This window comes from Rhipicephalus microplus, chromosome X, assembly GCF_043290135.1.
Source record: "Rhipicephalus microplus isolate Deutch F79 chromosome X, USDA_Rmic, whole genome shotgun sequence".
Taxonomy (NCBI): domain Eukaryota; kingdom Metazoa; phylum Arthropoda; class Arachnida; order Ixodida; family Ixodidae; genus Rhipicephalus; species Rhipicephalus microplus.
Genome location: NC_134710.1, coordinates 174,271,401 through 174,415,579, shown reverse-complemented (window position 1 = coordinate 174,415,579; position 144,179 = coordinate 174,271,401). Strand labels below are relative to the sequence as shown.

General features: G+C 45.4%; 2 protein-coding genes and 1 long non-coding RNA gene across 3 annotated transcripts; 2 read left to right on the top strand and 1 right to left on the bottom strand.

The window, feature by feature from the left end:
- The first annotated feature begins 24,359 nt into the window (after nt 1-24,359).
- On the top strand, nt 24,360-100,283 carry LOC142775874 (uncharacterized). The gene is made up of 2 exons (XR_012887111.1): nt 24,360-24,611; nt 100,069-100,283. It is a non-coding gene; the product is annotated as an uncharacterized LOC142775874 (long non-coding RNA).
- Nucleotides 86,681-112,488, bottom strand: LOC119177194 (E3 ubiquitin-protein ligase TRIM45). Its single transcript, XM_037428602.2, has 6 exons — nt 112,275-112,488; nt 108,560-109,884; nt 107,387-107,516; nt 103,671-103,791; nt 100,044-100,194; nt 86,681-86,958 (listed from the first exon to the last, which is right to left on the bottom strand). The coding sequence occupies exons 1-6, from the start codon at nt 112,295-112,297 to the stop codon at nt 86,816-86,818; spliced, it is 1,893 nt and encodes a 630-aa protein (XP_037284499.2). The 5' UTR covers nt 112,298-112,488; the 3' UTR covers nt 86,681-86,815.
- A 13,596-nt stretch (nt 112,489-126,084) lies between these two features.
- On the top strand, nt 126,085-142,797 carry LOC119177193 (uncharacterized). The gene is made up of 4 exons (XM_037428601.2): nt 126,085-126,379; nt 127,022-127,090; nt 127,663-127,774; nt 142,485-142,797. Exons 1-4 carry the CDS (start codon nt 126,229-126,231, stop codon nt 142,630-142,632), a joined length of 480 nt encoding a protein of 159 aa, XP_037284498.2. The 5' UTR covers nt 126,085-126,228; the 3' UTR covers nt 142,633-142,797.
- The last annotated feature ends 1,382 nt before the right edge of the window (nt 142,798-144,179 follow it).

Here is a 144,179-nt window from a genome sequence, read left to right as displayed (position 1 = left end):
GTGGCGCGCTTGTCTCGCGCAGAAGCCGTACTTAGAAGTCACAACTACCACAGGCCGTCTTCCGGGGGCCCTTTGTGGTGAGTCTGTCGTTGGCGACACGGCCTTGTTTGATATGTTGTTGTTTGATATTGTGTAAGGGTGTCTTAGCCTGTTGATCACGATATTATAATAATTCGACTGACGATATGGAAGTTTCTAAGAGTAGTTAAATAAATGTCTTTTGTTTGGTTTGTTCCGACCGTGTCTACTGTGACCGTTCACTTCAAGAGCTTGGCGGGGTGGCGGTCATCACCTGCAGACCCCACACTGGCGCCCAACGTGGGGCTCTTGGAGCATCGGACGACAGTTTTAGCACTTCGGTACAATCTTTTTGTTAGAGGCGGGATAGAGTAAGCCTAGGGGGACATCTTTGCTAGGGTCGGTGGTGCGCTTTGTTCAGAGTGAAGAGATCAGTTGTTGTAACGTCTTTGAAATTGTCCGCTCGTTGAGTATTTTTTTTCTGCTCGCAAGTCATTTTTTTTCTCTTGCTGTTGGTTTTCAATAACGTTGTTGAATTGGTACAAGGTCCATGAGGTCTGCATCCTGAGTTGAGCAAAGCTTAGAGCACGTGCATTGTAGACAAAGCCCGAAGCGAGTGAGTACAGAAGCCTCGTAGGTGATCCGAGTTTCTGTAAATAGCTCCTCCTATCTCTTTGGGCACAGGGAACCAGGCGTCGTTGGTGTCTGGTATTGCGGCTCGACACCGGGGCGTCATGACACCGTCCGGGACGGTGGACGCCGATCGCTCGGTAAGCTGCTGTGTGCGGTGAGTTATAGGGCCACCTTACCGAGAGGATGTCTCCTTGCGGCTGCCTCTCCTGTGCCTAGTCTGGGTGCTGGGTGGATGCCGGTTGTTGTCAAGCGACTCATTAAACCTAAGGCTCTGCGCAGCCGGCTGTCCAACGTGACACAACTAGGTGGATCGTGGCGTTGAGGTGTGGCACTCTGCTTCCCTCGCTTTTATATTTTATCTTGCGATGCACAAGTTAGGTAAAGCGATTTTTTGTTTTATTTTGTTTTATTTTGATAATACACCGTCGATGTATTAGCTAGCAGTACTGACCATCGTACCACGTGGGCAAGAAGCCCGAAGCTCCCTTTCCTTTGGCCTACTGCATTGTTCTTTCGAGTGTTTTGGAATGTACGCAGCGGGAGTGATGTAACCCGAGACTGGCAGTCCTGCACATCGTCAGCGCTACTGGCTAGAAATGCGGTCGTGCGGTCAGGTGATGGACATGCCTGGGACTTGCGCAACTGCCTGCAGTCCAGCGCCTTCATGAGTGCTGGTCGCCACCGGAAGACGTGTCGGCGAGAGTGACGGTTCATCACGCCGACGGCAACGTTTCTGTTGCGGGACTAGTACTGAGGTGAAGTCATCGAGCCGGACAGTGCAGCAGTGTCGACCAGCGGCGCAGTTGTCGTGCACGGACATTATGTAGGGACACGGGTTGTCATGTTTTGTTGGAGCTTGTGTAGCTGACTCTTTCGTGTTTCTCTTTGGGATATCATTCTAATTAAGGTTGGAAAAATGTGGGTGTGCTTCCCCTTTATAAAGTTGTTTGCGCCGTGTGGCGCACGTGTCTCGCGCAGAAGCCGTATTTTGGAGTCCCAACAATTGAGCGGTAGGTGGCGTTGTGTTCGCGATCGTTGATCACCGCTATTATCATCATGGTTAGATTGGTAGCGCCGGCGATGACCCCCAGCGGCAAGCCTTGGTGGCGCACGAAAGAATTGAGCGAGTCTCTTTCTCTGGTGGCATTTGGCGTGGACGGTTGTCTCTCGCAGGGCGACCCCGGTGCACGGCACCGCGGGCCGTCTGCTGGGGGCCCTTGTGGTGAGTCTGTCGTTGGCGAAACCGCCTTGTTTATTATGTTGTTGAGTATGGTTTATTATTGTGTAAAGATGTCTTAGAGTGTTGATGACGATTGATATTATCATAATTCGGCTGACAAAATCGTCGTTTCCAAAAGTAGTTAAATAAATGTGTGTTGTTGTTTGGTTTGGTTTGTTCCGACCATGTCTGCTGTGTCTGTTCACTTCGAAAGCGTGACGTGGTGGCGCTCGCCGTCTGCAGACGCCCAGATCCCACAACCTAAGATACTTATTGCCATTATAGTTGAAACTTTGCCACTTAAGAAAAAACTATTCAGTGTTATGTTTGTTAAGCCCTAAAAATTAGCATAATCAAAATTAAAGCATTGCTGATGCGGCCTTCACTTCAGAGAATACCAAGGAGATGAGTAGACGACTGAACTTAAAAGGTCTAAGAATTTAGGTTATCACAATCTCCAAGATGACCAAGTGGAAGATGACCAAGGTATTTTATCACATGAAACGCTTGACAATCACACAGGCACCATGACAGTCACGAGATGAACTGGAGCCTTCTCGTAATCAACGAGTTTCTATCCGAGTTCATGCGTCAATCAGTTTGATTGACAGACGTCAATGGTGAATATTGGGTCCGCCCTTGTTCTTGCCAAGGAGCAGTGCTCACGCCGCAACGACAGCGAACGGAACGATTCATCTATCACCTTTGTCACGCAGATATACACACGCACACGCAGAAGTAAAAGTATCGTAATCACGTGGCTGCTATGTATCATGTTCAATTTCACCGCGCTCACGACGTATCTGCTCATAACGTGTTGCCACCATGATGCGAGCGCCCCTGGTGACAACCTGTCTTTACATTTATCTGCAGTGTTGGATAGAAGCGAAACAAGCAACACGATAGTGCTGCCTGTGCACCCTTGCTGCCTTTAAGAGTGAAACAAAACAACTTGCCCAAAAGAGGACAAACACCCACGAACGCGTCTGTGCGAGGCGCGTGTTGAGTTGACAAAAAGACAGCACGACAATTAATCGAGGTCCTGCGCTGATAAAATGTTGACTGAGTGGAGGCACTGGCGTATACGCACGCGGTGTTTCTTTGTTTCTTTAATAACCAACGCAAATGCCCAACCTGCGCTTCTCACGCCACGCGCGTTCTCGTAGCCATTTTTATCAGGGTGCTGCTATCATGCGCTCCACGCTGTCTTGGTGCCATGGCCGCCGTATACAGCAAGCTCGGAGCAAATTTGTCTGCCCGAGAAGCTCGTACCATCCTGCATAGCACCCTATAGCTTCACTTTGTTGCGGATATTTGTTAGTGTCAAGTTCACACAAGAAGACGCGTTGCGCGTCAGCATTAGAAAGTAGTAGTAGCGTCGGCATCACGGGCGAGCAGCGTGCTCGAGACGCGTTTGCCAACATGCGCGAACTTCGCCAAGAGGAACACTTGAATTGCATCTGTAATATGTGTGTTATGTTGTAAGCTTCTCCATTTTTAGTGTTCTTTAAATTCTTAAGACCACCGAATTCACGGCACATCCCCCAAAGTAGGTGACATTTGCTACGTGAACAAGAGCAGCAACTTCATGAGTATACATCTTGGCAGGCGTGCTGTGCGTGGCATTGGGTTGCCACGATGAGCACCATGCAAGCTGTTCGCAGGATTAGCTGCTCAAGGCGCTAAAATAGAAGTTAAAAGAAACCAGAGTGTAGCCATTGCGCCAACCTTAATTTTTCGCCACCAGACGGGATCGTAAAGTGTGTGACTTGCCGCAAAGCAGCCACCAATGGCTACTCTGTACCACGATAATGTGAATACGTGCAGCTACAGGCAGAAGTCAGAACAGATTGTGCTGCTTTTACACAACTTCATCTAGATTTTTTTACGATGTAGACTTGCCTTTTACGGTATAGTAGTTAGTGTAATGATGAAAATTTTGGTGGTTTAACATTCCAAAATCAAGATATGATTATGATAGACGCCGTAGTGGAGGGCTCCATCGAAAATGTGGCCACCGCGGCCGGAATTTGATCACGCGACCTGCGGGCAAGCAGTCATAATGCTCGTTGTGTACGCGTGTATGATATGTGTGCGGCAACTATAACTTGGCAAAAGTTGTGGAGCTCACTTAGACTCACTCATGAAACATATTTCGCTCTTAGGTTTCGCTCGGATTCCGACTCAACTTTATTTTGCTGAGCCGGACTCACTCGGACTCATACTCACTAAAACATTACTTCCCCGAACCCACTCATACTCTGACTCACGGCTCAATTTGAGTGAGTGAGTGAGTCTGAGTGAGTGGACTCATGAGTGTGTTAGTCCAGAATTATCTTTGTCAACGATGATGTCAACGCTGTTCGACACCAATAGCTCACGCAGTCGGTGCTCTTCTTGGCGGCTTTTAATATAGTACCTTCGAATGCTAGTTATGAGGGGTTCCGAACCAGAAAGGCCACTTTTCTTGAACGAGATGCCAACATAAGATATACTTATCAAAAATTTACTTTAAAAATTCGGCAATAAATATTGAAATTATGTATAAAACAAAAAACTGCTTTGGAATACGTGTGAGTAAAGTGAGTATAAACGTGAATCCAGGTAAGGCTGATAATGATGCTGAATATGAGTAGATATGATCATAGGTTGGCGAAAAACCTGGCCTGACTGAGACTCACTCAAGACATATACCTCGTGCTTTGGACTCACTCGGACTCAAACTCACCAAACTTTTCCTGAGCAGAAATCACTCAGACTCACACTCACGAAAATTTTCTTCGACTGGACTCACTTAGACTTAAACTCACCAATCTATTACTCAGTTAGATCCAGACTCACGGCTCGATCTGAGTCTGAGTGAGTCCGCGGGTGAGTCGACTCATGAGTGAGTTCGCCGACCTATGGCTGCAACACCAGCGCGTCGTGTATGAATTGATGCTGCGTTCGGGGAATCCGTTTTCAGCTATCCAATGGTCATATACAGCTGGCCTATCAGGCATTTTTACAAAAACCTAGAAAAAAACAATATCGCACATTACAGTCTTATTCAACGCTTGCGGACATAATTCTGAAGATGCATTACTTGTTAAGTAACGTATGCCCCGTTACTTGCCGGAGCTCCGTGAAAATAAGCTTGAAGCTCCGCTCGAGTAACAGCCCACTACCATGTATTTCTGGCCACTCCCTTAAAACTGCTGTGTCATTATTGAGAAAACATTTTCCCTGACTGTAGACTTAACGCTCTTGCGCCTTAAATGTGGGCAAGCCCATCCAGTTCGTCACAGGCTACGTAGTTGTGCCGAGCAACGTTGGGGCTGAGTACACCACCATGGACAACCTACATCTGCCACCCTCGAACACAACAGACAGATGGATTGACTATGGCTAAGCTATGGCAACGAACAAAGCTGATAGGACGGCAAGTGGCCAAGGCTAGTTGACAACTAGACGCCTCAACGATGGTTTCGCATTTCGCATATTCACAGGTAAAAGGGAGAGGGTGTCAGTGACTGAGTGATGCGCTTCCAGAAGGCGCTCACTACAATTATCAACACGCGTAGGTTCAACTCTTAATGTTCGCCTTTTTAAAAGGAACCTTTTAAATGCGAAGCATTCTTAGCGAACTTCGGTGACGTTGAGCGTACCTGTCTATCTATCTATCTATCTATCTATCTATCTATCTATCTATCTATCTATCTATCTATCTATCTATCTATCTATCTTTCTATCTATCTATCTATCTATCTATCTATCTATCTATCTAGCTGTCTACGACTTTCAGCTCTCCTGGCCATTTCGATAATGATATTGATACGAAACTTGGTGTGGCATAACATGACTGTATGACGAGCATAAGTGACTAGTCACAACATGAAAATCATTATATGTATGTCATGATTTACATTACATGGTCTCGCTGCTCTAGCGGTGGTTTCGTTCACATGACATATTACAAAACTGGTATAGTATGACATGACTGCATGGCGAACATAACTGACAGACCCTGACGTAGAAATCATGACATGCATGTCATGTTGGCCATACGCTCATGGTGCACTCACGGTCGTTTCGCTAGCTTCACATGTACTAAATTTGGTATTGCGTGACCTGAATAGATGACGATGGTATATGACGGGTGAGAACATGATAATCGTCACATGTATGTCATGATTTACATTACATGGTCTTGCTGCTCTAGCGGTGGTTTCGTTCACATCACATATTACAAAACTGGTATGGTATGACATGACTGCATGGCGAACATAACTGACAGACCCTGACGTGGAAATCATGACATGCATGTCATGTTGGCCATACGCTCATGGTGCGCTCACGGTCGTTTCGCTAGCTTCACATGTACTAAATTTGGTATTGCGTGACCTGAATAGATGACGACGGTATATGACGGGTGAGAACATGATAATCATCACATGTGTGTCATTCATGTAAGAACATGTCTACGTACCTCACTCATGATGCACCCGTGGTGATTTCGCTAGCTTCACATATACCAAATTTGGTATTACGTGATGCGAACGGGTGACAAAGGTCAATGACATGTCCAAACATGATAACCATGACATGCGTGTTATGTAAAACATGACTACATGCTACGGCCATGGCACGCTCACCGCCGTTTCGCTGGCTTCACATATACCAACTTTGGTATCACGTGACGTGAATAGACGACGAAGAAAAATGACACATTCAAACACGATAATCATGAAATTGAAGTCATGAACGGCATAATTTACGTCCGCTTCATAACGTTCTGCTGATTTTAAAGTGACACACCAATCTTCCTCATTCGTCTTTCGCATATCATCGATTCCCTCTGTACATGGGATCTGCCGTTGTTTTTTTTTCTGCAAGCTTTGTAAGGTTTGCTGACCATTGATGTTGCTGCTGTTCCCATACCAAACATGTCCCTGACCGATTGCTATGTGGTCTCTCATGGCAGTGATAGGTACAATGGGGAAGCCGGCCAGTGAGTGATTCTTGTCCAAGTGTGAGATGAAGCTGAAGTGTGCTCGGTTATGCCCGTAGCCAAGGATGTTTTTTTTGTTGTTTTTTTTTGGGGGGGGGGGCGGAGGTAGAGAAGGCATTTGTTTAAGACCTTGAAAAGCGCCTATTTTTAATATTCGTCTGTGGTAAAATACCTTCTCCGTACTAATTTCGGAGGGAAGGGGGCCCCTAGTAAAGACGGCCAAGAGCTGAGAAAACTTCACTGACACGTGATAGATGACACTGAAGGAAGGGGCGCGGCGTTGCACTTGAGTTCTGTTTCCAGCCCTGGAATTGGCAACTGCATCGGCTCTCTGATGCAGGCGTCTAAGAGTAGGCTGTCGCCTAAGAACAAATCACTCATGAAGCTGGCTTACAGGTTCCTTTCAGTCTTTCGCAAACGGGTACTAAACCAACCCTGACAGACCAACAGAACGTGGAGCGAAATGGGAGTCGTGCTAAGCAGCAACGATTTCGGTGTGCTAATCTTATTATCTAGAGGTTAACGTCCCAAACCCACGATATGATTATGAGAGACGCCGCAGTGGAGTGCTCCTGAAATTTCGTCGACACGGGTTTTCTGAACGTGCACCTAAATCCAAGCACAGAGGTTTCAAACATTTCCACATCCATCGAAAGTGATGCAGCCAAAGCAGCCGGGATTTGATCCTGTAACCTTCGGGTTGGCAGTCGAGCACCATAACAATTAGACCACTACGGCAGGGTTTCATTATGCTGCGAAACGAAGCTTCTCTACAAGTATGTTTCGAGAGAGCACATTAGCTCCAATGCCTCCTTATTCCCGCCACTTTCACCCGTATATCTCTAGAGACTCGCTGCGGCTCGCACAAAACCTGCAACAACTACGAGGAAATAATCAACGTGTGTTTGAGAATACACTTTAGAAGAAGTGGTAAGAAATTTTTTTCTGGAAGGTTTAAGATACTACCTCAAGGCGTCAGCGGTGTAGGATAGCGTGTAATGTGAAATATATTTTGAGGGTTTCCTGAAAAGGCAAACAGGAGGTTCCATGTTATACCGTAAACTCAGGACGAGCATCACCACAGGGGTGGCTCAGCATCCGATGAGTGATTCTAAAGCGTGTGCGTCTTCTGCCAGTTCAACTGCTACTGCAGTGCTTATACTGTATACCAATATTACTCGATATTCAGTGAAAATTGATCGGAGAACAACAAAATTCGCCATATTTCATGATTGCGTAGATCACTATAGTGAGCAACAGACACACTGGAAGTAAATAATGTGTTGGTGTTTCTACGTCAGCCTTAGCAAACGAAAATCATCCTTTTCTCGTCGTACACAATTACGACAAGTTTTACAGCTTAAGGAGTACTTGGCTGTTGCTCCACTGCACAGGACGTTTCATCTGCTCGAAAAAGCAGAGCTTCCAGAGCAACATTTATCGAAATGCATCAGTAAACACAAAGCAACATTGGAACATCCCCGCATGCATCAGAGTCAAAACTTTGGCTTCTAAAGAATGGCGTTAATAAACGCGTCCCTATAGACCTAATAAAACTTCGAACCAACAGAAGGAGTCATGAGGTTCTCGTAGGGTTTTTTCGCAGGACCACATGAACGCCAAGCTCAACATGCACACCCAGGGGTGTAAGAGTGACATACCAACATTTCGTACTAAGTTATTAACCGCATCTACGAAAAGAAAAAGAGAAAGAATCGAGAAGGGATCTTTTTCTTTCCTGCCTTTCTTTAGGACATCCATTTCAAGCCAAATGTATCGACATGTTCTGGCAGCCTTTGTGTCGCATTCTTACTGTGCTGAGTAACAACACTCGGCGGCTACGGAGCCGCTTGAGGCGTACTGTTGTAATTTGTTTGCCATCGACGCTGCCGAGCTTTCAAAAAAAAAAAAACCTCCCTGGACTACTACTATCGCATCGGTTGGGAGCCCTTTCTTCCCGCTCGCGTGTAGTTCGCTGAAAGGTGGCACACGGCATTTGGGCTCTGGCAAGTGATAATTACGCGCTCTGCGCATCCAACACCGCGACAAGAAACACCACTTCTTTTTCTCGCCCCACTCGAGGCTGCCCAAATTCGAACCGTAAACGAATCTTTTCGAGCCGGCCCTGAGCCTCAGTCGTAATAACGGGTCATTAGCGATATCGCACGTGCCCGACGCAGCGCCACCATACCACGGACAAGGGCGTGTGCTCTGCTACAGTGATGTTTGCCTCTGTGCGTCGCACGCATGGCGCGCTCATGCTCCTTGCAAAGGCCGCATCTGCTGTTGCTGCCTCCGCTGCCGCCGTCATTCCGTGGGCGCGCCGCTGTTACAATATTGAAGCGGCTGCGCGGACGCGCCACGAAGCGCGCTCGCGTAGATATGCCCTCTCCCGACTCACCTCAACAGCCCGCACAGAAATAATTGCACGGGAAAGCACGCATGAGAACTGCCGTCGTTTCTGTAAGTGGGCTCTGGCCAATTTGGTAAGATCCATCTGGTTAAACCAATTGGATGAGCGAACTTCCCAAGTAGCCAGCAAAGTCGGCCAAGTATACAGTCCCGCGATATATAAACAGCATATGTTTCTCGTTCGGAAGTGTAAGAAAACTTGAGCTTAGAGGTGGATAATAAAAAAAAATGAAGGTGTCGTATTCAAAAACATTCAGTTTCAATGCTCTAGCTTCTTTTTTTCAATCCGTGCACCACGACCTTATTGAAAAACATTGGTGCACCACTCCTTTCTTCTGGCCCTACAATGCGAAAAAAAAAATATCTGCGTTTTTGTTTTTTTTACTGCAGCGTGCAGTGCTTACGCTAACAACTGGATTCTTTCAAGGGGGATTCCTGCCCACTGGTATATGAAATACGACAGTTACTGCACTACCTGTTGAGGAGCAATCCCGAAACCTTGATTCCTCGCTGAAGCACTGCTGAGACTAACTGAGTCGGTTAGTTAGTTAGTTAGTTAGTTAGTTAGTTAGTTAGTTAGTTAGTTAGTTAGTTAGTTAGTTAGTTAGTTAGTTAGTTAGTTAGTTAGTTAGTTAGTTAGTTAGTACTTCTGCATGCTTCACTTTTTATGCAGCATGGCACGTAAGGACAGTGGTCATGAATTAGAATGCAAATTGAAAACATTTAGTTTTACTACTGGTCTGTGCAAGTGCTCGTGATAACCACCTCAGGTGGCTATGGATCTGGCCGTTAACGGCCAGATCCATAGCTACTTGAAGTTGGTTTTCAACCCTCTCAATCATGCCAACGTAACATGAAGGGCAGATGATAGAAACAAAAATACGTACACCACTTGGCCCTAAACTGTCTTATTGCGAACCGTGAGCGCTGCAAACATTCGTGCACCATCAGAGTGAAATAGCAGTTACTGATCATATAGAATAAAAACTGAAACGCGATACCTCTTACAAGCGCTACGCCTCCGTATTGTTATATGACCAGGTGATTACTTCGTTCTACGTTAAATGATAACGTCTGAGTGACAATTGAAGCGCGACACAAGTCCATGGGAAGAGGGATGCTTGAAGCGGTAAGAAATCGCTGAGCTGGGAATGCCAGATGGAGCTCCAGTGGCATTGTCAGTTCCATGATTTCTTATATGAGTGATAAGGTGTACAAAAAGATATTATGAGTAGCGCTTAGTTAGAGGTTAACACACGTAGAGTCCAAGTGCAGTGCCTTATAAGAACATGGAAGTTTCCGCTTCTCCTTACGCACCAAATTTCACGTCATCACGTTATCGTAAAAGGTGGAACAATCTTATCGAAATATGTTTCATACCTTTTAGCTTGACTTTATTCTCTACTCGCGAAAACTGTCATTGTCCATGTAAATGTGAATATATATATATATATATATATATATATATATATATATATATATATATATATATATATATATATATATATATATATATATATATATATATATATATATATATATATATATATATATGTGTGTGTGTGTGTGTGTGTGTGTGTGTGTGTGTGTGTGTGTGTGTGTGTGTGTGTGTGTGTGTGTGTGTGTGTGTGTGTGTGTGTGTGTGTGTGTGTGTGTGAGGTTATGCAAGGTTAGAATAACACTAAAGATAAAGCAAAGCTGAGCTGTACCTGCAATAAATTTCTGCAACACAGAAACCAAAGTCACACTCAGCAGCTGCGAGAGGAGGCCTGATAACCGACAGACCACAAAAGAAAAAAAAATAGGGGACCCTGAAGCTTCACCTTTAGGAGTTGAACGTGATAGCGACTTCTTGTTCCTAGTGCGTACTTCAAAAACTTAGTGCATGAAACATTTTCGAATTTGCGATGCACCCACTATACGTGGCCTTAAGGAAATAGGCGCAGTCGCATGTGTGTCTTTTGTAGTGGGGTACCGGCTATCGACCACAGAGCCATTATAATATTGACATAATCTGACACCCATTGGCAATGGACGCTTGTACCACGCAATATTAATGCAATATTTTATGTTGCATTGCGAAGCATGTATAGAGGACGCATGCGTTTGTTAAGAATGAAAGCTACTTTCACTGCGTTCCCAAGCAGAGGAAGTTCTTTTCACTGACTTCACAAGCAGAGGTGTGGCCGTGTGGTAGAACATCGGCTTTCCAAGCGAAAGAGCCGGGATCGATCCCCACTCAGACCCAGGCAACCCTGGTTTGGTCCACACTCAGGTCCTGGATTTTTTATCATTTAATAATTTCTTTCCGTGGTTCTCAATTTTTCGGTCCCGCATAAGATGGGGATTTTTCGCTCACAACCAACGATGCCAACGCCGGAATTTCTGCGAAACGAGCTCTTTAACACTATCACGTTAAAAGAAAATGGACAGCCACCGCATTCAAATTACTGTACCTCCAATTATGAGGGTAAAAATGTTTGAATACATCCTTCGGGGCACGAAATTCCAGAAAATAAAGACTTCACTATGACTTTTCGCGGAATTAACCAACAGGTCATTTTAAATAAAGTATTGATCGCTCTAAGTTGTTTACCACTGTATGCAATGTGGCACTACATGTCACATTAAGGGGATGAATTTATAGTGGCACCGTCCCCGAACTGTGTACAGCTATACATCTAAACTGCGTACGTGCATAATGTGCCTATTTTGCTAGCCGCGTAATAATCGATTAAAGCGATGTCATGAATCTGATAAGAATTTCATACCCTGAATACGACACCTCATGCCTTGCAATTTCAAACGCTCCTCCACGAGATACCAATTAAAGAAGGCACGCGAAGACACAGCCCACATATGGCGCTGAAAAAAATACAAACAAAGGTAGCGGTAAAGTCGCAAACGTTTGGCTACCGTCAAATCGATTCAAATATATGTCGGCTGCCATGTAGCATCGATTCGAAAGCTACTTTTTCTCGATCGTCTTGCTGCATGCAGGAGCTTCTCTTCTGGGAAAGGAAAACGGGCCATGTTTGCCGCACACATGGTGCCGCTCTACACGTACTGTCCGTTGTCGAAGCATTAAAAGAAATGCATCACGCCGTAATGCGATCTTCGCCGCCGTTCTTCGTTCGTTATGGTGCCTCTATACACACCGGTCAATATACGAAGACGCGCGTCGCGTGATCTATGATGTGACGTGAATGCGGCTGTGTACGCGCGATCTGTTTCGGGAAATGTGGCGTCAGTAAAAAAAAAAGAACACAAACCCTCGGTCCGACAATACGTGCTAACTCATGGGCCCACTGCCGTTTCCCGAGCAACAAACCGCTTCGTGGATCAATGAAAATAATCATATACGCACGAAGGCGGTGATCCGTAGGTCTTAGTTTATCAATCGTCAATGCATGCCAGGGCAATCATAGCTCTCAGCGGTCTTGTGGTCAGCGTGTTTGACGTCAGCGTGTCATTATAGTCCAAGAAATAAACTAAAACGAAACCTCGTGGTTGTAGAGCAGGCGTATAAGATGCGAGCCGTTCCAATCAATAGGTGCTCCGCCATGTCTCACAGTGCGTACAACTTCGACGCTCAGAGTTTCCTTCATTCGTTTGCGGACGGTATGCAGAAAAAAAAATGGTGCTGAGAGATTCGCTGACTCAGTGTTTCCCGTGTTTCCATGCACTAGCACTCTTATATATTTATGAAGCTGTTATGAACTAACACAGTTCAACGACAAAAAAAAAAGGTTGCAATTCAGCCGACAACGTGTCATTCATGCAATATACTACACGCTATGCATGCATATTCATGTACTCTCACCAGCGCGTGAGTCACAGATTTAGAATTCCCGCGTGGTTGGTTCTGGCGGTGTCGAATATCCGCTTAATGCGTGCAAGGTGGAGCCGAGGAAAGAGATAGCGTTATCTTTCAGGCGTATTTACCTGCCTGAATGAAAACGGGCATTGTGTTCTTATGGACGCAGGTTTCTATGCCACTTCAATAACGTGTTTGCGCGAACAGCCCACTGATAACGCGTCGAGAAGAATAATGGTAAATGAGGAACAACTAAGAACGAACAAAGTCATTACATGTGAGACGTGTCGATATTCGTACACCCTTCAGGACACGCATAAAAAAAGTTATTGTCGAAGCTGACGCAGTTTGCGGCGCTCCGGGCTTCTTAAACCGAGAAAGTTCGAACGTAAAGTGTACACTGTCCCGTGTTTCTCACGCAGGTAATTAATGTAAGCTAACTTGAGACTGCAAGGACGACCAAAGGGAAAAGGCTTCGCACTCCACAAAGAACTATTGTTCCCGGCGTGGCAGCTAGTTCTGTAAATGGCCAACCAAATATTGTGGACAATGCCCAGATATACTTAGTGAGCCAGCTGTTGCGTTTGCGTTAAACCGGTACTTCTTAAACCTTATGAGGCCCTTATGGCTCAGTGGGAGCATGCTGTAATTAACAGTTTTCTTTTTCTGCGCCAGCGCTATTTTCCATTGGCCTGCAACTTTCGATAATAACTTCCGTTACATGATTGGTTTGCATGTGCTCTTTATAGTAGTTCTGCATTGTATGAACATTTTTCGTAAATAATGGACCTGGGGACATTAAGAAAAACCAAAATCGGCAGCGTTGATCCAACAAAAGCTAAGAATATGTTTTATGGTACCGGAAGTAATCGAACCAAGGCATCATGCGTGGTACTGAAGTAGTCTATCTCAAAGGCACGCCCGGTCTCCCAACTTCTTTGGGGGGAAAATCCTAAGCAGGCGTGATGCTGGTGAAACGTCAATTGTGCTTGCAGTGCTGCCCATCTAACATTATAAACATTACGTGTGTACTCCAATGATACAGGCGTCATGTGGAGTTAGCGTGAATTATAGCTATGTGCCATACACTTAAGTTTGTCTACGTAGCACTTTCTACGGCTACCATTCACGCAAGCTCAGGCACTACGTTTGACCTTACTGCTTCTGGTGTTGGTAATAAAGACTCCTTGTTCGGTAATAAAGACTACCCATCAAGAAAACACGATGTCTTTCTACCTGGCATCGTTAGAAAACTGTAAACAAGTGGTTTTACAAAACATACGCGACTGTTCAACGTACAAACTTGTGCTTATAACATCTGTACATGTGCAACGTGATTTCGTGACGTTTCGCTCAAGAAAAAATTACACTATATTAGAGGGACAATTATGGGCAGTCCAATAGGCCCGTGAAGTGGCTTGAAGGCTAGGTCTTTCGGTCCCAATGTGGAAGTGGCCCGCTACGGGCTAGTACACTAGCACGACCTATTGGCCCTTAATAAATTTCTTTCATCCATCATTCAACCACAGTCACCTTCCCTACGCGTGTCTTGCATGGCATCATTCATATCATACGTTCGATCTGCCTTTTTTTTTACTTTTTCGACATTACTTGTGCATAAATAACTCTATAATCAGTCATATACATGCATACCCCGTATGTTTTGATACACGCAAGTATGCAAAGAAAAAAAAGAAAACAATGACAATGGTAGAAAGACTTCATGCTTTCTTGATTTCTTTGTCATGCTATCGACTTCCTGTAAAAAATGGGGTTGTATACCGATCTTAAGGATGGATTTTGGTGTTACCGTATTGGGCTGCAGCCTTGCCGCTTTGTATATTCAACAAGTAAACAAACAGTGTTACGGTATAGACACATTCATGTGAAAACGGTTGGGTTGTGCTTTTAGAACCTGGTGCTTTCAGACCTTGTTAAGTTCATGTCGTGATGTACAAAACTAGGAAAAGAATAGTTTAATAGCTGAGAATGGCAGCGCTCATACGTCATCCGTAAAATGGTCAATAATGCGTGCTGCAGCATTACAGTATTTCGTAGTCAGTGGTGATCAATGACTACAATGCATGTACGCAATTTCAAATCCATGCGATTACGGTCATGTGAAAGCTTTGCTACGGGGAACATGAATACATTCAGTAATACCAAACCAGCTTTGATATTGAAATATTTGTAACGCAGTGATTCGTAACACACTGTTCGTAACCCAGTATCAGCAACCTCGATCAATGCCTTTTTTTAATTGTCTGCTCCTACCAGTATTCAGATACCAGTTGGTCATATATGCACACTGGCACAGACCATTTTTACTCACTCTAAAAGAATGTCATCACCAATCACAAACGTCAAATCAATTGGTGCCGTATGTATGTCAAAAGGACAGGACACATTCATATTATCAAGAAGAAGACGCATCGTTGGCGAGCAGCATCGCAAATGCTTGGGTACTAGGATCTTGGCTCGTCTCGATCGCCTTGTGCTGATCGTCGCCTGCATCTGCCGGAACGCTGCTCTGTTCTGATTGTGTTTGAATCGCACAGCCGCCGTCGCAACACACGTCAGTAAACTGCTTTTCAGTAACAAGGTACACTATGTATAACACACGTCGCAAAATTGTTCCTCGATGATCCAAGATATTCGAAAGCAGAGTCCTCGGACAGTGAAAAGACGGAAGGTTTCAGTCCCACTGAAAAACCGACTTGATAAAAAATAACTTTCTGCAATAACTCTCGTTGTTTGAATAAAATATATTTGTTAAATGTTTCTGTATGCGCTATTTGGGTAAACAGTATCAGAGAAATTCACAAACGTTGTCATTCACCACTGCTTGATCGTTTTCAGAAAGCGATCTAGCGTAGTACCTTTGTGAAAGGTGCTACACTAGAATGCTCAAGTGATTTGCACTGTGACTCACCACATGGCACATCATATATCACCTTAGTACGAAGCAAGCGAAGGTCATTCAAAATACTGAACTTAAAGTTTTGCCCATATCTATGGTTTCAATCTTGCTTACATAATCATGAGGCTTACTATACGGAACCAAACACTTCCGCTTCTCTTATTACTAGAATTATATTGAAGTAATATGTAGTGAGGGTTAGGGAGGCTCTTTAGCTAATTTTCTCAATTGAACTGCAAATTGTCGACAAAAAGGTACGTAGTTAAATAGTCATACGCAAGGACTCTAACGAAATTAGAAAGTATATGAAGATCATAAGTGTTCATCTTGACAGTGTGCTCTTCTAAATGCGTGCTACTTAAAGTCACAATGACGAATGTGCGCCGTGACGGCACTTCTTGTTTCTTTTGCCCCGTCCGATGCCTGTATAGATAAACAACTTTTCATAAATCAGCTGCGTAATTCTTGCAGTCAAAAGACCGAACACGGGCACAAACAGTGAAAAAATGGACTTGCAGGGGAGGCAACAACTCTAAGTTCCTTTCCATTGAAGGCACAAGTATGAAAGAGGTTGTAATCAGACTAATAGCAATCGTGATCAAAATTACACTGAATGGTGTATTCGGACCTTGTGAACATTGGTGTTACGAATCTGTTGTGGTATGTACTAAACTTGAAGACAAGGCTACAAGTCGTCAAGCTTACAGCTGCTATATTTCTATTGCTTTGCCCGTCTTCGTTCCCAATAACCACCAGCCGTCAGTTTTCCCATTCGGCCCAATTGATCTGGCTGCTGTCTGTGTTCTGCAGTTTTTTACCTAAGCTCATAGCAGGCACCCACACCAAATTTAACGCGCTCAGAGTTCCACACGTACACGAGACCAAAGCGAATGGAACCTTCGAGTTCATTGTCAAATGTCGCGTGGATCATCTTAGCGCTTTCAGCCATGGGATTGTGCAGGAACTTTTCGTACACACTTTTTCAGGCGGTACAATCCGCAACAGAGGAAATGCCAGAGCAAGAGTGCGTCATAGCGTTGTCCACTTACGGCCCAGGTTGCGAACGTCGAAGCCCTGGACGAAGCGGTTGCCGTCTTCGCAGGAGACCATGGCGCACAAGTTTCCCCCTTCGAGCTCGGGCGTCACACGGTTGGTTGAAAGCGGCGTGTCGCCAGTTCTGCAGCGGCCAGCAGCCCGCGACAGTCCGTTTCTCCCCGAAACCTCGAGGAGCTCCGTGGCGCCCGACGTAGGAACTTCGACGCAGATCGCAAGAGCCGTAGTCACCCGCCTTGCGAGAACGCACGCAACAGGTCAGAGACGTGTCACGCCAACCTGCTGAGCCCCGCGTCCGGATCCCGGTGTCAGCGAGCTGATGCACGCGCGGCCGCAGAGTTTCGACCGTCACGTGACGCTCATGTGCGCTTCATGCGGTTGCTGTGGTGACAGGTCGCACACGGTCGGCGTCACTCGATGGCCACTAGCAGCCGAGCCGGGACGGGAGGTGCTGTCCGGTGGTGCGGCGAGTGGTTACCCAGGCATTAGTACGCGCAGACAGTCTTCTTTTCACGAAGGCATCCGGATGACGTTGTACTGCCGTGAGCAGTAGGAAATTGCAGGCATTTTACGCCGAAGCTGTTGAACCAAAGTGACAGAAGGCAAATTAAACTGATGCTTGTTTTCGATGATCTCCGATATATTTTATGAAACATTCCTTGCTAATTATCTAAATTACTGCATACTTCTGCACTGTCTTGTTTAATATGGGACACATGAAGGTGACCGTAACATATAGTCCATTTGACGCACATGAAATTCATGCAGGCTGAAATAGGTGCGAAGCTGGGTGAAACAATGTGTTTCTCTTTGTCTTTCTTTTCCGTTTTCTCTCTTCTCTCTATTTTTACCGGTTTTTTTTTGTTTCCGTTAATTTCTGTTTCTTTCTCTCTGTATCCTATTTCTTGTTCCTTTTATATCTCTCTTTCTTCCATTTCTCTATCTATCTCTATTTACTACTTCCACTTTTTATCTCTTTATCTTTCGGTCGATATAATTCTCTGGCTTTTTTTATTATCTCTCTTTCTGCCTATCTTTGTCTTTCTGGGTTATTTACTATGTATTTCTATGCCGTGCTTTACTCTCTCCTCACTGTCACATCTTTCATTCTCACGTTCCCTTCTTTTCCCCGCCCCCTTGGCACACACCGTACAAAGCTATGCTATGCTCTGCTCACGTGCCTTCATAGCCGAGTGGCTATGATGCTCGCCTTTGGATTGTGAGCACGCTGGTTAGAATCTCGCCTAACCGAGAATTTTTTGTTTTGTCAAGTATTTCTCTCTTTCTATCTCTTTTTTTCGTTCTTTATTTTTTATCTCGCTCTGTACTCATTCTCTCAACCATCATAGTTATCGCAGACTACGCCATGGAGACAAATCGACACACGTGTTCTGGGATTGCAGCAGAAAAGAATGAAGAAAAGAATTAGGAGAGTGACTGCCAATTCATGACTATGACCATTTATGTTCACCGGTCACGGACCAATGCTCACAAAAAGTGTACATACGTATATATGCATGTATTGCGCACTAAAACATTACATCGAGACACAACCTGCACCAACAAATATTACTAGCTCTCATATGAATCTCTAAAGCACACAAATGTCGCAGTGGTAGAACGCATGACATTCAATAGTAGTTTTTTTTTATATTTCGGTTACCCGTTTTCCCCGCTAGGTATAGGCTCACTCAGGGTCCGAACCCTGGAACACATATGCGTCCACAATGATGCAAGGGGCGCATTGTACCATTGCTTTTTTCACACATGGGCTATCTTTAAATTCCTCCGTGAAGTTTCCCACAAATTACCTAGAGGGAAACCTGGCGCTAGTGAGCTGCTGTATGCAAGGGAATGCCGGAATATGTGAGCTTCGAACTTGACTCGGATTTGTATACCTGGAAGATGCGTCTTGCTTCGCGTTAAAATGGTTGATTTCTTACTAAAAGAGGACATAATAAGCTGTTTATTTGTTGTCACTCCACAGTAACGTGTGTTATTTCACAATGGAACCTTCTGTGTCGATGTACAATTTTACGAAGCGTAAGTAGTAACAAACGGCCGCTAAACTTGGCAGGCAGACGATAAAGCGAGCGTTTTTTCTGCCCCGTTTATGTCGTGTGTTTCTTTCTTTTGACGTTGTGCCGTCGAGGTGGGTGGACATTTATTTTACAATATAATACGCATGAATGAGATCCGCTTACAAACGTTTTGTGTCAGAGAAGCTTTATTTATGCAGTTGTACTCACTTTTGAGCCGAAGCTTTGCTCAACACCAGCCGACACAAGCCTCGCAGTCATATATACCGTCATTCTCAGCGCTCCAACGGGGCCCCTTAAGAAATTCGCATAGACGGTTGCGCCATATTTCCCTACAGGTGTTTTTGTGAGGAACGCTGTGGAGTCCTCGACTCTCCCTCTTCCTTTTTGTTCCCCAATCCCCCAGAATGGCCAACAGAACACGTTTCTGATTAACCTCAGTCCTTTTGTTTTCTTTTTTTTCTTCACTTTATCGCCTTGCTTCCCTGCAAAAAAAAAGCACACATCGCCTTAGTACTTCAGTGGGACGACACTCCATCGACATCTCATAGTGTGCGCACATAACATTTCACGTTTCCATGTAACGTAAAGGTTCCTTTCTTAAACTTGATTGCTTTAAAAAAAATCTAAGGGTCAGTCGAGTAGCTGGCCAGGTTATCTTGTCTGTTGAAGCTACGCGTGTCTCATTCTTTTTCAGGGGCGAAGCTCCTTAAGGCGTGGGCTGTGCGTCCCTTGCATGTAGCCACCTCTCCTTTAGTTTTTGAAGTGTTCACTAGATGGCGGTACTTGTAGCTGATGACGAAAAGATGCAAGATGTTATAAACTAGATGGCGGTACTTGTAGGTGATGAAAGATGTCAGATGTTATAAAATAGGAATGATGTCACATGTGGCGCGTGTCATTGGTGGAAGGCGACCGTTCGATTTAGTGTGGTGATGTACGCTAGGGGGAGCATTGTAATAAAATCGAGTGGACAAAATGTACGGAGGGTTCATGGTTTACCAGGTTTACCTCTGGAGCTTCGCCTGGTCATCATCGTCCACTTCATGGATATAATGGTACTTTTTTCTGTGTTATATTTAGCTGTGATCTTTTAACTACATTGTTTTCGAGTTTGGAATATACGTTTATATGAGATTCGGCGCTCAGAAGCACCAAGTCCAGCCTTAGCTAACCACCCGAGAAGAAAGAGCTTCCCGTTCACTTATCACCAAGCCGTCAGGAAGTCACCTCAAACCACTTAAGACATTTTTATATCTTCTTAAAATTGTCGTTACTAGCTGTCACATGTCCCGGGCAAGGTTAATATCTTTGCAGTGTGCCGGAGACATCAAACTTACTGTGCTGTCGACCCGAAACTAAATGGGAACTTGAGCAACTCGGAGAGTGGTAATGTTCAGGCGCATCGCATACAATCATTCTTCAAGATACTGCAGCGGCAGTGCTTTTCCATAAAATGTGTTTATATAGAAATAATTGAGTATTCTTGCAATGTCACGAGTCGAAATGCAAGAGCCACGTACCCTTCGTTTTCGTGAATAACCCCCGCGCTGTTCACTCGCTCTGCAGAGAGCTCGCCTGCAGTCGCTGGCACATGCTCAGTGCAGCGATTCACGAAAATTATTGCTGCCACCCCACGATCCACCATGCTGCCCACCAAGTGACTCGCACGTCTACACGACGCAGGTAAATATTGCTTCTGCCGAACATTATGTCAGTTCCCCAAAATTTTAAAAAAGGACCATTATTTTGGCACTGACTTTGGCTGATGTTCCCGTTGCCATAGGGTGACACACAGCCTCAGCTGCAGGTACGATACGCACACCGCTTACAAGGTCGGCGGCCGAGGTTCAGGCTCGGCCGCATCGATGTATCGACGCGACACCGAAGCGGGGCACGTGTTTTTCTAGGGGGTGCATGAAGCCACCGTCAGTATTTACGCACCGTTCCCATTTGGTACGATCGATCAGCCCGTGTTCTCTGCACTCCTATGCTGTACAACCACTGATGTGTGGACGAGAACGGTGCGCTCATTTATTAAAGGGACACCAAAGTGAAATAACAATTTATGTCAGAGAGGAAGCTCAATGTATTACAACGTCTAAAACGGCAATGTTGTCAACAGCAGCGTCCTACTTACCGAGAAATTAAGGTAAATGCACGAGAACACATGCGCTACGCGCAGGACATTCGCAAAATGATCCCGATGACGTGAAAGGTACCGCCTACAACTAATCACTAGTAATCGAACTAGCTGCACTAAATAAAGCACCTTCCGTGCATCAAAAGATGTAATAAAATGCTGCTTCTTTGTTTCTGTTTGATGCATGGAAAAAATAACCCCCGGGCTTCATTGTGGGGAATGGCGCGAGCGGTTAAAAAGTTCAACTTTCGCCTCTGGACACGTACCGCCATCTAGCGGGGCCCTGTTCAACTAAGCACGTTTGCCATCTCGCAGGCCATGGCAGGAAATTGTTCGATGGCCATTGTTGCTGCTGTGGCTTCCGCTGCTTTCGCTCTGCTGCTATACTAGTGTTGGTGACCGCGCAGTAAAGCCGGGCAACGTTGTGCACGGCAATAGTAACGTGACATGTTCCGCTTGAGGCGGTAATTTCAAGTGCGCTAACCCGATTCGGACCACTAAAACGAGATTTCCTTTCAAAATAAGCACTTCTTTTGCACAAAACAAATGCTACGAGCTTTCTTGACCACTATTTCAACAATCAACGTCGACTTGATAGCTGTCTTTAGTGTCCCTTTAAACGTGACGTCAGCTCATATGCGTCAGCAGTGTATGGCATTTGGCGGTTGTTGTTTTTTTCCTTGCTGAAGCCATCTCCTCACAATGACAATGAATTCATGATGTGCCCGAAGTTGTTGCGGGGTGTGTCTGCCGTTCCTACAAAAATGGAAACATGAGAAAGATACACATGTATGGAAGGTCTGCGAAATAAGCCTGAATCAATCTTGCGACCTGCAGTACCAGCCCCACCGTGGTGGTGTAGTGGCTAAGGTACTCGGCTGCTGACCCGCCGGTCACTGGATCGAATTCCGGGTGCGGCGGCTTCATTTTCGATGGAGGCAAAAATGCTCTAGGCCCGTGTGCTCAGATTTGGGGGCCCGTTAAAAATCCCCAGGTGATCGAAATTTCTGGAGCCCTCCACTACGGCGTCTCTCATAATCATATGGTGGTTTCGCGACGTTTAACCCCACATATCAATCTTGCGACCTACTCCACACCAAGGTCGGGGTGTGCCGTGCTAAAGCAAAATGTAGAGGGTTGTTTTTCGCAAATACACGCAAAGAGCGTTTTGAAAGAACGTGGAAAAAGTCAGTCAGTCATTCAACAAACTTTGTGTCCTAAGGAACTACGGAGCCGTAGTTGTGGGCTGCGCCCACAATTGGGCTGGAGGGCTATGGTCATCAGCCCGTTTGCGGACCCTTTGAACAGCCCTTAGTTGTTTATGCAGTTCGCCGCTTCTGAGAGATTTCTCTTAGTTCATTTTGTTTATTAAAAGAGGCATTTTGTAACGCCAAACATTGCCGGAGCTTGTGCGCTAACGAGCAATACTCTTCGTGGCACTCAGGTCAGTGTGGGTCGATGTCCGGAGCAAAGCGACTGAACCTTGCTCTCGACGGGAAAGATCCCGTTTGCAACGTTCGATGGGTGGAATATTGAGGTCTAGTTAGATTTGGGCGCGGGAGCGAGAATTGCCTGCGCCCAAGCTTATAGTGTTTCCCCATTTTGTGAAAAGAGAGTAATTGGTTGGAATTATTCTCCCAACCCAGATAGTCTAGTGTATCGGGACCATCGCGGAATGTCAGACCTCGAACTTGGTCATGAACTAGTTCATTCGAGTTGGGTTTGCTTGGATGTACATTGATTCCCATGTGCACTGGGAACCATATGATCACGTAAAAGGTATCAGGTGGTGGTTGCTTGATTATAGCCGCCGCTTTTTTTTTGAGATGAGACCATACATAAAAGCCCGGATGGCTGATCTGGAATTAGTGTAGATGTAAGGCCGCGAGGGGTCTTACATAGCTAGCGCTATGGCATCTTCTTCGGTCGCTGCTATACCGTGGCATTTCTAACTGGAGCTGCATTGTTGATCGTCCCATGTCGATCAGCTACAACAGCTACAAATGAGTCTGTCCGCCAATACTTCGCCGCATCTACGTAAGTAGTTATCCAGGCTTTTGTGCACAAAGTCTATGACGAAGGGGGCTCGTGCTTTGCACCTGGCCACATTATATTGCGGATGCACATTCCTAGGGAAAGCGCTAACCTGAAAAGTCTCCCTAATAGTGTGAGACAGCATGGTGTCATTCTAGTCGATGTACAAGGGGGCCAGTTCTGCGGGCTTTAAGGTGTTTCTACCTACCATCAAAAACAAGAGACGTACTCTTTGCATCGTTCTTTGTGATTAGGTCACCTCAGTGAGGGTGTTGTGCACCCTATAGCTCAAAAAGCTTCTCTGTGCTAGTGGTAACAGAAATGCCTGATATGCATTTCATGTTTTTTTCTTATGATCGCATCAATTGTGGCTTCCTCCGAGCGAGACTATTTTAGCGCTGAAGTGATAATTTAAGAGGCTCAAAAGGACCGTATGACACACCCTCATAAGATTGCTCTCACTGAGACCGCCACTGCGAGTCGAGACTCTCGTGATTAATCTGAGCATGTTTTCTTTCTTGGCCATCACGCGGGCAACAGTCTGAGCCCTTTGCGTTCAGTATTAGACCCAGAATCCTGGCAGAAAAAATTCTTCGAAATACCGAATGCAACCAAAAATGGCAGTTTTTATAGCCTATTATAGGCGCCTAAAGCATTCTTTTTTCGTGCTTAAAGTTCCGGTCTCCATAGTCATGCATTGAGGTTAGAGTGGATCAGATATTTAGATGGTGTTTTTGAGCGCCATTCTGTAAAATGCAAGCCTACTCGCCCACTGTGACATCATTTTCTTCACATGAATAACAGCACGTCTAGTATTTTGATGTCCTCATGCAACGAAACACACACCGATAGACTGGAAGCTCGCGATCATATTTACCATTGTGCGTATTACAATAGAGAAAAAGTCACAGCTTTGCCACAAAGGCGAAGCAATGCAACAAATTGGAAGGTCACACGCAGAATGGCAAGCAGATCAAAACGTGTCTCGCGTTTCTGACGCACGAATGACGCACGAAACGTACGCACAGGTACAGATGAACGCGAATAAGCGTCTCATTTGAAACTTCGTTGTGTTTGAAAAGCAAGCCCTTTTCGCAAACGGAGGCTGTGCAAAGATAGCAGTGACCTTTGTGCGCCCCGTAACTACAACAGAATCATTCCAGTGCAAGCCCAACGCCAGCCAAGACGTATGATCCTCCTCACCGGAAAGGAGTGCGAGAGATCGTCCACTCCCCTCCTTTCCGCGGGCTAAAGTACGCGCTCATTGCACCATCTTGCTGATAATGCTGGAAACATGATAGTACCCCCCCCCCCGATATGGCTGCCAAGAAGGGTAAGTGGTAGATATGAATAGCTTGTCGTCTGATCTTTGAAGGAGGTACCCTTCGGTGGCTCAGTGGTTAACACCTCGCATTAATGGCGCTGAGGTCAAACGTTTGATTCCGCGCACCGGAGTGTTTATGCTGGATTTTTTTTCTTTCTTGAGTTTTCATATATATATATATAATAGGACGTATACATATACGGTGTATGATGCTGGCGATGAAATCCAGCCAAGAGTGTCCATGTAATTGCTATTGCAATAAGAGTTAAACTATGATATTTGAGACCAGGCAGATTAATGTTGCGTAGCGGACCAAATCTGGGCTGTCCAGTGAGCCAGGGCTATCGCCGAGGACATCGCACGATGCTCCGCGGACGACGGCTCCTGGAGGCTTAGCCCGGGACAGTGATTGCTCGTTGGATCCTTAATAAAGTTTATTACCTACCTACCTTCTCGGAGGACATGCTTAAATCTTACAGTGGGTATTACTTCGAGCCTTTCAGATCTTCTATTTTAAAGTGAAGAGAACGTGCATCTAATTGTGAACACATACACAGCGACAGCAGGTGAAGGAGCAGTCGAGCTACGTGACACTGGGATCCAAATGAGGCAAGCATCTTTTAAGCAATTGTGTTGCAATTTTAATGATAGGTGCTTTAAACCTAACATGAACAGGACAGGTTGATTTGTGAAGTTGAAATTCTGCGTATTCCTTCTTTCAAGTTCACTCCCTCTGGAGCATTTCGAAAAAGTATTAGCACACTAACGCCACTCTGCTCACACTTTGTACTCGGAAATAGGTAAATTGCGGCGTAATCTAGCGGAGGACTCAAACAAGTATGCGATTTTTTTTTCTGCCGTAGGATGCAGACAGCTGGTAGTGAAATGCCTTCGAAATGCGGCAATGCATGTACGGGACAACGGGGGGCGCCCGTGCTGAGGCGCTGACGGCGACATATTGCAGTGCGTACGAGCAGCTCATGATTGTTTTGTTTCGCACAGCCATTAAACGGCGTGCAATCGCGTGCCGTGTATACATAGTCGGCGTCTCTTGTTTGCTCGGAGCCACGCTAGACGCTGGGTGACTAGCCGAGAGAGAACAATCGCTTAAGGAGCGTAATACAAAGCTAGTCTCGCGGAGGATGAGCGGACCAGCTGTGCCAGACGGCCCATCCATCACGGCAGGAACAATCCCTGCAGCGTGCCCTCCCTCCTTCACGGCCAGGGCGCAACTTTTCGGCCAGGCTGCAGAAGCAACAACGCTGGGTACCGTCTCGCCGAACCTGGCTGCTCCTGCGGCGAACAATACATCACCTCCTTTTCAACATCCATTGCCGCGCCACCGCGTAAGCACACACAGCGAACGGGGCCGCCGCTGCCTCCCCCTCCACAAACCGTCTTCGACAGCAGAATCGCAGCACACTCCCCGGTCGATCGATTTCCTCCGTGTAATGTCCTTGTCATTCATGGTCGCAGCTAATGCGTGTTGTAGCCACTGCGATACTATGTGTACATCAAGTGCAGCATGGTCTCTTGTTAAAATCAACTCGCAATACTGATTCTCCTGCACGATTTGGTGTCTTTGAAGCAACAGGCGAGACGACCGCACCGTGGTGTCCTTCACTCTCCCTTCTTCCTCTCTCCGCCGCAAGTGCAGTACATAAGATGCGGGGAGGAAGTCGTTTTCTTTTTGTTTCCGCGTATTTTATACCTGCTGTTGGGAAATGAAAAAACGCCACACTTGTATACGTGTCACCATTTCAATGCTCTCGGTGTCTGTTGGTAGCGAACAGAGAGCGGAAACCTAGGCGACCTAGAAAAAACAAGCATTGTCAAATGCTCTGTGTAGAGATTGTTGAGACATACGTGGCTATAATATTTTTCTCCGCTGGAAAGGATTGTATTTACTCACCGCCCTATCTCACCATCGTCATCCATTACTTTTTTCTCTTTATTTACCCGAGTGTAGAGTAGCTGGCTAGATCAGGCTATCGCTCAGGCTTATCTTTCTGCCTTTCTGTAAATAAACCTGTCTCTGTCGAGTCTCTTGCGACATAAGAGTGGTATACGGACACGAGCATAAAAAACAACGGTATTTAAAAAAACTGCTTTCATGTACTTATCGGATTATTATCAGTCTATATCAGGCTTTTCAGAAGCGCCCGCAAGCTCTGAGGTCATCATTGCAGATTCGCGTCCAGCCGTCATGTTCCTCAAATTATCAAGTGCAGATAAAAGAAAAGAAGTGAAATTTGAAGGGCTAATTTTTCTTTGCTAGACATAATATTAAAAAAACTAACGAACAATGATGCCAAGGAAAGTATAGGTAATGTTATATAGGTATTAATTGCAATGTATGTGTGAAGAACGAAAAATGTACGAAACTAAAACTTGCTGCTGGCATGGATTAAACCAGCGACCTTCGAGTGCGAAGGCCGCAAGACGGGCTACACTTCCAAGCTCTGCATGTCGTGCGTCCTTGACAGGCGTGATCGCACATACCCGCCCTGTGTTTGTCTCATCGTCGCAAGGGCAAAAGGATCATCCTATATTAAGTGTTCCTGATCACTATTCTCGCCGTATCCAGGGCACTGGAACACATTTGATTTGACCTTGCAGGCCCTTTTGTATTCGAAGGAAACATTTTGAGAACTGAACTGGTCCTATGGTTCATGCAACGCCTCTGTATAATAACTTTTGTGTACATCCTTGAACCACCTAACTTCGCTTCAAAGTTCTTTCAACTTCACGCCAATTGTCGTATGGCTGGACAGTGAATTATAATCTAAGTACTTATGAGTGCTTTGTGAAGTTATCTCATTTGCAATAGTTCGTACATATAGTTGGGTCAGTAATCCGCATAAACGTCCCTGTATAAAGCACCTGTTAAAACAGAACACTTCAGGCAAATATGGACCGACGCTTCCATTGTTCTTTGATGATGAAGCCATCATGCAAGGACTATACTTCCGATGCATTTCGCATTCGTTTTCAAAGTCAGTTGCTTCGCAAGTCACAGTCGATTTCATTATGCACGCAGCTTAAGGTTGGTCCCCTCTTAGCAGCCACAAGTGCATGAAACCATTGAGAATATATGTGTGCCCATGGTGTGAGTGGAAAGATGGGAAATAGCACTTAGAAAGGGATGCCAGAGCGCGAGAGACAACCTCCATTGGCTTAACTGCTTCTGCCACCTCGTTGCAAGCGGGACGCGCCACTACGATGGAGCTATTAATCTTCTTCCCTCTTTTGTGGCCGGGACAGCGGGACTGTGCGAAGGAGGATGCGAATGGCGTCGCACTCCTTTCATGCTGTGCTAATAAGCTCGGATTTGAAGGGAGCAGAGAAAGATGACATTCGTGTTTACACACCCTATACAACGCATAAATGTATGGGAATGTACATTCAATGCATGAGAGCTGTGCTCATTAGGCACTGTGAAATACATGCGATAAATGTGGGTATGAGGTCTGCTTTCATTGCAAGCATTCTTGATGACATCTTATATGCCGCGTCGTCCACACTCAGCATCAAACCTGTGGTTCTTGAATAGCCTAGATATGCGTGAAAAAACTGTCTAGTTGCATGTTGTGACATCAGGGAGTTTTTAATACAACTCGTTTTGTCTAACGATTCACTTCCGAGCGTCTCCACAGTGCGAATGAGTACGTATCCACGAAAACTGACTTATCGCAGCTTTATCGGCTGCCACAAGTCGTGATCCCTAAGCTGCGGGCTGCACATAGCGCTCTTCGGAAAGCAAACCGATGAAATTGAACACATTCTCACTAATTTCAAAATCAAGAACCGAAGCAAGTCACACCATGTATCCTGTTTTCCGCGCACCTTTTGCCCAGAGTACTGGTCACTTTTGAAGAACAGTTGTGAAATGAACGAGCGATGTCTTCCTATGAACCTTCTGAAAGTTTAATTTAAGGACATCACTCGAGACACTACGCTTGTTCCTTTACAACTGTTCAATAGCGTCGACCGGTATATAGGCTGGTGATATAGGCACATTAAAGCTGTTTGCAACTTGACGGAGAAAAGACGTGTGCCAACGAAGCACTGACGAACCAATTCACTCCAGTCACTCACGTTAAAATCTTACAGTAGGTCACCTGACCAACGCGCTTCTTTATGGTGTGTAATGAGAACTGTCTGCGATATACAAACATCGCTGCAGAGCAGTAACATTTTAAAATATTCCACTGACGCACAAGGCAACGAGGTCGTACTTATCTAGAAATCATGGCGACGTTATCAATTATAACAAATTCCACAGCCTTATGACTGTGATCCCATAGATTTACTTTTCCAGGAGCCCTCACATTACATACTTGGAAATATATTTCGTTCCCTTTCACTTCACTCTGTATCATTTCTATATTCGTATTGATAAATCGAGTAAGTTATCATCTGTTTTTCTTGTTTTTCGTGCTCTGTTGGCTTCATGTGACGGGCAAAAAGTTCTTGTTCTTTTTGTAGAACCTGTTTTACCGCGAAAATTTCTTCAAGCAACTACATGCAATCACAATGAGAGCCACTGTATACATCCATCGTACACTCGCTATGATAGCTTTTACGTGATCCGAACGAATTCTCTTACTGCTTTTTCATTGTATATGCATCAAATAGATGAAATAATAATAGTATTGTAACGGGGAGTATTTAATAAGTGAACGCCGGGTGGGCTAACACTACACACAGTATGCAAGGATGCAGGAGAAGAGGGCAGTTCATGCACAGCCCCACAACAACATCGTCGTCTTCATTCCGTCTGCGTCGTTTCTGCACCCGTGCCTGAGGTACCTTTCTATACCCGTGACATTACCCCGGGCGGCGAAGCACCGTCCCCGTGCCTGCTGTTATTAGACGGACGGGTCACTGTGATAGGGCTTCAGGCGAGACACATGCACAATGTCACTTCCGGATGTAACAGTGGGGTTCGTAGTAGGAGAAATTTCATAGGTGACAAGTGTGACTTGGCGCAGAACTCGGTAAGGCCCAACGTATTGCGATAAATGTTTCTCGCACAGGCCGACACGACGGGATGGCAGCCTCAGTAGCACGAGAGAGCCCGGAGAAAAATCGACATCTCTATGTCGGCTGTCGTAGAGTGACGTCTGTGGTCTCTGGGACGATGAGAACCTGGCGCGGGCTACTGTACGTGCGATGAGAGCACAAGAGATGGCATCTTGTGCGTACGAAGTGGTGGACGGAAGGTCATGTACAAGCAGGGTATTGAAAGGTAGTAAGTGATCACGGCCAAAGAGAAGATAAAATTGTGAGTAGCCGGCAGTTTCATGACGGTAAGAGTTATAGGCGAAAGTTACGAACGTAAGGGCAGTATCCCAATCGGGGTAGTCGTCAGAAACATACATAGCAAGCATGTCCGTCAGTGTGCGGTTGAGGCGCTCAGTAAGTCTGTTGGTCTGAGGATGGTAAGAAGTCGTAAAGTTGTGCCGCGTAGCACAGGATCTAAGGAGGTCGGCAACCACACGAGACAGGAAGCAGCGGCCATGGTCCGTGAGTAGGTGAGAAGGAGCGCCATGCTGAATGATGATGTCATAGAGTAGGAAATCTGCGACGTCCGTTGTGCAGCTGGTCGGTAGCGATCGAGTAATTGCATACCGAGTGGCATAATCCGTAGCTACTGCTATCCATTTGTTTCCCGTTGCCGAAGTTGGGAAGGGACCTAACAAATCCAAACCCACACGATGAAATGGCTCGGCTGGGACTTCAATAGGTTGAAGGTGACCGGCAGGGAGAGACGTAGGCTTCTTCCAATGCTGGCACAGGTCACACGCTGCAACGTAGCGGCGAACGGAATGATAAAGGCCCTTCCAGAACACCCGTCGGCGGACGCAATCATAGGTTCTGGAGATACCTAAATGTCTAGCAGTTGGGGCGTTGTGAAGTTCTTGCACGATGTCCTTGCGCATATGACGTGGGACGACGAGCAAAAGTTCCGCGCCATCAGGCTGTAAGTTGCGGCGGTACAAAACGTTGTCTTGAAGAAAAATAGGCTCAGTGAACAATCTTTATGGCCGGATTGAAGACGGTCAATCATCGATAGCAGCGATGGATATCGGCGTTGTTCGTCGGCTATTTGCAGAAAATCTTTCATGGCTAGGATGTTGGCATCAGCTTCTAACTCAGAGGAGTCAGGGGGATCAGCACGGTGTCGAGATAAGCAGTCGGCATTGCTGTGAAGCTTACCAGACTTGTACACCACAGAGAACATGTACTCTTTCAATCGCAATGCCCATCGTCCGAGTCTTCCTGTGGGATCCTTAAGGGTTGACAGCCAGCAGAGCGCATGGTGGTCTGTGATGACTGCGAACGTGCGTCCATATAGGTACGGACGAAATTTTGCGATAGCCCAGATGAGAGCCAGGCACTCTCGCTCAGTAATTGAATAGTTCCTTTCTGACTGAGAAAGTAGGCGGCTGGCGTACGATATGACAAGGTTTGTACCATTCTGCATTTGTGCGAGTATTGCCTCTATGCCATGGCCACTTGCGTCTGTGCGTATGTCCGTTCGAGCGGCTGGGTCAAAATGAGCCAACACAGGTGGAGATGTGAGCGCAGAGATCAACGACTCGAAGTAATGTTCTTGGTCTTCACGACAGGAAAAAGCCACGTTCTTTTTGAGGAGATCCGTGAGGGGCCGAGCAATTTCCGCGAAGTTGCTGACAAAGCGGCGGAAATACGAACAGAGTCCCAAAAAGCTGCGGACTTCTTGCGTGGAACATGGGACTGGAAACTCGTGCACCGCGCGGAGTTTATCAGGGTCGGGTCATACACCAGCAGCGTCGACAAAATGGCCAAATAGCTTTATCTGACGGTGCCCAAAGGTGCACTTAGACACGTTAAGCTGGAGGCCAGCCCAGCGAAAAACGTCAAGGATGGCCGACAGACGTGGAAGATGGCTTTCGAAGTTTGGCGAGAAAACGATGACATCGTCTGGATAGCACAGGCACGTCGACCATTTAAAACTGCGAAGGAGGGAGTCCATCATGCGTTCAAAAGTTGCTGGCGCATTGCACAACCTAAAAGGCATGACATTAAATTGATAAAGCCCATCGGGTGTTATAAATGCCGTCTTCTCGCGGTCGCGGTCATCGACTGAAATTTTCCAATATCCAGATCGTAGGTCCAGGGAAGAGAAATACTTGGCACCATGAAGGCAGTCAAGCGCATCATCAATTCGAGGTAGAGGGTAGACATCCTTCTTGGTTATTCGATTGAGATGGTGATAGGCGACGCAGAACCGCCAGGTGTTGTCCTTGTTTTTAACAAGCACAACAGGTGAAGCTTAAGGACTGGTTGAAGGTTCTATGACGTCTTTGTCGAGCATTTTCTCTACCTCCTTCTGGATTATTTGGCGCTCTGAATGAGACACACGGTAAGGACGCTTATGAAGGGGACTGGCGTCGCCAGTGTCGATGCGGTGGGCTACGATGCTCATGTGGCCCAAAGAACGGTCGTCGATATCAAAAATGTCGAGGTAAGAAAGTAGAAGACCACGGAGCGCTTGAACTTGGGACCGCGACAGGTCGTTTGATATCATTTTGTCTAGTAAAACTCTATTTTGTGTGACTGCAACAGGTTCGGCTACGGTCTTGATGTCAGAAGTAAGAGATGAAATTGTACATTTCTCCAGAGTGGAGAGTTCTGCTAAGGCAATACCTTGAGGAATGACCTGGGTTGACCCGCAGAAGTTGAGGACAGGGAAAAGCGTCTTGTTGTCGCTAATCTTCACTATATTATGAGGAAGTATGATGTTCCGGGAAAGGGTAAGGTCAATGAGGGGGGCTGACAAGTAGTCGCCATCAGGAACAGGTGAGAACGGCGACATATAAAGGTACACAGCGGCCTGAGGCGGTAATCGTAGACACTCCATCGACCGTAGCCGTGTGCGAGCTGCAGGAGGGACATCAGAGTACAAAGGCAACTCTAGCTGTAAAGTGCCGGTTGAACAATCAATGAGGGCTGAATGCGTGGTCCAGAAGTCAATGCCGAGAATCATGTCGTGTGGGCAAGCGTCTAGAACAGCGAAGAGGACTGTAGTGTGAAGGCCGGCAACAGTGACGCGTGCAGTGCACATACCAAAAAGTGACGTACGGCTGCCGTCGGCTACTCGCACAGTCGAAGACATGGCAGGGGTAAGAACTTTTTTCAGGCGGGATCGAAGACGTGAACTCATAACGGGTATGTGGGCACCAGTGTCTATTAGAGCTGTAACGTTCAGGCCATCGATAATAACACCAAGTGAATTTCTTATGGAATTAGTGGTCGGCAGAGGTTTTTCGGTCCGACTTGTGAATGCAGTGCCACCTCCAGGAGCTGCATCTGTTAGTTTCCCGAGAACTGCCCAGAATACGCCGGTGACGGGGAGCGATGGCGTTGATAGCAGTGGGGCTGGCAACCCTGAGGCGATGGCGAGCGGCTGGACCGGGTTCCCTGGGCGAGGACACCGGCGTAGGATAGTTCGAAGCGTTGCGTAGAACGGCTAGGTGGCAGGTCCTGAAGGCGGCCATCGGAAAAACGAGGTGGTGAATACTGCCCACAATTGTGTCGGTGGTCGTCTAGAAAACGTTGCCGGAAAGGCCATCTGTTGCGGCAGTGGCGGGAAATGTAGCCAACGTGATGGCAAGAGAAGCATATCGGTCGATCTTCTTGTGTGCGCCACTCAGATGGATTTCGGCCGCGTGATGAGAACCGTGGGACCGACACGGCAGCAGCAACAAGTGGGGTGGCGTGGTAGTGAGCATAGGGATTTATGGGCTGCGGTGTGTGGTGGAGCTTTGGGGAACTAAGACGCTCATGTTGGCAAACTCTTGTCGCACAACAGCCTGAATAAGAGATATTGGGGCGAGTTGTCAGGCACAGGGGGTTGATAAGCGTAAGGAGCCATGGCTTCAAGCTCCTTGCGGACAATTCTTGTGATGTTTGGAGGATTCACGAATGGACGTGGCGCCACAGGATCCTCGCAGGAATAAGTCGCACTGGTGTTCGGGAGTCGGGAAAAACGTTGCGTGATTCTCCTGCTTTTGGCTTGTTTGAACCGCCGACATTCACTGACAATTGAGTCAATGGTAGTACAGTTCTTGCATATCAGAATGTTGAAGGCATCGTCGGCTATGCCTTTCAACACATTGCTGACATTGTCTAGTTTGGTCATGTCCTTGTCGGCCTTCCGAGACAAGGCGAGCACGTCTTGGATATAGGTGACGTACGACTCGGTGGAAGATTTAACTCGTGACGCGAGTCCCTGCCTGGCTGCCATTTGTCGAGCAACTGACTGGCCGAACAAGTCACGGAGCTTCTGCTTGCACACGTCTCAACTCGTCAGGTCGTCCTCGTGCGTCTCGTACCAGGCGCGTGCAGTACCTCGCAGGTAAAAGATGATGTTGGCCAGCATAAGCGTCTCATCCCACCTGTATTGCTTGCTGACGCGCTCGTATAAGGTGAGCCACTCGTCAACGTCAGTTGTGTCGGTGCCGCAAAATGTACTTGGATCGAGAAGATGGGAAGGGATCACAGGTGACGGAGCAGGCATAGACTGGACGGACGGCGCACTGCCTTCATGCATCATGGCTGGACGAATCTGGCGTCCGCTACGGAGATCCAGAGTCGGAATGTTACCCGCACCTCCACCAAAAATATGTAACGGGGAGTATTTAATAAGTGAACGCCGGGTGGTCTAACACTGCACACTGTATGCAAGGATGCAGGACAAGAGGGCAGTTCAAACACAACCCCACAACAAAATCGTCGTCTTCATTTCGTCTGCGTCGTTTTTGCACCCGTGTCTGAGGTACCTTTCTATACCCGTGACAATATCTAGGGTTCAATATCCCAAAACCATAATATGACTATGAGGCACACCGTAGTGGAGGGCTTCAGAAATTTGGACCAACTGGTATTATTAACGTGCACTGATACGGCATATTTCACGGGTCTCCGCCATGCATTTTGCCACCCAACCCGCGACCTTTCGGTCAGCAGCCTAGCACCGTAGCCACTGTTATACCGAGTCGGACAAATAAACGGGGTAAGCAGTTCTACGACGAACCAGAAAAATGAAGTCGATTACCTTTCCACGACGTGTGCGGGGCTTTAGTAGTAGTGCGTACATGCGTTGTGTATGTGTGTATGAGCAATTCCACCCCATGAACAGAAGACATTTAGATGCGCAGCATCTTATGAGCCAGCTTGATCCTGTGGCGTCCGCACTCCACTGCGCATGCGTGATCCCTACCCTTCTCTCTCCTTCCATACGCTCCGCCCTCTCTCACTTCGAAACGCCAATGTACGCAGGATATGCATGCCTACTTCACTCGCTCTCCCTCTCTCTCCTTTATAGATCCCTCCCCATGGTGTTTATAGCCCCATTGCGCATGTGCGTTTCCTTCCTCTCGCTCTTTCTCTTTTCCTACGCCCCCCCCCCCCCCTCTCTCGCCTCGCAACGCCAACGCAGGCAGTGTCTACTAGCGAGTTTCTTCATTGAAAAAACCTGATCGCGCTGCACAACCGTTCCCTGTCCACCCCGTATATATAAGCACTAAATTTTAACCTCCAAGGTAGTGCCGGTGGGAGATTTTGCCTGCGCGTTGTGTTCAACAATAAAAATTCGCTGCGTGCAGCTTCACTAAAAGCAGACTGCGAGTCTCCGTGTCCAATTGGAATCTGGTGTCTCTCATTGCCCATCAGCAGCGATTGGCATGTTCCAGTAGGAAACATCGGTCCATCACTGGGTGCTTTGTGCCTCCCTGGGTTTCTCTCCTGCGCAACGCCATGATTAACGCCAGCGTCAACGCCACCGCCAGTGTAATCGTTAGCGCCCGCTGCTTCGCATCTACACATGGTTCCCTTTAGTGGGAGATGGTGCCTATTTTCACATAGTTACAAAGGGACAAGCACAGTGTCTCGAGTGGTGTCCTTAAATTACACTTTAAGAAGGCTCACAGAAAGGCATCGTTTTTTGACAACTCTCCTTCAAGAGTGACCAGTACTCTAGGCAGAAGGTGCGCAAAAAACAGGAGACGTGACGTTACTTGCTTGGATCTTTAATTTTGAAATTAGTGAGAGCGCGTTCAATTCCGTTGGTTTGCTGTGCGATTTCATCGATACGTGTGTCTATACGTACGCCACTCATGCAACCCAGGCATCTTCAGAAACTTGACGCTTTCCAGCGCATTCGGATATTACTCGGTAATATGAGCGTTGTAGCAACAGAATGCCCGCTTGAGATTAGGATGCTAATGATCCGATCGTAAACGTGCACTCAATATACAATGTCCAGCCACAGTAAGTGCGCAGTGAAAAATGCAACAGTCCCGAAGAGGTGGTGGTCAATTTCGCAAAGACTCTCCTCGGGGTAAACGAGTAGAGAACTCGTGTACTGAAGGGTACACACATACTGTACAGTGCTTTCAAAATCCTCATTGATCAACTTAAGATTGCATAAAGTCCGGGCGACCCGAGACCTGTGATAGCCGGTCGTTACATAGCAAATACTCGTAGACGTGTCAAGTGTTCTAGTTCGTTTCGAGCTGGCTCTGTTGGGAAAAAAGATTCATTCTTTATTAGGTCAAACATTAATCAACGCAAGAGCCACGAAGTGACAAAATCGTTTCGAAGAGAAGATATATGGGCGTCCGCTCCAGAGTCCCTAATACTGGAAGCGATTACTTCTTCTGCCGTCCCCTCCCCGTGGTTACTTTATGCCTTCTGTTTTTTTAACATAAAAACATAAAATCACCACTGGAAATCACCAAAAGTAATTGCGTAATTTGGTCGTCTCAGAAATAATTATGACTAGGCTTTTTTTTTTCGTCGTCTTTCCATCTACTGCCGCTCTTTTTCCCTTTCGTCTCTTGTTCCTTTATTTTTTTTACCTTGTGCCACGCATGATTCGCGGCTACAGAAGGAGACACAAATGGGCACCAAGAACGTCGTTTTTCAAATCTCGGCCGCTGTATCCGGCAAACTGGAAATAAGCGTACGAGTGAATTTAAATGTGTGCATGAATACACAAAAAAATGAAGAATGAAAAAGTGGTGTGCCGGTAACTAATTCTTACACTTTTTATTTCCTTGTAGCAATGCAGTGAAAAAAGAAGGACATTCTTTATGTGACTTCTAATTGTTCGGGAGGTTTGCTAACTTGGTTGTTGATAATGATCACTGAGTCGCTATTTGCAATGCGTACATGTCGGTCTACCGGCTTCGGTTGCTTTACTTTTGGGTATAAGTTTTTCAGTTTCACGCATTTTTCGCGCGACCGGTAAGTCGTACATCACACATACTATCAAGGTGAATATGAGCTACACAACGGGAACGCGTGCCAAGTGCAACGTAAAGTGGTGCAGTTGCGCTGATTGTGACATCTTGTCGTGTAATCAGCGGAGTGTTTTGGTTCTCTCTGCGAGTGCACATCGCCTACACTTGCTTTCACGCTCAGCCTCGTTTTCCGCTGGGGCGATAAGCTTGTGATGGGGAATAAGCTTCGAAAACGATGACTTCTAGGGTGAAAGAAAGAAATCGAGCTATACCCTCGTTTTGCTTTGTGATGATATCAGCTTCGAAAATAATAATTTAGAGTATAAAAGGGGGGGGGGGGTATTCGTGACTCGTTTCTGCAGGAACAGCCAAACTCTCTCCCGATAACTCGAAAATATGCCACGATCGGTGCCACTCTAAAGCCTTACAGTGCGCTCGGCCTCGCGCTCGCGTGGTGTAGTTCATACTGAGTGCGATAATACATCAAATGTCGCTTTTGAGAAGCCCATCGAACAAAAAACATGCCTTTGAACGCGTGAAACTTCGTTGTTTTCATGCGCGAAATTTTGTTTGTTGCATAGCGGCTCTATACGGCACGGCAGCGCGTATTTTTTGCGAATGCAGCTGAAAAGGTTTATAAAGTCGTGTACAGTGTAGAACAGCAGAGTGTATTTGCACTTCAACCACTCGAATTTGCGCGACGTGCAGAAGTATCATCCATGACGTCATTAGTAGAAAGGAACGTCACTGTCGTAATGCTGGAAAAACAGTGAGATTCACGAAGACGCTTGGTATAAGTTTCTGTCCCCACCTGCGGACACGGGCAAACTGTCGACGCTCAAGAAGCGCCAGGCAGAATTTTGCCTTTCTTTCAAATTTTACTGTGGTGCTGTGACGTCATGCGTGGCGTTCCTGTTCAGATCACGTGACCCCGAGCTATTGAGTCGCAAGTAGCTGATTAATAATATCTGGGGTTTTGCGTCCCAGAAGCATGACATCATTATGAAAGACTCCGTAGTAGAGGGCTCTGAAAATTTTCAATATCTGGGGTTTTTTAGTGAGCACTGACATTGCACGCAGTGCACGGGTCTTTACCGTACCACCTCCATCTAAATCAGTGCTGTGCAGTATGGAAATTACGTGTATCTCAAACATTATCTCAGATAATCTGAGTAGCTTGTATGGGTATTATTATCTTGCATAATGAGTATCTGTATTTGTATTTCCAATGTAATGAGAAATTCACGTGTATCTGAACCCTTTGTAGATTCGCCTATATTTTTGACATGGTGATATGAAAACTGCCTGTGCTATATTGATATAAACTGCCAAAAAATATAGTATGAAACAAATTTCACCAAAGTCAATGTAGTAGTTTACTGAAAAAAAAGAGGAAAATATACGTCCCACTGACTCGTGAGAGTGTTTTCAAAAAATGAGCAAACGCTGCCCCACTGTCTCTTGAAGGCACCATCTCGCGACTGCATAAAAGGGTATTTTGAGGTGAAACGGCCGAACCAAGTGGCACAGAGTGTCACTTCTCAGGTTGTGAAGAGGAAAGTTGCGTGGACCCCCTTTTAACGGAACACCACCTGCCATGGCGCCTTTTGCAAGCCTACATAGCGCTGTGGTTTGTTCCTGCAGGTAAAGTTTTATTGTTGTTGTTGTTGTTGTTGTTCAATTGACTGTTTTTTTGTTTTGTTTTGTTTTTTTGCTTTTGCTGTCGGAATTGTCGAGTGCAGATGTGGTCCTAGAATATGTGCCTACTTTTAAAGAGGTATATAAAATAAAGAAAAAATATTTCCACGCATCAATATCCGCTATTGTGTGGAGGAATGAGGAGGACATTTTCTTATAGGGAATTCTTCTGGTGCCTTCATCATTCAAGTTATTACGCAAATTTAGAAAAACAAGTGATCACTGAAAGCTAAAATCACTTTTCTGAAAAAAATATAAAAAGAGCAAATCGTCTAGTGTTTTAATTAGTAGGTTCTATCTATGTTACGAGGAAACTTCAGAAGCTATCATAAAGAGTTCACCGAAATGCAACGCCATTTTAACACTAAATGTGCCCCTTGGAAGCGTGGTAAAGAGAAATACCTCGAGATTACGTAGACTTAGGTAGGACGCGAGTCACTCAGCATTGCGCTAATTACAACTGGTCATGTGGGCGAAAATCTTTTTCTGCGGATGAAAAAGCGGTACGTATGAGTCGTGCACTAGCGTACAAATGGTCAAGATACAAGATAAATCGACCGCAACAGCACTATAAAAAGCAACAAATGTTCGCTGACCTCCGCTCCACAATGTGTAACACCATCAATAAGCCACATATTAAAACTAAAGGCTGTGACATAGTTCATTTTCCCGCTGAAGTCCTCCATCGAGAGTGGGAGATGAGATTGCCACGTCTTGATCTACTGGTGGAGCAGAGTAATGTGGGGGTGCTCGCACCATTCTGACAAATGTCATTACACGAACGTCTCCAACTAGCTGTGAACTTCCTTGGTGTTTTTTTTTTCTTTCAGCGTTTTTTTTTTTTTTTGTCATGAGACTTGCCCTTAGCTCTCTTAAAAACTTTCCTGGGCTGCATATTTCAATGTCTATCACGGAAACTCTGCAGCTGTTATAGTGTTGTCATCGAGGTTTCTTTTGTGTGGTACTTCTTTACGTAGTCTACAAAATTAAACAAGGAGATTGCTTTGCTTCTAGTGGTCTTTACGCACCCAAGATCTTGAGGATGTCAATTTAGACACTATGAAGTTCACTGAAATGCAAATAAGATTGTAACGATTACAGCACCAGCGTTACCAATGTCAGATCTAGATAGAACTACCATTTACCTTACAGAAGATATCTCGGCATAACGAACGTTTTTCTTCTTGTTATCTTTACTTTCAAAGTGCTCCTAAAATCCTAATACAAAGTAAATGCTTTCTAAATAACTGCAAGATTTTCTCATCCCATACATTTCCTGGAGCTATGTAATGTTGTTTTTGTTTTATTTGTTTGTTCTCCTCGTCTTTTAGCTGCAACCTGGCGTTTTTAACGCACAGCCGAAGTAAGTGTTGAGCTGTACTATTACTTTTTACTATCTGGGTTATTTCCACTGCTGTTTACATATTTACATCCCACTTGAGTTCACTGGTTGTAAAGGTAACATTGAGGACGAATATGTAGTAATCTGTGTGTGCCTTCAGTATAAAACATTCAGCCTAGTATTGACGTAGTTGCGAAAGTGGGTTTGCAATAAAATAACGAAAGTATGAGCAGTCGTCTGAAGTATATTACGAAGGGCTTTTTGAGAAACATTACCACATCAATCCTTCGTTTTTCTCAGAAACGTCCCAATGAGCCGTTTTAGGCTAATTACCCTAGGCACTACAATTTCTATTGTTTTACCAGAAGGGGCTCTGCAACACTTTTCTAAGTAGTCATAGAATTTCCTCACGAATCAGCTGCCACAATCTTTTTTTTTTTTCAAATTCGTCAACTTCGAGTGGAGTTAAAGAGAATAGTCCCAGGCGTCATATTTTTTTTAGCGCGAAGAAGAAATAGAAAAAAACTGTAGACAATAAGACAAGAAGACAGTGCACAAGGTCGCACAGGGCTTCTCATCTCGGCTAGTTTTTTTTTTTTTTTTCGCCGCGGTGGTTTATAGTGGCTAAGGTACTTGGCTGCTGACCCGTAGGTCACGGGATTGAATCCCGGTCGCGGCGGCTGCATTTTCGATGGAGGTGAAAATGCTGTAAACCCGTCTGCTCAGATTTCCGAGATCTGAGCAGATGGGCCTACAGGGGCGACGGGAAAGAATAGGTTGAGCGGCTAATCTCTTGATCTACGGAACTCTCCAACTTCGTGGTGAGAGGAGAAAAGCGGGAATGAGGGTGAGGGTTCAACTTCCTGCTGCACGTAATGAACGTTCTAAGAACTAGCCCCTCGTCAGTCGGAATCCTGGCTTCGCGGGTGCACGTTAAAGGACCCCAGGTGGTCTAAATTTCCGAAGCCCTTCACTACAGCGTCTCTCATATTCATATGGCCGCTTTGGGACGTTAAACCCCACATATCAATCACCATCGGCTAGTTCTTTCTTTTACCTGTTCGCGCAAAAAAAAAACAGTGTGACGTCTGAGATACAACACCAACTAGCCCATCAGAAAGTTCTATTAGAGAATAGTCACACGTGGTAATCGCTTTCCGTTATCTATATTCTTTCATGCCGGAGAGCACACTGAAATATAAGCTGAGGTAACGGAATGGAAAAAAAAGGTCTACATCACGCGTGCGTCATGGCCCCGAGCAGTTTTTTTTTTATTGCGATAGGAATTATATGGACACTTTCGGCTGGATTTTGCCACCGGTGTCACCGTCACTCACCATATATGTATACGTAACTGTATATACAAAAATACAAGAAACGAAAAATCCAGAAAAAGGGCGAGACGTTAACCACTGAGCCACCGAGGTAAACGTTCTTCAATGATCAAACGGCAAGGTATTAAAGACGATAGTCTTTCTTGGGGACCTTCGACGGAAAATTTTGGTCTGTCTGTCTGTCTGTCTGTCTGTCTGTCTGTCTGTCTGTCTGTCTGTCTGTCTGTCTGTACATTTGTCTATTTGTCCGCCCTTAACGGTACCTCGAATGGCACCAAACGGCGAACCCCATCCACAGCGCCCACAAATATTGCTCAAGATTCAGCGTTCATAGATGTGCGATTGTCAATTAAAAAGCAATTATTACGCATATCTGAGGCACCATAGCAGCACGTCGATGTTTTGTATGTGCGCCTTTATAGTAGAAGAGTAACACACAACTGACCCGCAGGTCGCGGGTTCGAATCCCGGCTGCGGCGGCTGCATTTCCGATGGAGGCGGAAATGTTGTAGGCCCGTGTGCTCAGATTTGGGTGCACGTTAAAGAACCCCAGGTGGTCGAAATTTCCGGAGCCCTCCACTACGGCGTCTCTCATAACCATATGGTGGTTTTGGGACGTTAAACCCCACATATCAATCAATCAGAGTCACACACAAGTAAGTTAAAAGACTGTAGCGTTTATCACGCGGCGCTGACAGTGCAACGCGATGCTCAAAAAGATGAGTGTTTCAACGCTTTGCTACGACGACACGGTGGTGGCACCTGCCTGTCGCTTTGCGTTCTACACCTTATCACCTCCGAGACAGGCGCGCACCTTTCTCCGCGGGCGCGCACGCCTTCGGTTTCGAAGATAACTGCCAGATGGCGCTCGTGTCTAAAGTGCCTCGATGCGCTCGTTCACCTCCGCTACATGCTCGAGGCACTCTAACGCAGGGCCTCCAGAATACCATTCACCAATTTCCTTGCGCAGAACATCAAACAAACATTTTGTTCACTCTTTCCAGACGCAATTAAAACTATCGTCTTTCGACGACATTTGGCGTGTAACATGCAGATTCGGGACCAACTTTTTTATATCTAACACTTACTGCTGTTGATTAGCATATCGGGGGGTGGGGGGGGGGGGGGAGATTATCGTGTTTTTAGCATTGCCAGCAAGGTGGCGCAATGAACGCGAGGTGGCGCGCGCCTTCGTTTTCCCACGCATACTTTGCCTCGCGGAGAGGAGTGGGTGGCCGTAAAGCACCTGAACGCACATTCGCGTCCCCGCGTTTCTGACACACAACCCACACACGAAACGTACTCACAGGTTCCGATGAACGCAAATAAGCGGCTCAGTTGTTACTTCGCTGTGTCTGAAAAGCGTGCTCTTTTCGCAAATGGAGACTGTGCAATGATTACAGTGACCTTTGTACGCCCGGTAACTACTACAGAATTGTTCCGGTGAAAGCTTAAGGACAGCCAAGACAAAATGTTCCCAAACACGAGGTAAGGGCGCGCGACCCTACCTCGTGTTTGAGAACATTTTATGTCTTGGCTGTCCTTAAGCTTTCACCGGAACAATTCTGTAGTAGTTACCGGGCGTACAAAGGTCACTGTAATCATTGCACAGTCTCCATTTGCGAAAAGAGCACGCTTTTCAGACACAGCGAAGTAACAACTGAGCCGCTTATTTGCGTTCATCTGAACCTGTGATCGAGTACGTTTCGTGTGTTGTTTGTGCGTCAGAAACGCGAGGAACGTTTCGATCTGCTTGCCATTCTGCGCGTGACCTTCCAATTCGTAACTATCGCGTTCATTGCTTCGCCTTTGCGGCAAAACTGTGACTTTTCTTTTTCGAACGCGTGGTTTACTTTGACTGCGATTGCGAGTGCACGCGTGGGCACGTGGTAGCCTCCTGCGGCGGTCACAGTAACTATGCAGGACACAATGCTCAATGAGCCAATTGCGGCAAATTCTAGTATATAGCACGCTCATTTGGGTATAAGGCACCATTTGTAGAAAGAAGAAAGAACAATTTGCAGCAGACTTCGAGAAATAATGCTGAATTCCAGGCGGTGTGCGGCGTTATGGTGTTCGGCTCGCGAGTTTTCAGGAGCATCGACTACCGATTGGCATCGCTTTCTGACCACACTGAAAAATGTTTTGCAGGGCCTTTTTGACAGATGAGTTCGCGATACTTCATGTTTAATTTTGATAGCCATTAGAGGTGTTGCGTGCATGGTGTTTCTATGCTTATCAACGGTGATTGATCAATACGGAACAGCCCCCCCCCCCTTTTTTTTACCTTAACTTGAGTGTTTCTTTTTTGATGCCGCCCGAATTCCTATTTATTTATTTATTTATTTATTTATTTATTTATTTATTTAGTAATACAGTCAACACTCATAGAGGGTCATAACAGAGAGGACATGTTAGTAATCCCCAGATAATCGGAGCTCTAAGTGGCAACAGCGTGAATAGTGGTCGTTGCTGGCGACGCTTCATTCATCGTTTTCACGGACGTAAGAGCCGAAGCATGGAATCGTGAACACTTAGTGGTGTGTTGTCGCTGGTTGCGTGTGAAGGTTCAATATTTCACGTTGTGGAATGGCCGCGTGAATTGCGAGGAGCAAGCCGCACAGAAAATAGACCTCTTGCCGGGAATTGGGCTCTATACCGAATTCCGAAGGTGGCAGCAGTTGGTAGAGCGCGGCCCCTGGTTAGAAAACCGCTGAAATGAAAAGGCTTACAGGTAACCAGTACATTTATACGATATATTGCGGTCCCTGGTTAGAAAAAAAAACTGAAATCAAAAGACTTACACTTAGTCAGTCCCAGAAAATGGACTTTAGGCAAATGAATAGCGAATTGCGGCATTTTGCGTCGTAATCAACGGCTGGTAGCATTTAGAACTGTGAGAACTGAGGAAAGCACGATGCCATAATGAACGTGGCTAAAAAACAAGTGCGAGTGAGTGCCTTATTCGTAACCGTAATACAGGGGTAATTATTTGCTACTATATTTTAGAAATATTCATAACCTTATACCATGCTCAACACGATGCCACGCTTGGAGGGTGTACCCGCATCGCTTTCACGCCATTCACAAAGCCACAAGTAAACTAGTTACCAGCCTGAAGTGACTTGCATGATTTCATATGACTAAATGATACATGGTTCGTCGACACAAGCAGATAGATTAAGGTCGGTACGAGTCGTAACCGGTATACACTGCAGATCTACGTCTGTCATCGTGTAGGTACCGGCGCACATGCTTCGTAACGTGCACACGTTGAACCCACCAGCCCGGCAAAATGTGATAGGTATGATCAACATCCCCTAGATTGCTAACGCCTTTACGATGGTTACGTGACGTCACCCTATGCTTCTGCAGGGGTGCAGCGTTCATGTATTTCGGAGCGTCGCGCTCGCTTCTGCTGCTGTTGTAAGAGTGTGATATTATGTCATGTTTTCGAGAAGCTTTCCCAGGAACACTTGAAGCATTCTGCACGTATATAAATGCTTCATTCCCATAAGAAGAAACCATACGACACCAGATAAGCATTAAACCTGCATGTTCAAAGAAATGGCGACTGTTATAAAAGCACTACAAATGAAACGCATGGGTTAAATGGAGGCGAAAATGCTGTAGGTCCGTGCGCTCAGGTTTGGGTGAATGCTAAATAACCCCAGGTGGTCGAGTTTCTGGAGCCCTCCAATATATATGGTGTCTCTCATAATCATATGGTGGTTTTGGGACGTTAAACCCCCCCATATAAATAATCAATCAATCAATTAAACACACTACGCGTAAATATAACCTGCGAATAGCTGTTCCTTCATATTTACCAGCCTGTGGTATACGCATGAATGTATTCAAAAAAAGAAAGAAGAATTCTACAGTGATACGCTTGAAACCACCTTCCAAGCGGTTTCTACATCTTTAAGACGTGAAATTAAATTTTATTTTTGGCCATTTATGTTGATTTCTTGTATCGCAACATGAGAATGCCATTTTTATTGTCGCAATAACTTCCTACATATTACGCATGGCATCGGAGGATGGTATAACGCATCAACATGCAGAAAACAAAACACGTATACCAAACCAGGCGTAGTTTATGGCAGTAAAAGCAAAATAAAAGTTATTTTAACTATACTATGAAAAGAATATTCATTTTGGGACGTTACACCCCACATATCAATCAATCAAGAATAATATCGTTCTTAGCAATGTTCATTTACAAATGCACCCCATTTCTCAGTGAATTTTCACGAGAAATGCACGCTTCTTCGTCATTGTGTTGAAGTATTCTCATTATTACAGCTGTTGCAGCTAAGAACGACGATTATCGTGCTCGATAAAGCAATGTGTTACGATTCTTTACCTTCTAATGCACTGTTGGCGTGAAATCCTTGCGTGGGATAGCTCGACCGCAGGTCGCGGGATCAAATCCCGGCTGTGGCGGCTGCATTTCCGATGGAGGTGGAAATGTTGTAGGCCCGTGTACTCAGATTTGGGTGCACGTTAAAGAACCCCAGGTGGTCAAAATTTCCGGAGCCCTCCACTACGGCGTCTCTCATAATCAAATGGTGGTTTTGGGACGTTAAACCCCACAAATCAATGGGATAGCTCGAAGCCACGCTTTTTTCTGCACGTGGGACAAAAGAAAGAAAAAAGCATTGCCCCGCCGCGGTGGTCTTGTGGCTAAGGTACTCAGCTGTTGACCTGCAGGTCACGGCATCAAATCCCGGCTGTGGCGGCTGCATTTCCGATGGAGGCGTAAATGCTGTAAGCCCGTGTGCTCATATTTGGGGGCACGTTAAAGAACTTCAGGTGATCAAAATTGCCGGAGCCCTCCACTACAGTGTCTCTCATAATCATGTGGCAGTTTGGGGACGTTAAACCCTTCATATTAATCAATCTTCAAGTTGTAAAAGACAATGTCTACTTAGGGCAGGTAATAACCGCAGAGCCGAACCACGAGATTGAAGTAACTAGAAGAATAAGAATGGGGTGGAGCATATTTGGCAAGCCCTCTCAAATTATGACAGGTAGATTGTCACTATCCCTTAAGAGGAAGGTATATAACAGCTGTATCTTGCCGGTACTTAGCTACGGAGCAGAAACCTGGACACTTTCAAAGAGGGTTGAGCTTAAATTGAGGACGACGCAGCGAGCAACGGAGAGAAAAATGGTAGGTGTAACCCTAAGAGACAAGAAGAGAGCAAAGTGGATTAGGGAACAAACGGGGGTTAAGGATATCATGGTTGAAATCAAGAAGAGAAAATGGACATGGGCCGGGCATGTAGCGTGTAGACAGGATAACCGCTGGTCATTAAAGGTAACTAACTGGATTTCCAGAGAAGGCAAGCGAGTTAGGGGGAGACAGAAGGTTAGGTGGGCAGATGAGAATAAGAAGTTTGCTGGTATGAATTGGCAGCAACAAGCACAGGACCGGGTTAACTGGCGGAACATGGGAGAGGCCTTTGTCCTGCAGTGGACGTAGTCAGGCTGATGATGATGATGATGATGATGATGATGATGATGACGATGATGATGATGATGATGATGATGATGATGATGATGATTAATCAATCCATAAAAAAAGGGGTGGCTGTCGGACACTTGGCGTCACGTAGCACGCGGGGAAAGGAGGATGTGACGAGGCCTGAAGAATTTTCAGAGGGTGCTGGCCGAATTCCACCCACTTGACAGGCTATCGACATCAATTAAACACGTGATAGATCGCAAATTGAACGCTTACCATGCACGCAGACAGCGATTGAACTCTCACGCGCATGATTGGGAATGCTCGCCCGTGTCTGTCACAGTTCTCCAACATGGCGGATACCACCAGCTGACGTTGGTGTGACGTCACGTGAAAAATATAGTTATACGCTGCGTGTCAGACGTTTTTGTGGTGCCCATCTCATCTCCTAAAAGAAAATTGCTTAGTATGTTACCAACGAACTCGCAGGTGTGAAGTCCTTGCAATTTCAAGTAGCCACTTGATCAGGTTCCGCATAGAGTGTTTGATATAGCCAGAAAACCACACCTTTTTAGTCTGGTTTTTTAGATATATACCAGCATTTAATCAGGATCAGATTAATAGTGTAGGGGTTTGCGAATCGTGATACTTCATCATGAATGAAGTAGTGCAGAATAGGGGCCAAAACTATTGAATACAGAAGGTTTTATAGAAAATTCAAAGAAAGTTACGACGAGACAAATTGATTGATTTGTGGGGTTTAACGTCCCAAAACCACCATATGATTATGAGAGACGCCGTAGTGGAGGGCTCCGGAAATTTTGACCACCTGGGGTTCTTTAACGTGCACCCAAATCTGAGTACACGGGCCTACAACATTTCCGCCTCCATCGGAAATGCAGCCGCCACAGCCGGGATTTGATCCCGCGACCTGCGGGTCAGCAGCCGAGTACCTTAGCCACTAGACCACCGTGGCGGGGCCGACGAGACAAATAAAAAAAAAACACCTTTAATACGTGCGTGTTGGGGAGTGTTTTCTTTCTTTAAGATTTTATAAGCAAAAATGTATGCTGATGCATAGTGGCACTCCTAATCTCCTATGGCTAATAGAGGGGGTTGGGTAGCTATTTTTTTTTCTTATGGACGCGTAAAAATCTGGCAATGGTAGTTTTGTGCTTCCTTGTCTTGAGCGCTTCGGGCCCAAAAATCTTCGGACGCCAGTTCGCATCAGCGTTTGAACTGCATGCCAGAACCATGTGAGTTTCTGAACGAGGGGTGCGGTGCAGCATTGACGACTGCACAGCGTGATTTTCATTTTACGTAAGAAGCCAATCTCCGAGAGAGTCAGGAACCAAAGTCGGGACGTTTTACGGTGGTTGTGCCGTACGCGACCAAACTAAAGTGCGAGCTTTCGTTGCGGAAGCCAAGTTGTGCGCAGCTTGACTGTTTTTTCGTGCGTCTTTTTTTTATGTGTGGAAAGTACATAACTTCCTTTAACCTAACAAGTGCTCGTTTTTAATCAGGATATCTATGAAAGTGTTAATGAAACCTACTGTAGTTATTTTAGCGTTAGTTTTAGCCACCCCACATTAACGAAGCTGCATGGCCTATCTCGCGTTGCCGATTTATTCGAAACTTTGAATACTATGCAGCTATTCGAACGTGGAATTCAAATATTCGATTATGTATTATTTCATTCGAAACCGGACTAATGGCACACCCCTAATTTGCAGTCGTGTACATATACATTATGCATTACAAAAGGTGGCGCTGCAAAAGTTGCGGCTGCTGTTCATCTACCATGTTAACTACAATTGCGCAAATGGTAGTACGTTTGCGGACAAGGCAAATCTCGACCTCGGCATATGGACCATCATTCAGAGCCTTTTTAAGGAAGTTCTTTTGTGACTCCCATCACTTACCGAAGTGACAAGCCAAAACCGCTGACAGCACACTGGATATTTAAAGAGCTGCCATGTTAAGCAGCTGAAGCAATCCCAATACAGATATACCTTGTCCGAGAAATACGAACCTTTGAGATACTGTCAGACATTTCATTCAAACGAAAGAAAGTTTGTTGCAGACAAGAAATTTTTAAGCAAACAATAACGTGCATTCGCATTTGCTTCTATGTTTCACAGGGTGACCCAGCTATCTTTAACCAGAGTTTAAAAATAAATTGTTTGATATGTTGGGTTCAACGACCCAAAACCACGACATGATTATGAAAGACGCCGTAGTGGAGGGCTCCGGAAATTTCGACCACCTGGGGTTCTTTAACGTGCACCCGAATCTGAGCACACGGGCCTACAGCATTTCCGCCTCCATTGGAAATGCAGCCGCCGCAGCAGCAATTTGATACTTTGACCTGCGGGTCAGCAGCCGAGTACCTTAGCTACTAGACCACCAGGGTGGGGAGAGTTTAAAAATATGTTAGCGTACTCAATGACGACGCGACTAAAATCATGTTGCTATTGCCTGAAGTATGTTACACTGTTTTTTCTGTATTTAATAATTCTTAATTATACCACTTTAATTAAAGGAGCACTGACATCAGATTTCAAGACCGAGATGTGCGCATCATTCGATGACTTGGTATGCAAAAATCTTCTTGGCCGAATTTGAATGGCGTCCGTCGCGTCGAAGTTATTTTATTTTGACATCAAACAGCTAGAAACGCTAAGGAGAAAAAACAAAAAATAGACTGCCCTGCGACATCGACACTAGTGCTACGTTTTTGGTGTGATACATTCCACAAATACCACCCTGAGTGACGATACGCTAGTAACGATGACGTCGACGATCTCTGAGTTCGTTTGGAGCCGACTCCCAGGCATGCTCTCCCTGATACCACCCTTGCTGTGTTGAAGCGTGCCTGCGATTCATCGTGTCGCATCGACTAATTCGCGTTGTGCTCCGCTGGGTGTGAGTACGATCATTCAGAGCAACAATACGTGCCAGAATGTCGGGGCACCGCTGCGCAGTGAGGACCTGCACGTCGAGGCGCAGAAAAGGCGGAAAGCGCGTGGTGTTTCATGCCTTTCCAAGCCACGAACCTCAACGCAGTCAGTGGGTTGACTTCGTTGAATTTGACTTCGTGAAATTCTCATGAAGTATTTGGGTTTTTCCACGGAAACCATGAAATAGGCAACCTTTTTTCCGTAGATGTGCCTTTTTTACTCGGTTCCCCATCCGGAGCTACTTCGGGCAGTTAAGCAGTGTATAGAAGATAGTGGCGAAGCCAGAATTGTGTCTAAAATGGAGATGTCGTCTGCTAATTTTGTTACCCTCATAGAAGCATATCTCAACCACACTTTCGTTTCTTTTGAACATGGCATGTTTTTACAGAGGAAGGGCATTTGCATTGGGTCACGAGTAGCACCAATTTTATGTGACTTTTTTATCATCCTTTGACCACGCACTACAAAGTGTTTTTACTTCATCTCATCCAAATGTTCTTAAAGTATTTAGATATGTAGATGATTTTTTTAGTTTTTTTTACAATAGATGCCCTTTTTCTTTCCCTGTGATGGTTGAGCAGGTATTAGATGTTTTTAGAGCAAATGCTAAGGGGCTCACGTTCACTAATGAACTTCCGGACGATAGCTCTTTGCAGTTTTTGGACCTTAACCTGACAATTTCGGCTGGTCACGTATGCTGTGCGTACCTCCCTCGGAGTGAGAAGGAGTTGTTACTTTAGGATTCAGCGCATTCAAAGACTGTGAAACACGGAATCACTCTACTTTGCTTAGAGTTGGCACTACGCAGATCGTGTGAGCATGTTATGCAAGCTAGATTTATGCATCAACTTCAAAGACTTTCCAAGGCCGGCTACCCTCAGTCCGTAGTTAGTTCCGTGGTGGAATCCCTGCTGCAGAGGGTGAAAGGCGGAGTAGCTAATGCGCGCCCGATGGATAGTCAGCGGGTTAAGCCGGAGGTGGTCCCGTATATACACCAAGTGAGCCATAACCTCAAGAAGGTGGCTTCCCGTTATGGTGTTCCGGTCGTCTTTTCAGCTCCCAAAAAACTTGCTCAATTGTGCCCGCGTATCACATGCGATGAGCAAAGGAGCTGCCAGAAGCAGCACACAAGACTGTTTAGGCGCTGCGCACAAGGCGTGGTATATGGGACTCCCCTAGGCTGTGGCAAGTTCTATATCGGTCAAACGGGGCGTTGCATTAATGACAGACTGAGGGAGCATGCCAATAGTTTAGATAAAAGTGATCATGCGCATCTTCCAGCGCACTGTAAAGCCTGCGGATGTGTGCCATTGTTTGAGAAAACGGTGATTCTTGGTAGGAGCAAAAAACAAACAGCTACAGAGCTCTTGGAAGCCTATTTTATCAAAAAGAAAGGGCCCGATTGTATCAGTGATACATCGATTGTGTTGTACTCAACAGAAATGCAGTTTTTGGATAACTTAGTGTCTTGATTATGACGCTATGCGATGTTTCTTGGCCGTGCACGCATGCGCGGTTTTGTATTGTTTCCTGTGCGATTCCTAGACCGTCATTAAACAATTGGTAGTTGACGCTGTTCTTTCGTCTCTTCTGCTCTTCCTGCTTCACGACATGTTTTTTGCGCTTCCGTCTTCTGCACGAAGCCGCAAGGTACGCTGCCAGCACTACAATTTGGTGGGATTTCTACCCATTTTGAACCACATTCGATAGCGAATTTAATAATCAATATTACAGACACTCATTGGTCACTCAATTGCGTTTTAGGTCGTGAATCACTACTAGGGGGTCGACAGCTACTCGTTGATGCAAAAATCTTGACATGAGTAAAGTTGATGTCAGTGCTCCTTTAAGTAACTTTTAAATCAACGAAGCTGAGTAGAAAACACCAATAAGAAAGTTGTAGAATGATAATAATAATATTAACAATAGTATGTGGAGTTTAACATTCCAAAACCACCATATGAATATGAGAGGCGCCCTAGTCGAAGGCTCCGCAAATTTCGGCCACCTGAGGTTCTTTAACGTGCACCAGAATCTGACCACACGGTCCTACAGCATTTTCACCTCCATCGAAAATGCAGCCGCAGCAGCCGGGATTCTATCCCCTGACCTGCGAGTCAGCAGCCAAGTGCCTTAGCCACTTGACCACCTCGGTGGGGCAAGAAAGTTGTATACATCGGTTTTCAAACACGCTCCTATTAAACGGTTCCTAACTTTCTATTAGATATCACTGTTTTTCGGTGTACTAAGTATGCCCGCGAAACACAAAAGTATTCCATGGTACCTTACCGCTCGCGTTCCAGTGCGCGCGACGATTCTAGCGCTCCCCGCCAGGCCACACTCAAAAAACTCTGCCCAGGCGGCGCTGCGAAAAACGCCGCCACCAGCGCCCCCATCGACGCGCTGGCCATAAATGGGTAGTGCAAAGATCCGCAAACGAACGTGCATACGTCCTCCTTTTTCGTTGGTCTTGAGGCGAGGTTTCCTGAATATCAAGGACCTGGCGAGCTCCTTCCTTCAATTCAACCTCACTTCAGAAAAGTAGTAAGCTCATCAAAACAAACTGCGGGTGCAATGCGAAAGATGTTTCAGTTATTTCGGCGTACTGCAACTGACAATTCAAGTACAAGCGAGCATCGCATGACGTCGAGTCCGAGACAAGCACTCCGGCGTGCATTCTGTAATGCCAAAATGCGTTGAACTTGGGCGTACACATGATGCCAAAGCGATCATGTGCATACACGAGCAATCTATCTTGCGATCAGTGGTGCGAAGCTCGCTTTATCCAGCACGAAGAGCCCTCGCAATTTTCGCCTTTTCAGTTGCATTCTCAATCAATCTGTCGCTTCCTGTGCGTTGTATCGTTTTATAACGCATGCTAGAATGTCCTCTTGGCGTTTGTCGTCTGTTTGTATATACTTTTAATTGGGATACATGCGGGTCAACTTTCTCGGTGTAAAACCAAAGGCGAAACCGAGCCCTCCAAGATATCCGGAAATCGTGGAGACCAACGGCCAGAAAAAATTAGAATATTGTCACGATCATTTTGCGATTAACCAGTATGGCGTACAGCCGTCAGCACCTTCAACTTGAACTGTCCGACGCGTGTCCTCAGCTCGCTTGAACTAAGATCAGCGCCACTAAGCGTTGAAAATTATATGCTTGCTGCAGTTAACAATAGATGTAGCACGTGTCGGTTTCACTTGTAAATTTCTTTTTCCAGTCTGCGTGGCCGGTGGGTCGAATGCCCTCACTTCGCATCCAGTTTTCACTACGTTTCGCTCGTGGCTACGTTATCACGCACACCCATTTACTTATCTCGACAATGAACCATTGCATGTGACAGCTTACGCACTTTTGTGTTTGAATACGCAGCTGCTGATCAAAAAGAGTCACATGTATAGAACGCAGATCAAGCACACGTTCACGGCGTTTGTAAAGCTAGCGCAATAAACCTGAAATGCAATGGCGTTGTTCACGTTCTGATTCAATAATTTTCAGACAGCGTGAATCAAACTGTTCTCGCAATTTATAGTGTGCCTTCCTGCTCGGTTCGCGGTGCACGGAAGATGTCTTGGAGCACGACATTTCTGCGGATAACAATATCTGGGGTTTAGCGTGCCAGAACCACGATTTGATTATAAGATAAGATGTCAGTTTATGCTTTTATGCGATAACTATGCCCGTTAATTGCTTTGTTTGCGTCATATTCATGCGTCTTGCTCATAACACGCACAAACATTGCGTTTCATACCAAATTTTCCATGCAGCGTGAACCGAAAAGAAAGGCACACTCCAAATTGCGAGGACAGTTTAATTGACGCGGGCTGAAAATTATTCAATCTTAACAAGAACAACGCCACCGCATTCAAGATTCATTTATTGTGCAACTTTACATATGCCATGAACATGCGTTTGTTCTGCTACTTATACATGTGATTCCTTGCTGCAAATTCAAACTTGTAAGGTGCGTAAGCTGTCGCACGCAATGGTTCATTGTCGAGATAAGTATACAACAACGAACGCCATTGGCCCGCGCGATAATGTAGCCCTGAGCGAAACGTAGCGAGAACAGTATGCGAAGGGAGTGATGATGATGATATGTGGGGTTTAACGTCCCAAAACCACTATAAGATTATGAGAGACGCCGTAGTGGAGGGCTCCGGAAATTTATACCACCTGGGGTTCTTTATGTGCACCCAAATCTGAGCACACGGGCCTACAACATTTCCGCCTCCATCGGAAATGCAGCCGCCGCAGCCGGGATTCGAGCCCGTGCCCTGCGGATCAGCAGCCGAGTACCTTAGCCACTAGACCACCGCGGCGGGGCTGCGAAGGGAGTGCAGTCGACCCGCTGGTCAGGCAGACTGGAAACAGACATTTACTAGTGCTACCGACGCGCTCTACATCTATCCTTAACTACAGCAAGCATATCATTTTCAACGCTTGGTGGCGCTGATCTCAGTTCAAGCGCCTCGTCGCGTAGAAGCCGAGTTCAGTTCGGACTGGCACGGTGGCTGGACGTGTTTTTCAAGGGCTCGCAAGTGACTGCGCAGATAAGTGTTTTTGCGTGTTTAGAGCTTGCTTTTAAAATTAATAAGGCAGCAGTGTAAACCTTTACAGCACCTATTACATTGTACAGCTTTTTAGGGGTCAGTCACTAGGTATTTACTTGTTTATGCGTGTGTGTATTTTCTTTCTCTTACCACCCTTGGTAGAGGCGCACGTTCAACAAACACGCAAAATTTTGTAGTCATGCTTAGACTTTTTTTGCTTAAGGCAGCGTTCGTCGTGCGTCGTGTTTTGTAATTATTAAGTGGGACAATTCATGAGTACAGTTGGTGTCAAAAAAACATCGTTAAAAAGACTGTAAAATGTTCAGGATGCGGGCAGGGTTTGAAAATGGAGGCTAGTGTGGACGTGAATGCAGAGGAGTCTAACGCCAAGTCTAGGCAATGTAAAGTCGAGGGAAAATGGAGAAAATGATGGTTCCCAGAGTGAACTATTGATGAGAATAACTGAGCTGGAGGCTGCGTTGGCGACTGAGCAAAAAAACGAGAGCTGTAGAAGAAAGGCTTAGGCCAGCCGAGGACGCACTAGCGAAAGTGAACAAAAGAGCGGCCGATGGAGAAAACGGTAGGGCACCAGCACCCAGAACGGTGGAGAAGAAAGAGAAAACAGGTTCAGAAAAAAAAAAACAGTTTCAGCCGGTTCAATGGTCACAAGACCTAGCTTCAGCGAAGTAGTGGTGGGGGTGTGAGGGTACAAAGCAACTGGCTTCACAGGTGCAAGTAACCTCCAGGTGCGGGACACTCCAGCCGAAAAGTCACCGCAGACGATAATCGCCGGGGACTCGAATTTAAACCGATGCGCAGAAGCAATGAAAAAGAACCTAATAGGTGACAAGAGGCTTTCAGTAAGAACGTTCCCAGGTGTGATGAGTGAAGAAAACGACAACGACGGAAGTGCGGGGCAAGGCGCGTGTAATGTGCGCGTGAGTGTCAGCGAATCAGCTGATGACCTGTGGTGGCGCATAGAGGTGGCGTGCCACGATTGGGCCACGGGCGACCATTACGTGGCAGTAGGATGTGTGGCTGGGGACGAGCCGGAGCAGCGGCAGACGGAAGACAGCGGGCCGAAGCGTCGGACGCAGGCGATCCAGGTTCCGGCCAGGGAACGCGGCCGTCCACGCTGCTGCCGTCCAACCACCAGCGGGGGCGGCAATGCCGGCACGAGTACTGCATCTCGGGGCGCGGCCTGGCCTGCTGTTCTCTTCCTTGCCGAGGGCATCGCGGATCTCGGTGAGGCGTCTCCACGGTCAGCCGTTCGGCACAGCGATGAACGTGGTCTGGCTAATGGTCACGGTTGCGCCGAGCATCATGTCTCGACGCAAGCTGTTCGCTGGACGGGCTGGCCATTCCCCGCATGGAGCATCGCGTCTCTGATGCGGGTTGACTGCTCCGTAGTCGCACCCATGCCATCAAGCGCCGGTGTCACCAGAGCGTCGCACTTCGGCAAGGGACGAGCGAGATGTTCTGCCGGGCGAGACGCGAGAGTGCGCACAGAGGAGCACGGAGCCGGGCGAGGATTCAGGGTGGCCGAGGATTCAGATGCCAGGGGAGTTGCTGGCTGAATCTAGGATCGCCGAGCGGTGCCGAGCGACGCGCCAGACTCGGACGTGGGCCACGAGCTCATGAGTTGCAGGGTGCACCCGAGGGTACCTGGCGGTGCCCTGGCCAAGAAGAAGGAACGTGCGGAAAAGAGAGCTCGAGGGTTGAGGCCACGAAGGCAGAGGAAGCGGTGCGCCGCTCGAGAGGACGAGTTCCTGGCAGCGTTCCTGAGCCGGACGTGAGACCCGTACGTGTCGGCCAGGTCGAGCTCCGGTGTGTCTGTTCAAGGTCCAAGGCCGAGACCTGCCGAACGGCTCCAGCCTGGGTGCAGTGGCCGGGAGCAGGTTCGTGCACGAGGCCTACCGGGTGTGGTCCTCGTGAGCCGTGGCCTGATCCTGGACCTCCGGAGTTGCTACCCTGACTGCTGGGTTGGCCGCGACGTCCGACTCAACGGCGCTGCACACGGTAGCGTATCCGTGCGCCGTCAGCCGTTCCACCCATGCCATGAAATAAAAAGTTCATGTTAATCCTTTCTCGTCCGCTATCAACAAACATAGTGACGAACGTCTTGAACCATCACACCAGGACGTAAGCTTGCAGCAGTCATGAGGCAAGCGAGCGCAAAACTCATAACTAAAGCTGATGGACGAAACCTCGTGATAATTGCGAGGGGTTTAAATGACGTCTTAAATGAAGATTCGGCAGTACTAGTTACCACACTGGCGAAAAGGATCGATGACATGCGCGCCATTTCCCACTGGTACAGGTAGTGATATGCACGATACCGGAAGTACCGGTGCGTGACGGCAACCTGCAAAGAGCGGTTGTCGAAGCAATAATGTAGCGCGTATATGTGTGTGTGTATGTATGTATGTATGTATGTATGTATGTATGTATGTATGTATGTATGTATGTATGTATGTATGTATGTATGTATGTATGTATGTATGTATGTATGTATGTATGTATGTATGTATGTATGTATGTATGTATGTATGTGTATGTAGCGCGTGCATATTGCAGATGAGCCGAAAGAAAGACTATGAGATCGTGAATATAAACAGAGAGGGGCATAGGTGGATGGTTTTCAAAGAGACAGAATTTACTTCTATAGGAGGCTAGGTCATAATGTGGGTTGGCGAATTGCAGGACGCGCAGTAGCTTTTTGGGGGGTCACGCGGGCCCTTCGGGGTCCAGGATAGCTAGTAATGAGGAAAACAACCAGGGGGACTTTTTGACAGGTGACATAGGCAGATACAATTCCAAAGTGGTACCAATATCTAAGACACGTAAAGTCCGGGGCAGAAATCGACGTAGTCATGAAGGCCGAGCCCATTCAGACGTAGGGTATACTAACATGCAGGGTGGCAGAAATAGGCTGAAGTGGGGAGAGATAGAAGAACTTCTAAGAGAGAAGAAGCTGATGATATATGGATTTGTAGAAACACCTCTTACGGACATGCAACAACCACCTAGCAATCTGGACTACGCATGGGAATATTTTAATAGAACAGAAGGCAGCAAGGAGGGGGGGGGGGGTATGGTGGCATTCATTCATAAAATTACAGGCTGGCAAAGGGTCAAGTAGGAGTGCAGGGAACATTTATGGCTAAAATGGAATGTGGCAGGGCAGATGGCGCACCTGGGTTTTGTATACTTGTGGATAGGGGCAAAAGCCAGAGAGGAAAACCAAGAAATGCTGCAGTGCATAGAAAATGACAATGACGATCTAGGAAAAGAGTGCGAAGTAATTATATTAGGAAATATGAATGCGCACATATAATATATGGATGGATATATTGACCCAACTGGCAGAATGCTGATGGATATGTGTGAAAGGCATGAATAAATCATTTGCATGTCTCTCATCATCAAATGGTGGTTTTGGAACATTGCACCCCACATATTGATCATCAATAAATCATTTGCAACAGTACCAAGAAATGCGAATGGCAGATAACATGGGAGGTGGGAAGGCTTAAGTTGACGATAGATTACGCAATGATGTCACATAGCATGTATGATAGGCTAAAAGTGATGAACATAGTTGAATATGGGTCCAGAAGCTTCGGAAGGGATCACAAACGTATCAAGCTGAGTTTTGGAAGATAAATGTAAATGGAAAGGAGGCATTATGAGCAACCACACAGCAATATTTATTCAGAAAGGCAAATAGAAATAGCAACTAAACAGATTGAGAAAATAATCACCAAAGATACCGAACCAAAGTGGACGTACACAAATCTAACACGATTGTTTGAGTTAGAGATGCTAAGTTATGAGTCAAATAAAACGGGAAAAGAAGACACAAACCCAAGAACTGGTGAAATGAGGAAGTTAACAAAGTCATAGTAAGACCTCTGGAAGCCTCCAGTGAACACAGTTATGCTAAAAAGAAGTGGGAGCCAGAAGATGTTGTCAAAAGAAAATGGGATAACTTTTTCAGCTGCAGAAGGGAAGTGTCCGATCTGATCAGTGAAAAGATCAGAAGAGAGGGGGCCTAATGGATGGCGGAAGTAAACGAAAAGGATAGAAAGGCAGCTGAAAAGTTTTGGAACCATCTCAAATCCCTGAGTAGTAAGACAATCATGAAACAAAGGTTTATAACCACCGTTCAACGGCTTAGACTAGAAGGAAATGACACAATAGATTATATAAAAACAATGATGACAGTGTGATTCAAGAAGACTTGTGGGGAATACTGGACACATTAGATGTGGAAGATGGAATAACTAATTTTTTAAAGTGTATCTAAAAAGTAACAAGGTAGTTATAATATGGGAAGAACAGGTATCTGAACCTATCGAGATACAACGCGGTCTTCGACATGATTGATATGTGGGGTTTAACGTCCCAAATCCACCATATGATTATGAGAGACGCCGTAGTGGAGGGCTCCGGAAATTTCGACCACCTGGGTTTCTTTAACGTGCACCCAAATCTAAGCACACAGGCCCACATTTCCGCCTCCGTCGGAAATGCAGCCACCGCAGCCGGGATTCGATCCCGCGACCTACGGGTCAGCAGCTGAGTACTTTAGCCACTAGACCACCGCGGCAGGGGCGGTCTTCGACAAGGATGTTCCTAGTCACCATTGTTATTTATGCTGTATGAAATCAGAGGTTCAAGCAAGATTGGAAATTAAATAACGAGGCATAGGTAGACTTGCTTTGGAAGCACACGGGAATACCCCAAATTAGGGGGTGAAGGGTGACTTGGGATAAATATCGTTTGAGTGCAGGGAAGCTTGGAGCAAGATAAAATATGAGGAGCGATTGAGAAAAATGGGAGAGGAGCGTTGCGCTAGAGAAGTTTTCAGCTACTTGTAGATGAAGAATGCTGATACTAAATGGAGGAAGCGAGCTCGAAAATTGTCAAGCAAGTGTTTAGACAACAGCCCAATACCGGGCCAAAAGGAAACATCGGTTAAGAAGAAGGTGAAGGAAACAGAGGAACATGTGGAAGATGAAAATGCTTACGAAATCATCACTGAAGACCTACCGAACTTTCAAGCGAGAAATTGCAAAAATAAAAGATTTACGATAATTCTCGGGGTAGTTCTTTGGTGTTCGAGGTCAGAACTGGAGCATTGCGGACCGAGACTTACCGAGCCCAATACGAAGGGACAGACCCGGTATGTAGTGCGTGTGGAGAGGAGGAGAAAACGGCGGAACATTTGATAATGTTCTGTAAAGAGCTCCACTCTATAGTCCAAAATAATGGCGCGGAATTTCTCAAATCATTGGGGTTTAGGGATAGTGAAGGCAAAATAGACTTTAAACTGGTAGATATAACCAGGATGAGGCTAACTGATTGGTGGCGACAATCAAGACGCGAGTGAAATTAAATCCTTAAACACATAGTGAGAGTATTTAACTTTATAACTAGGTGGCGTGAGCCACCGCTCAATCTAATTATAACGGGCACAGCCGGATACATTCATCCAGCGAGCCGAGGCCACGTGTCGCAGCGTTCAAGTTAAAGGTGCTGACGGCTGTGCGTGTTCGCGTTTCCTAGTTAAAGCCGGAACTTTGAGCATTCAAAGCCCTACACACGTAATGCTGTGTGGTGGTCACAACTTCAAGTTATCGGTGGTCATGGTGTGGGCGATGTTTATCGCACGCGTCACTTGTGTACTGCAGTTGCATGGTACGCACAGTGTCCAGAGGATCAGCCGAGCTACATAATCAAAGTTACCACAGTTCTCCGTCAAGGCCACTCAGAACAATAGCAGGAGACCTACATTATCACACTTTCTGATGCGAACAGCTGTGGAGAACGCGAGTAATTCGCTTACCCAACACGTTCACAGCTGCCCGTATCTAGTGTTTTCGCCGTTCTGTTTAAGAAATTAGTAAATATTTTGTTCTTTACGTCCATGGCTATTCCCAGCGGTAAAGCGTCGACTGGTGTCTTTTTTCGTAGAGCGGGGAGCTGTTGCATCTACTCTTGTTTTCGCCGTCGTTCCGCCAAGTGAATCAGCAAGCACTTCACGACGGTTCGGTGACGTGTCCGACTAGTGGACACAAATTCGTATCTCTTTTTCCAAGTCTTCAGTGCGCCAATACACCTAATATATAGCTCAATCGTGGTTTAGAGTGCTGTAGTCGCACCTGGCTGCGCAGCCAACTGTGCAAGAGAGTCGCGCTTTGCACTAATCAAAATTGCGTAGACAGGTGGCGCTGCGTGTCCGCAAACCTTAGGACATTTATCAAGGATGTCAGTGGTGTGCAGTGTCGTGTGTGTGGAGAACAAGAAGAAACAGTTAAACATGTGGTACTGCAGTGCGAGGGAATTGGCACAGCAAAGATGAGTTTTGCCTCGCTGGAAACTGCTTTTGGCTTCGAGCAAGCCAGCAGAGACGATGGTCGGTGTTGGGTCGGTTAGACAGAGCCGCGGTCGCAGCGTCAAAGGGCCGCCTCGAATGCTGGCAAGCGACTGTTGTGGCGGTTAGACATTTTTGACTGCTGCCAAGTCTGAGCGGCTCTTGTTTTTCTCTTTTCTCTACCACCCCCCCCCTTGTTTTTTTTTTGGGGGGGAACTTCGACGTAGAAAAATGGTGAATGGTATTCTGGAAGTGCTGTGTTTGAGTGCCTCGAGCGTGCAGCGGAGGCGAACGAACGCATCAAGCCACGTCACACGTGAGACATGAGCGCCATCCGGCAGTTTTTTTTTTTTTTTCGAAAACAAAGTGCATGGCTCCGAGACGGGTGTGCGCACCCGTCTCAGAGGTGATAAGGTGTAGAACGCAAAGCGCCGGGTAGGTGCCACCACCGTCGTGTTTTAGCAAAGCGTTGGAAACACTTTCTTGTTCGTGCAAGCGTTGCATGGTCAGCACAGCGTGATAAGTGTTACGGTCCTTAAAATTACTTATGTATGCTTTTTCTACTAAAAGACGCACATGCAGAATATATACGTGTTGTTATGGTGCCCCAGACATGCGCAATAATTGCCATTTAATCGACGATTGCAAAAGTACGAAGGCTGAATCTTGAGCAACATTGGTGGGTGCTGCGGATGGGGTCCACCGTTTTAAATATCCGATGCTATTAAAAGTGGACAAACAGACAAATGTACAGACAGACAGGCAGGCAGACCAAACGTTTTGCGTCGAAGGTCCCCAAGAAAGACTATCGTCTTTAAAATTTTGGTCTGTCTGTCTGTACATTTGTTTGTTTGTCCACACTTAACGGCACCGGGTACTTGAAACGGCCGACCCCATCCGCAGCGCCCACCAATGTTGCTCAATCTTCAGCGTTCATACTTGTGAGATTGTCAATTGAAAAGCAACTATTGCGCATGTCTGGGGCACCACAACAACGCGCATATATTCTGCATGTGCGTCTTTCACTAGAAAAGGCATCCATAAGTAATCTTAAGGACCGTAGCACTTATCACGCTGCACTTACCATGCAACACTTGCACCAAAAGGCGAGTGTTTCCAACGCTATGCTAAGTTGGTGGCACCTACCCGTCGTTTTGCGTTCTATAACTTATCACCTCTGAGAAAGCGCACACACCCGTCTCAGAGCCACGTGCTTCGTGTTCCAAGAAAACTGCCCGATGACACTCATGTCTCACGTGTGACGTGACTTGATACGCTCGTTCGCTTCCGCTGCACGCTCGAGGCACTCTAACTCAGCGCCTCCAGAATACCATTCACTGATTTTCAAGTGCAGAACATCAAATAAATTATAAATGTCTTGTTCACTCTCTCCACACGCAAGACTATCGTGTTTCGACGACATTTGCAGGTTACCATGCAGACGCGGGCAAATTTTTTTTCCTACCATTTTATTGCAAAACTCGTAGCATTACCGCTGCATGATTAAAGCAGGGCGTGGATTCCACGTCCACCCATTGCGAAGGGTTGGCCACAAGATCATCATCATCATAATCACCCCTCCAGAGTCTGACGTCTTTAGCGTTGGCCCAGTTGTGCTGTCTTGGCAGGGTAGCGATGATGACGGTGGCCATGCGACGAACACGTTTTGCAAGTGGCAACACAAGCAATAACCACTGCGTTTGCTTATCGCTGACAGGAACCGTTGCGAGTGAAACATATCATTTGTACGCGGAACGTTAGAAATCACTGCGATCACGGCGCGCATAGGAGCACTGGCGGGCTTGTGACATGGTTTTGTCTTTATTGCGATAGCAATTATGTTTACACTCTCGACTGGATTTTGCCGATATATATATATATATATATATATATATATATATATATATATATATATATATATATATATATATATATATATATATATATATATATATATATATATATATATATATATATTGGAAAGGGGTTTATTGTTATTGGGGTTTTCTTGCGACGGTGGCCCTTCGATGAAAACACGATCGGGACAGAGCAACCGTCACGCAGATGCCGGCTACAATCAGCATGAGGTGAGCGAGAGAAGCCCAGAATCCAGTACCCAAGCACGGTGGCGATGTTGCTTGCCAACGATGCGTTTTCTTCTTCAGAATTTGCCCCCGCCGAAAAAGAGCCATCCCGGCGACCTAAGAGTCTGGAGGCAGAGGGCTATCACATGGCTTAAGGCGGGCGACGTGGACGATGTCACGTCCCCGCCGGCACATATCGTCAGATGGGGAAAGTGGCTCATTGAGAAAATTCACCGGCGAGGTTTGCTCCAAAACGCGGTAAGGGCCCTCGTACGAGTTTTGGGGAAAGACCGGGGGTTTGGTAAAGAACAGCCAGCCATGCAAGTGATCCCGGGGAATAGCTGTGGCTTTGTGAAGAGTCGGCGTTGTTTTCTTTTTGGCGGTGCTGTTCTTGTGACGTAAAGGTGCGTGCGAGTTCACGGCACTTTTCCGCTTTTCGGGCAGCTTCGGACACAGATGGGCATTCGGATGCGTCGGGACGGTATGGAAGTGTTGATGGTGTGGGATGTTTCGTGTCCATAAAGAAGAAAGAAAGGTGAAATTGCAGTGGGAGACTGTGCCGCGGTGTCGTATGCGAACGTGATGAATGGAAGAATGCGATCCCAGTTAGTATGATCAGATGTCACATACATCGCGAACATATCGCCGAGGGTGCGGTTAAATCTCTCCGTGAGCCCGTTAGTCTACGGGTGGTATGCCATGGTCTTGCGATGAACAACATGGCACCCAGAAAGCAGAGCCATGACGACTTCTGATAGGAAGGCTCGACCTCGGTCACCTAGTAGTTCTCGAGGTGCACCATGTCGTAGTATGAATCGATGGAGGACGAAGGACGCTACGTCCCGCGCAGTGGCACTTGCAAGGGTGGTGGTCTCAGCGCAGCGTGTTAAATGGTCCACAGCGACTATGATCCACCGATTTTCATCTGATGTTGTCGGTAGAGGGCCATAGAGATCAATTCCGATCCGATCGAAAGGTTTGGCAGGGCACGGAAGCGGTTGAAGCGCACCGGACGAGTGGAAAGGCGGTGATTTGCGGCATTGACAGTCAGGGCAGCCCATAACGAACTTCCGAACAAAATTATACATTCCACGCCAGTAGAAGCGATGGCGAATGCGTTCGTAAGTTTTGAAAACTCCGGCATGACCACATTGGGGATCGTCGTGAAAGGAGGCGCAGATTTGTGATCGCAAGCTGCGCGGGACAACCAAGAGCCACTTACGACCTTCGGAGGCGTATTTGCGTCGGTGTAGCAGCCGATCACGAATCGCGAAATGAGCAGCTTGACGTCAGAGAGATCGTGGTACCGCAGTGGTTGACGATCCAGAGATACAGTTAAAAAGGGAAACGATCCACGGGTCCTTGTGTTGTTCACTGGTAAAGGAGTCGAGGTCGAGAGATGCGACGGAGTTGGTACCAGTGGTTCCGCAGGCCGAGTCGGGAGGTAAAGGCGAACGCGACAGGGCGTCGGCGTCAGAATGCTTGCGTCCGCTGCGATAGATGACACGAATGTCGTACACCTGGATTTGCAGTGCCCAGCAAGGTAGGCGGCCAGAAGGATCTTTCAATGTGGCGAGCCAACAAAGTGCATAGTGGTCCGTTACCAGGTCGAATGGGCGACCGTAGAAATAAGGGCGGAACATGCGAAGCGCCCACACTAGCGCCAAGCACTATTTTTCAGTCACGCTGTAATTGGCCTCAGCTTTAGTAAGTGTGTGACTCGCATAAGCGACGACGTATTCGGAGTAGCCCGGCTTGCGTTGGGCGAGGACGGTGCCTAGACCAACCCCACTAGCGTCTGTGTGAACTTCCGTTGCAGCTGTTGGGTTGAAATGCCGAAGAATTGGAGGAGATGTTAGCAGACTACGGAGCGTGGCAAACGCGACGTCGCAGTCAGAAGACTAGGATGAAAGGTCTGCATCACCACGTAGGAGGTTGGTCAGTGGTGACATGATCGACGCAAAATTTCGCACGAAGCGCCGGAAGTACGAGCATAGTCCGACAAAACTGCGTAATTCTTTCAGTGTAGTAGGTTTCGGGAACTCAGCGACTGCTCGCAGTTTTGCAGGGTCGGGTCGAACACCATGCTTGGACACGATGTGCCCTAAGATGGACTGCTCTCGCGCGGCGAAGCGGCACTTTTTAAGGTTCAGTTGGAGCCCAGCGTTGGTTAAACATGTCAGAACCAGTTGGAGCCGAAGCAGATGTGTAAGAGAATTGGGAGAGAGAACGACAATGTCGTCGAGGTAGCATAGACACACAGACCACTTCAGTCCACGCAGTGTGTTGTCTGTGAGTCTTTCAAACGTGGCAAAAGCATTACAAAGCCCAAAATGCATTACATTAAATTCGTACAGGCCATCTGGTGCAATGAACGCAGTTTTCTGGCGATCAGCTTCTGCAATAGGAACCTGCCAGTATCCAGATTGTAAGTCTAAGGAGGAGAATAATTCGGTTCCTTGGAGGCTGTCAAGGGCGTCGTCGATGCGCGGTCACTGGATAGACGTCTTTCCGCGTCACCTTGTTTAATCGCTGGTAGTCGACGCAAAATCGAATCGATCCATCCTTCTTTCGAACTAGAACGAGAGGAGATGCCCAAGGACTGTGCGATGGTTCAATAATGCGACGGCGTAGCATCTCTTCGACCTGGTCGTTGATGACATGACGTTCTGCAGCAGAGACACGGTACGGTTTTTGACGCAATGGCTGGTGCAAACCGGTGTTAATGTAGTGGTGCACTGCGGAAGTGCGACCTAATTGCGGCTGAGAAACGTCGAATGAATTCGCGAAGTGCTGGAGGAGATTAAGAAGCTCGGCGCGTTCTTGATCACTTAAGGTGTCGGCGAGGGAACTCGATATGTCACTCGACGAGCATTCCAGTGGGGAAAGAGCATGAAGTTTGGTCGAGGTGCTACTGCACGATTCGTCTGGCATGTTAAGGAATAAAGAAGAATCAAGGTACTCCACTCGACTGAGACATTCGCTGGCAAGTAGCGTAAGCGGTGCAGAAAAGGGGTTGTAAACTAAAACATTGCTTCCGCCAGCAGTGACGTCAAATGTAGCGAAAGGCGAGGAAACGGCTCTGCGGCTCATGAAAATGTCGGAAGGTGTAAACATTACCGTAGCATCGTTATGGTCATCGCAGCAAACAGGGACAACGGCAAGAGCGACTAGCGGAATTTCAGTGTCCTCACGCACGACGAGTTTTGGCGACCGCTCAAGAGTTTCGTGCAAAGGTTCGTCACACAGGTGCGAAAATTGAACTTCAGCGCGTGCGCAGTCGATGACGGCATGATGACGTGACAGAAAGTCCCACCCGATGATAACGTCATACGAGCACACCGAAAGGACGATGAACTCGACAACGTACATAGAACCTTGGATGAATATGCGGGCCGTACAGGTGCGGAGAGGTCGAACTGGTTGTGCGCTAGCCGTATGAAGCGATAGTCTAGAGAGCGGTGTGGCCACTTTGCGTAGGGAGTGGCAGAGCTGGGCGGCTATAACAGAAACGGCAGCACCTGTGTCGACGAGGGCAAAGGTAGAAACACCATCGACAGATATGGCGACGACGTTAGCAGGTGAAGTGCGAGGACTTGGGCATTTCGACGATGGCGCAGTTCTTGCCTCTGGGACTGCAGCGTTCAGTTTTCCCGGTTGGAGGAAGCGGGTCGGGGACACATTGGGGACAGTGATCGCCTGCGAGGAGGCGGGGAGCGGGGAGAGTGAGTCTGAGATGTGGGCTGGGGTGACTGAGACTCGGGAAGGTTAGTGTAGCCATACTGCGGTGAGAGATAGGGAGCAGGTAGGTACATGTGTGGTGGCTCATAGGGTAACGACCGAGTAACGTCATGGAATCGTTGAAAGCGACGGCGACAATATCGTGCCACGTGTCCTGAAGTATATACCGCAGGCGTAGCAGATCGGTCGATTGTCAGCAATGCGCCAGGAATTGCTGACTCGCGGTGCGGCCCAAGGTGTCGAAAGAGGGACGGAGTGGGGAGCAACTGAAGCCATGGGTGGCAAATGCTGCTGTCGGGGTCTGCTGCATACAACCTGGGCATACGTAAGAGGCGCAGCCACGGGCTGCATAGCCGGCGCATGGGGAACAGGCATGGCCACAGGCTGCTGGTGGGCAGCGATGGGAACAGCGTGAGCTACCTCTTTAGTAATAACGTCGCGGAGTGGTGAGGGCAGACGAGAGGACGGCGGCTGCTGCGTGAAGGGAATCAACGACAGTTGCCGAGCTACTTCTTCACGCACAAAGTCTTTAATTTCTTGCAGGGTTGGTGAGGGATCGGAACCAGAAGTAAGGCTGCAGTGAGAGTCGGCGTGGGAGGGAAATGGCCGAGTCAGGGCGCGCTGCTTCTCAACTCGTCGAAACTTTGACATAAACTGACAAGTTTCGCAACGGTGGCCGGATTACGGTCCAGGAGCATCTGAAATGCGCTGTCATTTATACCTTTGAGGATGTGCTGAATCTTCTCCGACTCGGACATGGTGGTGTTCACACGGTTGCAAAGACCAATAATGTATTCTATGTAACTGGTGAACTATTCCGATGGCTTCTGTGTGCGAGTCCGCAAGCGTTGTTCGGCTCTGGACTTGCGGACAGTGGGTCGGCCAAAAACGTCAGCAAACGACGTTTTGAAGATGGACCACGTCGTAATGTCGTTTTTGTGGTTTTTATACCACATTTCGGCCATGTCAGCGAGGTAAAAGATGACGTTAGTGAGCTTGTCCGCATCATCCTACTTGTTCGCGCTCACCAGTTCGTAGTTGGTGAACCAGTCTTCCACGTCGGTCTCATCAGCTCCGCTGAAGATCTTGGGCTCGCGCAAGCGAAGAACGCCAGAGTTGCTGGAGGATGGAGTGGAAGAGCCAGGTTGCGCATTGTTGGTGGCCATGATGGGAGGTAGCGTTCGGTTGCGCAGCTCCAGGTTTAGACGACGGCGAATGGTAGGCGATGGCGAATGGTAGGTAGGTAGGCGACGGCGAGTGGCAGCACCCAGGTTCAAGCCACGGGGAATGTCAGCACCCTCCACCACTTGAAAAGGGGTTTATTGGGGTGTGTTGCGACGGTGGTCCTACGATGAAAACACGATCGGGAAAGAGCAACCGTCAAAAAGATGCCGGCGATGATCAGCATGAGGCGAGCAAGAGAAGCCCAGAACCCAGTACCTAAGCACGGTGGGGATGTTGCTTGCCAACGATGCGTTTTCTTTCTTACAATATATATATATATATATATATATATAGAGAGAGAGAGAGAGAGAGAGAGAGTAATAATTGAATGGGCCAGTTAGTCTTCATGAAGGTATGGGATATGGCACAACGGGAGCGTTGTGAACAAGGATAAATATATTTATTTCCCAACAGTTTCGGGAGGTGTCCTCTCTTCATCAGGGGATGAGTATGCATACATATATATATATATATATATATATATATATATATATATATATATATATATATATATATATATTCTTACGAAATCAAAACAGAGGTCTTGCCGCAGAGATTGAGACACCAGAAGCAGGTCGGTCCTTTAATTAGAACGCGCAAGAGAGTTCTTTTTCATTCATTTCAGTCTACTTCATGGCACATGCACAACTGCTATTGTCTTTCTTTTTGACAAGGACGTGACATTTGCCTCCCTCCGAAAGAGGCATCGTCCCGATGCGCAACTTAGGCGCTCTACCAGTCGTATGAAGTGGTCACATCAACACAGTAACCGGGAGCTAATTAACTCGATAAATATGGTTTCATTCGCACGACGTGCACGACTTCAGGTAAATGCTTTTGGCGCTTAGAACTACAGTCAGTGTCGGGAACAACTTTGTAGTTCACGTTGTTCAAGCGACGCGTGACGCTTTATGGGTTAAAGTACCGTCTCAGCAGTTTTTCAGACAGTCCACGTCGACGTATCGGAATCCACACCCAGATATTGTCGCCTGGTGTGTAGCTAATGAACTCGTGTCGGGGGTCGTACCGTTGTGCATCTTGATGCTGTTGATGACAGATGCTCACACGCGCGAGCTGTGTGGCTTCTTAAACGCGCTGCGTGAATTCTTCGGCGTCTACATGGATGTCGTCACACTCATGCGGCAACATGGCGTCCAACGTTGTCGTGACTTCATGACCGTGGATCAGACTGAACGGTGTCATTCCAGTGGTTTCTTGTCGAGCGGTATTATAGGCGAAAGTCACGTATGGCAATATCTGATCCCAGTTTTTATGTTCCGTGTCAACGTATATGCTGATCATGTCTGTGAGGGTCCTATTGAGGAGCTCCGTCAGTTCGTTTGTCTGCGGATGGTATGCAGTTGTTCTCCGGTGAGCTGTACCGCTGAATCTGAGAACCAACTCCAAAAACTCTGCGGTGAAGGCAGATCCACTGCATGTGATCACTGCTGTTGGAGCACCATGCCTAAGGACGATGTTTTCGATGAAGAACTGAGCGGCTTCTGATTCTGTGCCGCGCTGCATAGCTTTAGTCTCTGCATAACGGTACAGGTAATCGGTGGCCACAATAATCTATGTGTTCCCTGTTGTGGAAGTTGGAAAGGGACCCAGTAAATTCATTCCAATCTAGATGAACGGCTTCCTTGGTGCTTTGACTGGATGTAAAAGACCAGCTGGCTTGCTGGGAGGTGCTTTGCGTTTTTGCAGTCGGTGCAAGTTCGCACGTGATGGTTAACAGCAGCAGGTAACTTTGGCCAGTAGTACTTGCATCGTAGTTGGCAGAATGTTCGGGTGTAGCCTAGATGACCAGATGTTGCTTCATCGTGGCACGTTTCCATAATTTCTTTTCGAAGAGAGGCAAGCACGACGAGCAAGTATGGGTTGCCGGTTGGTGAGAAGTTTTTCTTATAGAGAACATCGTTTCGCAACCAAAAAGATGGCAGTCTTCTGGCAAATAACCGCGGCACGTCTTTAAGTCGTCCTTCTAAATATTCAATGAGTGGTAACAGCTCGGGGTCACTGCGCTGCTCCCACGCAATAGTGGCCGTGTTGACGACTCCCAAGAATATCGCGTCGATGTTTTCGTCATCCCGAGCGACAGTCTCTACTGGCGACCGTGAGAGACAGTCGGCGTCGGTGTACCGCTTCCCAGATTTATAGACGATGATCATGTCGAACTCTTGAAGCCTTAGGCTCCAGCGCGCCAAACGGCCAGATGGATCTTTAAGGTTGGTGAGCCAGCACAAAGAGTGATGGTCGCTAACAACTTTGAAGGAGCGGCCGTACAAATATGGACGAAATTTGAAGGCCCGTGTGCTCAGATTTGGGTGCACGTTAAAGAACCCCAGGTGGTCTAAATTTCCGGAGCCCTCCACTACGGCGTCTCTCATAATCATATAGTGGTTTTGGGACGTTAAACCCCACATATCATCATCATCAATATGGACGAAATTGGATGACCACCCACACCACGGCGAGACACTCCTTCTCGGTAGTCGAGTAGTTCTCCGTGCGAGAGAGAGTTCTGCTGGCGTAGGCTATTACTCTTTCACAGCCATCTTGCCACTGCACCAGAATGGCACCTAGACCTACGTTGCTGGCGTCAGTGTGAGGTGCTGTTGAGGCTTCCTGGCTGAAGTGCGCAAGGACTGGAGGTGTTTGCAGGAGTTGTTGTAGTTAATTGAATGCCATTTGATCTTGTTCACCCCAAAAGAAGGGCACGTCCTCACGTGTGAGTCGTGTCAATGGCGCCGCAATAGACGAAAAGTCCTCGATAAATCCCCGGTAATAGGCGCACAACCCTAAGAAGCGTCTGGCGGCATTTTTGTCACGTGGTGCAGGGAATTGCGCTACGGCGTCTATTTTGGTCGGGTCAGGTCGAACACCCTCGTGACTGACGATGTGGCCTAGGAAGATGAGTTCGTTGAAACCAAAATGACATTTTTCCGGCTTTAAATTAAAGCCGGCCGAACGTATGGCTTGGAGGACGGTGAATAAACGGCTGAGATGTTCCTCAAATGTTGCTGAAAATACAATAACATCGTCCAGATAGACGAAGCATATTTGCCACTTCAGGCCTGATAGTACGGTGTTCATGAGACGCTGAAAAGTGGCTGGCGCCGAGCACAACCCAAAAGGAAGCACCTTAAATTTGTATAGGCCATCGGGCGTCACAAATGCCGTTTTTTCACCATCTCTCTCGTCGACTTCTATCTGCCAGTAGCCGCTTCAGAGGTCCATTGAAGAGAAATAGCACGCATGACGCAGCCGATCGAGTGAATCGTCTATGCGGGGCAGTGGATAGACGTCTTTCTTCATGACTTGGTTCAACTTGCGATAATCAATACAGAAGCGCAAGCTGCCGTCTTTTTTTTTTTTTGACCAAAACCACGGGGGACGCCCAATGACTTTTCGAAGGTTGTATGACGTCATCCACGAGCATCTTGTGTACTTGCTTCTGAATCTCCTCGCGCTCTTTCGGAGCCACACGGTAGGGGTTCTGCCGAATCGGTCGCGTGTTGTCTTCAGTAATGATGCGGTGCTTGGTCAATGGTTTTTGCTGGACCTTTGACGTACGCGGAAAGCAGTCTTCGAATTGGTGTATAAGTTCAAGCAGGCACTTCCAATCAGAGGGCGGTAGCGTGGAGCAGATGTCCACCGACAAAGTTGTCGAGGTGGGGACAGTCGCGTCATCTGGTTACAACGCAAAGCAATCCTCGGCTTGGTCTACATCGTCGTAGTAGGCAATTGAGGTACCCTTCTGGATTTGACGGCGCTCGTTGCTGAAGTTTGTGAGGAGCACTTCTGCCTGCCCACCAGTAAGCGCCAGGACGCCCCTCGCGATGGAAATGCCTTGGGTAAACAAAAGAGCGACTATGTGCTCCCCTATCAAATTTTTATAGCAAGGCCACCCACTGGACACCGACACAAGGCAGTAGAATCTCGGTGGGAGTGTCACATCGTCGGCTATTCGCAAACGGCCGCGTGGTTCGTCGCTGCTTTTGTCGGCATATGGATGTGCGCAAAACGTGACCGTACTTTGAGGGATGTTGATAACAGCGCCATGATCTTGCAGAAAATTCATGCCCCAATTTAACTCTTTACAGCAGCCTGGCAACAGGACGAAAGTGGCCACGAAGCTAGAATCCATGATGCGAAGTCGAGTGGTGCATTTACCCGTGGGAGTCATCAACTCACCACCAGCACTCCTTATGTGCGGCCCTGTCCACGATGTCTTGACCTTTCTAAGGTCGCCGGCGAGCTCTTGTCGCATGAATAAGAAGTCGGCGCCAGTGTCGACCAGTGCTGTAACGTGATGTCTGTCAACGATAACGCTAAGATAGGCACGTACAACATCATCGGCATTAGCATTCATTGTCGTATTCATCGTCGTTGTCATCACATCTTCTTGCGATGATAGGGGGAACTTTTCAGTGTCTCGACGATTGGCAACCTTACCCCCCGAGGTCACAGCAGTTAGTTTCTCCGGCGCGGGCTTGGCGAACGACCTCTGGTGACGTGCGCGTAGCTCTGAGGGAAGTCACGATGACGCGCAGGTGATTGAGATCGCCAGCGACATGGTGGGGTTGCTTGGCCAGGCGATGGTTGATCAGCATCATAGGCATGGTGGTCTTCGGAGCGGAAATAAACGGGACGAAAAAAGTTCCCGAACCCGGAATCGTCATGACGGGAATAGCGGGCAATGTTACCGGGTTCTCCGCAGCGGAAGCAAATAGGTCGACAGTCGGCCATGCGCCATAAGCCAGTTCGGCGAACTGGTGGTCGTCTCGTAGAATCTCGTTGCCACCAAGGTACGGCAGCGGCTCGTGGCTGGAAGGGCGTCGCCACAAATGCCGGTGGAGGGCGATAGACCAGATCAGCGTAGCTCGCTGGATGTAGCTCAGGACTTGGTACGGGTGGTGTAATGGCTTGCCTACGCTCCTGGCGGACGATTTCGGCAACAGAAGCAACTGGCGGTGGGGTAGGGGGAACGCAAAGGGCCCGAAGTTCCTCACGCAGTATTTCCCTAATCATTTGTTCCAGGGAACTTTCGCATACGGCAGCGTTCTGAGCTGCAGCACTTACTGCCGTGTGGTGCGGCAGGCGGTCAAAGTGTCGGTATCGTTGTTGCAGTGCGCGCTCGACGACAGCCGCCTCTCTTATGAATTCATCTACAGTTTCAGGTGGATATCGTACGAGGCCCGCAAACACTTATTCCTTAACACCCTGCATTAGGTCACGCACCTTCTTCGCCTCGGGCATGTGAGGGTCAGCTCGTCGAAACAGACGGATCATACCCTCTGCGTACATGGCAGCTGTTTCATTGGGTTTTTGCGCGCGGGCCACAATCAGTTGATGTGCGCGATCCCGTTGGTCCGAGTTCAAAAATGTAGCGAGGAGCTTTCGACGGAAATCTTTCCAAGATTGTAATGTAGCCTCGCGGTCCTCATACCACGTGCGAGCGCTGTATTCCAGTGCGGAATATGCACGGCCAAGTTTGCGCTGTTCGGTCCAGTGGTTGGATACAGCGACCCGTAGGAGCTATTCGAGCCAGTCCTCGACATCCTCGTACTCTTCCCCACGGAAAAATTCAGGAACGCGAGGATGTTCTAGAGTCACCTGCGAGGGAAGAGTGGTCTGCGATGAGGGGATAATGATGGACAGCGTTACACAGGATAGTCAAAGATCTACTTCGCATCTAATAATTAAGAAAAAGATTCCAGCGCGTGGAATCGAACGTCCGACCTCTTTCTTGCGAGTGCGTGGCGTTAGCCACTGAGCCATGAAGGAGCACCTCCTTCAACGTTGAAACGGCAAGCCATTTATATCTGCCACTTACCGCTGGTGACGCAGATCTCAGCGGAACTATCATGTTTTCAGCATTACCAGCGAGATGGCGTAATGAGCGCGCGTCGTGACGGTCTGGCAACGTGCGCTCATGAGTTCATATCCCACGCGTACCTTGTCCCGTAGAGGGCGAGAGGGAAGACGCTCACGCGTGCGCGTGCTTATCTTGTGGTGGGGAGAATTGTACGCCTTAGGCTTTCACTGGAAGAATTTTATTGTAGTTACCGGGCGTACAAATGTCACTGCACTTGCTGCACAGTCTCCATTTGCGTTTCAGACACAGTAAAGTAACAACTGAGACACTTATTCGCGTTCATCAGTGCCTGTGAGTACGTTTTGTGCGTCATTTGTGCGTGAGCAACGCGGGACACGTTTAGATCTGCTTACTATTCTTCGCGTGACATATCAATTTGTTGCTATCGCATTCATAGCTTCACCTTTGCGACAAACCTGTGGGTTTTTGCTTTTAGAGGCGAAGCTCCTTATGGCGTAGCTTGTGCGTCCCCAGTTGTCGTTGTGCGTAACCCGTGGCACATACCCGCATACCAGTGGCACATACCCGCCCTCGGGCACATATCCGCATGTCCACATATTACGAAAAACGTAGCACGGCTGACAGCAGAAATGTGGTACATGCTCTCGTTTAGTCCTTGGATTGTCCGTGGGATAGTGGTTCTTGTATATAATGAATATATGGTAAATAGAAGTGAGATGGCGTTACCTAAAGTGTTCACGAGATGGATGAACGGACGCACGGACGGACGGACGCACAAACGAAAGCATGTACGAATTGATGGACGCTTCTCCCCCTCCCTCATCATCATTCATTCCGTGGATATGGTGTGATTTTTTTTATTTTGCGGGCCTCTGTGGTAAGCAGAAAACAATAATACTTAATGGGTATGAAGCTAGTTAGAAACTGTCTAATCGGATGTTTAGCTACCCAGTATACCACTTTCTCTTAGAAATTTTGCTCAGTTTTGTTGCTTCAAATGTTACTTAATGAAAGTAGCCACTAGTGTGACTTATTTGAAGCAACAGTCAGCAACTTACATTTGGTTGCGCTGTCATTGAGTGCGTCGGCAAATTTTTAGTCTTTAGATAGAATTATCAGGGGCACCCTATATTAATCCATAACGCGTTTGCGAATGTATAAAAAGATACATTACGAAAGTATTGTATCGGATATAATAATTGCCGTACTATCTTGTTCATGTGATACTTCAGCAACGAATATCTTGTATCGTACCGCGATACAATTTCATGGCATATTTGCCCAGGCCTGATCCAAATGCAACCGGGATCGAAGCCGCAAACTTTGCGTCAGCAACGGAGCATCATAATCAGTCACTGCTCCACCGGGGTACGCTTGCCCGTGTACCACGCAACGCTTACGCTCAGACACATATATATGCAGGGCTCTTCTTTCGTTGTGTCAGTGATGAGTTCTTGATATATTCAACTATATACTTGGCAATTTTTCACTCATCATCTGCAAAGGAGTCTGAAGGCCATGATGTCTACGGTCACTATTCACCGAACTCGTCTCGGAGCACTTCCTTGTGAACATCAGACTTGACGGAAGTAAATTACAAGCGTGGTAGAATTAAAACATTAACACCGACCAAGAAGTTGAAAATATAACACCCTAACACCCTTTCAGCTTTCACGGAAGCCTTCCTAACTCGAGTGAACAATGCTTTCATCTGAATGCCGAACCGTTATTATATTTTCAACAACACTTTTTCGGTCGGTGTACAGTAATCTAATTTCTGTCATACCATTATGTCTCAAGCAGACAAGATTTAGTCCAATTCTCCATTTCGAAATAAAGTATAGCACGAAAGTGGGAACAGGAAATGAACATTGGCAAAGTGAAAACCGAAAGTGAGGGGGCTGAACGGAAGTGACACTATATACGGAGGTTAGGTATGAACGCTTTAAATGTGCTACTATCATTTATTATTTATTTATTTATTTATTTTCTTTGTGTGCCCTATTAGGTTAGAGGGCAGCAGCAGGGTCAGCAATACTCAATAAGTTCGAAAAAAATCATTGCTTCAAAAAACAAAAAAACGCTACAGCATTTTAACCTTCATCAAGCAACATACACTATACACGTTGGTCACCCGAAGGACTGCATTGATTTTAAAGATTGTCAACCACTTGTGTGAGTATTTTTCGAGAATTTCGTTTCCTTTATTTGTGTTTTTTTCACTTCCAACCTACGATTCCAACACGTTTACTCACACTACGTGTACCATTACAACCTTCTGCGACTGATTTTCCATGAACTGTAATGAACTATTGCGATCTATGCAAGTTTTCTTGCATTAATTTTTATGCAACGCATTTTCTTGCTATTTACATAGCTTTGAGTTTTTTGGATTTTTTTACTGCATAACATGTCTTGACAGTCTCCTTTAAGACCTCCGCACTTATGCCCAATGGTGGTATTTGGGCCAGGCTCTCAGAGCTCAGCCAGCTTAAAGAACTACCCATTAGGGCCACAGACACATCCATAGTTCGTGAATCCCCATCCTAAACACAGTCTTTCTCGCGTGTGCCACTTTACCGTAACAGAAATTTCACTCATGAAACGACGAGTTAGTTTCCCCCAACCCTACATTGTTGCAACAGTTGTTTTCATGTGATACTGCACCAGCTTCCAAATCGACCCATTTTACCTGGTACATTATCTTCGTGATTGTCTGTAGCAGATTGTAATGTTTCATCACCTCAGTGTAATAATTTAGTTGTGCCATCGTTGTTCACTTCGTCGTTCAGCTCACCACCATCATGTCGTTGCTTTGTCGTTACTGCACACCAACGCATTCGCGTCAAACGAATACTTTTAAAGCCGATAGTCTTTCTTGGAGACCTTTGACGCAAAAATTTTGGTCTGTCTGTACATTTATCTCTTTGCTCGCCCTTAACGGTACCTTAAACGACACCAAACGGTACCCCGAACGGCGTACCCCATCCGCAGCGCCCACCAATATTGCTCAAGCTTTAGCGTTCATACTTGTGCGATTGTCAATTAAAAAGCTGTTATTACGCATATCTGAGGCACCAAAACAACACGTCAATGTTCTGTATGTGGGCCTTTATACTAGAAAAGGCACAAATAAGTAATTCTTAAGGCTGTAGTGTTTATCACGCGGAACTGATAATGCAACGCTTGGACGAAAAGGCAAGTGTTTCCAACGCTTTACTAGGGCTACACGGTGGCGACACCTACCCGTCACCTTGCGTTCTACACTTTACCGCCTCTGAGACGGGCGCGCACACCACGCGCTTCATTTTTCAAGATGACTGCCAGATAGTGCTTATGCCTCACGTGTGACGTGACTCGATGTGCTCGTTCACATCCACTGCACGCTCGAGGCACTCTGACGCAGCGCCTCCAGAATACCATTCACCAGTTTCCTTGCGCAGAACATCAAATAAACGTTTTATTCACTCTCTCAAGACGTAAGACTATCGTCTTTCGACGACATTTGCAGTGTAACATGCAGATACGGGGCAAAGTTTTTTCCTGGTGTTCTAACCAGGTCCCGATCAAAGCGAAAGAAAAAAAGTCTTCGTACACGTGATTTTTTGCGTTATATATACACAAAGTAATCTTTATAACAGGTGTGGTGGTCCAGGGCCACCGATTTGCCAAAAGAGTGGATGAACTTTCGAGCGAGCCACTAGAAATTTCTTGTTGCCGAGCACCTGGCCAAGAGCTAGCTTTTACCTTTTAATGATATTTACCCGGCGGTAGCAATTCCCGGCCTCCCAGAGCATCGCTGGATGTTCTACTATTTCACCGAGGTGATAGCGGGACAATTTGCGCCCAGAGAACTTTGCAGATGTTTAGGGAGTCATGTTTCTAGATAAGTACCCGTAAACCAGCGATCACCAGCTCGTAGCACTCCTCTACCCATTTGAAAAATAAACGATGATTTTCGGATCAATACTGAGAATCAAACCCGACCGTTTGTCGGCCCCATATCCCTCAATAGTGACTATACATACCTTGGGAATCAGCCCATGCTGACTTTAGGTGCGAAGCCTGATAACAAAAGGGAATCCAGAAGACGTTAACGGCAACCGGGCGTCTGATGGAAGCGAAAATGACAAGTGCGGCATTGCGAGATAGATGACAAAAGACTTGATCAAATAGGAAGCAGGGGTAGCTGACAATTTGATTGGCATTAAAAGAAGAAAATTATTATGAGAAGGTTGCGTCATGCGAACGACAGAAAGCCCGTGTACACTTGCAGCAATGAATTTGGTGCCGAGAGATGGAAAATATAGCTGAAGACGGCGTAGTGTTAGGTGGGGCAATGAAATCGAGAAATTTTCACGCATATCATGGAATCCCATAACGCAGGGCATAGTATTAAAGATCAGCGGGAGGCATTCTGGTGGTGGCCAGTGTTGAAACGACATCGCGATTTTAATTAATGCCCGTCGGTACACCCATGCAACATGCTTAAAGTTAACGTTAAAGCTGGAATACGGTCGCAATTCCGTGCCCGTGCTTAGTGTTTCAGAAGGTTGCCAAGATTCCCGTCGAATAATCAAATCCAATATGAAATAGGGTACACTTTTAATGAAACCAGCTAACTGTATCTAAAGCCAATAAGACTGAAATGTGTGCTGGGCTTTACTTGGAAAATAAATTAACTTGCAAAAGGTCTCACGAGAACATTCGCGCATTGATATGCGAGTAGCATTCTGATCATTCATGCCTCATTGCATTTGTACCAGATGGCGCATCTTTTGTCTAGGCTTGCTTATAAATTAGGGAATATGTTAAGGCCGCACTACAGGAAACTTACTCTTTGGCGTGACTCTTTTGGCTGTTCTAAGTGTAAAACAGCGCTTTTTGTGTTTTTTTACCGTGAACATTTCGAACAGATAAGAAGCGTAATAAAATTGAATTACACGCGAGCGATCGCCAATTTTCTCCTCAACGCGGTGAATGGGGACCCAGACACGCCACATTCTGGGTGCTTCCCTCGATACCCATCGAATAAACTACAACTTGGTTCAGACTACATACGTGAGCGAATTTTCGCACTGCTCGCTCGCTGTACGACTAGACACTTCCGGTCTGGCTCCGAAACATCCTCTTCCCGACCACTCACTGTTAGAGAGGCTGAACGCAGTGTATCGAGGCTTGAAGCGCGTACGCTCAAGGGGGCCCCGCCCGGGCACGTGGAAGAAACCAGAAAGCGTTCGATCCACTCGGCAAAAAGTTTCAACAATTCCGTCTTGCTGAAACAAGCAGCTAACAAACCTGGCTTCTCAGCTGCTTCTACACTGACTGCTCCGAACGAATTTCTCGATTCTTCTTTTTTTTTTTGTTCTTGTCTCCCGTTTCCCGTTCAACATCTTGACGACAATGGAGGGAACACTTCGGCGCTCTTGGCTTTCCGGTGAAGCCTTCCCTACCGCGGCCTCGAGTAACTTGCATTAGAGGCACGCATGTATAGAGCGGAGGCAGTGGCAGGAGAGTGACGCACCGAGTGCGGTCCCGGCGTTTCCTTCCTGCTCGAGAGTCGCGGCGCTAACGGCTTGGCGCGCATGAAGGATGCGAAGAGAAAAGCCGCCGCGCCTCTGGCATCTCGTTAACGCGATTTCGAAGGCAACGCGCTGGCGACTCCGGCAAATTAGGTTGCACGCGATGAGCGGCAGCGGCGCTCTCTTCATTAGGGGAATGGACACCTTGGCGGCAGGCGCCCTTGATCCGGTGAAATCGCTGCGCGGGACTTGCGGCGGCAGCTGCTTTTTTTGCGCCAGCGGATGCTGCCACCGCCAGCAGAAGAGCAGGCCGTTCTCTTCGGTGTTCGCAAGTCGGCGCATGAACTCGGGCCATCGCGCCTGATGTCGTCGGGTGGCGGAACGAACAGCACCCAAGATCGCTCTTGCTGCGACTGCTTGCCAATTTTCTTTTTTTTTTTCTTTTTTTGTTTTGGTTTGTTCCTGTTCGTTTATTGCTTTTTCTCGTGGAATGGGGTTTCTTCACCACACCCAGTGCCTTCCGTTTCCTACCTCTTTCTCGTGTGTTCGTGAGTGAGAAGACGCGTGGTGATGACTGAGAAGGGGATAGGTTAGGAGCTGGAAGAGTTAATCTTACTTTCCAGTACAACTGGCTTTTCAATCAGGAAGGAGCTGCATGCCTAAATAATACCCTTTAGTAATATCTGAGGTCTGATTTCCCAAAACTGCGATATGATTATGGGAGACGCCGTAGTGGGAGGCTCCGGAAATTTTGACCATCTGGTGTTCTTTAACGTGCGCCGAAAGGGCCTCAATAATTTTGACGCACCAAAACGCGACCGCCACGGCCGGGATCGCAACCGGGATCTTCGTATCAGACAGAGCACTATAGACACTGATCCACTGCGGCGGACAAATAATTCACCTTGAAAAAAAAGCAACCTTTTGCAACAAGTTAGGGATAGAGCCACATAGATTTGTGTTAGCCTGCAATAATTATTTCTTATATCTACCAACAATATGCGCTATAGCATTACTGTATTTGGTTTAGTTTTTTCCTACTAACCATTCTAACGCACAACATACATGATGATTACAGACATTATTAAATATAATATTTGGGGACTTACGCACTGAAACCACAGTATAATTATGATAATACCTGGGGTTGTGCGTCCCAAACCCATCATGTGATTATGAGAGGTGCCATTGTGGAGGGCTGCGAACATTTTGACCATCGGGTGTTCTTTACCGTGCACTGACATCGCACAGTACACGGGGCTCTACCATTTCGCTTCCAAAAAACATTTGACTGCTACACCGGCATCGAACCCGCGACCTTTCCGTCGACAGCCTAGCACCGTTCCCACTGTTTTACCGAGGCGGACGATCTGATTATGAGGGAAGCCGTAGTGGAGGACTCCAGAAATTTCGAACAACTGGTGTTCTTTAACGTGACATTATAGCAGGGGTCTCAAAAACACTGCCCATGTTGACTGCGAAAGTCTCTCTTGCGGCATGCGGCCCGCACGTGCATGGCTATATCCGTCGCATAATTTTTTTTTCAATTTTTATAATAAATATTACGCAGGCATGACTGGTCTAGAACATTGTTTTCGTGAGCTATCTCATGTGGCCTCCATGTGTTGAAACGTAACCATGAAACAAGAACAGTGTTTTAGAGTGGGCGCCCAGATTGTACTCAATTTGCAGAACGGCATTGACATGATGTTAGATGGGGTCCTGGTCACCCCAAACGTTCTTCAGAAATCACCTGTATTAGAGTATCGGAAAGTATTTTTTAATGGTAGTGCTTGCTGACAATGTGTACGAACTAACCGCGCCTGCACGCCACTCATACAGTCCTCCCTGACCCGACCATTGTGAGACTAAATTCTGTGACTGCGACCGCTGACTGAGATGAGTTTGAGACCCCCGCTATATAGAGTCGAAATTTTCAGTTTATAAGGTTCGACAAACCATCACCAGTTTTTGAATGATGTTGTTTAACTAACACAATGTTGTTAAACTAGCGTGATTCGCGCAGCAGCCACTGTAAAATAACAAAAGGTGTCTTGTTATTATGGCAGCGAATATGACTACAGCCAGCGTTCTGAGCACTCACTTTGAGGCCTTACTACGAGAAAACTTTGATACTCTAAATCAAGGAATGCTGGCAGCCATGCCAAACTTGATTTTCTTGATAAGTTCGAAAGATCATCACAAGCGAAGAAGGAAGCGAGAGAGACAATAAAAGGTGGGAACGAAGTTCTCAAATAACACTGTGGCGTATATTATTCTCAGAAAAAGAAAAGCTCAAGCATAGTTTGCATATACAAAGCTAAAGTATACTTCTATAAACTACACACATCTATACCCCATAAATTGGATGGAGGGATAGCCGCCGTGGTATACCTCAGTTGGTGGAGCATCGGACGCTTTTTTCGGATGTCGCAGGTTTGGTCCCTGCCAACGGCAATTTATTTTTTCATCCCCTTTTATTTTCTGGAAAAAATGGAGAGGGCACGGGTGAGCCACCCTCTGGCTATACGGCACTGGTAAAGCCTGAAACAAAACTATGAGGTAACGTGATTTTACGATGCGCTGACTGTACAGAAACTCGTTTTTGTTAAATCGTGGTGCCTAACGTACAACATTACCTTAGATAATCCTTCCCATTTTTTTTAATCCATGAAGGTAACAGGCCACGCCAAACAACACGTTATGAACGCATTGCTGCTCAGGCAGATTAACGAACTACTGCGAGCCTTGTGACGTCACAAATATGTGTTATAGAGAGATTTATCGTACACGCATATTCTCAATAAATTACACCAACACCATTTTCGCATGATCTATGAAAAATGCCACCTCTCAATATGCATTATTATCACCAATAAGAGGAATGCCTAATAAAGCTCAAACAACAGCCCTGTTTAGGGGCAGTATGCAACCATGATTAAGCTTTTTTGCCCAAAAAGAATAAAGCGACAGAAAATTGAATTTTCTCATTTTTTCTCTTGCTCTCTAGCCTCCCTTCCAGAAATTTCAAGCAAGTACGTGTGCCGAGAAACGTGTGGTGTCGTATAGCATCGTTCAATACTGCCGCACCCACCGAGGTATCTGAAAGGCAATGGCCTTGCGCAACTAGGTAGTACGCGAGGTCGCAGGTTTGATTCCCGACCACGGTACCACATTTCGACGAAGACGAGATGCAAAAACATCGGTGTACTGAAATTAGACGTCAATATTTCCTTTCATATTGTCGGTGTTCGACTCAACTGTTCTGAAGCGCGAGGTAGGTTCCTGGTGAAAATGAAAATATGCTTTCGATGCATTATTGGCAAATAACTACTGCAATTTAGCTTGACATTTAACGACCTACTTTTGATATTTGTATAAACTTCCCAGATGTTCGCTCGACATTCAATGATGAAACATACGCATGTGATGCTCTTGCTGACGATCATGATCACTGCAGTCATTGTAGTGCTTCGGTTGTTTGTCTACCGCAGAATGAATTCTTTTTCTTACTGATGCCCAGGGATCACTGTGTAGCGCTAAAACAGATGCGGCTACGTGCCTTGTAAGTTATTGCATTTCATTGGGCATTACTATGTTGTTGATAATCACTTCATCGTACTATTGTCATACTCAACCTTTGCAAAAAGTAAACTCTGAAAAAAGGGACAGAACAACACTGGCAACGGCACAAATTGCGCTTAGAGCACGGTTGCAGCTGCAATTTTACATCTTCCACATATGTATTTGCAGGTATGGCTTTACACGAACGTAATGCGTATACCTGTCTTCTGGTGTACGCATGCAAAGACTTTCTAACACTTGGCTAGGGTTTTACGGATCACAACTACGATAGGCTCATGGACCGCATGCCGAACAACGATATGGTTATGAGGCACACCGTTGTTGGCGACTATACTTCGGCTTTTTTTGGTCGGCACCTAAATCTGAGTATACGGCTTTTGTTTTCTTGATTAACTTTGTCAACTATAGGAGAGTTCAATATGCGTACAACCAGTGCCTCCTGTATAAAAATCTGTGCCGGGCACACCGCCATCGGGGGGCCGTCGAACGCCACTTTTCTCCGCTGCCGCTAGGGGCGCTGGGTAAACAGGGTGCCGCTGCTGCCATTCTGTCCGGGTGTTGCGTGCAGCCCGTTCAGTGGTGCGCAACTTCGTTTTGTGTGACAGTTTTCAGCAAGTACGCGCGTAGAATGCTTTACGATGGCCTACTTCTGTACTCCGCTGTGCAAATCGGACGAGAAAAAAAAAACGGCAGGGCTTTCCTTTCATGAACTACCCGCTGACGCAGACGCTCGAGCGCGCTGGCTTGACGCAATACGACGAGACAAGTGGTCATCGAACACCACCTCATGCTACACCAAAGTATGCAGTCGTCTCTTCAAAGAAGAGGACTTCGTCGAAGGCAAGCGGCGGCGCCTAAAGAAAGGGGCTGTGCCGTCAGTTTTTGAAGAATACTCGCCCCATCTCCAGCCAAAATCAACTCCGGCGCGAAATACAGCAAGCATCGACAAACGAGTGAGTGCTACAATGGCGCGCAGCGGCTCCGCGAGCGGCAACGTTGCTCCAGCAGTAGAGGATATGTCGGATTGTTGCGCGATGGACACATCGTCGGAGGCCAACTTGCGTGATCAAGGCGTCCAGGTAGACAGCACGTCAACTTCAAGTGTGCTTGTCGCAGAGAAAGCGAAGTGGAGAAGAAAAGAAAAGAAGTTGAGGAGCCAGCTGTTTCGACTGCAACAGACCGTCGACATGTACAAAATGGAATTGAAAAAGCTGCACGAGGACGCCCTGGTTGCGGATGTTTCTTACATCAAGAAAAGGGTGAAGGAAAAGGAACCTGCAGCTTTATTCTTCGTTGATCGGATTGAGAACTTCAAGAAGAAGAGGCCGATCTGGTCTGAGGAGACAACCCGACGTTGTGTAGTTTTAAGGCATTTGTCGACAAGGGCGTACGAACACATCCGCGGTGAAATGCTTTTGAAGCTTCCTTGCAGAAAGACTTTGAGCAACTACTTGGGAAACACCAGTGGAGAAACAGGCTTCAGCAAACTTGCCGAACCTTGCCTTAGAGTAGAAGCCGAAAGCTTGACTGTACCACAGTCAAGCGTGTGTTCACTCATAGTCGACGAAATGAAGATCAGGGAAACGCTGCAGTACAACAAACAGCAGGACTGCTTTGTGGGGCACGCAGATGTCTCTTTGAAACAACATGGTGGGGACCGCACCTTAGCAAACTCACTTCTCTGCTTCCTAATTACAGGACTCTCGATGTCGTATCTCATTCCAGTGGCCTAGTATTTTACCAAGGGGTTAACAGGCCCACGGCTTCACAAGTTGTTGATTTTTGTGCTTGAAAAAGTAGAAGCCTTTGGTTTCAGGGTAGTTCGCTTAGTGAGTGATAACCACAGAGTGAACGTCAATGCCATGACACTTTTGGGCGATGGTCTTCTCACGTACCGGATAGAACATCCCTGTGGCTGCGACAGGCTCTTCTTTTTAAGTTTTGATCAATGCCACGTTTTAAAAAATGTGCGCTCGCCGTTTTTGGCCAACGACATTGGTCCGAAAGGAGAGGTCTCATCCTGCTACATAAAGAAGTTCTACGACCAACAGAAGGACCTGGTTGTATAGCCTGTCCGCTACCTCAGCCGAAAACATGTCTATCCAAATAACAGAAAAAAATGAATGTCACAAGGGCAATTCAGGTCTTCTCGCCTGATGTTACTGCAGCCCTGGAGCATCTCAAGAGACCAAGCTGGGCATACATCGAGTGTATCATTCGCAGCTGCAGGCCTGACCATCATTTTCATGCAAAACATCCATCGTTGGTTCGTGCTGCATGATACAAGCAATACGACCCAGCACATCCACAAAAAATGGCCTGACATTCGGCAATTTGACGATGCTAAAGATGCAATACTGGAGTGGCTCGAGGTCACGCTGCCCATGTACTTGGATGAACTGGAAAAGCTGTCGCAGTCAAAAGAAATTTTTGATGAAAAAAACGTATGAAGCATTCCTCCTGACCACATATTCCACAGTTGCCTGTATCAAGTACCTGCTCGCAGAGGAGAAGTTCTTGTTTGTGCTCACTCGTAAGTTAAATAGTGACCCCATCGAGCCGCTGTTTCGAACACTGCGGATGTCCTCTGGATGCAATGACATGCTGAATGTTCGTTCGGTTTTGCAAGGGCTGGAGAAGGTTTTAATAGCTGGACTCGCCGCATCCAGCATGACACCAAACGTTGCACAGCGAGAATGTGCCCAAATGTCAACAGGCACACTGCTCACTGAAGCTTCTCCTTCGCTAGCACAGCAGCCGCCTCAGCTACAGAGAGCTGCATGTGTTTTGCAAAAGCTCAATGCAACAGTCTTGCCTCAGCACTTGCCGTCACTTGAGATTTCTGCAACTGTTTATGTTGGGGGCTATATTGGCCGCGTCATATACGTGCACATGCGTGGTGGAAGTTGCACTGCAGTCTGCACAAAGCCAGCGAGCAATCAACCTATCTTGCAGTTCACTCGCAGCCATGACCGAGGTGGTCTATTTTACCCGTCAGACCAGTTGCTCTTTGCCGTTGACGTGCTGAGGGCATTCGTGGATCGTGCTCTGAAGGACAATCATACTCTAAAAAAGCCATTGTCTACTCTGGTTAAGTATGCTGTGCCAGCACTGTGTGCTTCAAACCTGTTCAAGTGCAAGGAGATGGATGACAATCACAGAGCTAAGCTCATGGAGCAGATATCTGTTCGGTTTTTGCGGCCTCTGCTGGTGAACTATGCATTCACTGTCAGCGACAAGCATGATGCTTTCAAGTACTTCGCGAAAAAGCCCCTGTCAAGAAAATATGCAAAACTGCGAGGCAACCGAAAATAGAGGTACTTACAAATAAATGTTTTTTCTCTTTTCAAAATGTGTTCCTATCGCATCAGTTGGGTTCATTTTGCAGAATATAGAGCTGCTATGCATGGCAAGTCAACGTTGGAAATTCATGTACATCATGTCCAAGCATGTAGGTGAGTGCGTACGCGGCATGTTTTTGGTATTCATTTAGCGAGGCGTTCTTCGCTTGCGGCTAGTGCGTGAAAGCTGGCAACCAGATCTCTGAAACACTCGGTAACATAATTAAGTGATTACAGCCGCGATATATTGAGGTTTGAGCGCAGGACATTAAGGATTTAATCTGTTTAATTTTGAGCGCGGAGCCAGAACCACGGCGGCTGTGGCACGTAGCGAACTCCGGCACCCTGTTTAGGCGGTGGCACCTGGTGGCGAGCGAGGTGCCGCGCTCGCGCCGACGGAGTAGTCCCATTGTTCTCTTCCACTTTTACCGGGCACTGAAAGCTATAAAGGAGGCACTGGTACAACATGCGGCTCGCGGGCACTTAGTTTTTGCATTAAGCATGCAAAAATGCTTGTGCTAAACATCAGACCCATTAGCTTCACAACCACTATGGTGGATACACGGCTCTTCCGTATAGGTAGACGGCATCAAGTCAATGCACACCTCGAAACTGACGCCTTCTCGCTTCCTATCATTGTGGGCATGAAAACTTAAATTTAATGCAGAGGCTGTCAGAAAGTCAGGGGCTTGATTCAGTCGTAGTTAATGCATGAAATGTTTTATTAGGACCCAATGTTATAACTGCATGACGTGTTACAGCTACAACAATAGTAGTGAGGAGTCATTTATGTTTGCACTTCTAAGTCCTAGAGTTTGTCACAATTTGGACTCCAGAAGTCACGTGGTGAATTGATACAAGCGCGACGATCTTGACGAAGCGTCAGTCATGGTGTCACTTCCGTTCAGGTTACACTGCGTAAGAGGCTTGGGGGAGCTGCCCCAGGGTGCCTGTTCCAGCGGAACATAAATTTCACGGTCATCTGAAAGGAAAAATTAAAAATAGGATTAGAACACACACTCACACGTCATCAAGTCATCGGGAAGATTTTACTTCGACAAATGCGGCGCCGTGGTGTGCGTATCTTGCTTGAGTACCCATCATGCAAAATTAGCCTCAACAATATCAAGACAACCTAGAATAGCTCGACGAAGGCCCCTCGAACTTAACATAAATGCTGGGCACTGTGGGGTGCTGACACTGTTTGTAAAGTTGTTTGCGCCGCGTGGCGCGCTTGTCTCACGCAGAAGCCGTACTTCCAGGTCAGCTATTGAGCGGTAGGTGGCGTTGTGTTCGCGAGCGTTGATCACCCCTATCATCATCATGGTTAGATTGGTAGCGCCAGTGGTGACCCCTGGTGAAGGCTTCAGTGGCAGGTCCCTCTTTTCGGCGCGTGGCAGTTGACTTGAATGGTTTTCTCTCGCGTGGGTCCCCGGTGCACGGCATCGCGGGCCATCTGCCGGGGGCCCTCGTGGTGAGTCAAGCGTTGGCGCTGCCACCTTGGGTTTGTTATGCTGTTGAGTTTTGCGTAATTATGTTTAAGGTTGTTTTAGCGTGTTCAAGCACAATTGATGTATAATTATTCGGCTGACAATATCGCAATTCTAAAAGTAGTTAAATAAATGTTTGATTGGTTCCGACTGCGTCTGGTGTGTCCGTTCGCTCCAAGAGCGTGGCGCTCTCCATCCGAGACCACACAGTACCTGACCCTTCCGATCGAGATACAGCGAAAAAATATGGTACTGCTTCTTCATTGTCATGTGGCGCTAGTAAGGACTCGGGCGAAGTCGACAAAGACGACAATGCTCTTGAGCCACTGTTACACAGACAACAAAAAGAAAATGAAGAAGAGTAGAAACACGGGAAACCCTCGTGGCACGAGCACCTGAAAAAAGAAACAGAGCGGAGGGGCAGCGCGTGGGGAGAGGAGAGTTCGGCGGAAGAAGCAGCAACGTGGAAAAAAGACCCCGGGGCTCCTGCCGACGTCTGGTGCCTCGGAGCCTGTGGCTCTGAATCACCAAGAAAAAGTCGACGGGCCGCCCCACAGTCCTTCCGAATGTGAGTCGCCACGAGACGCCCCCACCACAACAGTTCGCGACCAATTGTTTGACTCAGACTCGAATTTCACTCAACGCTGCGAGCCGTCGCAACTAAGACGCTCCGTGTTTCTCTGGCCGATCCCCACGCTGAAGTGCGGTCTTTGACTTCCTTGCTTCTTTTCATGTGAACGTTGAATTTGTTTATAACAAGTGACATTTATCTTTTATTTGCATAAAACGCGAGTGGCTTGTCTAGTTATTTTTTCATGGATTAAATGTTTGAGTCTGTGTGTGCTACCGACAACGCCGGCTTCGTCCTCCTTATTTCTCTAATTTGTTGCGGTGAAGATAATACACCCTGACATTCATATACAAAGAATTTAGTGGTTCTCAGTCAGCAAACTTTAGTCCCCCAGTCAAGAAAGGCAAGGTAGTGTTTGTCGCGTACAATGTGTTTACATATATATATATATAAATACATATATATATATATATATATATATATATATATATATATATATATATATATATATATATATATATATATATATATATATATATATATATATATATATATATATATATATATATATATATATATATATTGTGGCGAAGCCTTCGAACAGTGGGTCGTCCTCTCCAGCGCCTTCTATGGGTCGCCCTTTTTAGCAAAAAAAGAAGAGAAGAAGAGCAGCTCGTTCAGAGAGTCAGTACCCGCATTGACTGTTGCTGTCAAGCATTATCGACAAGTGTCCGCCAATAAACGTCTCAACAATTTGGTGGAGAGTGCTGTGCCCTTCAAACACCTTCGGTTCGCATTAGATGCCATTGAAGCTTACATCCCGTACCATACCTTCTACCATGCACCAAGACGCCGTTCAGCAAACGCTTCCTCCTGCGCCGACGCCATGTTCCGGTGTCCCTTACATCCGCGACCCTCCTGTTCGAAAGCTTCGCCACAATATATATATATATATATATATATATATATATATATATATATATATATATATATATATATATATATATATATATATATATATATATATATATATATATATATATATATATATCGGTAAAAAGACTTCCCAGTGGGCAAAACGTACTTCAGAATAGATAAGACACAACTTGGTGGTTGTCTTTTTATTTACAACAATTTCGACCAGTGGACACCGGCCTTCGTCCAGGTTTGCGAACTAGGCACATGTTGGCGAACCATGAGAGTATACAAAAACGTTTCATGGAAGCAGTGGTGAGGTGTAATGTCCCCAACTTCCTGTGACAGGTGTGTATACTACTATGTGTCCGGTCATGAAATATGGCGAGTCACGCGAGTGTCCAAAGACATGCTGCGGTTGCATACTCGGGCTGTCGTCACTTTTACACACTTCTTGACACGTGTGCGCTTTGGTGTCGCGGAAGAGATGGCTAGCCGAGTGCTCGGGAGCATGCGCATTTACTACAGCTCGGGCGATATGCACTTTTGAAGTAGAATTACTGGAGATGAGTTGGGAGCGGCAGGGCGTTCAATCACTGCCGGTGTAACGGGCAGCACGTGCATTTTTCCTGCGGGTTCACGTGACTTCGTTGAGAAAGCGCTGATCCACTGTTTTTATTCGTTCCTTGTGCTTCCGCTTCATTTTCTACTAGGCACACAATGACTTGCCTCTGTGATGTAACTTACATTGTACGTAAGAAATATTCATTGATTCTTGCAGATATGATATTTTGGTAGTAATGATATTTTGGTAGTATTGGTGAATATTTTTTTGCAAACCTTAAAGGTGGTGGTTCCAGTGTCGCCATCTTGTGAGTAGTTTTTTTTTTTTTTGAGACACTAGATGATGACGCTAAGTTGGGACTAAAAGGACAACGTTTCACAAGTGAAACTGATTGATTTATCTATATGTGGGGTTTAACGTCCCTAAACCCCCATATGATTATGAGAGACGCCAAAGTGAAACTGTCAAACTTGTGCCGGTGCACCACACTGGATAAGGAGGGACCGTGACGTTTGGTTTCACGGTTCGGAAAAATGAGACGATCAGCAGACAGCGGCATTTTTTCCTCCCCTTGCTTAATTGGGATATTCTGTAAACGTACGTGGATAGAAATTACGCCTTAAATATTAACACTACCATGCAAGAAACATCTAATAGTAAATACCTAAATCAAGGTTACACAAATTTTTTTTATGAAAGTTGGCTGACATTTATTAGAAAATACTTTTCTAACTGCACTAACACTAACAGAAAAAAAAGGGGGAATGAGGCTGGGCACGTTCACTGTGACTCCGTTCAGTCTTTTTTCCTATTCTTTTGTCCGTGTTTGTTGACGCAGTTAAAAAAACGTTTATAATTACAATTACACACCACCTATGAACTTTTCTAATGAGGGCTCCCCGAGTACTGCCATATTGTCCTCTGGCCTGTTCGGTGGAAGTCCAATGAGCATGCCTATGCTATTAGCCATGGATTATTTCAGCAATAGCACTAAGCCACACCACGGTGGCCAAGTGGCTAAGGTACTCGGCTGCTGACCCGCAGGTCGCGGTATTGAATCCCGGCTGCGGCGGCTGCATTTCCGACGGAAACGGAAATGTTGTAGGCCCGTGGGCTCAGATTTAGGTGCACCTCAAAGAACCCCGGGTGGTCAAAATTTCCGGAGCCCTCCACTACGGCGTCTCGCATGATCAAATGGTGGTTTTGGGACGTTAAACCCCACATAATAATCATCCATCGAAAATATCACTAATCTACAGGACGAAAGAAAGGACACAGACCCCGGTACCATGCTTTTGTTCTATATACACCCTCGTTGTTCTTATTCAACTCATGAACCAATCCGCTAAAACGCGCATTCAGTGTAAATAATTCTTTTGTAGGTACTTCTTATTTGTATTCTAACACTCAGAGCATGCACATACACGGAGTTAACAGTTCACCAGGAACAATCGGGAGTATCTCTGACACAGGCAGAGTGCTAAGACCGCTGGTCACGCCAGAAGTACTTCCATTATGAAGTAGCAACAACTACATGAAGTTCCGCAAATTATCAGTAAATATTACTGGTACAGAACTTAGTAAAGCCTGCATAATCCTTGACACTCCTGTCAAGCAAAATATTGCCTTCCAACGCTTATTCGCAGATGCAACAGGCAGTCCGCCATGATCGCCACGTCACCACACTGTCAGATCAATCAGTTATACTAACGAGCGGAGCCGTTTAATTCAAACACTGGCTCTCCTAAGTCTATATTCTTTCTTTTCCCTAATAGGACATAAAGACACGAGTGACGTTCTCTCTTGGAATCCACTGTATCGACGCTTCTTTAAAAATTGGCCCCTACTTGCGAGCGATTTATCGCTAAGTAGGAGAACGATATAAAGCTCAATGATACCGGAATGCAACATCGACATCTCACCCTCACTCTCTCAAAGGAAATCGAATAAATCGAACTCTATTATTCCTCACAGCGCAGAAACTGCAATGAGCCTTTCCTAAACTACATTGAGGAATCGATTAGGGGAAAATATATAAATAAAATAGCGGGTTGAAGAAAAACATTACCTTAAAACAACAAAACCCCATTCTCTGGCCTTTTGGACGTACTTTAGATCATGTCCTTAAAAATGACGCATTTGGTTTCCTGAAAGTGCTTCTATTCCTTTTTTTTTTTTTACAATTCTGTCGCGGTACGCTGAAAATGCTTACGTCAGGAAGAAGTTGGGAACGACGGGAGATGGATCGGACAACTGCGTGGCCAAGATGACCGTTGCGTGACCCGGCAACTCTATTTCCAGTTTTGACAAAGAATCGGACCTGCTGCGCTGTTTTTAAATCGCGTCTCTTGAAGTGCGCCTTTTTTATTTATTTTTTGTACGTGAGTAAGTACGTCATCCTTTCATATCGTTTTTTTCTTTCTTGCTTTTTGTGACTCGAAAAAAGAACGCCTAAATTTTTTTTGCGGCATAACCTAAGTACCACCGCCATCTTCATTTAAAAACTGTGTTTAACGCCATAACTGCGTCGATAAACACGGCTTCAAGGCGACCAGTTGGTTTTAAAATACTGAAAGTCTCAGCACGAAAAGAGAGCAGATACACCTGCAACACCATTCACCTTTACATACTCCACCACACTGAGCATCAAGTCCTTCATTTGATTACTTAAGCACACATCAACTTTATGATTCAACTAACGCTTTTAACCAGTCAGTTCTTCCGGGGGCCATTCATGAATGACGTAAATTGCGCAATTTATTAGTAAATGAAAATTACATTTCAAGGTTTCAAGAACAGTTACTAAACCAATCATGCTGCCACACGCTACGAGATGATATCTCTGTAATTCGCCATACTTCTAACAGCTTTGCCTGCTTAGTGGTTTGTTCTTTTTTCTGAATTTCTACATACACCCCCCCCCCCTGTCTTGCTTCATCTCCGTTTTTAAAGAGGAAATGTGGATGACAATTCCATTTGTCCCGCTTCCTCTATACACCTTTCGTTAACGAACTGAACGTGACCAGAGCGCGTTCAGTTTTCCTTCAAAACTCATTTTCACAAGCTCCACAAAGAAATACGCTGTCGGAATACACAAACGTGCACTAATTCTCTAGCGTTCTTTTTACTGACATAAACTCCACAACATCGAATAACTATTTGAAACTCGCAATAAGTTTGCAGGCTATATATATATATATATATATATATATATATATATATATATATATATATATATATATATATATATATATATATATATATATATATATATATATATATATATATATATATATATATATATATATATATATATATATATATTCCCCAGTCCCATTTTGAAAACGTGTCGACTGCACAAGCTGCCAGTGCATCGTGTAATATCCGAGATAGTCCTGCGCACGGGAAAACTCGTCTTAGCTCTTGGTTACCATCCGCAGTTAAATTAAATTTGGGACCTTAACCTTTTTTTCTTCCCTTGATGTCATCGCTGCGTCATGAGACCTTGCGTGACGGGGCAGGTGAAGGCATTTCAGAACGAATAGTTACATGAATGTATCTACTAATGGGACGTAACAAATATGCATGCTGGGGATCGATTTGTGCTCACAGTAAACTGCAACAAGAGGTCCAGTGACCGCAGGATATATGCGATTATAATACTCGCAATGAAAAAATGTCGTATCCCACGTACGTTGGGAATCGACGTTATGCGAAGCATGCGGAGGGAAGGCGACCGAGTTGTAATTTTTTATCAATCGCTACGTTATCAAAAATGACGCTAAATATATGTACAAATGTTTCACCCTTAGACATATATTGAACCATCGCAGATCTTTACATATATTCATTAGTTTGCATTTGCACAACGATGCGAACAGGAACATGAGTATTAGCAACACTCATGTGTTGCTAATACTCATGTTCCTGTTCGCATCGCGTTTGAAACACCTTTGTGCTTCCTTGGCATTGCCTAAAGTTCGAGACGCGTTTGTGCTGCACTGAAGGCGGTGGCAAGTCAAGTTCAAGTCAAGGAGAGTTTCTGAATACGTAAGCTGATATGAAGCACTGGTGCTCGCGAGGACACTGCTACATAAATGAACTTCAGCGGATGGCACCTAACTGACACTGACGTCAACCCGGCACGATGGCTGTAGGAGCACATATCTAATATTTATAAAATTGCATAACCAGCACTGCAACCAGTATTGATGTTTCACGAACATTACAGGGTCTATTTGAAAAGTATATTCTGAGATCTGGCGTGGCTCTGTGGCGGGATACTTCATTGGCACGCAGATTTCTGGGAACCTATTCCTTTTGGGACACTGACATAAGGCTGCCCCGCCGTGGTGATCTGGTGGCTAAGGTACTCGGCTGCTGACCCGCAGGTCGTGGGATCAAATCCCGGCTGCGGCGGCTGCATTTTCGATGGAGGTGGAAATGTTGTAGGCCCGTGTGCTCAGATTTGGGTGCTTGTTAATGAAGCCCAGGTGGTCAAAATTTCCGGAACCCTTCACTACGGCATCTCTCATAATCATATGGTGGCTTTGGGAAGTTAAATCCCGCAAATCTAAACATTTAAAGCTGGTTTACACCGGCAACTAGAGCCGGTCGCGCGAACAAGTTAGTCGATTTGCGACTGCTCGCAAACGCTCGTTTTGTTCTCAAAGTTACTGCTTTGACTAATCGCTTGCTGCGCAATTCAAAAGTCGCACGACTGCAGTCGCAGAATGGCTGAAAGCAATCAGCGAAGGACAGAAGGGACGTCAGCATTTCATTACATCTAGACTCGCTGTTTTTGTTTTTTCATTGCGCTGACCCACTGCCACCAGATTCAAACGACTGCGTTCTTCTGTGCCACCTTAGCCACCCCGCTGTACTCAGCTTGGAGATGGCTGGAAGCAGGAGCTCGAGCAAAGTGTCGAATGTTCGTGGTGGCATTCGCAAGAACCTAAGCACCCGCAAAAAAAAAAGAGAAAATGGATTATGCACCATCTTACTCCATATTTATAATCGCTCCTTGAATTGAGCTTGATTTGCCTCCGCGTTAAATGCAGCGCGTTTGAAACACCTTTGTGCTTTCTTGGTATCGCCTAAAGTTCGAGACGCATTTGTGCTGCACTGAAGACGGTGGCAAGTCAAGTTCAAGTCAAGGAGAGTTTCTGAATACGTAAGGCCTTTATTCACAAACCAACCTTGGCCTTCTCTCGAGTTTTCCTCAAGTTTTTATACCCTCTTAATGCGATGTAAAAGCACAAAATTGGTAACGCGGTAAAAGATTACAACAAGGTTGGTTCATGAATACTGGCGTATACTTCGCACATCAAGCCCATTCAAGGCTTACAACCGATAAGAAAAACTCGAGGTAAGACTGAGGATGGTTTCTGAATACTGGCCGTATTTCTCGAAAATACCCTTCGTCATGTGAGCGCAGGTCGGGAAGTAGGCGGCTTGTGTGGCCAGTCATCTCTCGCGAGCAAAGGAACGCTGTCTCACTCACCACCGCGTTTTTTTTTTCTTTGGAGGCTTCGGAGCTGTCGGTGCTGACACTACGGCAGAGGGCACCACACAAACACCGAGACAATTTTAATTATAGCACAGTCTTAGCTAGTTTGTGCCGCCACCGCCATCATTCACATATATATAGGAAGGATGCACTAGCCTCCTCTTTCTACGGAGCGAACATCGCCTTTTCAGGGGGCTATCATGGTAACGATCAGCACGCGGCTTTTGCCCCACAGCAGGTGGGAGCTTCTACGGGCTGCGCTCTCAATACACACAAAAAAAACTGTGCCAAAAGTGTACCTGGAGCGGCCATGTTTTCTTACACCAGCATTTTGTAGAGTTACGTGAGATCGGATCTAATTGAGTTGACTGCCAACCTCACTTCGTATATCAACACCATCACTACGCACGAGCCTTATTTTGGTCATCTACTGTGGTCACGCCATAGGAAATTTGGTTACTTACCAAATGCATGTTTACTACAATCAATATTGATCCTAAAAATGCCAGCCCTGCTTCGTAAAATATTTGAATACGTTGCTGTCGCATTCATTCCTTCGCCCTTTTCGCGAAACGCTGACTTTTTTTTTCACTCGAATCAAGTGTCATGACACTGCTGGGAGCAGTGTGCGAAAGCAGCCGACGAAAGCAATAAATGCAGCGTGCTTGGTTGTCCACAAGCCCCGCCGTGGTGGTCTAGTGGCTAAGGTACTCGGCATCTGACCCGCAGGTCGTGGGATCGAATCCCGGCCGCGACGGCTGCATTTCCGATGGAGGCGGAAATGCTGCAGGCCCGTGTGCTCAGATTTGGGTGCACGTTAAAGAACCCCAGGTGGCCAAAATTTTTGCAGCCTTCCACTACGGTGTCTCTCATAATCATATCGTGGTTTTGGGACGCTAAACTCCGCGTATCTATTCATCTATCGGATCTATCGGTTGGCTACAAGGCGGTTCAACGAAAAATCGTTGGAGTGAAAGCTCCCGCAATACCTTGCCAGCAGAAAAAAAGCGAGCTTTTGCCCTACAAAGATGTCGAAAACATGATCTTTTTTGGTAGTGCCCACTTAGAAATCCAGTGGCTTCGATGTGTTAGTGTAAATGCTACGTTGAGTCTATTTTAAAGGTGGTATTTTCCGATGAAATCACACACAGAAACGAGTGTGGGTGATGAAAACTCCAAAGAACTTCGCCTCCTATTAGAGGCTTACTAAGGAAAACTTATAACACTGAGACTTCCTTGGAGCACTATGTCACCCAAAAAAGTTCCCCATCAAACTTGTTGGGCACGCGAAGGAAACGCTTCGGTTCTCGATTGCTGAACGGAGATACTTTATCATGCCTCTACTAAGGTGGCCGTCGTAGCCGCCATGTTACCATAGGCACGGCTTCACTCCTGGGCAAGAATTTCCACTCCAGCAATTTCTTTTAAACCTCCTTGGTTGGACCCGCTCACTCGGCTGGCAGCGATCACGTGATCAGCTGATCACCGCCTTCTCGGAATCCGGACGTGACTATTCGGGTTTACAACTTCCGGTCACTGGCATGCAGCTTCTGCCGATGTGACCATCAGTCGCTTCTTGGTCGCCAGTCACAAATCGTCGCGCGGCGGGTTGCTATTAGCCGGTGGGAATCAACCTTTATTCTTTGCATTCATCGGGTCAGCGCTGCCGATGTGAGGTTTTTCTTAACGTTTTCGCTTTAAAATTACCCATGTATGTTCTCACCGTTCCTATAGGTAGATAATAAGTGTCCATCGCCAGTGGCACATACCCGCCCGCGAGTATATGTCACTGTCTGGCGGAAAGTGTTTGACAAAGTAATCGACGAGATTGTGACATTATTCATGTCTTGACCAGCGCGCCATATTCGTCAAGTTATCCTACCTACCTCCCTCTCATACTAATTTTAATCCGCGCCAATTTAAGGGGGTGATCATGAGAGCAAGCACCCAGACGGCCCCACCGCGGTGGTCTAGGGGCTATATAACTCGGCTGCTGACCTGCAGGTCGCGGTACGAAATACCGGCTGTGGCGGCTGCATTTTCGATGGAGGCGAAAATTCTGTAGGCCCGTGTGCTGAGATTTCGGTACACGTTAAAGAACCCTAGGTGGTTGAAATTTCTGAAACCCTCCATTATACACGGTGTCTCTCATAATCATATGGTGGTTTTGGGACGTTATACCCCACATATCTATCAAACCAGAACACCCAGACGTAAGCGGCTCGGCAGATAGATAAATAGATATATACCAAAGTGCTTGCTGTGCGCAAAGAAATTCTTCGTATTTAATACGAACATATACCAGCACCTTCTCTTTTTAACTCTTACCTCAACCGATGGGCGCTACTGTCTATTGGCAAATATAACAAGGTGGACTGATGTTCGACAACTGATATTTGCTTAAAAGACGAGATGTGTAAATGTTCTGCTGTATATGCACAGGCGCATTCAATATGACTTGCAAAAGGGGAGCGCGTGGCTTCATGAGTTCAAATGTTGCGCATGGTTTCAACTTGTTTTTGTTTCAGCAACTAAACGTTGTTTGCTTATTTGGGATAATACCCAAGTGAGAGAAACGCGTTTAGTGATGGAAATAAGAGCTAGCTGAAGCCATGCGAAATCTTTGAACTTGTGAGACCTCGTGCTCGCGTGTTGCAAGTCATAAATAGCACGGCTGTACATACGGCTAGGTATAGGTAACATATACACATCTGCGAAAGATAACCTTCTACTCCGCTACATGGGCGTAATGCTGGAATAACTTACAAAATGTGGTGAGATGCATTTTATCACGTTTACTAAATATAATCAAGCTAGCCAAGCTGTAAAAAGTAGCTAGATTTTAAATTTCGCCTTTGAAAAGACCCAGCGTCAACCAAAGACGCGGAACCATCACGAACCCTAACGACATCGGCAGCAGCCGTGCTACAGAATCGGCTCTCGTTGATCTGCAAAGCCAAGAATCAAGAATGACGCAATGATCTTCGATTTTAGCTCCCCGTCGCGCAACCGTGGTATAGCACACGTTTTCTTCACTTTTCTTTTTAACCTTTGCCATTTTACTACTGCTTTTCTTCGTTTTGTATTTTCCCAAGTAATCGCCGACAAACGACAGCCACTGCGGATGAAGATAGTCCAGCTGTCATACAGTTTCAGTGTCTGGCGCTCGCTCCACCAGCGATGGGAAACAGTTCGAGCCAGTCGGCCAGCATTACCGGCCTTCCTGCTTTATTTGTCGTTGCTCCGAACAAGTGGCCAGATTGGGCACGCCGTGCCGTATAGTAATCGTGCATTAAAGCACAATCCTGTCCTTCAGTGTTCACAGCACATGTTCTTTGCCGCCCCCGCTCAAGGTTGCTTGCCCCCGATTTATTTTTGAGCAGAGCAATACCAGTCTTTGCTTACGCAGCGCCCCTGGGCTATACATAGTAGCACGGCGTCTTGGGCGATTGACGTCTAGCTTCACCGCAACACCCCTCGCTCCGTGCCAAAAAAAAAAAAAATCTCTAGGAAGAGTCTGCGGGCACGTGAATGACTCGCGGCGTGTTCGCGGTCGTGTGTGCGTTGAAAGCGACCGCTTTAACACGCGCTGTACCTTCTTTTCGTGGAAGAGTTGGCCTCCCGCTTTTCCGTTATATATGACCTTTAAAAGATTTTCATGGCAGCTTGCCCAGCTTGAAGATAGGGCGTCAGCCGTTTGGAGACTGTAATTATGGCGCATGGGTAGTGCAACGACGTGTAAGCGGTTCGTATATGCGGGAGAAATTTCGTACGAATGTTTCTTCGCGTGTTACTCAAACAATTCGGCGAACAGGGTTGCGATGAAAACGGTAGACTTTAAAAAGAAAACATAATGGCCCCGCCGCGGTGGTCTAGTGGCTAAGGTACTCGGCTGCTGACCCGCAGGTCGCGGGTTCAAATCCCGGCTTCGGCGGCTGCATTTCCGATGGAGGCGGAAATGTCGTAGGCCCGTGTGCTCAGATTTGGGTGCACGTTAAAGAACCCCAGGTGGTCAAAATTTCCGGAGTCCTCCACTACGGCGTCGCTCATAATCATATGGTGGTTTTGGGACGTTAAACCCCACAAATCATCATCAAGAAAACATAATGGGCATTGAAAACTTGTATGACCCTTGTAAAAAGGAGCCCACGTGGCGAGTTTGTTGCGATGCCTTCCACGTTTCGTTGGCTTTGCATTGCATGTGAATATTTGGAACCGCCACTTCATTTGATGTCCTTACTGGATACTACTTCTTGCACACTGTTTGTCTGAGGTGTCGAAGGAATGCCTTAGTACTACCTTCATGTAGCGCTTCCACGTTTTGTTTGTTTCTTTCTTTTGTACATAGGTCAGTCTTTTGCTTCAAATAAATTGCTGTCATGACGCTGGTGCCGTTTTATGCTGCAAATGGGTTTTGTACGATGTGTACTATTGCTCATCACTATTTGTAACAACAAAACGTGTATTTGTGTGCATTTTTATATCATTCAACGAAAACTTCCTTCTCTAGAAATAACAGCGATGGTTTACGCCCTTTCAGGTAAGCAAGGCAATAATAGTAGAGGATATGAGAAATAATCAGAAACGTCATGAAAAACAAAACGCAACGTCAAATACGATGACTCGTTGGGCGCCGCGATCAACAAGCGCTCACTCTCAGATAAGTTTGAGAGTCAGCTACTTGAGCCGTGAAGGTCACACGCTATAAAAAGCAATGGAGCAGGCGGCCAACGCCCACAACGCGATCTTTTTTTTTTTCTGTTTAGAATCACAGTCTGCGATGGGCGGCCTGTTTCTCTCCCTCTTTTCGAGTGACGTTAACGGCTCATCCAGCAGGATTTCCAGCAGGATTGCTGTGGTTTAGGTGGCGTTGAGTAAGACCAACGCGCCTTTCATTATTACTCTAACGAGACTGCATACTTAGTTGACAGAATACGCATCTCGTTGAGCGAATTTAGCCGTTTTGTTCCGACGTGATTTCAACGCTTCCAATTTCTCTTGTCGCAAATTTTCTTACCTGGAATGCATTGACGTTTTCGCAGGCTCCGAGAGAGATGGCTTTCACTTGCGCGACGAGCAGAACTCATCTCCGGTGAAGGGACAGCAAGACGCCTGTTCCCCTCACAGCGTGGCCTTCGCGACTTCACCCTGAACAGAAATGGACTACCCTGCAAGCACCAAAGAATAGCTTGAATGGAAAGTTGACCACGGGAATTCGAAAAATTAACTATTCCAAGAGATAATTTGATGAAAAGTGCTTCTCACGGCGTCTTGCATATCTACCTCGCATATATCTCAATCGTGTCCTCATGCACGAATGGGATAGATACGGCCTGAAAGTTTCTCATTATCATTGCGTTACAGCACTCAACCGTTATATCAAGGGGGATGCCGAGTGGAGAATTCTACTGACGTTGCGCAGATTTGCTAGTGAAGAGCAGCGTTTTTGTTATTTGTGCGTCAATGTGTCTGTACCAGCACACTTCGTCAAAGTGTTTGCGCCACATATGTACGGATATCACTATGCACAGATAGCATGATTCTCCAGTGAACGCGAGCGGATTGGCAGCGCATTACTATATCTATATTAGCAACGTGACCACAAAAACGAGCCTGGAGGACTCTTGAGTTTCGCCTTCAAGTGTAGCACGCTCACATTTAGCGTCAAATCTTCATAATGAACATAACAGGCCCTCGGAAAGCGTTCCCTTCAATGGAGTTCTGAACCATGCCTTTGAGCTTGTTTGAGAGAAAAAAAAAACTTGGAGGACGCTGGAGTTTCGCCTTCAAGTGTAGAACGCAATAGCATGATCGGGCCCCGTGTGCATCGCCTTCCGTATGTTAGTCTGGCTTCGGTTTTTTTTTTTTTTTTTGTAAATGCTTCAACTGTGCCTCAAGGAAATGAACGTCTGTGCGCGCGACATCGGCCGTTTCAAGGCATCCTAGAATACTTACTGCAGGTGCAGCTGTTAAGTGTCCACTAATGATGATTATGATGATGGTGATGATGATGGCCTAAACGAATGAATCTCACCCACTCTGGGAGATTGGCCTAGAAACGATTATTTAAATAGTGTATCACATATTACTTTTAAATTTAATATTTTTTCAAAAGATTACAAATAATCAAATTTTACTAATTTAGAGATTTGCCATCAAAACCACCTCGATTCGATTAGGAATCTTTGTACAGCAGAACAGATGTCCCGGCCATAATTCTTCTCTATAAGTCAGCGAAGAGCCCACTATGTGTCCGTAAGGTAACGCCGGAACCTATGCAGCTGCTCACTTTGTTGATTATTTCGATTGAATTCTAATGTTCTCTTAATTCTGCTACCAATTACCTTGGTAAATAGATTGTACACTACGCATACGGAGAGCAAGCTCATTGGCCTGTAATTCTTCAAGTCCTTGTCATCTCCTTTCTTATGTATTAAGATGATGTTAGCGTTCTTCCAAGACTCTGGTACTCTTCCCGTCAGGAGACACCTCGTAAACAGTGTCGCTAGTTTTTCTAACACAATCTGTTCTCCATATTTCAGCAGATCTGATGTTACCTGATCCACACCAGCAACTTTGCCTCTTTGCGTGCTCTCCAAGGCTTTTCTGACATCTTCTGTAATTACTGGTGGGGTGTCATTCAGGTTACTGCTAGTTCTTATATTAAAGTCGTGGTTGTGCTGGCTACTGTACAGATCGCTGTAAAACTCCTCCACTAATTTTACTATTCTATTCATATTGGTTGTTACTTTGCCTTCCTTGTCCCTTAGTGCGTACATCTGGTTTTTGCCTATCCCAAGTTTTCTCTTCACTGCTTTCACGCTTCCTCCGTTCTTCAGAGCATGTTACATTCTCTCCATGTTATACCTTCTTACATCGGATACCTTACACTTATTAATCCACTCCAAAAGCTCTGCCGATTCGATTTTTTCTGTTGTACGTTTTTGAGGCTTTCTTGCTTTCACGCTTCTTAATGAGATTTTTCACTTCCCGGAACAGCTTGCCAGTGTCCTGTCTAACTACAGTACCTCCAACTTCCACGACACACTCCGTAATGACACTCGTCAGATTATCATTCATTGCGTCAACGCTAAGGCTGTTTTCCTCGATGGGAGCCGAGTACCTGTTCTGAAGCGAGACTCTGAATTTCTGAAGCGAGATTTTCCCTCTCAGTGCTAGCTCATTGATTGGCTTCTTGCGTATCAGTTTCTGTCGTTCCTTCTTCAAGTCTCGGTGAATTCGAGACCGTACCATTCTATGGTCACTGCATCGTACCTTGCCAAGCACTTCCACATACGGCACAATGCCTGTGTGTGCACTCATTATAAAGTCTACTTCGTTCTTATTTTGCCATTAGGGCTCCTCTATGTCAACTCACGGTTCCCTCGCTTTTGGTAGAAGGTATTCAAAATCCGTATGTTATTGCGTTCTGCGAATTCTACTAATAGCTCTCCTCTGGCATTTCTATTACCGATGCCATAATCTCCTACTGCCTGGTCTTCAACCTGTTTCTTCCCTACTTTTGCATTGAAGTCCCCCATCACTTATTCATAGAAGCTTTCAACTGACGCGTCATCATGGCTGGATGCAGGCGCATAATCCTGTACCACCTTCATTTTGTATCTCTTATTGAGTTTAATTACGATACCTACCACCCTTTTATTAATGCTATAGTATTCCTCTATGCTGCCAGCTATGTTTCTGTGGATAAAGAACTCCACTCCCAGTTCTCTTCTGTCAGCCAAGCCCCAATAGCAAAGGACGTGCCCGTTCTGTAGCGCTGTATAGGCGATGATCTGTCCTCCTAACTTCACTCAGCCTATTATATCCCATTCAATGCCCTCTATCTCCTTGAATAGTACAGCTAGACTTGCCTCACTAGAGAAGGTTCTAGAGTTAAACGTTATATATATATATATATATATATATATATATATATATATATATATATATATATATATATATATATATATATATATATATATATATATATATATATATATATATATATTTGTGTGTGCGTGTGTGTGTGCGTGTGTGTGTGTGTGTGTGTGTGTGTGTGTGTGTGTGTGTGTGTGTGTGTGTGTGTGTGTGTGTGTGTGTGTGTGTGTGTGTGTGTGTGTGTGTGTGTGTGTGTGTGTGTAAAATTGAAAATGTTCGGGTGTTGACATTAGCGTAATATTGATACATAAGTGCGCTCGGGATCGGCCATGGAGCGTGCTGCAATGACATAGCGTAGCATCACTTGAACACGGCAGGACAAACAACCCCAAGCGGGCAAAGTTCTGTGTACATCACTCATGAGAGTGATGAAGCATGGACGTGTCGAACGTGCTTTATAAAATATTCCAACTGCATTGTTGGCCTAGTGGTTAGTGTGGGCGATGCTAGTGTGACGTCAAGTTGAGAGTCGCATGCGCGAAGACAACTCATCGTATGGAATTTTCAGAGGCTGATTTTGACCCCTATAATACATTAAAGGAAGCTTAAAAAACATCAAGAGACGAATTCATCTCGTGAAAGTTTGTTGACGCGAAGCGTGAATAAACGAGCGTGTTGTTGCGCACGGGCGCGCTTTAAAAGAACGCTTTGTTTTCACTCGGCTGAAGACGCACGTAGAAAAGCAGCATATTGAGGTTTATACCAGGAGGGGCTGGTCGTCCAGAGTGACTGCGAGTGCATGTGTGCCAGCATTCCTCGTTTCGAACTTCAGTCTCAGCTGCAAAGGATCGTCCTCGGCGCGTGTGACTTCGGCTGCAGTTGTCCTGTAAGTGAACAACAGAGCTAATCGTTCTGACAAGAATCTTCAAAATATTAGTAAATTGTAAAACGTTCTGAGGCCCTTCTTACCAGGTAAATGGGGGCAAGTGATAGCTTGTAGTCTTTTTCATTATTCTGTTTATTTCTTTTTTTTAAAGCGGCCTTGCCCGGAACACTGTTTCCGTGTGAATCAGCATGGCGTCTTTCGTGTTCTTTCCGGCGTTCGTCGGCCCGTAAAGAACACCTCAATGAAAAAGACACCCCCTCGATCGTGGAAATGCGGGTTAGGAATTCAATTTTCTCGAAGTCCGGAATATTTCGGAAATGGGCGATTCCTGATATCGACCTTTCGCGTTGTCCAGTTGCAGATCGCTTTGAGTCCACCAACACGAAACATTTCGATGAAGCTCCCATAGCAAATCTACCGCTTATTTTCTTCTTACTTTTTTTTGCGTAGTGTATTCATCCGTGTATTTCTATTGAGTTCTCATTGCGACATCATTGGAGTTTGGCCTATGGAGTTTGAGGCACTCGCTTTCGGACCCTGAGAACCAGCGTTCAAGCCCAAGCTCGTGGAAGATTTATTTTGTCACTTATTGCTTATTTGGTGTGCGCCAGCTGTTGGTGAGGAAAGTTTATTGGAACACTACCAGAACCAGCTACACAAACCCGTCAATACGAGCTTCGCTTGAAAATGCTAAGCGAGAACTTTCAATTCTATTGTATGTACGCGATGTTTAGAATGTGATGACTGTGACGCTTGGACCACGGCGCGCGCGTGCGTGCACATATCCACGGATAGCCTCGCAATTTCTCATTTGTCTAAGTCATGTCCCTGTTATAACGAGCATCTCGCACAAACCGACTATTTAGTGCACAACACTGCTCTTGACACACTCACGCACTCTCCACGCATCTAGACTTTCCTATCATGTACATCCCAAACGGACCAAGCCAACCTACAATATTGTAATATAATGTGTCACTGATGGCATAGATCGAGCCTCTGTCTTCCAGCGCGGCCAGCCTAACACTCCCAATCACACTAACGTTTCTCTCGAGCCATACAGTCGCTACACTAAACGTCTGGCGTTGCGTCAAGCTCACGTTTATGGCGTTCTTCACGTGTGACACCTAGCTCTTTCATACGCTATGTGAAACCTCGCTACATTTGGGATCGGCCCATATCTTTCGTCAGACGAATACCGAAAAGTGGGCGAAGTCCACCTGTAAGTTTATTTATTTTATTTATTTATTTATTTATTTATATAAACACAAAACAAAAACAAATATAAACACAAAACAAAAACAATACACAATGACAAAACAGACATTACGTTTCATGTTGCCGCTAGTACAATTCTAGCGAACACTCAAACTCTTTGACATTTGCGCTAGTAACAGCGTACTCTGGAAGTCTATTCCACACTCCTATACTATTCGGAAAAAAAGAATTTTTAAAGCCATCCAGACGCGCCCAAAAAGGCCTTATTGGGTGACTATGGTTCAACCGAGCTCCTCGTTTGGGTGCAGGTTGTATGTATGTGTCTTTATTTATTTTGATTTCGCCTCTTATAATTTGAAACAGGAGTTTTAACCTTTGCTTTTCGCGGCGCACTTGCAGGGGTTCTAGCGCACATAATTTTAACAAATTTATGACGGATTCTGTCCTCCGGTACCGTGAGCAAATGAAGCGCACTGCTAGCCTTTGAATTTTTTCTATTTTATCTCTCAGTGACTGCTGATGAGGACTCCATACAGAAGACGCATACTCCAAAATAGGGCGAACAAATGTCTTATATGAAAGTAATTTGACATCTCTAGGGGCATCTTCGAGTTTTTTCCTCAAGTAAAACAACTTCCCGTAGGCCTTTGAACACACCTCCTCAACATGAGTGTGCCACCCCAAGTCGCTGGTAATAGTCACCCCCAGGTATTTAAAGCTGTGTGTTCTGGTCAAAAGGCTATTTCCGATTTTATAATCATATGCGAGTACGGATTTTTTCTTGGTTATGTGGGTGAACGTAGTCTTTGAAAAGTTAATTTTCATTGCCCACTGGGTGCACCAATTATGCAAGGCTTGCAGACAGCGATTAATTTCGATTTGGTCGTTTGCGTTAGTTACAGGAGCGTAAATTAAACAATCGTCTGCAAAAAGTTTGATTTTAACCGGGCTTTCGACAACTACGGAAATATCATTTATAAAAATTAAAAACAACAAAGGACCCAGCACAGACCCCTGTGGGACGCCAGACAGTACTTTCAATGAACTAGATGTGCAATCATCTACACGTACTTTTTGTTGACGGTTCTCCAAGTTAGTTAGCTGATCAGACCTAATGAACTACAGCGCCTTCGAAATCATAGTGAATGTTGTTAATGGTAACTGTAATGCAAATGGGAAGAAAAAAAAGTGAACAAAAAGATAAGTTGCCACCGGCAGGGACCGATTCTGTGAACATCTAATACCACGTTACCATCCAGCTACAGCAGCGGCCATAACCCCGTCCACTACGATTGCAATACGTTGGTAGAGCATCGGACGCGTTACTCGATGGTCACAGGTTCGATGCCTGCCGGTGGCAAGTTGTCTTTTCTTTCACTTTTCTTTGTTCACATTTGCATTGTAATGTACCATTAATAATATTCCCTATACTTTTGTTGCCATTGTCTGTTAGGTCTCATTCATAGTGTGTACAACAAAAAAAAACGGGCCCTTAAATGTCCACTTAGTTTAGTCAGTCAGTCAGTCAGCTAGTTATTGCTGACAATCCCATCAGGAACCATAACAGGGCGGACATGTACAGAGAGTTCTTACTGTGTAGCATATCAGTTCGTACAAACATAAAACTGGATTACACAAGGTAGATGGTCACTTAGCATAAGTTAAGTGGTCAGGGTATGCATAAAATAAGAAGGCAATATGCTGTCACAAAGTTGCGAGTGAAAAAGTGATAATAAAAATACCTAGGCAATTAGAAAAGGTAAACAGCATGGCAGGCAGAGATAACCAAGCAGTACGTCGTAATAAACTTACAAATAATGAATAGGCAGTTAAAAATAGGTAGATAATTTGCATATGTTAACAGAGTGGTAGGCAGTAATAGCGTAATGTTACACTGCAATTTACTTCCATTGCAATCAATTTCTTTTGTTTCGTGGCTCTAGGTGAGGGATGCATAAACCACTAAATTTTGAGTTACGTTCGAATAATGACTTGCTATTACGCGTTTGCCTAGCATGATTATATGGTAAATTATGATGTTCAATGTTTATGATTTTCGCAACACACACTTCTTTTAAAGGAACTAACACTTCAAGAAAACTGTAAAGGAAAACTGAAATGGTGAGACACGTTCATAAGGCTTCATAATACCTTCGGCTATAGTTCCCCTATAGCGGTTACACCAGGCACCGAATCATCACAACCTAGCGTATACGGAAACACTTTTTTTTTCAATAAACGTCTCATTGTCATTAACAGCATCATCAAAATATTATGACAGCACCCCTCAGAAACAATGGTTTCTCTCCGTTCTCTCCTAGATTAAAAGTACACTTTTTGACTTGTCCAACCAGAGGAAACTAAAAATAACAAACCTTGCTGACTTGGATGAAATAAGCATTGCCCGAACTTGTTCTGGTTCCACGTCAATTGGGTGTCCAGAGGGATCCTGGAACTTCAAGCGCGCGACTTTCAAAGATCCAAGGTGTTGACTGTCCGTGGTATCTGTTATAACAAGCAACAATACCGTAAAACATGATAGTTGAGAAGGCAATTTTGTTTTACCATACTAAGGTACGGCACGCATGTGCTGAGGTCTTCGACTGTGACACGCTCGCACTGCACTGTTTACCATTATGCTAAGTGCACTAGCTATGCATTTTCATTCGAAGCAAGCATGCAAGTACTTGCTAATAGCACATAAAAAGCTTTGGCTTACTGGTATGTACTGATTCATTTGCCGAGGAATCGAAATGTATTGCTTGTTCGCGTCACGATAAAGTTAAAAAATATAAACTAGAATAATTTACATGCATATAGTGCAAGTATGTAAGTATGAAGGCGTATAACAAGATCTTGACATTACGTCATGTCCTAAAAGGGGGAGGGGGTGCAGTAAAAGCTCTCTTTACCTCACCCCTACCATGCCCTATAAAACTTCTGCTTCTATTAGAGTAAATGTGCAGGACAGCCCGAAGATCCACGCCGAACAACGCAGTAACCTTATGCATGTCCTCCTTATACATAAAATCCTGCAGCACACAAGCGTGCGCATGGTTCTTTATTAGAAGGCTAAGAAAGGGGTATGGGCAGCCCCTCCCCCCCCCCCACCTTTCGTGTGCACGCCTATACGCTGCCGCATGAGAGCTGTGAACACAAACCTAGTCTTTTGGACCAATAATACCGAAATTCTGTAAATTTCGTTCACATAAGAAACAATTTTTTGTTCCTGAATTATTATTTCGTGTTTTCCTTCAAATTTTTCCAAATGCCCCTCCGCAGAGACAATTACGTTTACTTTTCTTTCAATAAGAGATTGATGATATGCGAACATGCACACTGCGGGAAAGCCAGTGAAAACTCCCCTCAGCACGCCCTTATGATGAACATCCCCGAATCCCCTGGCTTCAAGCATTGAAAAGGTAATACTGGTTATTCGAGACACAGCGATAGGCGTCATGCTATGTGTAATAACGTGCGCCAGTGACTAGCGAGCATTTGACTTGCGACCGTATGGATGTACTTGTACGATCGAAGTAATGACTCACTTTCGTATGACAACACTGCTGACACCATCGATGGGTCGGCTTGGCTAGACACCGCACCGTACACGAGGTATCCTTCCCTGTGGTCCTCTCTGTCCTTTCTGAACCTGAGAGAAAGTGGCTGATACGCCAAGATGTCTTCTTTGTCGTCCATCACGACGATAGGTCGGGCAGCTTTGTCAAGCACTTCTACGAGTGGCAGCACTACCTCTGGCATCTTAGGTCCAAAATGAAGCAGCGTCTTACCAAACTCATGCACGTTTTTGGCGCGCACAAGCGCCGCCTCCAGGGTGCTGCTACGATCGAGCAGTGTCTGCTGGTGCTCTTTCTGGAAGCGCGCTATTTCATCTAGCAGCTCGCGCCTGCGAGCTTCCAAAGCGCATACGTATCCATCGTAGAAGTTGTTCACCTCGCGTGTCACATCAGTAGCGTTGCGGGACAGAGCCTGACTTTTCTTCAAGGTGCCGCTTGCTGAGTCTTCAAGATTGGACATCTTCAAGTGCAGCCTGGTAAGAAGCAGACCTGTCCTCTTCAGTTCCTTTTCTTGGGCAGCGCTTAACTCACTGCTGACGTGATTACGGTGGTCTTTAATCAAACACGACGAGCAGATGGCTTCGTGGCATGACAGGCAGAAAGTATCGATTTGGCACGCCGGATGTTCGGAACAAGTTTGAGGTTCCAGTGAAGCCGTTGACTGCGTGGTCTGGTTTTCTGCATCATTCATCCTGCGTGCAGCCGACCGTCCGGATGGATTCTCACTGCTGTCACGTTGTCGCACCCTAGTGCAACACGACAGCACGCAGCCGATGCACCTGTTCACGGCGGCTCTGCTCTTGGCGCTCAGGTGACTGAGCGAAGAACGCTTGCCTCGGGGCACGTATTGCTTTAGCGCACCCCGCTGCCAGCTGCCAAGTAGGTCAGGAGCAGGGCGCAGGAACCGTCTGACTAGAACATTTGCAGGGAACTCGTTTCCTGTCGCCGTCACGGTGCATTCATTCTGGCACGCAGGACAAACAATCACACCAGCCGCCCTTTCTTCGACAGTGCTGTCTATCTGGCAGTGTGCGGATGCATGCATCTTGCAGTTTGAGGTAGCTGGGCGCATGCTCGTTGGTGTGCCGCGGGGACAAGAATCTCGAGTCGGGACGTCTCTGGCACTGCTCACTCTCCAAGATAAGAAACACCTGTGATACCTCGCGAGCCTTTCTATGCAACGTCTACACAGCGTGTGCAAACAAGGAAGTATCCTTGGATCCTGAAGCTTCTCCAGGCACGCCGGACACTGCAGACTCAAAGGGTTTTGCCGGTCTGGAGCCTTGTACTTGAACCTTTGCATATAAAAGCAATAGAATTTTTGTGTCAGGTTACAATCTGTAGGCAGTACATTCACGTAACATCTTTAAAGCAAGTTCAGTGCGAGGATAATTACCGCAGAGTATAAGACCAGATGACATCGTTTGGAAGATGCATTAATAATACTCGACAATTCTGCATACATATAAACGTGATATCACTGCATATCCCTGTGAGAAGGTAAGCAATAATTAAAAATTAAGCAAGTGGTCTTGAATGAACACAAGGTTATCGCGCAGGCAGCAAATTTGTTGATTGATGATTGATATGTGGAGTTTAACGTCCCAAAATCACCATATGATTATGAGAGACGCCGTAGTGGAGGGCTCCGGAAATTTCGACCACCTAGGGTTCTTTAACGTGCACCCAAATCTGAGCACACGGGCCTACAACATTTCCGCCTCCATCGGAAATGCAGCCACCGCAGCCGGAATTTCAACCCACGCCCTGCGGGTCAGCAGCCGAGTACCTTAGCCACCGCGGCGGGGCATCAAATTTGTAGCTAAATATGTTGTAAAGAACGCATTCGCGAAAGTAGCTCCTATACTGATGTGCCTATTTCAGTAAAACAAAGTTTATTGTGAATTTCAAGGCCGTACTGCAAACCTCAGACAACAGTGGAGGGCACTGCGATTCGTGATCAGGCACATTTCCAATATGACATTGCACTAAGTCATTCGTCACTTTAGGCGATCATGTGGCGCAGTCTGACAACATCATTTTCAACCACTGTCGGGCCTATATTGCGTGGCACTATGAACGAACAAACTCGCTTGACGAAGCAACAGATGATACATTAACTGGAAGTACGAATTCGAGATGTTCTGGCTGAGGATGCATTGCAACTTCTGGACAAAATTTACTGATTCATGCGACATCAAAATACTTGACCAAGCACTAGCGTGCCGCGCTTAGAAGTGTGTATTATCTCAGCACATCATAAAATTTACCATCTTTGTTTCTAAAAGTAACATGAATTTTATTCAGTCATCAATATTGAGCTGTAATTCTGAAAATAAATGTTTGCTCCCCTTTTTATTGCAAGTTTGTAGTGTTTTTTATTTATCAAATAGCGTTTCATTAGAATATCAGTGCCTATTTCAAACGTCTATGAAACTCTGAAATGGGCACTGACTTCCCGACCACCCACAATAAAATGATCATGACATTCGGCCTATTATAGCACAATAGCCCATACTGTGCGTCACCCGCTCTGCAGTATTAGTACGTATGCCGGTAAGAAGTGAAAATAGACTTTATGGCTGAAAATTTACAATGAATGGCAAGAAGTTCCGAAAGACGACGTCTTGTAAGAGTTCAAAACGTCGACTCTTGTAACTTTTCATGTTATTACAGACCAAAAGCACCCAGAACGAGTATAGTGAAACCCCAAACACGCAGAAGGAGTATAATGCAACGGAAAGCGTACCGTAAATATCTGTTTGGTTGAGGTGTGTGCCACCAAAGAAAGTTCATACCAATCGGGACATTTCACCGCTACGCGCAGCGATACCAATTTCGAACAAGCTACGTGAAAGGCACGTGTTAAATACTGCCGTCTGGCAATGATGGAATGAAGCAAGGTAATTCTAGAAACAAATGCGGACACAGCTTTTCTTCGCAACAACACGTGTGCCATGCACCCGTAAATAAAATAGAGTTACAGGTTGTCGACTTGTTCACGTTGTTTAGTTTCACTGCTGGCAGCCATCCGGATAATAAAATTAGTTGACACAGTTGCGTACATTTTTCGTGTTATATAGCAGGAGTTGAAACAACATGATCACTTGGTAGATAGATGCCCCCCCCCCCCCACCAATGTATTTAGCGAGACACTTCACACGCGACGGCTCGGTGATCAGCCTCCAGCAGGCGCATTTGCAACTTTAGACAAATGAAGACGCTTCGCTTACAGTGTTACTTTGCTTTTCTGCATTCACAATTGTATACAGTTTGGATATTTCTTCGCAAATGTGTTTAGTATGGTATCTATACACTGGTCGGATATATGAGCCCTTCGAGATATAACGTGCTGCCGGCTCTAGTGCGTTGGATCTTGAAGAACCATAGTGCCCGTCCCTTTCCTATTTCAGTTCGTATAATATACTATTTCGACAGAGCCCACATTTACGCATAAGGCAGCAGCAAAAGCACTGTGGTTGGGACAGTGGGCAACAACCAAAAAGGTGACTCTCCCGAACAGCGCCTCGATCGGCAAAACCAATCACCGCGATCACCATGCCCTCGACGCTGGTCATCTTACCGCAACTGCTTCTTCCGCGAGAGCAAATGGGGAACAGAGGAAAGAAAGAAAAATGCAGTGCAGGATAATTTCCGAGTGAGGTCGGTCACTGAAGTGTCTTACTCGTTGTTCGCAGGCCGTGACATGGCGTCCCCGCGTCTTGAGTCTCTGGACCGTCACATCAGTCGACTACGGTGTTGTGCTTGCCCTCGTGTCTACGCGGGCGGTGATCCAAGAAGTCGCGCACTCATGGCTGGCAACGAGCGCCCACAGGCGGCGGCGACGCCAAACGGGCCTGGGGGCTCAACACTCGTTGACGAAACCTAGAGCTCGCTGTGGCCTTTCTGTGTGGCAGCGGAAACGCAGGGCGCACCACCAGCTGCCCTCTCGGTCGGGGTGTTCCCCTCACGGCACAAAGACCGTTTGCGCACCCTACGTCAACGTTCTAAAAGTAAACGTGCCAAGAGCCCGGGAAAGAAGAGAAAAAAAATGCATCGTGCGCAGTAATAGTGCTGCTCTGCTTTGATTTCTCCTGCCCTGACCTCTTTCGTGTTCTGTCTCGGAAACTCTCCGTCTAACGAGCTAGCAAACATCTCGGAGAAAAAGCCAGACCGACGGCGGACGCCCTGAGCGCCGTTTATCTATTGCTTTTCGGTTTTAAGTTCGCCCACATACGCACGCCCTTCAGATTTCGAATTGCGTGGAGTTCAGACTTGAGAGAGCGAGGGTCAGGTGCAAAAGAATATGGAAGATAGGGAACAATGAAGGGACAGATTAAGATTATATGCGACGCTATATGTTTGCACTGAAGCGCGGATATGCATTTTCCTGTGCACTTGCCGAAGTGAGAAGTTCGCTCGGTATATATATATATATATATATATATATATATATATATATATATATATATATATATATATATATATATATATATATATATATATATATATATATATATATATATATATATATATATATATATATATATATATATATATATATATATATATATATATATATATATATGTTACAGAATTAGACGCAGCAAGCGCTGAGCACAACTATTGAAGGGGGCCTGTATTTGTTTGCTTTTGTTTTTTTTACTTACAAAGGAAAACTTCACGTTTGGACCTAAAGGTCGCCAGAAACGACGGATCACGCTCTGCTATTTAATTATGCACCTTTTTTTCGAAAAACTTGTGAAACATCCAATGCTCGCTCTTTATTTTTATTTTCTTTATTTTATATTTCCCAAGAATGTCGTATGTTAGGGTATTGAACAATGATTTGCACCCTAGGAATCAGAGACTATGTAGAGATATAGCCGATAAAAACGTTTGTTCAAACGATGGGCCAGCTGATAATATATCGGCACCTTGGAGGTATCACTTTTAGTGTTTCCCCAAAGGTCGTCTCCCTCATCTATCACTGTGGTCTGACAGCAGTAACAGCCAAGAGATGGCACACCAAGCCCGCCCCTCCCGCAACCCGTAATTTTTTCACCATGGGATACAGAGCAAAATACGACCATTTTGAGAACCCCCCCCCCCCCCCCACCAAAAAAAAATTCTGCCTACGCCTTTATTTGACGGGAATAAAAATCCACGCAACAATCCTCGCCAGCATTATTTTAAAGCCCTACAACGTACTTCATGTTGATGAATGACGTTGCGGCAAACAATACAGTCACGGCACCGTTCACGAATTACTCATCCGGAAAACAGCGCTGCTCACAACGGTAGCTTTAGCTTGTAACTGAAGCAATCTAACGGCGTCCGCGAGTATGATAGGCACACAGTCAGGTTTCGTGCATGACTATGCGCAAGTCCTCTAAACACGACGCACAGCGCTGCACTGCCGATGAGTAAATGGGAGGGCGCTCCTGAAAGCAAGTCTATTTTGTGACAACGTAGCTGTCAGAAATTATACGTGAAAAAGGTGAAAGCCAGAAAGTGAAAGAAATAAAGCGATGGAAACAATCAAAAAGAAAGGAAATAAATACATATAAATATAGACAGAGAAACGAAAAAAAGTCACGAAAAAGTTATGAGGACAGTGTGAATGACAGAGAGGGAAATAAAGAAAGGGAGACAAAGAAGCAGAGAGGGAGAGAGAGGATGAATGTAAAAGAAGATGTGAAGAGTGACAAAGAAAAATAGAGAAACAGGCACAAAAAAATAGTTACATGGAACAAAGAGAAAGAGGGAAACGAGATTTTAAAAATTAAAAAGTAAGCGAAACAAGGAACGCCACCCAGATGCGCTCTTCTTTCCGGCTTGGCATTGCTAGTGTGAAGCAGCCAAAACTTTTTTTTTAATAGCGAAGCTGTTATTTTTAGTTGAGGCGAAGTTCAAGTCCGGGGGCCATCGGGGTATAATACCCTTGACGTCATCCACGAGGATCGCTAGCGTCGGGGTCACCATTTTGATGGTCTGCGCACTCAGCACACGAGCATAAATTTTGCTGCACGTGCTGCGTTCGAAATCCGCACAGCAACTCGGATGCTTAGAGACCTACGGAACACTTTCTGCACGCCGAAACATGGACATCAGGACGGAGCGTACGAACTGACCTGGAAAATGGATCGGCGATGGTGTTGCCCTCTTGCGGATCAAGGCTCAGTGCACGTGCTACTCACGACTTTCACCACTCACCACATGCTTCCGCTTCATTCCACTTCATTTACCCAACTCAATAAATGTCGAAACGAAGGCGTCTTTGTAAACTAACAGCTTCGCTCTTTTATCAATGCTGGCTACGTGCAACTGGCTGAATTTTCTTGTGCGGCAGGAACCGATCGTTCCTGCCCACGGCAAGTCAACTTTTCACCCACTTTTCTTTCTTCACATTTACATTACAATTTGATCTAAAAACTTCCCCTATATTTTCCTTGGCATTATTGTCTGTTAGATCTCATTAATATTGTGTCAAAACACAGGAAAACGAGCTCTTAAGTATACACTTCTATATATATATATATATATATATATATATATATATATATATATATATATATATATATATATATATATATATATATATATATATATATATATATATATATATATATATATTGGCAGGCATGGTGGTTGAGTGGCGGTAGCGTTGCATATACCTGATGAAGTCCAAACTCTAGGTCGAAACGTCGAAATAAACCGCGTTGTGACCGCTCACGGAGGATCTACTTAACTATATATATATATATATATATACACTGCATTTTTATTGCTCACTTTCTTGTGTAAACTGCTTTAACATATCTTATACATGTACTTGCTTTATTATATTTCTGATTGTGCCAAAACAAAACAATAATTTTCCATTCATGCACTCATTGAATTTCCCTTTCTGATGAAATAATTCCCTTCCTCTATTGCTACATAAGCAGTTATAATTTCATTCGTCACAATAAATTAGCTACTTGAAATGTCCATCTGTGAAAATAAAATACAATTTACGTCATATCTGTGGGGCATCTCTTGCATCCCTTTCGTGTTCCAGCGCTCGCTTTTGTTGCAGGTGGTGTTCGATATATTCCGCAAGGAGAGCCGTCCGAAGAATGAGCGGTGGCTTGGAAAATACGTTGCTTTAACGTATTCATTCCTGGGTGCACGTGTTGACCTCATTATCACCAGCCTTACTGCGCCAACTGCAGCAGGACAAAGACCAATGGCGTAGCCGGGGGGTGGCACACCAAGCCCGTGCTCCCCACCCCTCTTTCTCTCTCACCAGAAATTTGCCGCCGTGACGTCACGAAGCGGCGGCGACGAATTCTCGGCACCGAGCTGTGAACAAACTGCGTGAAAATGTTTCTGATAAGAAATCGTCACATAATTTAGCGTCTAAAAGCCAAACTATATACAGCGTTTTGCCGGTGTTTCGTACGCCCGCGTCACTCGGCGTCGACGCTGCCAGTGATGGTGGCCGAAACGTCCTCTTCTGAACGATTCAGATATCTGCAGCGTCGGCGTCGACGCCGGAAGTGAGTAGATGGGTGGAGAACCAATCAGCGCGCGGCTGCCATCGACTTCCGCCGCGTAACAGCATTGTTGATGCTGCCAAAATGGCTGCCACCGACCTCGGATTTATTAAGTTGTCACCACGCTCTGCGTTACCCTAAAACTCTAAACTGATGATTGTATTTGTATTATCTTGTTCCTCAGAAGCTTCGACCGGAAGCGCTTGAGATTTCTTCGAATCGTTTTCGAGCGCCATACTCAGGCCTCAGTGTATTGGCTGAATACGTGGCCTTAAAGATGTACAACTTCCAAGCTCGGGGGCCGTATATTGCGAGTTTCTGGTTCTTCGTATTCTCAAAAGCTAACGCTAAAAGTGAAAAAAAAAACTTATCGGTGGTACTGTGAGTTGTTTCCTTCACCTCAGAACTGCAAGGGAGGCATGGAACCAATTTTCATGAATATTTCTTGTTGCTGTATTGACGGACACTGCACACTGCTTTGAGAGGTCTCGGGTTCATTCTCTTCGACACAATGTGTGACGCTGTGCCGGCTCTGGCCTCAGCGCTTTCTATGTCAGTGGAGATAAAACGGCAGAACGACACAGCTGGCACTCATCTGACTTCCCGTCACCTACATGCTCTTCGCATAGAGTTTCCTAAAATTAAATAGAGGGGGCTCTGTCGCTGCGATCAGTCAGCGACCATGGAAATGATGTGTAGTACACACATTTGCCTAGTCTTCGTATTTGCGGGTGGCGAATCGTACTTGCGGCTTCGTTTATTGCTGTGTTTTGATTTTCTTTTGAAAAAAAGATTTAATTCTTTTCAACTTTGTGACCTGATTTGGAAAGGTAAGTCTAAAAAAAATAAGGTGGTGAAGCGCAATCGCTGAACATTTGCTGATTTTTGTTTCGTGAGAAAACAGCTCCAAGCCTCACGAACACACACGGAGCCAAAAGCAGGCCAGAAGTACAAAGATTAGACAAATGTACTACCCATCATTCCCATGCTCACTGAAGCGCCGTGCGTTGCACTTGCAGCTACCATAGACACTAGCGCCAGAGTTCCCTCTAGTGTATATTAGGAAACTCTATTGCTCCCCGTAATGCCCGTGATAATCACGGCAATATTGCTGCCAGTCTGGACGCTGGGACTTTTCGGTAGCAGTATATTTCTATTCCAGTGCCCCGAATACTTTTATAACAAAATAACGCTGCAAGTAATAAGCCACAGATACAGGTTAGAGTTTTTATTGCTGGGTCATTGACGAAAACGTAACGCCGCTTATAGGGATTTCACAATGAATCCGTCTGGTCACACTGTGAGACGCTGAGCCATGGAGGAACTCCATGCGCTGAGGTGACTATGGTGGTGGCTAGATACGGTGGCCTTGGTAAGGTAGCCTGGGCTAGCCCAAGGAGGCTGTCCCTCTTTGGCGGCGTTGACGCGATGACACCGAGGGAAGCGACGCCGGGAAAACGCTGGCAAAAGCGCTGCATATGTTCGGGCTTAAACCCACGAAAAAAAAAGCGCACAGTAGACAAGCAAAGCGCTGTGCTTTTGTCTTTCTTCCATTCATATTTAAAAACACGTGCTCCCACACATTTTTCATCTCAAGTGGCACTTGCCGGCAGTCGGGACTAATCAGCAGGCATTTAATAAATAAAAGATATGAAATCTCATAACAAGTCATGTGACAAAGCTCGCGCCTTAAAAATGAGGATAGGAGACTGGTGGCATGCTTTCTGAATAACTTTCATGATTTAAGGAAAGCCGCGTCAAGAGCTACTTCTTACTCAGCGTTTTGAGCTTTCTCTTCTTTTATTTAGAAGGACCTACAAGAATGTTTCCTTCATTCTGCAATTTCTTTTTTCGGAAAAAGGTCAGTGCTGCATCATAACACGTATCTCAGCACCAGTTTGCAAGAGCGTCCGTCATCGCAGGCATCGAAATATGACGAATTATCGTTTCTTATTAGCTCCTCGATGAGGTCTGCTGATTACCACTTGGCGCTGGTTTGAGATCTTTAAAAATTCTTGTTTCGACAGCTGCTCCACTACTATACGCTTTCAATGCAATGCCAAAAAGTTGACTTTCTATTTCTGATGTTGAAAGCTAAGCTGCAATGCACTATTCTTTATCTGCCTCTTGTTCACGGCGAGATGTTTTTGCTGATCCCGCAAGTGCCGCCTGGATAGCTGCCTTTCTCGGGAATTTCTCTTCGGGCCTTTCTTTTCGAAAAGTAAGCTGGAAAACTGAAGTTTTCATGGAATTACATATAGAAGAATGCGCGGACTGAGCAATGGTGCGGTGACCATGCGCCCCGTTTCTTCATCAGTGTACGAAGCCTCTTGTGTTTTGTCTTCGGGCGCGAAGTGCAGCTCACACACATAAAAATAAATAAAAAATAAATAAATAACACTCGTTTATCCGCTACCTTCCCGCAACACAACCAATATTAACCCTTTGTTGGACACTGTAAAATAAACGAAGGAGGCGATATTTTTTAGCACATGCTTTTCTGAGGTGATTTTATTAGAAAAGAAACAAACCTGAACCCAAAATCACCATTCACAAAAAAAAAAGTGGGACAGGGTATGTCCCACAGACCGCATCCAGCAGATTCACAAAGTGTGACAGGATATGTCCCACCATCCACTTCAGGCAAATCATGGCCGGTAGTGAAACAGGCCGAAACACACTACACAAAGGGGCACATTGCGCATTGCGCAGATGTATTTGCTGCGAACTTCCTTCATCTGTGTTGAGCACCACTGACACCACAGACATTTTCCGGTGAACTTCGGATTGTGGCCATTTCCGACGAGCTGGAGCTCGTCGGGCGCTCATGGCACGTCCGTTTTTTTTTTTCCCCTTTTTTTGTTGTGGTGAGCTTTCAGTGTAACGCTCGATCTTCTGAAGCTGTTTTGCGCAACCGGTTGGCGACCAAGTATCAAGCGGAACTGCAGATATACAGCAGGCTCTATAAAAATTCTAAAACTAAAATAAATGAATTCACTATGGCTGCATCCAACATGAAGTAAAATATGCGGCTCCACCATCGGCAGTCGGCGGGATAGGTGTTTCTCTTCTGGTCAAATTTATCGACACCTCCCATCCACGTGTTGTAGTCTTTCACAACAGAGGAGCACGCCACAGCCATTTTCTTGGCATTTTGGAGTGTTCGTTGCACTTGCACAGGATCTTCTAAGTCATGGCAGTTCGACATAAGGTGTACATTCTTTGAGTCTCTCCATTGATAGGCGACCACCTCTGCCTTTCTTCTCCAAATGTAGGACCCTCTCTCGAGCTTGTTTTCTTTGACCACTGGAGGGAGATCCTTCTTGTTGACGCGAAATGTACCACAAAGCAAGAATGTACCACAAGCAAGAATGTCTTTTTTCCCGAAGCACTTGACGTAATTTTGTTGAGCTAAAAAAATTATCAATAAATACCTGTGAGCCAGCAGGTACGGCCATATCTGTCAGGGTCAGGACAACGTGCTCTCCCAAGGTTGCATCATCTAGCTTGTGTGCGCTTTTTCTTTCGTAGAGCTGGAACTTCATGAGATAGCCAGTTTCGAGTCCACGAGAGACCAAACTTCGTAGCCCCTCTTTATTTTTAGGTTTCATGGGCATGTACTGTTTCATGCTCAAACGCCCTTTGAACAAGATCATACTCTCGTCGACGGCGAGATGATTCGATGGCGTGTAATTAGCCAGAAACTTCTCGTTCATCATGTCCATCAATGGTTGAACTTTGCAGGACCGATCGTAGTCCTTCGTGCCGTAATCTGGCATGAGGTAGTTATTATTCAGGTGAAGGCAGTTGCTTATGAGCTGGAAGCATTTGTAAGTCATCACCTGCACGATTTATTTTACATGAAAAAAAGCTGCCCGAGCGCCAATACATTTGCAAGCAGTGCATGCGATTGACGCTCATCAGAACTCATCAGTCTTATAAACGCCCGACTCTGAAGTTTTGCGAACACGCAGCTCCACCTATCGACACAGTTTTGAGTAGTGCAAAGCCAGACTCCTTCACTTAGTTCTACGCAACCAGGTGCACATACAGCGCAAAAAAAAAAAAACAGCTATTGAGCAAAATATTTGGCGAATTTTACCATTGAACTCTTAGAAAAAGAGCTACGAGTTTTTCTCCGCTAGTCAGGCGCGTCACCGAACCGCCGTGAAGTGCTTGCTGGTTCACTCACCAGAACGACGGCGAAAACAAGAGCAGACGCAACAGCTCCGCGCTCTACGAAAAAAAAAGACCCCAGACGAAGCTACAGTTGCCTTGTGAATTGCTACGGACGTTAATGAGACAGAACGGCTAGAGCGCTGTACATGGCATAGTGTTGAGTGAGCGAATCACTCGCGTTGTCTACAGCCGTTCGCATGAGAAAGTGTGATAATGTAAATCTCCTGTCATGGTTCTAAGTAGCTTTGATATCAAGGGGTAGGTAACCGTAGTAGCTTTGATTATGAATCTTAACAGAGCCTCTGACCATGGTGTGCACCGTGCAGCAGTAGACATGTGTAACGCACACGATAAACATCGCACACGCCACGATTCCCGATAACCTGAACTGAAGCTCCACAGCATTACGCCTGAGAACTTTCATGGCTCTAAGTTCCGTAACTTATAAGTGGCTGTATCTATCAAATGCGAACATGCACGTCATATATGTAAATCGCAAAATAATCATGAACACAAAATGTTTTTTTTTTTTCTTGCCATTGGGCTCCGCGATTGCCGAAGCTATCTCGGAGACCTCGGTTTTGCATTTCGTTGTACAACGAGAAAGTGGACACGCATGCGTCCCCGTTTGCAGTATATACAAGCAGATGACAACCGTCAACAGAACATATAAGTATGCGTACTAAAACAATTCAACGCACAGGAAGCGAGAGATCGATGGAGAATGCAACTGCAATGGCGAAAACCACCAGGGCTATTTGTGCCGGATAAAGTGAACCTCGTACCACTGACCGTGAAATATATTGCTCGTGTATGCACTTCATCGCTTTGGCATTATGTGTATGCCCAAGTTTAACGCATTTAAAGATTACAGAACGAACGTCGGAGTGCTTGCTTGTAACTCGATATTATGCGATGCTCGCTTGCACTTGAAGTGCCAGTTGCAGTACGCCGAATTAACTGAAACATATTTCGCATTGTACCCACAGTTTCTTTTGATGAGCTTCCTACTTTTTTGAAGCGAGGTCGGATTGAAATAACAAGCTTGCCAAGTCCTTGATTTTCTGGAAACCACGCCTCAAAGCCAACGAAAGAGGAGGGCATATGCACGTTCGCTTGCCGACGCCTCGCTTTGCACTACCCGTTTATGGCTGGTGCGTCGATGGGGGCGTTGATTGCGGCGTTTTTCGCAGCGCCGCCTGGGCAGAGTCTGACGTCTATATAAGCACGAAGTTCCAAGCATGTCAGTGACGTCCATCCTGCGCGGTTTGTTTGTGCTACGTATAAGTTCATTTGATCGACGATATATTCTTCATAACATCATCATTATAATACAGAGATAATGTTTCAAGTACAGTGCTTCTCTGCGAAAGCTTCTGGGATACAAGTGCACTGCAATTTGTAGGAGTTGTGGCTACAAACTTGGATAAGTCCCACTGGTTTGATTGATAAGTGGTGTTTAATGTCCCAAAACCACCATATGATTATGAGAGACGCCGTAGTGGAGGGCTCCAGAAATTTCGACCACCTGGGGTTCTTTAAGAAGTCCCACTGGTTGTCCATGGTCTCGTCACCAAGCTCTTCAGAAAGCTTTTTCGATATTTGTTTCGTTTTTCTTTTTCCAACGTATAGTTAGCGTCGGAATCCTTTGCGCTTGCTTGTACTCGGCCCTGGTAGCGGCGGAAAAGTGTCGTCCTCTTTGCTGCTTTTATCAGGGGCAAGCACAAACTCTTCGTCTTCGGAACTTTCGCAGTACTCATCTGTAGTGTCATTGCAATTGTCCGGTAAACTGAAAAACAGTTCTAGAGCTTCCTCTGGTCACAGGCGTTTTTGTTTTTCTGCGTGGAAGAAGTAAATCAGCCAATTAGACACCGGTATCACGCCAGTGCACGCACGCTACTCAGTAAGCGTAACCCTGCGTGTTACACGAGATTCGCACGTGTTACACGCACGTGTTACACGAGATTCACACATGCAATGTTTTTTTTTTTTTTCGTATAGTAGGGTAACCTTTATGGGCAATTGCATTTCTCAAAACAATACTGTAGTGCAAGAAGCAAATATTTCACTTACCAGATATGTATATGTCGTTGAATTAGCTTGAAAAACAGGCGCACACTGACGAGAGAGGAGCACAAAAACACAACAGAATGTAACAGGAGCGCCTCCAGCTTCACCTCAGGTAAAAAACCAAAAACTGCATGGAGTGTTTTGCATAACGCTTCATAGATGGCGCCATATAAAATTTTCGAATAATAATTCATGTACAAGTGTTTTAAAGCGAAAAAAAAGACAACTCGAAAAGTGGGAGCTATGTGTCCCATCATCCATCAAAGGGTTAAGTACTATTAGAAGCTGAAACACTGCGTACGAGTGATCGCGCTGTGAAATATACGAAACTTAATCTGCAACTAAACTCACCTTGGAGTACTGCCATTGAATGAAGTTGTCTTGTGAAATTGCACGCAGCTGTCTTGTGAAATTGCACGCAGCTGTTGTCCATGCAGCTCGTCGTCTTGCGGCAATCTGAAAACGCGCACCTTGCACGTCTAGTTTTCACGGTACAGAATTCGGGATGATGCCACGATGCAGCACTCGCGACACCGAGAACTAAACTAAGGTGCACGCTGTGCCGCCACACTATGTATGTCCTCCGTCAACGAAAATAGAGCCCTTCCGACTGGAGCGTTTCCCCGTTGGAAGTGGATATTTCACTAAATTATATCCTTAGCATGATTAATATGCAGCTTTGTTTGGGCTTTTGTCTTTTATTATTCAGACAAATGCTGTGATGATGATATGTGCCATGGGTTTAACGTCCCAAAACCACCATATGATTATGACAGACGCTGTAGTGGAGGGCTCCGGAAATTTCAACCACCTGGGTTCTTTAACGTGCACCCAAATCAGAGCACACGGGCCTACAACATTTCCGCCTCCATTGGAAATGCAGCCGCCGCAGCCGGGATTCGATCCCGCGACCTGCGGGTGAGCAGCCGAGTACCTTAGCCACTATACCACCGCGGCGGGGCCAGGCAAATGTTGTGAGTTTTTGAATAGCTACTTGCACACGTGTCTCAGTTTGTATGCATCCGCGCTTAGCCAAGTTACAGTGGCTATCCAAGTCGCTTTCCCTAAAAGTCACCCGCCGGGAAAGCCGGTTTTGGTTTTTTCCAGCCGCCGTCGGTTGATCTCGTCAGCACTCGGAATGCGGAGAGTCCTTCGGCCTTGAAAGTCTAGGTGGTGTTGGCCACACAGACCCCGACATGGCACTCGACCACATCAGTTGTCCGTGGCTGGTTTTCTTGGCACACTCCTTATGTCGCAGTCGCCGAGTCGCTCCTGCAGAAGTTCAAGAGTGAACATCAGGAGCGAAGAACGGTGAGACCTGAGGGCCTTAGGCCGTTCCGGGTTGCACACAACCTAAAAAAGGTTGCAAACAGACATTTATGGTGTGGTGTTTTTGGTAGCGCCGCGAAATCTGTCGCAACTATGTCCACGCATACTGTTTGATGATATAGCAATTAACAAAGGTGGGCGCGGGTAGAACACGCCAACTCGTACACAGAACGTGCCACCGGTGTTGTTCACGAATTTCCGCTATCCAGCGGCAAGACGTATGTTGGCCAGACAGGGAAGTGCGGGAATGTGCAGGCGCGGGAACACGAGCATTCCCTAAAAGATAGAGATCGGGCACATTTGTAGAGGTACTGTAATTTTCATAAGTGACGTCAGCCTTGCCTGAATTATATTCAGGTTATCGGCAGAACCATGGACACCACAGCTCGAGAATAGCCACGGAGGCATCCACATAAAAACACGAGGTTCCTTATTTATTAAAGTTCAGTGTCTCTCTTGCAGGCAGAGAGCAAGTCCTTGTTCACAGGTCATGATTAGGGTGGTTTGCACTCGACGTGTGCCTGGCTTCCTGCTCATGTCCGTGCCTATAAATTTTGATGCAGAATATAATCAAATAACATATCGAAAGTTTGCGCTCCCCTTGACCTCCTCCCATGCTATTTCGTCGCTCAAAAATAGCCATATTTTGGTGGCCTGTGCAGTATCATGAACCGACTAGCCCATAAAAATGTACTTCTAGACTACATTTGCCTGCCAAGCCCACACGTCAGATGAAGGGAGATTTTAACAACGCCTCTGATACACCACCGTACTATAAATATGGTATACATAATTCTAACGCTAGGAAATAAAAGCTGAGGTACGCCAGCCTTTCGGATTTTGAAAGCGACGATTCCAGCGTCAGTTTGAGCGCGGGAGAATCGCCTTTTGCTTTTTACATGCTGTAGTGTACTGTACTGCCGCCGTATGAAGCGAGTGAGGATGGAGAATGCAGCCGTGACAAAAACAGGGTGTCCCTCATTCAAGTGATTCCAGAATTAGTCTGCACTCATTAATATTCATTTTCAGAAATTAGTTTTAACATGCCAGGTGGTCGAAATTTCCGGAGCCCTCCACTACGGCGTCTCTCATAATCATATGGTGGTTTTGGGACGTTAAACTCCACAAATCAATCAATCAATTAGTTTTAACATGCGTTTCAGCACCTGAGTGTATAAACTTCTTCCTCTTGTCTGGTCCTTTTGTGCGCTCAACTCGTCCAAGTATGACCAACCAACAAGCCCGCATCCCCAGCCCCGTGGAACTCATTTTCAGGAAAACATCTACAAATCGCTCCGGTGCATACCAGAGAGCTCTGGCGCGCCATTTCTTTTAATCATCGCCTGCACCAATCCGTTTCGTCGAAGATGGCAGAAATTATTATCGTCAGTGTGTAGCATAGCAAGATTTCTTTTTTATTCTCTTTGGAAGGACGGGGGTGGGGGCTAGTTTGCATGTGTGCGTGGTGTATGAACAAATACGAAAAAGAGACTCCCCCCCCGCACTACCATGGCTAAACCAATGTCATCGGAGTACCTGCAAAATCATGCGTTGGCCATTTTATTGAGACCAGATTAGAACTTCGCGCCAAACTGCTTGGCTAACAATATTTTTATTTAACTTTTTCTACTTTTGCATACATATTGTTTTTAAAACTTGCTAATTTTCTGATTTATCTTTACATATTTTGAAACACAATATTGCGATAACTACGAAACTGATGGTAACGAACGTATCCATGCTTTGGCTTTGGCTTGCGTTAGTACACAAGTTTATAAACAAGGAACGAGCGATCGCTTTCGTGTGTTTCGTGCATGACCTACTACACTCCTGACCTGCCCAGAGAGCACCTCTTCCAGCGCCCACGTTCTAGTTCATACCTTCTGCCGCTAGGGCCGTCACCTACGAGCGGCGTGGCGCTAGGCAGCACCTGTTCGCTGACGTCACCTTCACTCTTTGTAGTCAAATTTTAACCAACAAAGCACTCGTAGTGCGAATTTATGATCCACAATTTAGAAATATCCAGAAATAATAATACTAAAAGACATTCAGAATTTTTTTTGCAATAAAATGCACGCGACAACGCATAGGCTGTCCAAAATCATGTAAATCCACGGGTTTCCACGTTTGTCAACCAGTGTGCTATAAATTCTTAAGCGCACTGAACAGCTTACTTGACCAGCAATGTATGGGAAGAAATAGTCACATATATGCCGACAGTTCACCACAGAAAGCAGGCATTCTTATACCAGCGCCTACAAAACAACCGTAAAGAAGCAGACGAACAGGTTATAGGTAGCGCCACCTACGGCGAGCGATTGAACGAGAGCGGGGACACGCGCTCCCATAGGAACCCCGCTATCTGAACAGGTCAGGAGTGTAGTAGGTCATGGTTTCGTGCATGGTATCGTGGTTCTCGCGTATCGCTCAGCGTACCCTTTGCGTGGTTTTCTGTGCGCTAAATACACTTAACAATGTAGTTAATCTTATCTAGAGCATTAGTGCGCAAGTGCCTGCGAAATGTCTCGTAAAAAGCCCCCAGATATAAGTGATAGCTGCAGTATCGGGAATTCAAGTTTCTTGGCCCGTGCAAGTAGCTATGCCCCACTTGCTGGACTACTGGTTGTAGTTCTCCTCTTATTTGGCCACGTCGTCCTGTACTTCAGTAAAGGTGATATTCACTTTTAGCCACAGTGATATTTTTAAGCTACTCTTACGAGCTGCAGCTACTTGCAATAACTTTAGTTAACGAAGTCCAAGCTCAATGCCGGGACTACGTGCTACGATGTCTCACTGTTTTTGCGAGCTGTTTTCCGTGTTTCCCAACTTCAAGCAAAGCTCTAAGCCTCGCGCTTACGTGCGTGACATTTTTTCTTTCAATCATTGTTATTTCTGTACTCGATTAAGGTAGTTGCGCTCATCACAATAGAAACTCGGTTGTCTATATATTTTAAATGATGTGCGATAGGGTGAACATCGAAAGACCTATGATTACTTCTCTTCGATTATAACTATTATACCGTCACGTGATTGATTGCAGAAGCGTATGCTAAGATTCCTGGGAGAGCTTTCGCGCCAAAACTAATAAAAAAAAATGCTTCTACCCTCTAATGTCGATTTAAGGTGGTACGGTATACTATATTACGTATGCGACCACACCAGACAAAACTGCACCAATGGGAAACCTGGCCCCTTAAACGCGTAGTTGTTTTATTTCCGTTTAGTGTGCTACATGCTTGTGAATATGCAAATAAATTTGTCGATGTCCACCTTTCTCGGTATTTTCACGCCCCCCCCCCCCCCCCCCTTCTAGAAAATGGTCTTCGAGCTCACAAGGTCTACTCATTCATCGAAGAGCTGGTGATTTCGATTGCACTTGCAGGTAATAATCAACATAGTCGTTTTATCGATGATGTGGTTGGTAACATTAGCCATGTAAGCTTACGCATTTTGTACTCATTTATTTTCTGCGTGACTAAGTACTATAGCGCTTAATCTCATAAGCAGTCATGCCAGCTTATTGCAAAACAAAGGATAGTCGGTATGCAAAGTTATCATTGCATACTGATGAATAAAAAAACGAATTTTTGATTTCATAATTAAATAAATAATTGCATGGGACACTGACGTTCACACGTTTTAAAAATTAGTGCCACATTTTGGATAATCACTTTTATTTAATATTCATTTATTGGCACCAGGCTATTGAAAATATGCAAGAAATACTTTTTGGCAAGTGAACCTCTAGGAAGCATTATACTATATGTCATCACTTTGAGGTGTTCATTACAAAACATAACTTTGATTTATAATAAGTGTGCAGCATTGCTGCATTTGTGTAAGTCAACTTTGCATTTATCTGTCCATGACTAGAATGGCCAGAAAATTGTGAAAAAAGCAGATCTTTTTTTTTTTCTGTAATAACTGATTTATTTTGTCATTACCATGTTGCAGATAAATTTTGGAAGGCCACTTTATGCGGCATTGGGGTGCTTGTGGTGACATTTATGATGGTTTTCTACAATAGTAACATACCCGGTGTAGACCCTCCACTGCCATGGGACTGGTGAGTAGCACAGTAGTTGTTGTTATGTGTGTTTCAATAATCATAATAATAAAATTAAGAGGAGCACATGATAGTTCCCCATAAGTATTTTGCTTTCTGACATCGTAATTACTGTTCTATGTTTTTGCCTTTGGCAGAAAGAGAGCAAGATACATTGCTTATTGGATGAACAGAATTTTCTTTATATCTTGGCTTGACTTCAGTGTGCTGTGTATGACTAATCCGGCACTTTGGTGAAGGTACTGCAATTTTCGACAGGTTGTTTGATATGCTGCACTCCAGGACCGAAGTGAAGAGTACCACTTTCCTTTTCCACTTACGAACACAACCAAAAACTACTTGTGCAAACGATTGGAGCCTGTGATTTCATTCTTTTTATGTCAAAATGGAATATGATTCACTACCACAAAATTAAATATTTGATTGCACACTAATTACAAATAATGACCAAACTCACTCAAAACATCACATTGCTTAATTTTGGTTCTTGGAATGTAATGCTCAGTGCCTTGGAGTTATGTTGTTGGAATTTGACTTGTTTGTAGACAGTGCATCATAATTTGTACCTGGAAGGGACACATAACTAGTATGTTCCCACATGTATTTTCAGTAAATATAGGAGCTATGCACTTGACTTCATGCATGGGGAGTGCTAGTGTCTTCCATGCATGCTGTCATTTTACAGGTCATGGTTTCATACACTGGTAGTGGCAAGGAGGTTGAAAGAGTTATGTTTACTTTGGAATTATGCGTCCTTTGTCTGCGATCTGCTTCAACCCATTAATTAAGACATGGTTAACATAAGCCCAGTGATGGAAGTGGTGCTCCAATTACTCCAAAAAAGGAATGCTGCTTCATACTTCTCCAAAGTTCAAATACAATGAAGTTAAAACATGTGACCATCCACCAACCCTAAACGAAAACGAAAAACAAGCTGTATACTGTTATCTAGTGCACAGCTTGTATAGTAGCTCTGTATACTAGAATATTGACAGTGCTGCTCATACCAACCTTTTCTATATGACTGATATAGTAGTTGTATATTTTTACCTTACAAGCAGACTAGTTTGGTGAAATGAGTGCGAGACTTCTTAGTTGTACTAGTCACAGTTGCAACAACTTTGACATGTCTCTGTTTACATTTAGCATTTTAATCAACTTTGAACTCGTTTATGTCACAAGAGCAAGCATTTTAAATGTTAATTCACTTAGCTTATTTGATTTTCGGAAGTTTCAATGCTGGTTGCTTTCACAAAATATGAAAACAACACTTACTGTTCAAAGACCATCCATCTGCCTAATTATGTTTCTTGCAATTTGCAATGATTAGTGTATGTACAGTATGTTTAATATTATTGATATATATAAGAGGCTTGCATGATGCGTTAAACTCCAGGAGTCGTTTTGAATATTTTGCTATCTGCTCTGAAAATGTCCATTGCTGCTTCAGGTTCAATTTTTGCTGCTTTAAAAACAATCGAGGCTGCTTCAAAGCACCATTTTTTCTGCTTCATGATCTGCTCCAAAAATCAAAATGCTCTTCCATTACTGTAAACCTGAATAGTTGCATTATCAAGAAAAAACAAGACCAAATTAGTTAAGCTTGCACTAAACCAAACAAGGCTTGAAACAACGAAGCTGGAGGATTCTGAAAGCTAATATGGTTGATTCTAGGTTGTTGCTAGGCTTTAGCCAGGTGATGCTACGTTGTGCCCACATTAATTCTCAGCTCGGAGAGGTTCCAGGTAAACTACAGAGAGTCACAGACACAACACAGATGTCTTAACTGCAGAGGCAGAAACTCTTGCTGTAACCAACCGTTCTCACCTTTCATAAATTTACGTGCACGTAGTTGTTTACGCAGGCCTTTCATCGCTTTGGGGCCTTTTCGCAGCTGCCGTTGTCTTTCCTGTTCCCTTCAATAGTATATTCTCATTATACTAATTCAGGGTCTTCGGCTCGTCACTGTCACTTTGCAGCCATTTGTTGAGCTAACTTTTGCTTTCTTCATTTTTAGTGTATAAGTTCCGAGTAGTCAGATTTACCCAATTTCTGTGACACATTCCAGTATGTGATGATGATAGATTTTTGTTCGTTAGAGATGTAATTATTTGCTAAATAGCTTTGCCGTTTAAGTAGTATGCTTGTGCATTGGCAACAAGTGTTGGAACTGAAAGATGCAAAACCAAAGTGCAATGTTGGGCTGCTGGCACCCCCGCTGACCTCACAGACATCAACTATTTTTCTAAAGGAGTCCTGGCACAGTCACCCACCAAATTCATGTTCAGCGAAAAATTTATTTTTATTTATTATAGAATACTGCTGGTCCAGATTTCAGATTTTAGGGAGTAGGGGGTTATAAGTTATTACAGGCCAATTAAAAAATAATGAATACATTATATACATACAAGATATAGATTTTTACAAAATGTCATTTAGTGAATACATGAAGAGAAATGTTCCAAATGAACATCAGTACAAACAAATAATCAAAATTAGGAAAAAAATACAAGTACGTTCAAAATAGATACAGCAATATATTTAACTAAATATAATAACAATTGAGCGGATCTAGGCACTCATTTTAGAGGAGGGGGGGTCACCTCAAGTAACATTGTAGAGGCTGCATGGTCATGACTTTTTCTTTTTATGAGCAGAAAAACCCATTCATAGCATAAATACTGGTAATGTGTGCCCACAGTGGTTTCATTTATTTGTCCTAATTTGTGATATTAGGTGGACTATAAGCATTGAAGTGAGGGAGGGGTGCTGACAGACTTGAGGAGGAGGGCATTTGCCCCATATTGCCCCTCCCCCTCCCCTCTGGATTTGCCACTGACAACAATATGCATAGTAAATAGGTATACGCTCATACATGTGACAAAAGCATCAAGCTTCATGAACTAGGTATGTCAGAGCTATAAGTTATAAACTGAAAGGTCTGTAGATAAGATAATGATGGGCAGGCAACTACAGCTGAGAGGAGTAGATTCCAATCACTTTTGCAGTTCTCTGGGAAAAAAAAAATACTGAAATGTGTTGGTGGGACAAGAGAACGGTATTTTTTTAGTAGATAGAACCGAGTAGGCTACCAGTAAGTCTTTTAGATTTGTATCCTTTCTGGTACCTTGATAAAGGAGATAAAGACTAGTTTCTCGGGCTGAACTTTTTCTAGAAGCTAGAAAAAATAGAAATAGAGGGTCTATTGAGCCTGCACATATATCAAAAATTGACTGTAAAAAAATATTTCATTGCCGAACGAGCCCTAGAAGTCACTGGCTACAAAACTCCGCCTACTAGGTCACTGCCGACAATTGGCATTTAGCCATAGTGTGCGTGATATGTGCTTCATGAAGCGAAGTCGTCGACTTGAACTGAAGTTGCAGCGACCTGAAATTATTAAATTTTTATTGCCAAGCTGAAGAAAGCTGAAGTAGCTCCATTGTACGCTCAGCTGACTACCAAACAAAATCTCAGACCGGAATGCAGACATTCGCAAAACAAGTGACTTGTTACGTCAAGGCCCACGAGTATGCCAGTGTTGTCAGACTCTCGAGCTGCTCGTGTGTTTGTAAAAATGTTCAATATAAATTAAGTGCTCGACCAAGTATGCAGAAATTTTGTCAGCTTGTTTGTGAACATCCAAGAATTAATCCACGTAGCACAGATTATGAGCAATAATTGGGTGTCGTGGCCTTTTTAATGCTGCAAGTTCAGTGTTGCTTGTGCGAAGACCGTACAGATCCTTCTAAGGACATAGTCACTTAAGCAGTAGCTGGATGCAGCAGCTGTGCATCAAGGTTCTCCCAGATCTAATGATCATTGTTGTCAGAAAAATAACCAGACATCCCTGATTTATTTTGATAGCATTTAGGTGCAACAGCCCTGTGAACTGTACTTGCAAATCCCATAACCACAGTCTTTACGCTAAGAAGACTAGTAATCGTTGTTTGGTGCAGCTGCCGAGCCCACGCTGCATTGTGTCGTTGCTTTGTAGGCTTGTGAACATTGCTCATGAACTATTGTTGCTGTCGGGAGACGTGGAGGAAAATCCAGGCCCTACCACACGCATTCGAAACAACCAAACCGACCTAATGGTCCACGTCATGTTATCAAAATTAGAAGCCGGTCAGGCGGAAATTTTGACAGAGCTTAAGTCTATCAATGCGCGACTCACTAACGCTGAACAGTATCTTGCTGACATCGTTGCACGCATAGGGAAAACCGAGGATCAATACAAACTATTGATTGATTGATATGTGGGGTTTAACGTCCCAAAACCACTGATGATTATGAGAGACGCCGTAGTGGAGGGCTCCGGAAATTTCGACCACCTGGGGTTCTTTAACGTGCACCCAAATCTGAATACACGGGCCTACAACATTTCCGCCTCCATCGGAAATGCAGCCGCTGCAGCCGGGATTTGAACCCGCGACCTGCGGGTCAGCAGCCGAGTACCTTAGCCACTAGACCACCGCGGCGGGGTCAATGCAAGCTATTACCCAACTTGAGGTCACTTGTTGACAATTTGTTGAGAACATCTGTGCAGACGTCGAACAGACTTGTTGGCATTCAGAACCAACTAAATGACCCCGAGGACAGGTTGTGTTGCTGCAATCTTGTCTTTTATGGCGTTGAAGAAGGGGAATCAGAATCTTGGGCAGATAGCGAAAAACTTGTAACTAATATTTGCAGAGACACTTTGAAACTAACACTGGAATCGAAGGATATTCAGAGCGCATCGTATCGGCAGAAGCGCCCTTGACAAAGTTCGTCCGATAATTGCAAAGTTTGCATCTTATAAAACTAAGGATGATGTGCTATCTAAAGCCTTCACGCTCAAAGGCACAAATATAAGCATATCAGAGGATTTTTGTTTTGTAACACGTTCTGTTTGTTGCGAGCTGATTCGCTTCGCTCGTGAACGGAATACAATCTTTAAATTGCGCTACAAAAAACTCATCATCGGACAAAAGTTATACTTCTACGGCACTGTTCATAAATTGGTAAAAGAAATGACAGAACGAGGCAGCTAGCAAAAGAAAAATACCACAAAACCTTATCTGCCACATTCAACCCTCCATAAACCCCAGAATGCCACTATATCTACTACTGACGTCACATACTCGATTCTGTATACTAACATTCGTAGTGTTCTTCCCAAGTGGGAATAACTATCTGCTGTAATCCAATCAGCTGATTGCGATTTCATCATTTTTACAGAAACATGGCTTTCATCACATGCTGCCTGGTTTCACTTTTTACCGTAAAGACCGCTTACTAAGCCGAGGTCGCGGTGGCCTAATTAGAATAAAAACTTCAATTAGTCGCTTCAAAATAAAACTACAAAGCCCCCTAGAGATAACCTCCATAGCTTGCCGAACCCGATCAAACCTCACTATTATCGGATCATGCTATTGCTCCCCAAAACCAGATGCTGATTTTTGCATGCAATTTAATGATTCTCTTGACCTTATTCGAAAAAATATCACGCTGCAAATTTATTAATATAAGGTGATTTTAACTACCCTGCTATCGACTGGTCTAATCAGTTCAGTTGAGCCACTGGGGAGTCCGGCCAATTCCTTACTACACTCCAAAGTTTTCAGTTAACGCAAATAATAACACGAGCCACGGGGAAGACCACTCACACCGCCAACATTCTTGACTTGATTCTTATGTCCAACCCAAGCTGTATCCAGGCAGTTTATTACCTAAAAGAAATTAGTGATCATAAAGTTATCTTGGCATTTTTCCAATCATCACTTCAGACAGAAAAAGCAAAGAGAAAGCAAACAAAGCTTTACGAAAAAGGCAACTATGAAATATTTAACGCTGAACTGGAAGAATCTATACTTCTTTCGAGCACGAGCAAGGTTATTGCAACCGCTCAGTAGAACAAAACTGGAGGCTCTTTTCGGATAAAATGCAAGAATTCACTGACAAGTATGTTCCAACGGGAACTATTCAAAGCAAGCAGTCAGTGCCATGGTTCTCTAACTCAGTTAAAAAGGAAATAAGTAGAAAGAAGGGATTGTTTAGGAAAGCAAAGGCAAGAAATGATCAACCCACGTGGCAAGCATACCAAAGTGCAGGAAAAAAGCTCTCAGAAACCATTCGCGCTGCTAAACAAAACTTCTTCAAGGTAACACTAACAAATATGTTGCAAAATAACCCCAAGCAATTTTTCAAGGCTGTCAACCCATCTCCCTCAATCAGGATAACACTCATGACGACAAGAATGATGAACTAACCGATAGTGACACTGCTATCACACTGAACAAGGCATTTTCTTCAGTGTTCACAACAGAAGCAGATATGAACCCCTCCCTCTCCTCACATCCAGTAATTTCAGAACCGATGCCCCCGATTTCAATCACACTCAGCGGAATTCTTCACGTAGTTGAAAATACGAAACTATCGTGCGCCACCGAACCGGACGAAAAAAAACTCTAAAATTCTGAAAAATGTTTCCTGTCAGTGCCATTTTTGCCTTGCTTTTCGCTCAATCCTTGTGATTTAGCTGTGTTCTCACTAAATGTAAACTAGGGAAGATTGTTCCCACCTATAAAAGTGGTAATAGATCATTAACTTTGAACTATCGCCACATCTCAATCACTTCCGTTCTATCAAAAATTATGGAACATATAATTTTCACGAATGTCATAAACCACCTTGAGCGCAATAACTTCATTTCTATCGCACACCACGAGTTTCGTAAAGGGCTATCATGCGAAACACAACTTACCGCCTTCACCCATGATTTACATGTTAATCTTGACAGCAATATCCAAACAGATGTAATTTTTCTCGATTTGGAAAAAGCGTTCGACAAGGTACCCCATCGCTGTTTAATGTACAAACTATCACTGCTAAATCTATATTCGGCCCGTGTACTCAGATTTGGGTGCACGCTAAAGAACCCCAGGTGGTCAAAATTTCCGGAGCCCTCCACTACGGCGTCTCTCATAATCATATGGTGGTTTTGGGACGTTAAACCCCACATACTAACCTAAGTCTAGATTCATTTGCATTCAACTAGATAGAAAACTCCCTCTGAACAAGAAAGCAATTTTTCATAGTAAATGCCGCGCAATCTAACACAACCACTGTTCTTTCCGGCGTGCCACAAGTTACGGTACTTGACCCGCTGCTGTTTCTTATTTATATTGATGATCTTCCTTCCGACATTACTAACAACATATGTCTCTTTGCAGATGATTGTGTGCTGTATGCCAAAATTACTTGTAACCAAGACCAACTTACGTTGCAATCCGATTTAACTACTATTGAAAACTGCTGTAAAAGTTGGCCAATGTCATTAATTGTTTCCAAGTGCAAATTAAGGTATTTTTCATGATGCGCGAGACCACTAACTTGTAATTACACTCTATCAGGGTCGTCTTTACAATACACAAAGCCTTATAAGTACTTAGGTGTTCATATTGCGAATGATCTCTCCTGGACTGTCCACATAAACAAATTAATCACCTGCACTACCAGATCTCTTGGGTATCTGCTGCGTACAATGAAACTTGCTCCTCCTCACTTAAACTACGGGCCTATAAAACCCTAATCCGCCCAAAATTAGAGTATGCAGCCGCCATATGGGACCGCATCAGAAGTACCTAACTGATAGCATTAAAGCAATTCAAAACCGTGCCATTAGATTCACTTTCTCAGACTACTCATCATTTACTGGTGTCACAGACCTGAAATCACGCCTAGCACTTCCTCCCCTCAGCCACCGCCAGAAGCTTTTGAGACTGGCATTATTTCACCGGTTTTATCATTCTTTATCACCCAACACTTAACATCGTGCCGAAACCGCATGTATCGAGCTGCAGCAATAATGAACTACAAGTAACATACCCTCGCCCTCGTACTAACACATTTGTGCAGTCATTTTTTATACGCACTACAAAGGAATAGAACCATCTTCCAGATCACGTGGTCCAATTAAGAAACCTTGACCAGTTCAAGTCGTCGCTTACAGCGCCCAGGATTGTGTGATATATTGGGGCCGTTTCTTTGTTTGATGCCCTTCGCATTTATGATTGCTATTTGCAGCTCATGTGTCCGCTGAATTTTACATTTTTGTACAAGTTCTTGACCCAACGTTTCTGTATTTCTTTTGTAATCATGGTGCTCATGTCACCTTTATGCTCGTACCAAGTGTATCTTTTGTACCACCCCTCATGTAATGCCTCCACTGCGGAGGCCCTTGAGGTGTTAAAATAAATAAATAAATAGCATGTCACAGTCAGAAAGTCATCACAGCATCTGCCAGTGGCTGTTTCTAAACGGTTTTTACATCTCAACAACTGCTGCGTGCTGTGCACAGTTCAGCAGAGGTATAACTGGTGTTGCTAGAGTGGCACTTCACCATAGGGTGGGACTTTTTCTTATCTTTGAAGCCCTTGTTTACTCGATTATTGTATGCGCTGCGATCATTTCTGTGTCTATCACATGTTTTGTGTCCATCCTTGAATGTAACATAGCTTGGTAAATTTGTCACAGCCACCTTTCACAGCACAAAGCAGCTAGAGGGCTGTGTTCATATCCTAGCATATTGGCTATCATTTACATAGATGCAACGTGTAGGAAATGTGATGTGATGCACCATAGTTGTATTCACATTAGCAGGCTACTAAAAAAATTGTTTTTGTTCTATTAAGGCTCGCATATGCTTAAAGGCACTGTCTACCGTCCTTCACTGAAGTTCTGCTTTGTGTCGCAATAAAAAGCGTACCATCTGAAGTGTCTAACCTTGCAGCAGTTTCTCTGGAAAATTTGGGTAGAAATTTTTAAAACAAAATTTTTCTGTCTGCGCTCGGTCTCGTGTCATCGGTGGGATACATGCCCACAACACTGGTCGGTGGAGGTGATGACGGTTGTACTACCGGTGAAAGTCAAAAGCTGAAACCGTGTGCAGTTTTTGCAGGATTCATAAACTTTTGTTTATTAATAAAACGAATATTTTAGTGGCCGCTTAGGGCATGCTTGCACATTTTTGTTGTTCTAATAGACAGTTATATTTTAGCGTTAGTGTGATAGCGTCGGTTAAGGGAATGGCGTTAGTGCAGCAAACGTTCATTGTGGGCAGCGTTTTATAGTTTAGCGGGATAGCGTTCACGTGGTTTACATGCCCTAGCTAGGATGGTGGTGCCACCTATTATATGGTTAATAAAATAAACAGTGAAAATGAAAAAGAAAATGAGAATGTTTGCCTATGCCACCGTGCGAAGCATTGTGAGAAGTTTATTTTAGTGATAATAAAAGTAAATAATTATGAGCAACGCACCAAACGTGAAAACATCATGGTGCCGATTTGTTTACATTGATCTTGTAGTTAGGCCTAGACGCGTTCGAAATGGGAAGCTATCTCAAAAACCATGCCAACGTATTCCTAATACTCGGTCATCGAAGCTAACTGAAGGCAAGCGAAGCCACTTTGAACGGTCGTTTGCTGCGAACAAGGTGAATCTTTCAACAACTACGCCAAAATCACTTCGAAGCGGACGTCCGAGAGCACCGCCATGTTTACGTACATCTACGCTACCACGGTAACATGAAATCTGAAAAATAACACGCATACGGGAAGCGGTACGAGTGACGTACGTGTCTGTGCATGTGCACTTCGATTCCGGTATCACGGTACACCCGGTAACCCGGTAAGCCTAGTATACTATAACTCTCTAATGAGCGGCGACAGGTGCCGTGTTAGCATTTCTCTGCCGTTTGCAGGCAGGCATTCAGGCAAGTGACCATACTACCAGCAGCGCCACCGGGCACCTCTTTCAATGTGCGAGGAAGAAAAAAATTGTCTCTATCACAGCCTAAACCTGTCTCAAGGGCATAAAATACAATTTCAAGCTATACATGTTTGTTTTTAAGCAAAGGAATACCCGTTGGGATTTTTTGTCCTACCAGTATATTGACCACGTTGGGTGATGCTAGCGGTCATTTTTTGTAGACTTTCAACATCATGTTAAAATTATATTTTTTTTTATGGGACAAAAGCATGCCCTTGCTGCCGATGTGATGAATGATCTTCTCATTTGTGCCCCAATAGGACATTTTTTCTTTTTTTCCAAGTGGTAGACAGTCTTTTTAATATACCATAGTTTTTATACAGTTGACCTGACTTATAACCATACTCAAGTGGCAACAAGAATTTTTTGTTATAACTGATAATCTCTATAAACTTGTCGCACAAAAAAAAGCAAAATAGAAGGATGGCAGGCTGTTGTGAGCCAACAATAATATCAGATCAGATATGCCAACAGACCTCGGTAATGACATGTTTTCGGACATGCTAGGATATTTTTATGCTTACACCGAACTGCTGCAATCCTTATAGAGCCAATGTATTACAATGTCTGAAGCTTGAACTCTAAAACTCTTCCATGTCTCCACTTTTTATTCAAATTGCATGTCTAAAAGTGCATTAACAGAAGCCACCGCTGCACTTGCTTCGTAGTGCATATTTAAAGCCATCTCTGCCGCAATGCTACAACAATGTGTGGTGAAGCATATCACAAATCCAAAAGGGCACTGGGGGTGTGGCAGCTTGGGCTAGTTGGTATGGCATGACGATAGTTATAGTGCGAGAACAAAACGACGACACAGATACGAGAAGGACACGAAAGACACGAGCGCTAACTTCCAACTGAGTTTATTGCGCAGAGTGCGAAAATATATAGAGGAGACAGTAACCATGTGACAAAAACCATATGGCACAAAGAGCAGAACATGAGTAAGAGAAAAACAAAAGCAAAAACAAAAAAACAAAAGCACAGAAAAACGGCAAAGAAAAATATATAAGAAAACAAAACAGAAAAGTAAAGATAATATAACTACTTGCACGCACCGAAACCTTCGAGGAACCTTAGTTTCTTCTCGGACAGAGCCACGGAGGGCTTGCTAATACAAGGCACCTGTTCGCAAGCCATCTGCGCGGCCTCGACAATGATTCGGGTGCGCTCATCTCTGCGCTTTTACAGCGTCGCTGTGTCCTTGAGAAGGGGCACACAATTGCACTCAGTGCAGTGCTGAGCAAGAAAACCATCTTTCCCGTTTCTAACATTGTTAGCGTGTTCTCTCAGCCAATCGTTCAGACACCTTCCGGTCGTTCTGGCATAACAAGCACCGCATGAAAGGGGGGTCCTATAGATAACTTCCCGGGAGCATGCCGCATACCTGTTTCTATGCTGAACTCGGCATTCCGTTGGTAACTGTGTTTTCAGGGGGTTTGTAGATTTAGTGTGGCTGATTAATTTGAGCGGTGCCGAGAACAGGACACGAACTTCAACACGTTTTCCGATTTTCTTGAGCCTGTGTGATATCTGGTGTTAGTATGGAATCACGGCTATCCTTTCACGTTCTGTATCCGTGTTGCTCGGATTCTGTCGCTGTCTCTGCTCTGCCTTACTAGTCCACAGGATAGTCTCAGTAACGGAGCGATAAACGCCTCGAGGAAACCCGAAGCCTTAAGCCGGGAAACTTGAGCTTTGAAGCTCGCAGAGATATTGTGGATGCACGACCTATTTAAGGCATTCTCAAGACAGGTTCGTGCTATGCCTCACTTAACTAACTTGCTGTGAGCGGAAGAAAAAGGAAGTAGAGGTTTCTGTGCACGTGGTTCATAACACCAACAGATGTGCTGTGAGCTAAAAACCAGTCTTAAATCCAAAAAGCATAACTTGTCATTCTCGGGCATTTCATGTGTCAACACAAGAGGCTTTAAACAATCTTCGAACACACCTATCGTTTCAGTTGCAAACGAGTGGAACATAGAATTGCAATTTAGAAGAACCAAGAAATCATCCACGTATCTGAATACTTTGACGAAATGCGAGCCTTCTAACTTTTCCTGCAGTTTTTTGCCCATTTTTGTCAATAGAAGATCACTGAGCAGAGGCGGTCACAGCTATTGACTCTGTTTTCAAATGTTGTATGGACATTCGTCTAGATAGAGTAAGAACGCAGGCCAAGTAAATGTGTCATAAACTAGAGTTAAAACAGTTAGCACAGCTTATTAGCAAAAGTGACAAAAATGGGCTCAGCATGTTTTTTTCTGCCAAAACACATAAGGTTGACATGCGCTTCCGTGTCATTGTGACAGAAAGTGGTACGTGGCAAAAGCAACTCGGCTTGTTTATTCAGACCCATCTAAAGGGTCTAAACATTGATGACCCATTTTTGATCAAAAACTCGCAGGCTCTGATAGAATTTTTCAAACAGTCAAATCAATCTAATCTTTTCGGTTTTTCAATTGACATAAAGGACCTATACTACTCTCTGCCTCACGATGAGGTATTAGAATGTATAAGGGATAACATAGAAATTTTGGGGGAATCGAACTTTCATTTCAAAACTGACATCAGTGCGCGAGATTTTTTTGACCTGGTTTTGCTGTACCTTACCTCTACTTTCGTTCAATGGAATGATTGCATTTATCTGCAGAAAAAGGTTGTTTCAATCGGCTCATGCATAGCACCTCTACTCAGTGATCTTCTATTGGCAAAAATGGGCAAGAAACTGGAGGAAAAGTTAGAAGGCTCGCATGTCGTCAAAGTATTCAGATACGTGCATGATTTCTTGGTTCTTCTAAATTGTAATTCTATGTTCCACTCGTTTGCAACTGAAACGATAGGTGTGTTCGGAGATTGTTTAAAGCCTCTTGTGTTGACACATGAAATGCCCGAGAATGACAAGTTACGCTTTTGGGATTTAAGACTGGTTTTTAGCTCACAGCACATCTGTTGGTGTTATGAACCACGTGCGCAGAAACCTCTACTTCCTTTTTCTTCCGTTCACAGCAGGTTAGTTAAGCGAGGCATAGCACGAACCTGTTTTGAGAATGCCTTAAATAGGTCGTGCACCCACAATATCTCTGCGAGCTTCAAAGCTCAAGTTTCCCGGCTTAAGGCTTCGGGTTTCCCCGAGGCGTTTATCGCTTCCATTGCCGAGACTATCCTGTAGACTAATAAGGCAGAGCAGAGGCAGCGACAGAATCCGAGCAACACGGATACAGAACGTGAAAGGATAGCCATGATTCCATACAAACACCAGATATCACACAGGCTCAAAAAAATCGGAAAACGTGTTGGAGTTCGTGCCCTGTTCTCGGCACCGTTCAAATTAATCAGCCTCATCAAATCTACAAACCCCCTGAAAACGCAGTCATCAACGGAATGCCGAGTTCAACATAGAAGCAGGTATGCGGCATGCTCCCAGGAAGTTGTCTATAGCACCCCCCTTTCATGCGGTGCTTGTTATGTCGAAACGACCGGAAGGTGTCTGAACGATCGACCGACAGAACACGCTAACAATGTTAGAAATGGGAAAGATGGTTTTCTTGCTTAGCACTGCACTGAGTGCAACTGTGTGCCCCTTTTCAAGGACACAGCGACGCTGTACAAGCACAAAGATGAGCGCACCCGAGTCATTGTCGAGGCCGCGCAGATGGCACGCGAACAGGTGCCTTGTATTAGCAAGCCCTCCGTGGCTCTGTCCGAGAAGGAACTAAGGTTCCTCGAAGGTTTTGATGTGCACAAGTAGTTATATTATCTTCACTTTTCTGTTTCGTTTTTTTATAGATTTTTCTTTGCCGTTTTTGTGTGCTTTTGTTTTTTCCTTTTGTTTTTCTCTTACTCATGTTCTGCTCCTTGTGCCATATGGTTTTTGTCACATGGTTACTGTCTCCTCTATATATTTTCGCACTCTGCGCAATGAACTCAGTTGGAAGTTAGCGCTCGTGTCTTTCGTGTCCTTCTTGTCTCTGTCTCGTCGTTTCGTTCTCGCGCTATAACTATCGTCAGGCACTGGGGGATTGAATTGCTTGTTTCATCATTCTATTCAAGGTTTTTATGTTCCATTACCTTTTGGCATGGACAACCTACAGCAAGAGTTTATTGTTATAACTGATAATGTGGCATGCAGGCAAGCGGGTTATTTCACCATAAAAAACATACAAAAGTTGATGGTGCTGCTGCTTCTCATTGTTAAAATTGGTATTGTTATCAGTGGATTTGATGGAATATGCCATATTCTTGTATAAATAATTGCTTGCACAAAACAGCGGACTTTAGTTTTGTAAAAACTGTGTTTATCTTTCACAAACAAATAGAGTTTGAACTGATATTCATAAAGTGTGTTCCTGGGGCAAAAATCTTCAATTTTTGAATGGCACACAAAAGTTGCAGACTGCATAATTATAAAGCACCACTAAAGTTTTGTGTCAGTGCAACCTCTGATTCATAGTGTGCAGGACTGCAAGTAAAATCCAATTGGACAATGGTGCATGGATATACAGATTTTATATCATGAAATTATTTGTCTTTTAATAGGCTTAGAAGTCCAGCTTCTGTAGTGCAACGAGGAAGATTGCACAAATACATGATTAACAATTTTCAAAAATAGCATACTTCTTTTTTAATATGAAATTATTATGGATTCCTTTTGTTGTTCTGTTATTCTCATTAAGCTACCTTTTTAAAGATGCTTGGTGTATGCACTTAATAAAGCACATGTATCTGCATTTTATTCTGTTTGAGCTTGTTCTTTAATTGCTTAGAATTATTCTTTCATTTGTGTTTGCTAGTTCAATATAGTTTGACCAACAAGCAACCCTTTGTTGTCATAGTCATCCATGTTAGGTGCTTTCTAGAATAATTATGCCTTCTTTTATTCCTTTCTTTTATAGCTCTGATGGTCCTGTTGTCATCACTGTGTCATATGCCATGAGTCCATTGATGGGCCTGCTGACATTTATGTACTGCCTTATGCCAAACCTTTTTCACGTGGACAATTTAATCATAAATCTTCTCCACAGTGTTTTGTATATAAAATAGTACAAATTTTCTGGCACCAATGTACTTGTGCACTGAAATCATGTTTCAAAAAACATATACATTATAGCAGTCCTCACAAGACTTGGTAGTCTGTTTTTTACCACTCTAATTTTGTATGTTTGGAGATCTTCAAATGCCGTCAATAAAGAAAGTCAGTTGCTATAACGATCTTTAGCAATTTAAAGCAATATTTCGGTGCATTGCATCACAGTGTACCGAAATATTTTGCTTCTGAGTGAAAGTTTACTGGGGCCCTGACACACTTTACTGATCACAGAATGGTGTCACTATTTGACTTTATTGCCTTGCAAGTCTTTTGCTACAAAATTTTTCAGATTCAAATGTAAGCTAAGTTAACTGTTACCGTACTGCCAACTTTTCTCTTCTTTCATGTACGCCAGCACACAGTGCTAGGTAGCAAGGCCCCTCCCATATTGTATGCAAACAGCCTTGGAAATATTCTTTTATTTTGCTTTGCTACATGTTAGGCACTACTTGCAATTCAGACATTCCCTTGAAAAATGGGTACTTGACCTGCCTCACGTTGCTGCACTCTGGAAGGTAGATCACGCTAAGTGACCAATTTGAGCTAGCAGTTATCAGAGGTGGTCCATTATGCAGCAGGATAGCTGCACACAACTCTCATGCACCGTGTTTGCCAATTGTACAGCAGGACTGAAATATAAGCTCTTGCTCATGCGTGTCCTCAATTGAGAGCTCTTGCGGCGAATCTCACAATAGATATGACCATCTTCAATGTTCCATGTTTCACACTTTATTTTATTGTTTGGTTGTGCCTTCATTTAAACTACATCTGGCCACCTTGTTTGAAGATGACTTACCTGCAAGCTCTCCAGTCTTCCAGGAAAGTCAGTTATACGTGCGGTTCATAGTGGTAACAAATGCGTCTGGTGCCATCTATAGTCCAGGCTCTATAAGTAATGTGCTGAAACTGAGCTGTTTTGTGTTCTTTTGACTATCTTTTTATTTGTCTAATTATCATCATCATCATCAGCCTGGCCACGTACACTGCAGGACAATGGCCTCTTTCATGTTCCGCCAGTCAACTCGGTCCTGTGCTTGCTGCTGCCAATTTATACCCGCAAACTTTTTAATCTCATCTGCCCACCTAACCGTCTGTCTCCCCTTAACCCGCTTGCCTTCTCTAGGAATCGAGTTAGTTACCCTTAATGACCAGCAGTTATCGTGTCTACGTGCTACATGCCCGGTTCATGTTCATTTCTTCTTTTTGATTTCAACCATGACATCCTTAATCACGGTTTGTTTCTTAATCCACTCTGCTCTATTCTTGTCTCTTAAGGTTACGCTTACCATTTTCCTTTCCATTGCTCGCTGTGTCGTCCTCGATTTAAGCTGAGCCCTCTTTGCAAGTGTACAGGTTTCTGCTCCATAGGTAAGTACCGGCAAGATGCAGCTGCTACATATGTTCCTCCTGAGGGATAGTGGCAATGTACCTGTCGTGATTTTAGAGTGCTTGCCAAATGTGTTCCACCCCATTCTTATTCTTCTAGTTACTTCAGTCACAT

What these genes read in the sequence shown, in the direction of transcription:
- LOC119177194 (XM_037428602.2), bottom strand. Translation starts at nt 112,297, where the DNA reads ATGTCACGGCCTGCGAACAACGA. An exon ending in TCACGGCCTGCGAACAACGA is followed by an intron (nt 109,885 to 112,274) that starts GTAAGACACTTC and finishes TTATATGCAAAG; the next exon opens with GTTCAAGTACAAGGCTCCAG. An exon ending in TGGACGACCAGCCCCTCCTG is followed by an intron (nt 100,195 to 103,670) that starts GTATAAACCTCA and finishes TGGTGCTTGCAG; the next exon opens with GGTAGTCCATTTCTGTTCAG.
- LOC119177193 (XM_037428601.2), top strand. Translation starts at nt 126,229, where the DNA reads ATGTCTCGTAAAAAGCCCCCAGATATAAGTGATAGCTGCAGTATCGGG. An exon ending in CGTCCTGTACTTCAGTAAAG is followed by an intron (nt 126,380 to 127,021) that starts GTGATATTCACT and finishes CCCCCCTTCTAG; the next exon opens with AAAATGGTCTTCGAGCTCAC. An exon ending in CCTCCACTGCCATGGGACTG is followed by an intron (nt 127,775 to 142,484) that starts GTGAGTAGCACA and finishes TTTCTTTTATAG; the next exon opens with CTCTGATGGTCCTGTTGTCA.